Genomic DNA, 120,664 nt, shown 5'->3' on the forward strand with positions numbered 1-120,664 from the left:
CTACCTGTAGCAGTAAGCACTAGATTTTGAGCTCCTTAGCTGGATAAAATGCATTGTTGGCATATGTGACAGTATTCCTTGGGGACACTCAAGAGACACAAAAATCATGTTGTGACTTAATGTGCTTAGTTGCACCACTATCAAAGAACCACCCATGATTCCTAGAATTTTCAATACATGTACCATGAATAGATGATAGGCTCAAGGGGCTACTAAGTAGCAATTAGAGTGGTGTACTTATTGGAGAGAGATATAACACATACAAGAGAGAGAGAGAGAGCATACACGAGGTATACATGGTTCACCCAAGTGTGGGCTACGTCCATGAGAAAGAAACCACTCAATGTCTTTATACTTCCAGTTTGAAGTGATTTACAAAGAGCTTAGAAGCCCTCAATGGACGTCTCACCTAATTCTCTCTCTAGCTTGAACTTTCAGCTTTTGTATCATGTGTAGAAGATGCCTCCTTTTATAGATGCCAGGGAGCCTCTATGCATTTCCCTCTCACATGAGAGGCAATCACCCATGTGTAGATGTGTCCATGGGCCACCGGCCACTTTTCAGCCAAGATATTTTGCTGAAAAGGGAATATTTTGGCCAGTCGGGCTTGATTTTTTATTTTCTGGTGAGTGATTTTTCTCATGCTTGATGGCTTCTCCTCATAACAAGGACCTTAAACATGTGCTTTTCTAGAATAAGAATTACAATGTTAAATCATGCTTCAAAACAATAGATAGGTCATGCTAACACTCCACACAGAAAGCCAATTCTACATCCTTCGCAACATTTAAAATCTACAAGAAGCATTTTCAACTTGAGATTAATTTTCATTAGAAAACACACATCTTACCAAACTTTTCATGACTCTTTAATTCAAGGGAGCCATATTAGTACCTCAAGATTTTGAATGATATTACAAAAGATTCCATTAAATTGAAGATGAAAATACCAAAGTATGGCTGAAATTTAGGATATATCTTTGTAGAGCAGGATGTGAAGTTCACTACTTTAGCCTTATCAAGACCAACAATCACAAGGTGATCCCTCAATACATTGGCATGGCCTATTTGTGAAAGAAATTATTAGAAAAATCCAGATTCAAGGAAGGTTTTAGTTCAAACAAAGTAACTCCAAGCTAAACCACAACAAGTAGCCCATAGGAAACCCATCACAAAGATCTAGACTACCATTTACGAGATCAAGACCTCCAACATCACTAAATATCAATATGTAGTTCATGTGAGGTTTGCAAGGGATAACCAAAGTCCATCCTAACAACCCAAGCCACACCCATATAAGAATAAGAGCCAAATCAAAAGAACATGGTCAACAGTATTAAATTAGTTCAAGGTTCAAATCAAGACTTGGGCTCCACATTTATGATCAACATCCACATTTAAGACTCGAGCATCATGTAGCCCAAACCAAGAAGGTTTGGAAGGGACTATATTAAGGGTCCTCATCAAAAATCTAGAATTGAGTGCCCTTTTAGTGTTTTCATACGTAGATGATATATTGCATCTAGGATGACTTCCATCATCCAAGATAGCTTAGCATTAATCCACAACACCATTTTATTTTTTTAAAGAATCAATCCCAAACCACTAAGGGTTTTGCTGGTGTGTCACACACAGTCAGATAATTTCCATCAATAGGTATGCCCCGTTATAATTAATTATATATAAACAAAACCATGTTGAGATCTACTCATAAGATGCAAAAACTACTTAGTAAAGGAAACCCCGGACAAAAACAATGATCCAAAGAATAGCACCAACAATATCGAGAAATTCCTACTTTAAATATGCACCCGCATATCCTTAAAGAAATATTCAACTACCCTAGATTGTGGTATAATCCTAATAAAACAATAAAACCATAGATTGAAATCTCTGTCAAGGCACAAAGTAAGCACAAGTAAATTGTACACATCGCAAGAATCATATAAACCATGCATTGGGAGAAGATAACACATCCATTGCAAACCAAAAATCTGCATATACTACAAACCAAAGCATGTCCTTTGACCAATCAAATGTTTCCATAGATCTATACACACCAACAATTGATGGTCTAGGATTATTCGTACAAAACTCACCTTAAGAGATTAACATCAATTACAAACTCAAGAACACCCTTTGAAGCTAAGCCACACGTCTAGAGAGGATGAAAATAGATGTACAAGGAGAGAAGATGGATCACTATCTATGGTGCTAAGCTTTGCTAGTAGGTCGTGAGATAAGTGGGAAAGTGACACATCACTTCCAAGGGGAGCCAACCATTCAATGTGAGGGACAATTGGCAAAAGAGAAAAGGAGCATTGCATGTTTGTCTTACTAAAAGGAGCAAAGTAGCTTGAGCATTAGTAGGATTCATTTAGGTGCATTCAAGAGTCGAGAGTTAATCACTTGAAACATAAATATTTTGATCCCACGAGAGGTAGCGGTTGAACTGCTTGGGCGGTCCCAAATGCTGTGAGTAATGCACAAGGGAATGAAAGAAGGTGGGCAATCCCAACCAAAAAATCACAAGAGCAAGCATGTGTGTGTGTGTGTGTGTGTGTGTGTGTGTGTGTGTGTGTGTGTGTGTGTGTGTGTGTGTGTGTGTCCCACTCTTGTCTCAGCGAGGGCTAGCCACACAAGTGGAGCAATAGGCTACCATTTGGGTGGATACCCTACTATGCACTCAAAAGGAATTCAAATACGTGATAAATTTTGAGCTTGATACCAGGAAAATGAACTAGTAAGGAATTATCTTGAATGACCGAAGTTTGTTAAACCCATTGGTTTAAATAGATCAATTGATTTGTGTATGTTTAAAGAGGCTAGAGAAGTATTAGAGGCAATGTAAATTGATGGAATCACCTTAGAAATGGCCACACTCTAACTTTGATTCCTCGGGCAGCGGTTGCTATTCAAGAAAAAATAGAACACATTACCACAAGTATAGATGAAAATAGAAGTCTAGATGCTGTAATAGAGCAATAAACATATTTGAAATGCAAACTAACATCGTCCATCATCATAGATGTAAGTTTATTATGAATGATATGGAGCAATTAAATCCAATAGAGGTTGGAAGGAGTACATGGTTGAGATGGATCTATGAATTGCATGATATAAGGGTTATTGATAAAGGCCAAGTCCAAAATTTTAAAAGCTAAGAAATATCAAAATCTCGTAATGGAAAAAAGTCTTTTTATAAAATTACTTTTAAAATATGCAAGATAAATATTACACTAGAGAGATGAACATAAATATTGCGTTGGAATTCCTTTGATTTGAATGATATGGAGTAAGTAAATCCAATAGAGGTTGAAGGGAGTACATGGTTGAGATGGATATATGAATTGCATGATATAAGGGTTGTTGAGAAGGCCAAGTCCAAAAGTTTGAAAGCCGGGAGATATCAAAATCCCTTGATTTAATAAAAAGTATTTTCATAAAATTAATGCAAGGTAAATATTGCATCAAAATTCCTTTTTGTTTTTAACAATAGGACCAAGTTGAATGAAGTAATGATTCAAAATTGAGTTCTAGAAAATACCCAAAGTTGAAGAAATTTTTATTAGAGGTACTTTTAGTAGGTGGAGCCTTACAATCCTTGCTAAATAAGAATCCATGGTATCTAAGAGACTCACCAAACTTAAAAGGATTAGCTAAAGCATCAATGAGGCTAAAATCACCTTCATGAGGTATCTAGCCTCATAAAAAGTAGCGGTATGAAACATGTGGTTGGAGATATTATCAACCCAAAGGTTCAATAGAAAATCATATTGTGAATTAATGTGCCCTAATGCATTAGAGCCACTTTTATTAAATCTTTAAGTGATGTAGTCAAGACATGCAAGTATTCTTTGATCAGGACTAGAGTAGCATTTAGTACCTAAGTTATGACTTTCATTAGAAGCAAAGGCTTATTCATGGGTAATGGTCAACCATCTAAAGAAGTCCTTGTGGAATTTATAGATAGCCATAACACATGGTGAAGTCAGAGCTGAAGGGTCCAAAATCCAAGGAACAATAGAAGGAACACTAATTCATGAAAGAGTTTGTGATCTCCTCTATGCTCAAGCTAGAGAAAACAAATTTATGAAAGAGTTTATAATCTCCTCTATGCGCAGGCTAGTGCAAACACATTCATGAAAGAGTTTGTAAGCTCCACTATGCTCAGGCTAGAGCAAACAGATTCGTCTAAAGAGTTCAAAAGCTAAAGATCAAACAACTCTTTCACATGTAACTATCACAATCTGTTTTGGTTTGTCTAGACTTGATGGATAAAATTTAGTAATCCATTGTGATTGAGAAACAAAGCAGAGAGATTGACATGAAAAGTATAACCATTTAGTAATCCATTGTAATTGAGAAACAAAGGAGGAATATGTGAAGGTTCTTGGGGATTTTCCATCAAAAAATTATGGTTAAATTTAAAAATAAAGAGAACATACATATGAAATTTATAGTCCAAAGAAGTCGTGATATCCATGATGGAACAAAATAGGGCCAACCTTCCCAACGAGATTGAAAGGCTTCAAAGGGGTTACTTAACCTATGAGGGATATGGTTAAACCCTTTATTGAGAATTTCTTGAATACCAAGATGAAAGTAGAGACTAAGGCTTGTAGTTAAAGCGTGAGAGCCTAGAGAAGGAAACTCATGGGGCAAAAATTTGAGATTTCAAGAAGAGAACCACAACAATCATCATTCTGAGAATTAAATTGAGAGAAGTATCATGCAGATTACGAAAGAGCTTGTTAAGAATAGGAATATAAGGCCATCCAAAATTTACAGACTGACACAAAGTGAATATTTCAAGTGCATAATGTGACACTTGTCTTTAAAATTTATTTAGGATAATTCAAGTCAACTATTAGAGAGATAAAACGAGATGTACAATTGTCAGCTTGAGGATCCGTCAAGACCTGCACATGACATTAACCATTGAGTACTCTTCTTCACATCAATGAACAAGGAAGGGGGGGTCAGATATTTAGCTTTATCCAACATAAGGGAGTGAAAATTCTAATACAATAAGACGTCATCAATAACTACATAACGGAGAAAAATCAATATGAGCAATAATGCTAGCTTGAGAAGAAGATAATGGAAAGAAATGGTTAATGTGATGCATCATATACTAGATCAAATGATCCACCCATATAATGCCTACTTTGCATTTTTTAATACTAAAAAACTAGCGGCAACATTCGACATAAGGTATGAAAGCATTCCAAGAGTTTGGAAGTATCCATTTTCCCCCTTATCCTGAGGATTGAGAGTGAATGGAACTAAAACTAAGAGTTATTACATTTAGAATCCATGTCTGACTCCAATTTCCACCAATGTATGATCCACCTAGGTAGACAGAGAGGCACCATATTTGAATTTTCTTTAAATATGATTGAAGAGGAGGAGGCCATTCTAGCATTATCATCATCAGATAAGAGGGATGTGCATATAAGAGGATTGATAGAATCAACCCTAACAGGGGCAATTCAACTAGTACCAAAGCTAGAGATAACTTGTGCAAGCTTCTAGAAAATCAAAGGAAGATTTTTTTTACGATCAAGATTCTCCAAGGCATGGGCAACACTTAAAAGAGCATGAAGCTTGTCTAAAGAATTATTATAGTTAGTTTGAAAAGGCTAATTAGCATGAAGTTTTTCCAAAGAATTATGACTAGTTCAATAAGTCGAAGTAGAATAATCCACTCATTGCGAGAAGATGTCTACAAGATAATAAGTTGGTTTTGTCATGCCAAGAAAATCAGGATCAATAATGGTTTTACAAAAAGCGGGGAGCCCAATACTTGCAAGATAGCTTGAGAAAATATAAATAAAGGTCATTTGTAGCCCAAAATTTTTAATTTGGAAAGCCAATTATCAATCTAACAATCAAAGGGAAAGAATAAGTTAGGTTAGAGTCAATAGTCGTCAGTCCCAGGATGTTCCACCATCCTTGAGTAACCAATGGTGGGTGTGTACTACAAAGTCCAATTCATGGACATCCCTAACCACTGGTATGCGTGTGACACTATAGAATCTAGTTCAAGACTACTAAGCCAAAAAGAAATTATGGGTTCATGAAGCATTGTTGTAGATACGATTACAAGAATGCACAACAAGATGAAGAAGCTCAAGAGCACAAAACACACACATTAGTATTATCGTGTGCTAGCACAAAGATAAAGGTTTGCCTGAGAGTGACTAGTGTATATATAGACCAGAGGGAAAAATCTTCTAACAATGAGAAAAGTGTCCCAAGGGTCCTAAGTGTATCCACACACATAACTACCATAATACGATAACAAATCCGATACAATGAACACGAGCTTGCACTCACGTACAAGCAAGTTCCAAACCCTATGTGATCATTCCACAAAAGGGAGTAACCCTAAAGCTTTACAGAAAGCTTTGAGCTTCTAATGAGGCAAAGCCTTTGTGAAAATATTAGTAGAGTTGTCTTGCATAGGCACATAAGCGAAGCTAGCCTCTATCGAAGAGAGTCTCTCAATCAACATGTTGATAATGCACCTTGATGTGCTTTTTGCGAGCATGGAAAACTAGGCTCCTAGCAATTGCCAGAGAACTCTGATTGTTAGTGATTATCGTGTTGTAGACTACTGTCCAACACCCAAATCAAGTAAAAGAAATATAAGCCAAATACACTCAATAGTAGTTGCGAAACTGCAGTGTACTTAACCTCACAACTAGAAATGGCCAATGTAGGCCGCTTCTTGCTCAACCAAGATATGCATGGTGCATCGAGCACGGAAAAAAAAACCACTAGTGAATACTCATGCATCATAGCAACTAACCCTATCTAAGTGTTAAAAATCATGTAAATCTAGTGGCAATGATACCCCTTGGGATAAAACAACCCAAGATGTATAGTGCCGCTCAAGTACTTAACTACCCTCCAATGCATGGACCTTGGGCTATGCATAAACATGCTCAGTTGCAAGACTGCATATTGAACCTCTCGTCTTCTAATACATGTATAAATGCGGCAATCAATAGTCTGCTAATAAAGAGTGACATCAAAGTCCTCTCCAACGTCATGAAGACTAAGCTTCAAACCTCCCTCCATAGGAGTAGCAATAGGCTTGCAATCTTCATGGTTGAATCTACGCAAAAATGTCTCGATGTACTCTGTGTGACACAAAGCAATATCTCCATGAACTTGCTTAAATTCTCTACCCAAATAATGATGTAAAAGCCCAAATCCAACATACCGAACTAGAGATTAAAATCTACTTAAAATCAACAACATATTACTCATTTGGTTAGTGAGCAAAATGTCATCGACATAAAGCACAATGATCAAAAATATATCATATGTATGCTTGACATACAAAGTGATCTTGGACTATTGAGAAAACCCTGTGTAGCCAAGCAAGCATGAATCTTTTCATATCAAGTACATGCAGCTTACTTCAAACCATATGAAGCCTTCCTAACGCTACACACCTTAATTTTCTACACAAGGCTATGATACAAATACGTCCTCATGAAAATCACTATAAAAAACAAAGACTTTATATCCAACCAGTGTACATTCTAACCATTATAAGCTACCAATACAAAAATTCTAGCAATAGTAGTCATATGACAAGTGGGAGCAAAAGTCTCATCAAAATCAATACCCATCTCTTTACTTGCAAGGTTGTTAACATTTGACATGTGGGACATAAACGTTCTGTTGTTTTGCTATGTACCATGAACTAATTCGTATTGTTTTGGACTCGTTTGATGGTTTTCATGTTAATGTTGGAGCCTCTGTGACCTGACAAAAATGACCATTTTTTAAGCATTGTGGACTATATTTTTGACCATTTGCCATATGTTTGGGCTCTAACCTTTTTAACCCTTCATCCTAGTAAGCTCCTCCCCCTCATGTTTATTCATAAAAGACTAGACTCTAAGCTAAAATAACAAGTCTTCTATCACATTTGACATCCATAGTACGTTATAATTTTTATAGTTAGATTAGTAACGGACATGTTTGTATTTGTAGTGATGGTACGTGACCGTAAGTGTCAACCTTGCTCTTGAACATACCTCATCATCAGCATCAATATCCTTCTCTTGAGCATACCCTTCTTTTCTTGTTACTAAAACCACAAGGTCCATATTTTTGTAAGAGAGAGAGAAGAGCTTGCTTCCAAGCATCACTCTTAGTATTCGTTGGATATACTTACATGGACAATGGTTTGGTTGCTACTTAATCTCAAGACAAGGTCTCAAGGGTGTCAACCATAGGAACTAATCTATATCACATACGTGCAAAGCAAATTAGAAACACTTCCATATTATGAGGTAATAAAAGATTAATGGGTTTTTTTCCCCAAAATGGAATAAAAAACCCCTTTTCTCAATGTAATCTTGTTACACCTTAAAAATTTGAGAAATAAAACACCCTTATTTTGAACTCATGTCTTATACTTGCACACTTTTAGGGGTGCATTCCCCAAAGAATTGAAATTCTCTACAAGTAAGAGTTGCATGTTGGTGTGAGCCTGAAGCCTCTATACTAGCATATTTTGATTAACGAAGCTACCATCGACACCAAGCAAACACACTCAAACACACTGGCAAAGATTCCAATTGATCTCAGCCACCTTCTCTTTGCACTGAATTCTCCCATCACAAGGGATTTAAGAAATCCTCATTTTCATGTTTACTCCACGATAGGGATTAAAGTGTTCCTCATGTTCATGTTTACTCCACAACAGGGATTAAAGTCTACAACACAAGGTTGTATTCCAACACAGATTGACCATTTCCTTGGTTATGTCAGTAATGCTTTTTGAATTTTACACCTCCACTATACACTCACAGGTTTACATTTCACAACATCTTTACAAAGGATGAGAAACCGCAAGATAGAGAGAGTGGAGACAGAGATTAACAATACAAAGAATAAGATAGTGATTCTGGATGAGAGGGTGATGGATGATGTGGCAAAGAAGACAAACGATGTAGCCACACTCTGCCAGATCTTCCATTGGGCAAATGCTGCCTCCTGTTTGTAACCAAAAGGCCATCATTTTAGATAATTGAAAAATGCCACCAATTGTGATGTGCTTGGAATTTTTATTTTAAGTAAGCACTTAAGGTGTCATGGGGATGGAGGCGAGGGTTGAACCCAACATCTCACAGTTGAAACAACCTAACCACTTGGCCTTATCCCTTTTTTGCAAATTTTGCAAAATTTACCCCAAAACATAATGAAGAGATTTTAAAGGTCCCTCTGGCATAACTTCAAAAACTCACCGTCTCATTCGCAAACAGAATACCAAGTAAAGCACTAATCTGAGTATTGAGTGAAGCATCACCAAGCCCCCACATGATAGCTTGCCCAAAAATGTTCAAGTAGCCTCCTGCACCACTTCCATAGCTGCTAACAAAAAGGACAATGTGAAGCCATGGTGTCATTGTCCTAAGTTTAATACATCACCATCTCCAGCTTTAATTACACACATAAACAAAGCCAAGGTAAGAGAAAACCAAAGAGTCACATGACATTCCTATTAGGCCGTTTTCTTTCCTAACTTGTGTTTACAGGTTTCAAATATTCCGTAAATTTTTCTTCTTGTTGCTCTATGTGGCAGCTGTTTTTTGTTTCTGTCTAGGTGCATGCTTGCGCGTGTATAGGCCCTTTGCGTGATAATTTTCTTGGGCCAAAGAAATCATCACCTTTGTTTCAGGAAGAGCCAAACCAAGATCATAAGCTGTACCACTCCTCCAAGAAATACAAGGTTTGATGCTGAGGCAAGTCCAGAAGACAGCCTACCCATTAACAATGAGGCCTGTTTACAAAGTAAAGCAATTTCAAAAGCTTTAATCACCGAGATTCAACCGTGTATCATATTAGTTCAAAATACTACATGTGATCAACAAAATCAAGCAATCTGCAAAATTGATATGAACAGTTTTTATCTTTAAAAACCAAAGTTGCAGAGGAAAGTTCACCAACAAAATCAAGGTTGAAATTCCCCGATTGAAGAAAGCAATAACTTTCATTGGCATCAATAAGCAGCCACAATCATTGGTCCACGATGTTGCTCGAAACCAAGACAGCTGCCCATATATATATATATATATATGACACAATCTTGATGGATCTAATACAACGTCTAGGTACAAATAAAATGAAGTTAAATCAAAGCTAAAATGAACACTAGTGTCCGAGGATGTCCGGCATCAAGCGCTGTCCGAGGATGTACTGCATCGGTGGCTGAAGAATATCGTCAATGTCCGTGCTCGTAAATAGGCGTACTGGACGTCTCCCATGCTGTTCTAGAATAGTCCTAATTCTCTGATGGAGCCTCTGTCGATGTCATGGTGGCCCTCGTAGATGTGGGCATCAAGCTCTCCCAAGCTCAATGGCTGTGTCAGTCCTTTGGTATATGTGGACTTTGAAGTCTGTTGTGAAGCTTGCTCATCTGACTGCTGAGCCTTTGCTGATTTCCCTCTCTGAATTGTCTCCCACTGTCTAATCTCCTCAAGAGACTCTCCTTGTGTCTGCGCAGCTCTAGCAAAAACAACCCGAGGCAACTCTGATCCTGATATCTCATGACTCTAGCCAGTGGTCCAAAGCCCTCTTTAAAAAGACACTGAAAGCGGCCTCGTATCTCATAGTACAATCGACAATGACACATGTGATGTAACTTTATCTCTGGCTCTATATGACACAACTGGCAAAACCTGGCCTCTCCTGGTACTCTCCTAAATCTACCAATCTCAATCTCTAGCTGGTACGATGATGTGCACATCTGACCAATAGCACATTGTATCCCATGGGATAAATGAGTGTCAATATAGGTAAGTCTGATAATATATCCATCCTCTGTGAGCTAGAGAAGTTGCTCTGTAGAAAAGAACATTTGAAGTTGGGTCGAAATGAGCCCTGACCACTCGATGGCCAGCGGGCTCATCAAAAAGACCTTGGCAGCCATCTCGGGAGTCTCAAACTCGATACCCTCGCCCAAGAAGCTGTATGTCGATGATCTTTCCCACCGCTACTAGGAGACGGGCGTGTAGGAGGTCGCGCACCTCGCCTTTGCTAGGTCGACTGCCAATTATCTTAAAAATAACAAAGGTGGCCTGAAGGCGCTCCACCTTTGCTGCAAGGCTCGCTTGCTTTGCTGGCGATAGAGCAAGTCAGATGGTGGGCTCGGCGGGGTTGGACGAGGGGACTTCATCTGAGTCCCTCTGATGCGGAATATGAGCTTCCATCTATGTCTGCTAATGCAAATGAGGGCGAAAAAACTCTGTTTTCCAGCCAAGCGATTCCGAGGAGCTACCAACGGCACCCAATGAGGAGACAATGCAGCAGGAGAAAAAAAAGGGGGGGGGGGGGGGGGGGGGGGGGGGGGGGGGGGGGGGGGTTGATGGCCAGGAGGGCAGGCGGGGGGAGCGCAGCAGCAGCAAACAAGGCGTTACATCTTTAAATCGATGTGCTATTGATCCACATCTTGTTAATATAATGTTAGCATGAACACTGGGAAGTTAGCAGCACTATTTGCTAATTACTCCACCCATTATAAGGACGGATTGCCATGAAGTATCGAGTTTGTTATCACGTAGACTAGGACACACAATGTTAGTGTTTTACTTTGAATGCACATAAGCTTTTCTTTTTCTGTTCATTAGGTAAATAATACAAGAAAATTTAAATGTCTTGATACGTTTTAAACAAGTCTGGAGAACTAGGAACAGACATGTTTTCGAAAACGACCTCTCAACTACTGACTTCAACGAGATAATCCAAGAAAGCAAGGAAGTGACAGTCTCTATCAAAAAAAGGAGGAGTTCTGCTGAGTGGATCCAAGTAGTACAAGCCACTCCACTCCATTCTAGCTGACAGCACAAAAAACGATTGTGGTTCTAGCCAGCTTGGGGGTGCCACCCTCCATTGTATTTCTCTCAAGTAACTCTCTTATGTCCATAACCAAAAAGCCCCTCTAGTCCTGTGCTCGATTGGATGCCAGGTGAGGGTTTCAGGTGGATTCCCCCACGGATTGGAGTTCGGTACTTGGGCTGTCAGGTTGGTTTGGACTTGTCTCCCGAGCAACAAATTGCTCCCCTCCTCCTGTTCAGGAGGAAATTGTTACATTGGAGCTCTGCATGACTTTATTTGGCTGGCAGTGTTGTCAGCATCACTATCTTTGAGACTGTCCTTTGGCACAGCAGGTGTCGCTTCGAAAGGACAGCAAGTGTGGCTTCGTGTTCTTCGCCTGATGCATGCTCTTTCCACGACTCGGCAGTACACTTGGGGGGCAGCTGCTTGGTCCAGTCTCACGGGCCCGGCACTTCAGTTTGAGCTATCTTCCACCAGCACGATGATAGTGATGCAAGGGGGGCAACCTACACTCCAGCCTGCCACAGAGCTTACTCCACAGGAGTGGTGCAGTGACAAAGAGGAGTGCTGGGAGCTCATCAGTGGCCTGACACTCTGGTTCATCTGGCGGGCCCGCAGCTTCCGCATCTTTGAGGCTCGCCCTATACCACAAGCACAGATTGTTCGCGACCTTTGGCTAGAGCTGATCCACACTCTCAGAGAACAGCTCGAGAGACTCCAGGGCAGCTCCGACCGCATGCGGGAGCACAGAGAGGCTTTCCTTCGACTTTGGCGTCCTGGGCCTTTTTTCATCATGGTCCAGGTTGTACTCAGATGGCACTACCATCCACCTGTGTGGCTTTTCCCTCCTCCCATTTCTTGAATTAGCCTCATTATATATATGGTGTTTTTTCATTGGGAGAGTCTCCCCATCATGGTTGTCGTAGCCCTCTCTCAAAGAGGTGGTTGTAGCCCTATGGGCAGTTTCATTAATTAATAGAAGGATCTTTTTCTCGGAAAAAAAAAGCCCCTCTAGAGTTATGTTAGCGCTCAAGGCACAAGTTGTGCTTGAGGACTTTTGTACATTCTTCCGCTGAGTTAATATAACGTCTCCACTCACAAATGTGAGTATGGCCAAAAAAAAAAAGTTTTGATATGCTCTTTGTGATAAGCCGCATTGAAAACTTATAAGAACATTTGAAATACAAGATTATCAACGTTTATGTAGCATTCATGAAAGAAGACTTGTTGATGGCCACATGGTGATAGCTCAACCAATAAGGTGGTTGAATGGTGTCCTCATGACTACGAGCTCAAACAAGAGAGTTTCTATCACATACCATCCAACTGTCAAGATGGGTCTTGGGATGATATTTGACCGTTAAACCGGGTCTAGGGTAACCATCGTAACAGCCAACCGCTTGGCCTGGTATAGTGTATGGTTGGACTCTGAGACCATTGTAATTGATTGGTACCATGCATCGATGATACAAACTTCAAAACAATTGGAACAGAGTTGAGAATCATTCACAATTGAATTCGGTAACATGAAAGAGGTGGAATTCCTCTATAGAGAGTATTTTCCCTCAAGTTGAGTGCCTCGGGTGTTATTTTTGTATGTGTTATTAATTGTCTTCTTGTAATTGTTGTGTATGTAAGACCTCTCACTCAATTTGAGTGCAGCTGAACCCTTAGTCTTTAATTCTTAGGCTCTCTTTAAAAAGCAACTTAAAAATCACCAGCTATTAAAATATAGCCTAAAAGCAACTCACTCTATCGGCTATTTCAGCAAAGTGCCAAACACTTGAAAATCATAAGTTATAAATAACTCGCGCTTCATAGGCAAGGATTAGTGAAAAAACTGCCTTGCAGCAAGATAGTCTACTACAGAGATTAGTTTCTTCTGCTCACACAAGATAGCTTCATTTAGCTTCCATCTTATATGAGTTGAAGGTAGGTAGTGATTGACAGCTCAAAGTCTCTTCTTACCCACTAGAAAATGAGGTGGGTAAAGCAGTCAACACTAGTCGAGCTCACCGCATCAATTGCACCTACGTTGCTGCAGCTCTTGAAAGATAGGCACCTAACACTCCTAAAAGTTATCATATTGTGCAATCGTAGTAGGGAAGGGTTATAGAGAGTGCCTAGAATACGAGGAATTTTAAAGACACAGTAATGGAAAGCTCTAATCAAATTCTTTTTTATTTGTCCCCGCACCTTTTATCAAAATTAACGTAGTTGTGTATAAGCCTGAAGCAATTATGTAGGCTATGCAGAGAGGCAGAGACTGAAGCATACTTTGTATGCTTTTGTGCTCATTATAGTGACATCGAAGCCCACTACCCCTCGTTGTTTTTCGTAAGACAGTTTTCTCTCCAGCCGGTGATGATGACCCTTGATCAAGGGTTGTTTCTTACTTGAGATGTATCAGCATAGGAGCACTTATTATAGACAAGGAGTGGGAGAGACCACATCAAACAAACAAGAGTCTTTTAGACCTGCTAAGGACTTCTTAGCACGGTGCCACACATTTGGGAGTCACCCATAGTGACGCATAGGATATTAGAGCACATCTACAATTGAGAGCTCCTGGTTCTAGACCATCACATGAACATCACAGGGTGATATCATCAAAGAATCTCTCTCTCTCTCTCTCTCTCTCTCTCTCTCTCTCTCTCTCTCTCTCTCTCTCCCCAGCAGTCTAGGATTCCATAGTATTTTATTTTGTCATTTTGTCATCTTGTTACTCTGACTTTGTATCGGATCCACCACATTGTAACTTTCTGGTCTCATAGGTCACTTTGGTCTTTTGAAGACGTTAATATAACATTTCATTTCATTTCTCTCTCTCTCTCTCTCTCTCTCTCTCTCTCTCTCTCTCTCTCTCTCTCTCTCTCTCTCTCTCTCTCTCTGTGTGTGTGTGTGTGTGTGTGTGTGTGTGTGTGTGGGGGGGGGGGGGGGGGGGGGGGGGCTGCTAAAAAGAGGAAAATGGTATAACCTTTCTATCACCCAAGTGTGGTAGATTGGTTAGTTATGTCATTTCCCTCTTGAATAACAGGTCTTGAGTTTAACTCTCCTCGTCGAATAGATCCTTAAGGTCTCTTGGGATAGTTTCCTACAACGTTAAAATTCTCTTCTTCTCGGGTGTGTGTGTGTGTGTGCGCGCGCGCTAATAAAAAGAGGAAAATGGTAAACCTTTCTATCACCCAAGTGTGGTAGATTGGTTATTCCATTTCCTTCTTGAATAACAGGTCTTGAGTTCAACTCTCCTCGTCAAATAGATCTTTAAGGTCTCTTGGGATAGTTTCCTACGACGTTAAAATTCTCTTCTTCTCAGGTGTTTGTGTGGGTGTGTGCTAATAAAAAGAGGAAAATGGTATAACCTTTCTATCACCTAAGTGTGATAGATTGGTTAGTTATGCCATTTCCCTCTTGAATAACAGGTCTTGAGTTCAACTCTCCTCGTCGAATAGTATCTTTAAGGTCTCTTGAGATAGTTTCCTACGACGTTAAAATTCTCTTCTTCTCGGGTGTGTGTGGGTGTGTGTGTGTGTGCGCGCACGCTAATAAAAAGAGGAAAATGGTATAACCTTTCTATCACCCAAGTGTGGTAGATTGGTTATGCCATTTCCCTCTAGAATAACAGGTCGTGAGTTCAACTCTCCTCGTCAAATAAATTTTTAAGGTCTCTTGGGATAGTTTCCTACAACATTAAAATTCTCTCTCTCTCTCTCTCTCTCTCTCTCTCTCTCTCTCTCTCTCTCTCTCTCTCTCTCTCTCTCTCTCTCTCTCTCTCTCTCATATAACGGTATAAACATGATAATCTCTATCCATATGTTTATGCAAATCTCAAAATCCGATAAATCAACTTAAGTACGGTGGGACTGTTAGTCTGACATTTGCTTCAAGTGAAATTTACTAACCATGGCTTTATTTGATTTTTTCCTATAGATTATTTCGGTCTTCTATGGAGACATTAAGCAGTAGCTTTAAGCTCTCTCTCTTGAATAAAAGGTCTTGAGTTCAGGTCCTCGTCGGCCAGATCTTTAAGGTCTCTTGGGATAGTTTCCTAAGACGTTAAAACTCTCTTCTTTCTTCTTCTTCTTCTTCTTCTTCTTCTTCTTCTCTCTCTCTCTCTCTCTCTCTCTCTCTCTCTCTCTCTCTCTCTCTCTCTCTCTCTCTCTCTCTCTCTCTCTCTCTCTCTCTCTCTCTCTCTCTCTCGCGTAACCTGCTGCCACCCGCCTCGCGTAGCCTGCACTCCACTCGCGTTGCGCATCCCCCCCCCCCCCGGCCTGCTGATGTGACAGCGCGCCCAACTCCCCCACCTCCCCTGCCTGCTGCTGTGACAGCGCGCCCGCAAGGACATACATCAAAACCAACCCCCCCCCCCCCCCCATTCAGCCCGCAGGTACATACACCCAGCAAAATCAAAAATCAAATTGCAGGAGGAATTTCCACAAGAATTTCCACAGTCTCGGCTTTCCAGATTTTCCGAACCTTCGAAATTTCAAAATCCTGCATTTTTCAGACCTGCAGGGATTTTTACAAGGAATTTGGAAACAGCAAAACTCGCAGAAATTGCACATTGACACGTACAGAAAGCAAATATATGCCATGTAGGCTGAATGTGGAAACACATGTATGCATAATGCAGTGCGTATAGGTCGCTCTCTCCTCTCTATTGGAAAGTGAATCAGATAAGTGAAACAAATAAGGCAAGAAGGATGGCGGCGCACTACATGGTCACAAGCAAGAGGATGACAGTCATTGAAAAGGAGTTGAAAGAATGCAAAGCCCACATGGATGAGTGGAAGAAAGAGAAGAATTTATTTCTTGAATGGAAAAAGAGGGAGGAACAGGCGAGGGAACTAGAACGCAAGGAGTTCCGGGATGAAATTCAAGCTTTAAAAGGTAGCATCTCAGCCCTTAGGAAGGAACTCGACGAAACCAAAGAGGGAGGACGCCTTGAAGATGGAGAAATTCAGCCATCAATGATCGATGAACTGAATAGTATTCGAGCACAAGTCAAAGAAATAAAGGAGGAAGGAGAAAAGAAGACCTCATGGGTGGAGGTTCTCTCCAAAATGCAAAAGAAGATGGACGAGGCTAAAAAATGGATTGAAGTTGTCAAGAAGGGAAAGGGCAAGGAAATCCCGACTACACCCGACATCATCAACGAGACACTTGAAGAGGAACAACGAAGAAGGGTACGCGCTCTACACGTGAGAGTGACCGGCCTAAAAGATTCAGATAAGGTGGACCAAGAGATGAAGAGCCTCATGTCCAGGATGGGGGTAGAGAAGCCCTCGCACACACAAGCTTGGAGAGTGGGCAAGAAGAGTGAAGGTAATGGGGAGAGTTCAAAAGAACGGGCTCTCATTTTGCGCTTTCCCTCCATGGAAGAAAAGAAAGACTTTTTAAAGAAGAGGCCAACCCTCAAGAAAACAGGCATCTTTTTAGGAGATGATCTTACGCTCTCACACCTTGCACATATGAGAGAGTTCATGCCAGAGATTATAGCAGCAAGGGAGAAGGGAAAGTTAGCTTTCTACAGAAATGGACGAGTAGTGATTACAGAACACCGCTCTACATGACGGTGCGAGACCTATGGGACCACTCTCAAGATGGCGGTTTGGAACTGTAATGGTTCGTATAGACTCGATGTGGGGGCCTTTGAGGACAGCTTCAGAGACAGAGACATTGTTTTCTACTCAGAGACTCATCAGGCTCCAGGACAGTTGATGCCGCACATATCAGGATACAGATGGGAGACAACTTGCCGGACATGCACCAGATCTGCGCATGGGACTAGAGGATCAGGAGGTGTAGCAGTTCTTTTCAGAGAGGAGCTCCAACCACTACTGCACATAGTTCGGAGAGATGATCAAGCTAGATACTTGTGGGTGAGGCTGAGGGGAGAGACTGGACGTTTCTTGTACATCGCCATATGCTATTTTCCTCCCAGCACTTCAGTATATGCTTCACCCAGAGGACGGTCTCCTTACTCTGTACTTGATGATAATATCTGGGAGTTCTCCAGAGATGGAGACATCATACTTCTAGGGGATTTCAATGCCCGTACAGGCAGCTCACACACGGTCTTCTATGACACCTCAGAGGAGATGCTTAGAGAGTTAGAGCCAGAGGAGATGGGACTTGAGAAATGCTCACACGACAGAGAACATACAGAGTATGGGAGATACCTGAGGGAGATGACGACTACTCACAGTTTAGCCATACTGAATGGCTTATCGACCTTCCCATTGTCTACAGGTTTTACTTGTTTTCCACATAGACATGGGTCCAGCACTGTAGACTATGTTCTGACACATCCGAGCTTTATCTCTCACATTCAGGATTTCACAGTGGGGCCCAGGCCTGTAGGGATAGCAGTAGATCATGCACTTTTGACATTATCAGTCTCCTTTGAGTACAGTACAACTCAGGCCTCACGGGGTGGTAGACATCCACGCTATACTTTTACACCAGAGACTGACTCAGTCTATGCAGAGGAGATACGTAGGCTTTTATGCACATCAGAGCCAGTATACACAGTGGAGGAGATCACGTCTATGCTGACAGTGACGTTACATGGGGCAGCGACAGAGGCCTACTCACACACTCAACCTGGTCAAAGACGTCGTTCTGGACACATACCTCAGAACAGCTGGTATGATGAGGAGTGTCGACAGAGTAGAGCTCAGATACAACAGGAGCTTACATTGGGAGTGATCACCTATAGACAGTCTCGTATTGCTATACGACGACTAGTGCGACGGAAGAAGCGAGCTTTCTTGGTCCAGATGGAGCAAGATTTATATCAGCTCTTCCTTAGTAGAGATTCAGGAGAGGCTTGGCGTCTATTCCATGAGCAGTCTACTCCACCAGTGATTACTTCTACAGAGATATGGGGGCAGTATGCAACATCTTTATACATTGTACCTGGACAACCACCACTACCAGATCCACCACAGCCATGTCCGGCTACGAGCACCTTCTTTACCACTGAGATGGTAAAGGAGGCCATTGACAGGATGAAGACCAGACGAGCACAGGATCATGAGGGTTTGGTAGCAGAGCACATTATACATGCTGGGGATTTGTTGGCAGAGATGCTTGCACGGTTATTCAACTGTCACGAGGACGTGGCAGTTATTAACCATGTCACAGAGATGTGGCAACTGCTAACCTTGGTTGTTGGTTTCTTTCCAATGGGGTTTATTTTATTTGTTTAAGACCCTCTTCTTGAAGTAGCAAACGGTCGGACATTGTATGGCCAATGTGAACGGTAGATTCACCCGCAGACGGGAAGTGGTCGGCACTGGAATTCGTATGGTAAGAGGATGTCTAGGCTCAGAGCAAGATCATATAGGTCCCCCCGTCGCACTTAGCAAGTTGGTGGATACTAGGAAGTGAACTCAATTAAGGCGTAAAGTCAAGGTGGGACTACCAACAAAAAGTATCCGACAGTTGGGCCACATTGCATTTTTGGATGCGGTCCCAATGAGGATAGATGGTCAGAAGACCAGTGGGAGCCCAACGAAAGCATCTCCTAAAATTTAGGGAACTGCTATTTCGGGCCACGAAATGTGTTCGCGTCATTACCTTCGGTATGACTAGGGGAACACTTTACAACTCTACCGCGAAGTCAACTGACGCACCAGTTGAGATATTTTTAGCAGGGAAAGCCCAAACTCGGAAACTGGGCGACGTGTCAGCTTGTGAGCGATTCTGCCACTCTGGGAGGCAAAAACGAGCTGCATATCATCAAAGGGGGCGCCATTTTCAGCCACAGGCGGATTGCAACAGGTACAGAAGCTATGGAATGCTTACCTTGCCCTCTATGCACAGTATGGTGACGGGAGTGATGCCCCGCACGCTACATACTGCTCTCTTTCTCCCCTACGTGCAGTTATGTGATGCCCCACAAGAGGGCTACTCATTTGACTGATGTACAGTTGTGTGGGTTCATACTTTTGTGCTGAGGCAAGAGCCTCCTTGAGCAGGAACAGGGGTAGCTAACTGCTGCTCCAAAGCAGGCACTGGTGAGGGTCATAACCTCACCGTACAGGTGCAAAATCAGCACTGTGTATGCGCTGTAATTTGACTGTTTTTCAGCCATACGGACGCCAGGATCATTGGGAATCGTGCCCCACTGGCAAAGGACAGTTAGGGGACTGTTTGGGGCTGAAAACAGGGCAAAAACCAGTAAATACAGCGTGCTGAATTTACTGTTTTTGGACAGGAATCAGAGGGTATACGACAGTGCAAGCGAGTTCCAGCAGGGGAATTGGTTTCGCGCAAGTTTTGGGGCTGTTATGCTGCCGAAATTTGGCCAAATCAAATGGTATCTAGGTGGATACACGTGAAGGATTCGCAGGACCTTACCTTGTAATTTACCCTCCTAAAGAATAAAGAAATACCGAAAGGGGCGCCAATTTTGGGGCCTACAGGTTGTCGGCGTCTGCTCGGAGCATTCTAGCTTCCGAGCCGTATGTGAGTTGAAGTGTTAACTCCCGTCGCAGGTTCTCTTTGCAAAGTGCTCTGTGTGTGTGTATAAAGTAAAGAATTTCGGGTGAAAGCCAACGCCTACCGCCCTACGGGCCGGTTTCATGGTTCCATTGCCGGGACATCAATCACTTTTTCCTCAAAGAGTGAGCCTGGATTGTTCAGGGTAAAGACACACATTGCAAGAACGCGGGGATTACACTATGACCGACAAGGGGAAGGGAATTATGGAAGAGGGTTCCTCTCCAAAGGACAGGCAGGAGATTCCTATGGTTTTTGAGATTGGCGAGAGCTCACGGCCACGTCAGTCTGTACCTCCTGTCAACGTGAATGTCCCTCCAGTAGTACAGGGCTTTATGACAGGGCAACTCGAGGATGATGCGTTTAAGACTCAGTTAGTTGCCGCGGTGAATGTCTTTTCGCAGCTGGTGCAGAATCCGAGGTTTATGGAATTCTTGCAAGCGCCACCAGTGCAACATCAAAATAGGCAACCTACGCCGCATACGGAGCTTGTTGAAGCTCAAGCCCAGGTACTTCATGAGGCGCAGGAGGAAAGGGAACACTCGCATGTTGCGGAGTCGGGGGCTCCAAAGCAGGTTCCTCCTGTGCTTGAACAGGTGGCTAGAACGCCTATTCCACAGGTTATGCCAGTTCAGGCCGCCACCTTTCAGAGCCAGCATGCTGTCTTGAATGGACAGGGAGCTGGATACCAGGCTATGCACTCAGTTTTTCCACCACCCACGGTACATCCTGGGTATTTCGGGGGTAGATCAGTGTTCCAAAGTATGGCTGGTTATGCGTCTGGAAGTCAGCCGTACATGCCAGGAACAGTGTTCGGGGGTATGCAAGGCATCATGCCAAACCCCATGTATGGTACTATCGGCATGCAGCAAGGTTTCCACGGCAACCAGGGCCAGTTTGGGGTGCCACAGGGTCATTTTGGCATGGCTGGTTTTTCTGGACAGCAGCCAGATATCGCACCTCTGACGCAAAATGTGAATGGCCAACACGTGCCGATCATGCCTAGTACAGTGCCCATGTTGCAGACCATCCCGTATGACAACTTGGGGGCACTAGAGAAGCCAAAGGCTTACAAAGAAGGTGGTGCAGCAGTAAAGTTCAGTACCTTCAGTGGTTTCGAGGACAAGACTAAGGCACTCACTTTCCTCCAGCAGTTTGATACAGCTTATGCGGGAGGGAATTTTACAGAGGCCTCGAAGGTCAGGAAAGCTGCCACTTTCTTAAAGGACAATGCGCTTACCTGGTGGACGACATTGTTAATGCAAGGACAGGCACCCGCCACTTGGGTTTACTTCAAGCAAATGTTTGCATCTGCTTGGCTATCAAATGAATTTGAAGCCGATGTCTTGACAGATTGGCACCAGCTTACGGCAGCTTCGTGCAAGAGCTTGCTGGAGTACAATAGGAGGTTTTGTAAAGCATTACTCTCAGTGACCTCCTACAGATTTGTGCCACTGACAGAGCAGATAGAGAAGTATTGTTGTGGGTTGCCTAAAGGGCTTCGCGATTACTGTACAAAGAATAGAGTGGCTACCCTTACTCAGCTTATGGAAGTTGCGAACACTGGTCTTGCCTTGTTGAAAGGAGAGGACAGTGGATTTCCGAGTAGTGATAAAGGAGGGCAGCAAAAGAAAAATTCAGCGAAGAAGCCCTTTGTGAAGACGGCTCCTGATGTGTCACAGGGGTCAGAAAAGCCCACCAAGGACAAGGATTCAGCTGGGACTTCTGGAGCGCAGGCAAAGAAACAGAAAAGGAAGCCTTTTGTGTGCAAGTCGCTCGAGGAAAAGAAGATCCTAATGGCTGAGAACAAATGCTTTATATGCGAGCAGCCTGGTCATATTTCTATCAATTGTCCACAAAGGAAAAGGCCAGCTGACTCAGAGGATAAAGAAGACCAGAAAGGCAAGAAGCCTAAACCCACGGCAGGTTTAGTGCCAGACATGGTGGGTGACAGGCCCAACACAGATGCCAGTGAGTTATGCAGGGCATGGGGTAAAGTTAGAGATCATACGGCACTCATCTTCTTTGATCCAGGTGCCAAAGCCAACTTTATCTCACCAGAGTTAGCTATGAAGCTCGGCATCAAAGCTGAAGAGATGGGGTACACAGCAGAGGCAGGGTTGGCATGTCCTGGCCACTCAGAGTGTGTTACTCCTATCATTGGAAAACTGCGTCTGCATATTCAGTCGTATGTGGACACTGAAGAGTTTTACATCATGCCGCTGGAAGGTTGTGACGCCTTGTTGGGGATCCCGTGGATGTTCCGAGTGCATGGAGTCTTGGATGCCTACAACAAAAAGATCACTGTACAGCATAGGGGCAAAACTCACATCTTGGATGTAAAGCTTAAAGGAGAGTCAATCCCTATTGTATCTGCTTCTGCTATCACTTCTGTAATAAAGAATCATCTTTCTGTGTACTTGATTTTTGCACGTGATGTCTCAGATAGGGATCAGTCAAATTTATCTGTGTTAGATAAAGAAAGGTCAGCATTTTTGCAAAAGTTTAGTGACTGTTTTTCTGATTCATTACCGTCGCAATTGCCGCCAGAGAGACCTGAGGACCATCGGATAGATTTGGTGCCAGGGTGTAGCCCACCAAATAGACCTCCCTACAGGGTTAGTGCGGCGCAGCAGAAAGAGATTATGGGCCAGGTTGAGGAGTTACTAGAGAAGGGGCTGATTCAGCCTAGTTCTTCACCCTTTTGCTCCCCAGTGCTCCTAGTGCAGAAGAAGGATGGCTCATGGCGCATGTGTATTGATTACCGTGCGTTGAATAAGAATACCATCAAGAATAGGTTTCCTATTCCTCGCATTGATGATATTCTCGATCGTTTAGAGGGTGCTGCAATTTTCAGCAGGATAGACCTGAAGAGTGGGTACCATCAGATTCGTATAAGCCCAGAGGATGTGCACAAGACTGCGTTTAGAACGACATTTGGTCTTTATGAGTTTCTAGTGATGCCGTTTGGGCTAACAAATGCTCCACCCACGTTCAACAGAATGATGGACCGGATTTTCCGCTCGCATCAACAGTTTGTTGGAACATTCTTCGATGACATGATTGTGTATTCGAAGAATGAAGAGGAGCATAGGCGTCACTTGACCATTGTGTTCGAAGAGCTGCGCAGTCACAGGTTGCTTGTCAATCCTAAGAAAAGTGAATTCTTCCTTGAAGAGATCCACTTTCTGGGCCACATAGTCTCAAAGGATGGTGTAAGAATGGATCCCGCAAAGGTCGAAGCTATCAAGACATGGCCAGACTTGAAGACTGTGCACGATGTCAGAAGCTTCTTGGGATTGTGTTCCTACTATAGAAGGTTTATCAAAAATTTTGCAGAGATAGCATCGCCTCTTCACGCATTGCAAAAGAAAGAGGTCACTTTCAGATGGACCCAAAAAGAGATTTCAGCTTTTAGTCTCTTAAAGGAAAAGTTGACTTCAGATCCAGTTATTGTTTTGCCAGATCTCAGGAAGTCATTTGTGGTCCAATGTGACGCGTGTGGCAGTAGCATCGGAGCAGTGCTAATGCAAGATGGACGGGTAGTAGCCTATGAAAGCCGAATTTTGCAAGGGCCAGAGAGGACTATGCAAGTCTATGAGAAAGAGCTCTTGGCCGTGATTCATGCGCTTTCTAGCTGGAAGCACTACCTCTTAGGTGCTGATTTTGTTGTCCAAACAGATCATCAGACCTTGCGATACTTCTTGACACAGTCAAAGTTATCCGAAAAGCATATGCGATGGGCAAACATTCTTTCCGTGTTCCACTTCCAGATTATGCATGTGGAAGGCAAGAAGAATGTTGTGGCTGATGCGTTATCAAGAAAGCCACAAATTTCAGCTGTGTCAATTCCTTATCATCATGAGTTAGATGACATGAAGGAACAGTATATTGCTGATGAAGATTTTGCAAGGATCTTTGAACAGTTACAAGAGGGGCAACATCACGAGCACTACCTCCTCAGAGATGGTTTTATGATGATGCATGGCAGACTTTGTGTCACTAGGCCACTGCGACATAAGGTCATGGAAGAGAGTCATGTCCCACCGTATGCAAGGCATCGTGGCATTGATGCAACAGTTAAAGCGGTAGAGACGTTCTTCTATTGGCCTACCTTGAGGAGAGATGTGGATGCCTTTGTGCGAGCATGCATAGTTTGCCAAAAGGTCAAGTTTGACAGGCAAAAGGCACCAGGGTTGTTACAACCACTGCCGATTCCGGATAAGCCATGGGAAAGCATTGCTATGGACTTTATCTTTGATCTTCCAAGGACACCAACAGGGAATGATGGTATATGGACCATTATCTGCAGGTTCAGCAAGCAGGCCCATTTTATCCCTGTCAGGAAGAAGATAAAATCTGATCAGATGGCACGCTTGTTCATGTACAATGTGTTTAAGTACCATGGTATGCCACAATCGATTATCAGTGATCGTGATCCTCGCATGACCAGTTTGTTCTGGAGAGGATTGTTTGAGAACATGGGTACTACGCTCAAGTTCTCGTCTTCGTTTCATCCACAAACTGATGGACGGTCAGAAGAGGCCAATTCTACTGTCTTAGATCTGCTGAAATGCTATGTGTCAGATAATAAGGGCAAGTGGGAACAGTATTTGCCTATGCTTGAGTATGCGTACAATAATACGGTGCATTCGTCTACTGGCAAAGCACCTTTTGAAATTGTTGAAGGCGGCAAAAAGGTTCCTCCCATTTTGCACACAAAGGACAAGATCTTTGAGGCAGATCGATATGTTGAGAACATGGATGAGATGTATAAGAAGATTAAAGTTGCCTTGGAGAAGACTCAGGCAAAACAGAAAAAGGCTGCTGATCGTCACCGTCGTGAATTGCTACTATCACCTGGTGATTGGGTTCTCTTAAGGTTCGAAAAGGCAAGATTAAAGAAGATGAAGGGCAAGGAACGGCTGTTTCCTAAGCTCAGCATGCGTTACTATGGGCCTTTTCAAGTGCTTGACAAGATCAGCGATGTGGCTTACAGGCTGAAATTGCCTGATGCGTGGAAGATTCATAATGCGTTTCACGTGAGTCTTCTAAGACCCTTCGTGGGTGATGTGCCAGAAGATATGCCAGTTGAGGATCAGCCAGAAGTTGAGGAACTTGATGAGATCCTGGTACCTGAGCAAGTTTTGGCACATAAGGACAGAAAAGTTAAAGGACAAGTTGCAAGACGTTATTTGGTGAAGTTCAAGAACTATCCGCCTATGGATGCAAAGTGGATGGAAGAGCATGAACTGTCAGAGTCACCAAATGTATTGCAGCTTTACCTTGAAGCCTTTGGGTTACAGCCTACTTATGCCCCAACCCAACGTGTGCAAAGGAGGGGTAATGATAGAGCTAGTACATCGAATGTACATATGAATTCAGTGCCATAGATAGAAATGGCAAAAGTATGAAGGCCTCATTAAGTCATTTGTATCTATGTATGTTACGACCTTTCTTGCGGATACATGCGATGATAAAAGAGTGTTGATAGCACAAGATCATCAGTGGCGTGTATTTATGGTATGCAATCGAGGACGTTTGCGATTTCAAGAGGGGGGTATGTCACGAGGACGTGGCAGTTATTAACCATGTCACAGAGATGTGGCAACTGCTAACCTTGGTTGTTGGTTTCTTTCCAATGGGGTTTATTTTATTTGTTTAAGACCCTCTTCTTGAAGTAGCAAACGGTCGGACATTGTATGGCCAATGTGAACGGTAGATTCACCCGCAGACGGGAAGTGATCGGCACTGAAATTCGTATGGTAAGAGGATATCCGTCTAGGCTCAGAGCAAGATCATATAGGTCCCCCCGTCGCACTTAGCAAGTTGGTGGATACTAGGAAGTGAACTCAATCAAGGCGTAAAGTCAAGGTGGGACTACCAACAAAAAGTATCCGACAGTTGGGCCACATTGCATTTTTGGATGCGGTCCCAATGAGGATAGATGGTCAGAAGACCAGTGGGAGCCCAACGGAAGCATCTCCTAAAATTTAGGGAACTGCTATTTTGGGCCACGAAATGTGTTCGCGTCATTACCTTCGGTATGACTAGGGGAACACTTTACAACTCTGCCGCGAAGTCAACTGACGCACCAGTTGAGATATTTTTAGCAGGGAAAGCCCAAACTCGGAAACTGGGCGACGTGTCAGCTTGTGAGCGATTCTGCCACTCTGGGAGGCAAAAACGAGCTGCATATCATCAAAGGGGGCGCCATTTTCAGCCACAGGCGGATTGCAACAGGTACAGAAGCTATGGAATGCTTACCTTGCCCTCTATGCACAGTATGGTGACGGGAGTGATGCCCCGCATGCTACATACTGCTCTCTTTCTCCCCTACGTGCAGTTATGTGATGCCCCACAAGTGGGCTACTCATTTGACTGATGTACAGTTGTGTGGGTTCATACTTTTGTGCTGAGGCAAGAGCCTCCTTGAGCAGGAACAGGGGTAGCTAACTGCTGCTCCAAAGCAGGCACTGGTGAGGGTCATAACCTCACCGTACAGGTGCAAAATCAGCGCTGTGTATGCGCTGTAATTTGACTGTTTTTCAGCCATACGGACGCCAGGATCATTGGGAATCGTGCCCCACTGGCAAAGGACAGTTAGGGGACTGTTTGGGGCTGAAAACAGGGCAAAAACCAGTAAATACAGCGTGCTGAATTTACTGTTTTTGGACAGGAATCAGAGGGTATACGACAGTGCAAGCGAGTTCCAGCAGGGGAATTGGTTTCGCGCAAGTTTTGGGGCTGTTATGCTGCCGAAATTTGGCCAAATCAAATGGTATCTAGGTGGATACACGTGAAGGATTCCCAGGACCTTACCTTGTAATTTACCCTCCTAAAGAATAAAGAAATACCGAAAGGGGCGCCAATTTTGGGGCCTACAGGTTGTCGGCGTCTGCTCGGAGCATTCTAGCTTCCGAGCCGTGTGTGAGTTGAAGTGTTAACTCCCGTCGCAGGTTCTCTTTGCAAAGTGCTCTGTGTGTGTGTATAAAGTAAAGAATTTCGGGTGAAAGCCAACGCCTACCGCCCTACGGGCCGGTTTCATCAACCGTGTCATGTGTGAGGGCTTCCCTGAGTCTTGGAGATTATCTACTACTGTACCTATCTTCAAGACAGGAGACCCCACAGTACTGGGGAATTACCGTACTATCATGGTAGGACACACATTGGCACGGTTATATGCATCCATGCTTGAGCATAGGCTGAGCAGTTGGGCCAAGATTATGGGCATACGGGCACCTGGGCAAGCTGGTTTCAGGAGGGGTTTCTCCACACTAGATCATGTCTTTACACTCAGAGCTATCATCGAGGAGGGTCGAGCACATGGTAGACGGATATACTACAGCTTTGTGGATTTCCGCAAAGCTTTTGACACAATACCGAGGGCCAGATTGATGCGTCGGCTTATAGAATTGGGGGTACCCACAGAGCTGATATGGGGGATTATGGCATTGTACAGTTCAGTGATGGGTCATGTACGCACGTCAAAGGGGATATCTGACATAGTTCACTCCACTATCGGAGTGAAACAGGGATGCCCACTGTCCTCTACTTTATTTGGTATGTATGTTGATGAGGTCTCTGATTATATTGACAGAGGTGGAGATAGAGGTGCTCAGCTTGCGGGGACATGGATCCCTCTTTTATTATATGCGGACGATATTGTGTTGATATCAGACTCACCAGATGGTATGCAGAGACATTTGGACGCATTGCATAGTTTTGCAGAGGATAGTGGATTGTCTGTCAACCTTGGTAAAACCAAGGTCATGGTATTTAATACCACGCCACAGTGGGTTAGGAGATCAGCACCTACTTTCACATATGGGCAGGACAATGTGGAGTATACTGATGCATACACATATCTTGGGGTGGTCTTTAGTGGACCGAGGTTCACATTGAAAGTGGCAGCAGACACTAGATTGACTCGTGCCTATGCAGCCCTAGGCGGTTTAGAGAGGATTTGTTCGCAGGTTCAGTTCCAGGAACCTCGAACAAAGCTCTGGCTTTTCGACACTTTGGTTGCTTCAGTTATGTACTACGGGGACCGTCTGTTGACAGTGCTGGATGGAGTAATATGGAGAGACCCTTGATATCTATGATTTCTAGGCTGATTAGAGCCAAGGCCTCAGTCCCACATGACATCATACGAGCGGAGCTGGCTGCCCCACCTATGGAGGTTGAGGCTCTCACCAGATCAGTATCATTTGTACACAGCTTATGGGACACCACCAGGGACAGGTATGCCAGGCTTGCTCTTGAGTCATCTAGACAGTTGGCATTACAGGGAGATACATCATGTTGGTATGCACAGATGAGCTCATGGTTTCAGAGGCATGGTTTCAGCATGGACAGGCTGCCCCCTTTCCAGTATTCTCTTGATGCACCATCTTTGGCTCTTACACGGATGGAGACTACTAGACTCATTCGGCAGGATCTTATCCAGCTTGATAGCAAGAGGACATGGATAGAGCCATCACGGGAGTTGGGTACGAAGAGGGTTTTCTATAGAGAGCATCTTCTCCAACTCACGACAGACGGATTTGTCACACGTCCCAGTTACATGGACACACATCTATCTCATGGGTTACGATGTGCTATAGGCCAGATTCGCACATCTTCACACCAGCTTGGGATTGAGACAGGTAGATTCAGAGGCATACCAGCAGACAGTAGGATATGTTAGTTATGCCATGCAGAGCCAGAGACAGAGTTTCACTACATATGTCGCTGCACAGTCTACTATGAGATACGGGAACGCTTTCATTGTTTATTCAGAGATGGTTTTGACTCGTTAGATAGAGTCATGAGATATCAAGATCAAAGATGTCTCGGATTATTCCTACTTGAGATACAGAGACATAGAGACGCTCTATTGAGTGGGCAAAGACAGAGACAGTCTCAGAGACGCATCTCAGATTTCTTCAGACTGAGTACCACAGAGGCATAGGGGACACCATCATCACAGAGCTCGGTTCCCACCCATACACACACCAACGGTACTCTCATTGATCGAGCTATAGAGTTAGGGAGATCGAGACGACCGCGACTGAGGAGGGGAGCCACGCAGCACCGGCGGAGATTGCAGCAGAGGATCCACAGAATTCTAGCACGACACCCAGAGTGTCGATCAGGATAGGCTTCATGCTACTGCTATATTGTATCATGGTGAAACTTATCCCCACTTTGTACCTTTATGGCATGATACCATTGATCAGCCTACCAGCCACCCATAGGAGTCGATAGCACTCCTATCAGTTTCTTTGTTTGTAGTTTTCTTTGTTTGTACCCAGACTTGGTACTAGACTCATCATTGTAATCAGTTGGTCTCATAGGTCATTTTGGCCTTTTGTAGACGTTAATATATCATATCATTTCATTTCATTTCTCTCTCTCTCTCTCTCTCTCTCTCTCTCTCTCTCTCTCTCTCTCTCTCTCTCTCTCTCTCTCTCTCTCTCTCTCTCTCTCTCTCTCTCTCTCTCTCTCTCTCTCTCTCTCTCTCACACAACTTGCTCATATGAAAGAAGTTATGCCCGAGATAATAACAGCTCGAGAAAAGGGGAAAGTGGCCTTCTATAGGGATGGACGAGTGGTTATTCTGGCGAAGCGTCCCGCATGACGGCACGAGACTTGTGGGACCACACTCAGAGTGGCTACATGGAATTGTAATGGATCTTTGCGCCTTGATGTAGTGGCCTTTGAGGATAGTTTCACAGGGAGGGATATCATTTTCTACTATGAGACGCATTAGGCCCCGGGGCAGTCCATGCCACATGTAAGCGGATACAGATGGGAGACAGCTTGCAGACAGGAGACTGGATCAAAGCACAGAGGACGAGGTTCACGAGGAGTGGCAGTCTTATTTAGGGAGAAGTTACAACCTCTGATACATATAGCTCGGAGGGACGACCATGCTAGGTATATGTGGGTGAGATTGAAGGCAGAGACAGGCAGATACCTCTACATCGCTATTTGCTATTTCCCTCCTAGTACGTTAGTATATGCATCACCTAGAGGACAGTCCCCCTTCTCTATTCTGGATGATGATAAATGGGAGTTTTCCAGGGATGCTGACATTATTATCTTGGGGGATTTCAATGCTAGGACTGCCCATCACCAGACAGTATTCTATGATACCTCCGAGGAGTTGATGCGGGAGCTTAATATTACAGAAATGGGCTTGTCTAGATTATCACGGGATGAGAAGCACACTGAGTATGGCAAATACTTGATTGATATGGGGACTGCACATGGATTGGCCATTTGGAATGGCCTACAAAGATTCCTTGCAGCAGGTGGTTTTACATGCTTTCCACATCGGCATGGCGCTAGTAAAGTGGATTATGTTATGGCTCTGCCAGGACTTGGTGTATGTCCACGATTGTGCCTATCATCAAGCCGGAAGATCCTATGCTTCCCGGGAATTACCGCACCATCATGGTTGGTCACACTCTGGCTAGGCTATATGCATCAATTCTTGAGCATGAGTTGAGTAGATGGGTAGAGAGAGGGCATACGGGCAACAGGACGGGTAGGGTTCACGAGAGGTTTCTCCACTCTTGATCAGATTTTGACCCTCATAGCCATTATTGAGGAGGGTGACACCATGAAAAGAGGATTTATTGTACCTTTGTGAATTTTCGCAAAGCCTTTGATACAGTGCCATGAGCCAGACTCATACACAGATTGCAGGACATGGGGGTTGTGACAGACTTGGACACTCCAAGTCAAGAATCAATCGCGACAACACCAAATAACCACTTCAAAACAGTTCACAATTCACAATAGATTTGCACTGGCCCTGCGGAGTTCCATGCCTAGAGATATTGGCCCGAAAGACTGGCGCCCCTTTCGCTATTTCTTTTTGTATTAATCAGTGTTCAAAGTACAAGAGTGGTTGGGGTCTCACTCTCAGACTCTGCGTCCAGATGCTCTGCAAAGTGGGAGCCCAATCTACTTATTTATTTTACAAGGGTTGCCAAAAGCAGAGCCCCAAAAGCTTAAAATAAAGCAAGGGTTCTTTTTCTCTCACCAGCTCTCTGGAGCTTATCAATTTTAAAACAAAGACTCTCTCTCTGGATTTGCGTAGATAAAAAGTAAACCTGCCGCAGAAAAGCAGCTCCGCAAATTCCACAAATCCTGTCGTATTTGGCGCCACAAAAAGCGGGATTGTGCCGTATGGTGCCACGTGTCATGCTTGCGCTTGTTTTGGGATTTCCCCTGCTGCCCTTAGGGTTAGGGTTAGGGTTTCTTCTGTTTTAGGGTTTTTGGCAGATTTTAGGGTTTGCAGGTTTTAGGGTTAGGGTTTCCAGAATGCTCTCGGGTAGCCACGTCATCACTTTGTGACATACCCTCCTCTTGATAGCATTGTAATCGCCCTCAATTACGCCTACAAAACAAACAGAGGCCATAAACCGTCTTAGCAGACACTGACTGTTAGTACCTGCGTACTAGGAACACACATCTAGCACATGTACCAATTGACAGTCACATCACAGGACATCACTAGACATCACAGGACATCACATGACACTCAACATTCATTCGGATCTTAGACCATGATTTATCGGCAATGTATCTAGCAATCGTATCTAGATCCAATCGGGACCTCATTGATGTCCGATTCACTAACCCCTATTGCAACCATGTCTATTCGAGATCAATCATACCAAAATGCTGCAGTCATTTCGTCTATCAGTTCCTGCACTTAAAAACAAGTCAAGAACAAATCAGTATCATATTCAGGAATTCCATTTCATAAAGTCATACAGCAGAATACTGTCAGCTTTCACTATCCCTGAAGCTTAAAGAGACATCGGTGACTCTAGTATAAAAATCGAGGCATCTGTTGACAAAGGAGCGTAACTCCCCTCTTGTGCATCCCACTGCACCATATCTCCGGCCAAGCTGAATTCTGGGTTCCATTTGGAGTAGACTTTGCTAAACCAAAAGCCTCGAGGTAAAAGTTTCACAATCTGAGGAGTATCTGCTGGGTCCTCCTCCTCCATCCACTTCGCATCCAATGCAGGATAGTTCTTGAACTTAACCACGAACTGCCTTCGGACTTTACCTTTATTCTTCGTATCCTTATGTGCCAAAATCTGTTCAGGAACAAGAATCTCCTTGTTTTCTTCCACTCCGGGTTGCTCATCAGGCTCCCCATCATCAGCACATAACCTTTGAATGGTTTCAAGAGACTCACATGAAATGCATTGTGAATCCTCCAAGTATCAGGCAGTTTCAGTCGGAAGGAGACATCATTTATCTTTTCAGAGATCTCGAAAGGTCCATAGTAACGTATACTGAGCTTTGGAAAAAGCCTCTCCTTTCCTTTTTTCTTTCTCAATCGTGCCTTCTCAAAACATAAGAGGACCCAATCAACCTCCTTCAATTTCAAGTCGCGATGATGGCGATCCGCTGCCTTTTTCTGTTGTTCTTGAGATTTTTGCAAAGCCTCGCGAACTTTGGCAAAAGCTTTATCTAGTCTCGCATATATTCATCCACTTCATAAATCTTATCTTTCATGCTTAGGAAGGGTGGAACCTTCGCAGCACCTTCAACAATCTCAAATGGCGCCTTCCCCGTCGAAGACTGTATCGTGTTATTGTAGGCAAATCCCACAAAGGTAGGTACTTTTCCCATTGAGTCTTCTGATCCGAGATATAAGACTTCAATAAATCTCAAAACCACTGAATTGGCAATCTCAGATTGCCCGTCAGTCTGCGGGTGGAATGATGACGAGAACTGCAACCGCGTGCCAATGTTCTCCCAAATTGCCTTCCAAAACAAACTCGTAAATCTAGGGTCCCTGTCGGAGACAATTGTCTCAGGCATGCCATATAATCTGAAGATCTAGGCCACAAACAGTCTCGCTAAGTGATCCGACTTGATTGTTTTCTTCACTGGAATGAAATGAGCCTGTTTGCTAAATCTGTCAATAACAGTCCAGATACCATCGTGAGCACTCTGTGTTCTCGGGAGATCAAAAATAAAATCCATTGCAATACTTTCCCAGGGGCGGGTGGGTATGGGTAAAGGCTGTAACAATCCCTGTGCTTTATGCCTATCAAACTTGACCTTCTGGCATACTAAGCGACTGCGCACAAAGTATTCCACATCATTTTTTAGTCTCGGCCAAAAGAAGTATTTCTCTACCCCTTTCATGGTGGTAGTAATGCCGCGGTGACCTGTAAAAGGTGGACAGTGGCATTCAATCATAACCTTTTCCCTCAACGGCTGTGTAACGCACAACATGGTTTTTCTCATCAAGTAGCCATCCTGAATGGAATATCCCGCTACTGTCTCTCCATCTCGTATCCGTGTGAAAATGTCTGCAAAATCTACATCTGTGGCATACTCGTCGACCATATCCTCGAAGCTCCTATGATGTATCGCGGAAATAGCCAAAACCAACGGCTTCCGAGACAAAGTATCTGCCACCACATTCTTCTGTCCCTGCACATGGACAATCTGGAAGTGAAATTGTGACAAGATGTTTGCCCACCGCATCTTCTTTTCCGAAAGCTGCTTCTGTGACAAGAAGTAGCGCAAACTCTGATGGTCTGTAAAGACAGTAAAATCCGCTCCAGTAGGTAATGCCGCCACTGAGTAAGAGCATGGATAACCGCCAAAAGCTCTTTCTCATAAATCTGTGCTGTCATTTCCGGCCTTGAGAATAATCGGCTCTCGTAGGCAATGACATGGCCTTCTTGCATTAAGACCGCACCCAACTACGACCACAAGCATCACAATATACTTCAAATGACTTCTGCAAGTCCGGCAAAGTCAAAACTGGTCCTGTAGTCAATTTCTCTTTCAATGTCTGAAAGGCAGTCACCTTTGTGGGTCCCCACGAGAAAGGGACTCCTTTCTGTGTCAAAATATGCAAAGGGGAAGCAACCTCTGCAAACTTTTGAATGAACCGTCTGTAGTACGAACACGGTCCCAAGAAGCTTCAAATCGGGCTAATCACGGATAGTCTCTATCTTGGCCGGATCCATTTGCACTCCTGCTGCTGAGACAATGTGTCCCAAAAAGTGTATCTCTGGTAGGAAAAATTCGTTTTTCTTTGCATTAATCACTAACTTGTGATCTCGTAATGCCTGAAAGACCTGAAGCAGATGATCTCTGTGTTCTGTCTCATTCTTGGAGAAAACAATGATATCATCAAAAAAAGTGCCAACAAATAGCCTGTACTCTCGAAAATCTTGTCCATCATCCGGTTAAATGTCGCAGGAGCATTGGTTAAGCCAAAAGGCATCACCAAAAACTCAAACAACCCAAAAGTCATCTGAGAAGCTGTCTTGTAGACGTCTCCCGGCGCGATTCTGATCTGATGATAGCCACTCTTCAAATCCATCCTGCTAAAGCACGAGGATCCCTATAATCTGTCAAGTATATCATCGATCCTAGGAATCGGAAATCTGTTCTTGATGGTGATTTTGTTGAGAGCTCTATAATCAATGCACATTCTCCAAGATCCGTCTTTCTTCAAAACCAACAACACTGGAGAGCAATACGGTGAAGTACTAGGCTGGACAAGACCCTTTTCCAAGAGGTCTTTCACTTGGTTCATAATCTCTTCATTCTGTGCTCGGCTCACATGGTAAGGTTGTCGGTTCGGTGGTGTGCTTCTAGGTATCAGATCAATGGTATGATCTTCAGGACGAGCAGCTGGTAACTCGCCTGGTAGGCCATCTGAGAAGCAATCGGCGCGAGAGTGGAGAAAATCTTGGCGTTCTTTATCAAGTTTAGACATATTTTTCCTATCCTTATCACTCAATTCTTTCATAAAGATCGTGTAAACAAACAGACTGGATTTCATTAATTTAGAAATGGCTGAAGCCGATACAATAGGGACAGACTCGCTCTTCAGTTTAATGTCAAGTACAATGGTTCTGCCCTTCTCTGTAGTCAATGTCACTTTCCTCGCCTGATAATCGACCACAGCGTTGTTCTTCTGGTACCAGGGAATCCCTAAGAGAACATCACAACCTTCCAAAGGCATTATGAAAAAGTCCTCATGCCCCAAATACCCCTGACAATGCAACCGAAGTTTGCCAATGACAGGTGTAATGGCTACATCCCTACCGGCTGCCGCTAGAACACCCTCCGCAAGTGGTCCCATCCGATCGGGAGTGATCTCGAGCCGCGCCGCCAATTCCGATGAAATGAAGTCGGCCTTGGCTCCTCTATCAAAAAAGATCAGGGCCTCTTGGTCTTTCACTTTGCCCCAAGCTCGGCAAAGTTCTGTACTCTCGTCCATGATGTTGGGATCGGTACCCACACAATCTAGAACCAGTCCTGTTTTCATCTTGCCTTTTCTTCCACGTTCCTTAGCTGCTCTCGAACTCTCAGACCTCTCGTCGTCCTTGTCATTATGTTCTTTCTGTGCCTTTTTAGGGCACTTCGCGGAGATATGTCAATGTTCCCCGCAACCAAAGCACTTCCCCTCCCTGATGAAGCGAGCTCTCTCCTGAGGAGTAAGCTTGGGTCGTGCATCCTTCTTTTCTGGGTTGCTCTTTCTCTTTCTACTTTCATTCGTTGAAGTCTGTTCGGCTCGTTGTGTCATGACCTCATCGATAGGGTAGGTCAGACTGCCAGAGTGAATGGCAAAACCCCGCTTCGCATGACTCATCAACTCCTGAATAGAAGCTGACTTCTGTTCCAAGCAGTGATCTCGGATCTCTGTAGGTAGACCCAAGGTAAACCGCTCAATCTGTTCTCTAAACGAGATCTTCTTGAATGAAGAGGCGGGTAGAAAAGAGCTCCAGAATCTCTCGCAATAAGCATCAACTGTATCTCTCTTTGTCATCCAAAGATGGTTCCAAGCAACTCGTATATCGTGTTCATACTCTTGAACCAGCCAAGAAGAAATAAATAGCTTCTTAAATTTGAGTCATTTAATTGGCGCAATCTTGTTTAAAAGAAGCGTAGACCACCAAGTTCGAGCATTCCCCTTAAAATAAGAGGCCGCTCTCCGAATCTCGGAGTGCTCTGAGTAGCGTCCTCCCGCGAAAGCAATGTCAAACTGCTGTATAAAAGACAAAGCCTTTGAAGCATCTTTGTATCCTGAAAAAGTGTCAAATTTGATCGACTGTCCACCTTCCTTAAACTCTTGGACTTTCTTGCTTTTATCTTCCAGAAAGTCATACTGTTTGGCTTGTATAAAAATTCTTTTTGTTCGCATAAAAGTTGCCGTCGTCAAAGTTTGAACTGTCTGTAGACGAGTCCTCTGTAGAATTGTCACTCACTAGGCGAGATTTAGACTTCTTTGCCTTTTTCTTGCCCTTTCCGAAGCGTTGTTTCTTGCTTCGCTTTTTGCCTTTTCTGTCTTCTTCGCTCGAGTCAGAAGAGCTAGAAGAACTGTCAGAAGAAGAAGAAGAAGAAGAAGAAGAAGAAGAAGAAGAATTGGGTACTCCTTCAAATCGAACACACTTCTTCTGTTTCTTTGCCTTATCAAATGTCGATTGACGACCCAAATAACCCAAGAAGTCAGTGCCTTTCTTCTGCTTTTTGCCGTGCTTTTTAGCTTTGTTCTGCGCGTGAGCAATCCGAGCATCAACCACCTCTTCTAATTACTTCTCTGAATGTCTTGTAAGCAGAAGGTTTCTTGAGAGCGGGTTTCGGGGGTGGTGGTGTTGTTTTCTTCCACTGCTCGTGCACTTCCTGAAAAGAAGTCTCGCTCATATATTTTGCCAATTTTGGGTCCTTCGCAAAACTGAGCATCATCTTTGTTGCATCGCCGATCAATTGACGACGCTTCATCTCTCGTTGCTCCGCCTGAGTAGGCCGAGGAGGGCCATACTCTCTGCCAGAATCTTCGTTGTGATCCCTTCCCGCATCTCCGGATGCAGAGAGAGTCGACTGATCCTTGCCTGAAACCATAGGTGCCGCGGAAAAAAAAAATTGGGATCGGATTTCCTGTAGAAGAGAAATCGGCCGTGCTCTGATACCACTGTAACAGACTTGGACACTCCAAGTCGCGACAGCACCAAATAACCACTTCAAAACAGTTCACAGTTCACAATATATTTGCACTGGCCCGGCGCAGTTCTGTGCCTAGAGATATTGGCCCCAAAGACTGGCACCCCTTTCGGTATTTCTTTTGTATTAATCTATGTTCAAAGTACAAGAGTGGTTGGGGTCTCACTCTCAGACTCTGCGTCCAGATGCTCTACAGAGTGGGAGCCCAATCCACTTAATTATTTTACAAGGGTTGCCAAAAGCAGAGCCCCAAAAGCTTAAAATAAAGCAAGGGTTCGTTTTCTCTCACCAACTCTCTGGAGCTTATCAATTTTAAAACAAAGACTCTCTCTCTCTCTCTCTGAATTTGCGTAGATAAAAAGCAAATCTGCCGCAGAAAAGCAGCTCCGCAAATTCCGGAAATCATGTCGTATTTGGCGCCGCAAAAAGCGGGCTTCTGCCGTACGGTGCCACATGTCATGCTTGCGCTTTTTCCGGGATTTCCCCTGCTGCCCTTAGGGTTAGGGTTAGGGTTTCTGCTCTTTTAGGGTTTCTAGCAGATTTTAGGGTTTGCAGGTTTTAAGGTTAGGGTTTCTAGCAGATTTTAGGGTTTGCAGGTTTTAAGGTTAGGGTTTCCAGAATTAGGGTTTTCAGCAGCAGCTAGGGTTAGGGTTTCCATAATGCTCTCGGGCAGCCACGTCATCACTTTGTGACAGGGATGCCCACAGAGCTGATTTGGGGGATTTTAGCTTTGTACATGACAGTGGTAGGGCAGGTACGCACTACTCAGGGCATGTCCAACGTGGTTCACTCCACCATTGGGTTGAAGCAGGGCTGTCCCCTATCTCCGACTCTCTTTGGGATATATGTAGATGAGTTTTCAGATTATGTACAGACAAAGGGTGATACAGGTGCTCAGTTGGTTTAGGGTGATAGACGTGGATCCCATTGCTATTATATGCTGGTGATATTGTGTTGATCTCAGATTCTCCAAAGGGGATGCAACGTCATTTGGATGCATTGCATGTATTTGCACAGGACAGTGGATTGTCTATGAACCTTGGTAAGACCGAGGTAATGGTGTTTTAACACTACAGCGCAGTGGGTAAGGAGGTCCGCCCCCACCTTTACATATGGTCGAGAGACTGTGGAGTATGCAGATGCATATACTTATCTTAGAGCGGTTTTCAGTGGTCCACTATTTTCCCTAAGGCATGTAGCAGATACGAGATTGACCAGAGCCTATGCAGCATTGGGGAGACTTGAGAGGATATGTTCGCAGGTCAAGTTCCAAGAACCTCGGAAAAAGCTTTTGCTCTTTGACACTTTGGTCACTTCGGCCATGTTCTACAGAGTGGAGATATGGGGTCCCTCAATTAATCATCACAGCAGAGATGGCAGGACTGATCGATGAGATGTATGGAGAGGCCCTTGGTGTCTATGATTTCTCGAATGATTAGGGCCAAGGAATCAGTATCACATGACATTGTCAGGGGGGAGCTCGCTGCTCCTTCGTTGGTAGTGGAGGCACTCACTCGATCAGTTTCATTTATGCATCGCACTTGGGCTCTCCCTAGAGACAGATATGCTCGACTAGCACTAGAGTCTTCGCGACAACTGGCATTGCAAGGAGATAGATCATGTTGGTATGCAAAGATGGCATCTTGGTTTCACTTACATGGCTTTAGTATGGATCGGCTACGCCCATTTCAGTCTCTCTGGATGCACCCTCCATCTCCCTCACTAGGGTAGAGATTACCAGGCTCATTAGACAAGACTTGATTCGGTTGGATATGAAGAGGGCATGGATACAAACAGCCTACACATGAGTTGGGTATGAAGATGGATTTCTATAGAGAGCATCTTCTCCAGCTTACGGAGGACGGTTTTGTGATCACACCAAGATAGATGGATACTCATATATCCCACGGGATACGATGTGCTATTGGTCAGATACGCACATCCTCACATCAACTAGAGATCGAAACAGACAGATTTAGAGGAGTACCCGCTGAGTCCAGGATTTGTCAGGTGTGCCAGATAGAGCTCGAGACAGAGCTACATTACATATGTCACTACCCAGTATACTATGAGATACGAGGTCGCTTTCACTATCTATTCAGAGAGGGTTTTGGACCACTTTCTAGAGTCGTGAGATACCACGATCAAAAATGCCTCGGATTATACTTACTGGAGATTTGCAGACACAGAGAGAACATCTTGAAGAGGGGCACAATGAGAGAGAACCAGCGATAGCGGCAAATTATAGATTTCTTTTAGTTACAGACAGAGGAGTTCGAGCAACCTCCACAACATAGCAACACCAGAGGCATATTGCTTGATCGGGCAATAGAGTTGGGGCGGTCCCGTCATCCACAGATGAGGGGGGCCTCTCGACATTGACGCAGATTGCGACAAAGGGTCCATAACATACTAGCGCGACATAGGAGCCGTCCCGATAGAGTGCTTACCTTGGAGGACATTGAACCTTGAATATTGATGTCTCTACTATCAGAAAGCTCCATTGTATCAACCCACATCCCCCCCTCCCCTTTTTGTATCCCCCTTTGTATCAGCTTTCACCCCACCCCTACCCACTACTTTCTTTTCAATTCTTTGTACATTTTGTACCCAGACCTGGTATTAGATTCACCACATGTAATCTTTTGTTCTCATATGTCATTTGACCTTTTGAAGGTGTTAATATTACATTTCATTTCATTTCATTTCTCTCTCTCTAGGAGGACTTGGATGTCTCTGCCACATGAGTAGGGGGCGAAGATGGCTTTTTATCGTGACCATCGTCTCCACATGAAAGATGATCGGTTTATCTCATGCCCCAAGTATATGGACACCCACCTATCTCATGGCATTAGATGTGTTATTGGTCACTTACGCACCTCATCTCACCTATCTCATGGCATTAGATGTGTTATTGGTCAGTTACGCACCTCAGTTCGCCAATTGCAGAGACACTTGCCGATACAGAGGTATAACCCCCAGAGGAGAGATTATGTCAAGTTTACCACAGAGAGCCGAAGACAGAGGAACGCTAATTGCCAATGCACAACGTACTATGAGATCTGCGAGCGTTTTTATTGCTTATTCAGAGAGGACTTTAGCCCCTTATCCCACATCGTGGATTACTATGATCACAGGTGCCTAGGTCTCTTCTTGCCGGAGATCCGTAGACTTAAAAAGACATACTACCCTTAGGAGCACAGGACATACACATAGAGGATCCATACATGTAAGGTGCAGCGGAAGTGAATGTTGAACTTTGCTCAAGATGAGTGCTCCAAACTGTGCTCAAGAGTTCCTTTTACTTACGGAAGGGAGAGCCTTTCGTTCCTTTAGTGAGAGAGTGCAGTGGACACAAACAAAGTGGTGAGCACTATGAATGAAGGTGCATGAGACTAATAGATAGAGAGAAGAATACGACACCATAATGTTGTCAAAACCCTCCTCCAAAGGCCCCACTCTCTATGGCGAGAGCGGTCTACTCTTGATTGCACAAATCTCTACAATGCTTTGGACTTGCCGACGATGTCGACGATGATGAGGACGACGACGAGACAGGCTGAAATTTGAAAATGCTAATGGCTGAAATCTGCAAATCTTTATCTGCTGAAACCTAACTCTATGTTGAGGACGATGGCGATGACGACGATGCGACGACGACACGCTGAAAACACAGATGCTGAAATCTGCGTTTTCCGGCTGAATATGCAAACTACGCTGGATCTGACCGTGGGGCGAGGATCTGCTGCGGGAAGGTGAGATCTCCGAGGTTCGGGGGCTCTACTGCGGTGTGTCTATGCTGAAAACTGAAAACGCTGGTGCATATGTTGAAGCCGTCGCGGAGAATCCGCAAACGCTAGGGTTGCTGCATGATTCAAAAACGCTAGGACTGAATCTATCTTGCTGTCGCCAGATTGTCTTGCAAATGCAAAACACTAGGCTGATGGCTGGAACCTGCTACTGTCGGGCTGATCTGCTATCCAAAAACGCAAGGGCTTTGCTGTTGATGAAAACGCTGGCTGATCTTGGCAAAAACGCTAGGTTGGTCTTGGGGGGGGGGGGGGGGGGGGATCTTGCTGAGAAGGTGCCTCATGAACAAAGTGTTCCTGCTGCCTCTTCTACCAAAAAGTGCTAGCGCTAGGTTTTCTTATATACATCCTGACTCAATTTTCCCTACCCAGTTTCCCAACAAAAGTCACTTAAAAATAATAAGTGAAAATTGGCTAAAATAGGGAAAATAGGTCTATCCACTATAAAAATGCTCCTGATGGGTTCGGATGGGTTCTGATGGAAATCTGATGATCATGCTGTGTGCAACCAGAGGATATGCATCTACTCTAAGTGTCAGGACATGCACGGTCTACGAACAGACTCACAAAAGTGTCGGATCACTTCCTAATCTAGGCTGACTAAACGGAATTGAACCCATGTCATGAAGTAGCTTGTCCACATACACGTAGGGTTAGATGTGCACGTGACATCCCCTCCTTTTCAAAGTGAGGTACGAGTACCGAACTGTATAGCGTCGAGGGAGATCGCCAACAGCGTCTGAAATTCTGGAAAGGACTCTTCGCCGGCCCACTTTGATGCGTGGGTCAAGCGATACTTAACTTCATAAAGGTCTGCAACGCTTGCTTCTTTGTGCCGCGCTGAAAGCGACACAAAGTCATTTGTGGCTCCTTCAATGCTTCAACTTCGTCTATAGTCATGCGTCTACCTTCTTCAAGAATCTCCGAGGCTGAAAATTCCTAAAACCACTTCCAACACAAAAACATGAACATACCCATTCCATGTAAAGTGATTGGAAAAATTCTAGTCTTCTTTAAAGACTGTGCATGCAATGTAGATGAATATATAGACGGAGTGCCAGACCATTCATCAAACACACGCAAACAATGGAATAGAAACTTGTCTTTCTGATCTAAATCCATCAACTATGGTAAAACACAATGGAAATGCCGATGCTTGATGCTCAATCCTTCTTGTGCTCTTTCGGAAACTCTCATGCCAAGGAAGAGACATGGAATGTGAATTCCTTGAATGCAAACATTTCATCTTTTCATGAGTAATCCACATACATCCGTGCTCATTCATGAGTGAATTGGGCTCATCGTACAATATGTCATGCCTATGAAAAGGGATCACACAAGGACGGTGACTAAAATCCAGGAAAGCATCACGAATGAAACACTCGAACAATGCGTGCTGACTAATCACTCGAACAGATAATACTTCCTGTGGGGGTTATTGGAAACTCGACTCGAGAGCCAAGATCAGCTCTTCGTGATCTATCGAATCTGCAATGAGGTTAGCTCCACTAGACAAAGGATCAACTAAACCATCATCCTTGTGAACAATCACATCATTATCCTGCAAATCATCATGCTCGTGAATAATCACATCTTGATCATGCAAATCATCATGCTTATCCTTATCATGCAAATCATGTGTCGTGCTTTGAAAAAGAAGAAACTGAGAGAGTCTTCTTCTTGTGATTCTTGTCAATCTGCGCCTGCACACTAGAAAAGAGTCAGAACAACTCTTGCATGTATTGGGCTCTCTGTTCGGCCACCAAGCGCGCTTGCTCACGCTCACGCTCAAAGGCTAACCGGCTTTCTTCGCGCTCGCGAGCCAATTCTGCTTTTCTTTCTTGGTGCTCGCGATCCATTTCTGTTTTTCTTTCTTGGTGCTCATGCTTTATGAGCTTCCATTCTTTCGTTGTGTGCACGATCTAATTCTACCTTTCTTTCTGCTTTTCTTGCTTCGTGTTCTAACTTGCTGTCCATCATCATCTTGTGGAAAGCCTCCATAGGAGTTAGTGCAATCCTTGGCATAGATGGGAAAGAGGGAGGGTCGGAAAAACCTCCTGGGGGAAAAACTCTTCTTCGCCACTCCCATGCTCACCACTTCCATGCAAAGTATCCATTCCGCTTCGGGTGATGACCATACACTAAAGTCTTGGGTTCTGAAGTTCACAAGGAACTTGGGTTCTTGTGGGTCTTGGTTCTTGGGTCCTTGAGGGTCTTGATTCTTTGAGATTCTGGAGTCTTGAGGTTCTTGAGGTTCTTCTTTTGCTTGCAATCTAAGTTAGAGAAGGATCTTCTCTTCACCCAAGCTCTTCTCATTCCCGCGGGCGCACCCCTTGGCGGCCTTGCGCTCACACCAAGGTTGCATTGGCCAGCCGCTAAGTGCACGGTCCGCTCTAAATGAGTGAAAAGAGAGACAAGGGGAGGCTGGACAAGCCCTTCTTTCTTGGGTTTCCTGTCACTCTTCAAAAACACGATTAGGAATCGACACGCCCAAGAGTACTTCGGTTACGTGCGGCCGCAACAAGCAAAAAAAAAAAAAAAACTTGTGGTTCTTTCTTTGAGTGATACAGAACACTGCCAAACCTCTGATACCAATGTAAGGTGCAGCAATGGACACAAACAAAGTGGTGAACACTATGAATGAAGGTGCATGAGACTAAGAGGGAAGAATACGACACCAGAATGTTGTCAAAACCCTCCTCCGAATGCCCCACTCTCTATGGCGAGAGCGGTCTACTATTGATTGCACAAATCTCTACAATGCTTTGACTTGCCGACCATGAGGACGACGACGAGACGAGCTGAAATCTGAAAACGCTAATGGCTGAAATCTGTAAATCTTTATCTGTTGAATTCTGACTCTATGTCGAGGACGACGGCGATGACAACGATGCGCCGACGACGCGCTAAAAATGCAGATGCTGAAATCTGCGTTTTCCGGCTGAATATGCAAACTACGCTGGATCTGACCGTGCGGCGAGGATCTGCTACGGGAAGGTGAGATCTGCGAGGTTCAGGGGCTCTACTGCGGTGTGTCTATGCTGAAAACTGAAAACACTGGTGCATATGTTGAAGCCGTCGCGGAGAATCCACAAAACGCTAGGGTTGTTGCATGATTCAAAAACACTAGGGTTGAATCTGTCTTGTTGTCGCCAGATTCTCTTGCAAATGCAAAATGCTAGGCTGATGGCTGAAACCTGCTACTATCGGGCTGATCTGCTATTCAAAAACGCAAGGGCTTTGCTGTTGATGAAAACGCTGGCTGATCTGCTATCCAAAAACGCAAGGGCTTTGTTGTTGATGAAAACACTAATTGATCTTGCTGTCTACATCGGAGGCTACGAAGCATCATTGACCGACATCGAGCACGCCCCCACCCCCCATACTACAAAGACCCATCAGAGCGCTCATGGGATGATCACCATTCCCCACTATGCATCTCATTAGCCCTCGTGTGATTGTACCCCTCCTCATATGTTTTCTGTCACATGACACATCTAGCCCTATGTGTCTGTGGACAAGCTATAGCATGATCAAGGGATTTTTCCCGTGCATTTAGCCTATTTTCCCTATTTTTGACATTTTTCACTTATTATTTTTAAGTAACTTTCCAACAAAAGTAGGTAGGGCAATTTTGCTAAGTTTGTATATAAGCAAACCCAAGTTAGCACTCAATGGCAGAAGAGGCAACAAGAGCCAAGCTCAGCAGGTAACTTCTCAGCAGAACCTTGGCAGTTCCCCTCTCCAAGCAAGATCCCAAGCCTTGGCGTTTTCTCCAAGCAGCAGATTCCTTTCCCCTAGCGTTTTCTCCAAGCACCTTCCCTAGCGTTTCCAGCAATAAGGTCATCGCCCTAGCAACCAGCAGATCTTACGTTTTTAAAGCACCTTCCCTAGCGTTTCCAACAATAAGGTCATCGCCCTAGCAACCAACAGATCTGGCGTTTTTGGAGCATCACAACCTAGCGTTTTTGCAAGGCAGCAACTAGCGTTTTTGGAACACAACATCTAGCGTTTCTGACATCAGCAAGCTTGCGTTTTCAGCCTCAGCCACAGCGTTTCAGCAGTAGATCAAGACCAGCCAGATACCCCTCAAGTGTAGCAGATTCAGCCCAGTAGAGACCTCAGTTTTCAGCCATGAAGAACCTCAGTTTTCAGCCCTAAACCTGCAGATTTTCAGCGACAAAGAACCACAGAAAAGAGCCCCTGAATCAGCATTTTGACTCCGTCGCAGATTTCAGCCCATAGCGTTTTTGGACAGCAGATAAAAGATTGCAGATTTCAGCCCTTAGGTCGACTTCGTCATTCCCGTCGTCATCGTCGACATAGCCTAGACTTGCATCAATCACATGCATTCCCATTGTACCAAATTGTGCAATCATAAGTAGACTACTTTTGCCGACGAGAGTGGGGCCTTCGGAGGAGGGTTTTACGACGTCTCTGGTGTCGTATCTCTCTTCTCTCTATATCTCAGTCTCATTCACTTGCACGCACAGTGTCCATTCACTTTGTTTGTGATCATAGCATTTTCTCACTAAGAACGGAAGGCTCTACCTTCCATAAAAACAAAAGGAACCTTGATCACAGTTCAGAGCACTCATCTTGAGCAAAGCGCAAACATTCATTCCGCTGCACCTAACATTGGTATCAGAGCTTTGGCAATGTTCTGTATCACTCAAGGAAAGAACCACAAGAATTACAAGAATTTTTTTTTGCTTGTTGTGGTCGCACGAACCCAAGTTCGCTTGGGCGTGTCGATTCCTAATCGTGTTTTTGAAGAGTGACAGGAATCCCAAGAAAGAAGGGCTTGTCCAGCCTCCCCTTGTGTCTCTTTTCACTCATTGAGAGCGGACCGTGCACTTAGCGGCCGGCCAATCGACGTGAGGTGGGAAAAAGCAACCTTGGTGTGAGCGCAAGGCCGCCAAGGGGTGCGCCCGCAGAAAAGAGCAGAACTCGGGTGAAGAGAAGATCCTTCTCAAACACGGTTTACAAGCGAAAGAAAACCTCAAGAACCTCAAGAACGTCAAGAACCAAGACCCTCAAGAACCCAAGTTCCTCGAGAACTTAAGAACCCAAGACCCCCAAGAACCCAAGTTCCTCGTGAACTTAAAAACCCAAGACCACAAGAACCCAAGACTTCAGTGGATGGTCATCACTCCAAGCAGAATGGATACTTCGCTTGGAGGTGATGCGCATGAGAGAGGCGAAGAAGAATTTTCTCCACCAGGAGGTTTTTCCGACCCTCCCCCTTCCTCATCTACGACAAGGATTGCACTAACTCCAATGAAGGAGTTGCCGCAGCTGTTTATGGACACGAAGTTCGACTACGAAGAAAGAAGGGCAGCCATAGATCGTGACTACGAAGAAAGAAGGACAGCCATAGATCGTGAATTCGATGCAGGAAGGGAAGCCATAGAGCATCACTACGACTTGGAAGAAAAAGAAAGTCAAGCCAAACTTGATCGCGAGAACAAAGCAAGACAAGCAGAATTTGATCGTGAGAACAAAGCCCTCAAAGAACAGAGTGACCGACACAACAAAGAGTTCTCGCGACTCTTTTCTCAAGTTCAGACACAGATGCAAGAGATTTGGGGAAAGGAGACTCTCTCAGTCTCTTCTTCTCAAAAGCATGACACACGGGATCTGCATGATTGTGTGAAGCATGATGATGATTTGATTGACAATGATTTGCATGATGATTTGAATGACAATGATAAGCATGATGATTTGGATGCCAATGATTTGGATGACAATGTCAAGCATGATGATTTGCATGATCAAGATGTGATTTCTCACGAGCATGATGATTTGCATGATCCAGATGTGATTTCTCACAAGCATGAAGATGATGTGGTTGTTCACAAGGATGATGTGTTATTGGATGCTTTTTCTAGCGAAGCTAACCTCGTTGTAGATTCGATCAATCACGAAGAACCGATCTTGGCTTTCGAGTCGAGGTCCAAAGAACCTCCACAGGACGATTCGATCATTCAGGAAGAACCAATCTTGGCTCTCGAGCCTACGTCCAAAGAACCCTCACAGGAAGTATTATGTGTTCGCATGATTGATACGCACGTATTGTTCGAGTGTTTCATTCGTGATCGTTTCCTGTATTTTAGTCAACGTCTTTATGTGATCCCTTTTCCTAGCCATGACATATTGTACGTTGAGCACGTTTCACTCATGGATGAGCACGAATGTATGCAGATTTCTCATGAAAAGCTGAAAAGTATGCATTCACGGAAGTCATTCCATGTCTCTTCCTTGGCATGACACAGTTTCCGAACGAGCACATGAAAGTATGAGCACTAAGCATGGGCATTTCCGTTGTGAATTGCCACAGTTGATTGCTCTAGATCATAAGAGAAAGATTCGATCTTATTGTTTGCGTGTATGTGGTGAACGGTTTAGCACTCCGTCTCTTTGTTCATCTACATTGCATGCACAGTCTTTGAGGAAGACAAGATTTTTTCCACTCACTTTACATGGAATGGGTATGTTCATGTTTTTGTGTTGGAAATGGTTTCAGGAATTTTCAACCATGGAGATTCTTGAAGAAGAAAGAAGCATGACACTCGACGAAGTTGAAGCATTGAAGAAGCAACACAAGAATTTGTGTCGCTTTCGACGCGGTCCAAAAAAGCAAGCGTTGCAGACCTTTATGAAGTTCAAGTACCGCACGACCCACACATCAGAGTGGGCCGGCGAAGAGTCCTTTCCAGGATTCCGGATGCTATTGGCGATCTCCCTCAAAGCCATACAGTTCGGTACCAGTACCTCACTTTGAAAAGGAGGGGATGTCACGTGACACATCCAGCCCTATGTGTCCGTGGACAAGCTACAGCATGATCAGGGTTCAGTCAGTCCAGTCAGTCTAGATTAGAAGTGATCTGGCACTTTTGTGAGTCTATCTGTAGACCATGCATGCCCAGTCACTTAGTATAGATGCATATCCTCTGGTTGCACACAGCATGATCATCAGTATTCCCTTCAGAATCCATCAGATTCTATCAAGGGAGTTTTCCAATGCATTTAGCCTATTTTCCCTATTTTTGACATTTTTCACTTATTATTTTTAAGTGACTTCCCAACAAAAGTAGGTAGGGCAATTTTGCTAAGTTTGTATATAAGCAAACCCAAGTTAGCACTCAATGGCAGAAGAGGCAACAGGAGCCAAGCTCAGCAGGCAACTTCTCAGCAGAACCTTGGCCGTTTCCCCCTCCAAGCAAGATCCCAAGCCTTGGCGTTTTCTCCAAGCAGCAGATTCCTTTCGCTAGTGTTTTCTCCAAGCACCTTCCCTAGCGTTTCCAGCAATAAGGTCATCGCCCTAGCAACCAACAGATCTGGCATTTTTGGAGCATCACAACCTAGCGTTTTTGCAAGGCAGCAGCTGGCGTTTTTGGAACACAACATCTGGCGTTTCTGACATCAGCAAGCTTGCGTTTTCAGCCTCAACCACAGCGTTTCAGCAGTAGATCAAGACCAGCCAGATACCCCTCAAGTGTAGCAGATTCAGCCCAGTAGAGACCTCAGTTTTCAGCCATGAAGAACCTCAGTTTTCAGCCCTAAACCTGCAGATTTTCAGCGACAAAGAACCACAGAAAAGAGCCCCCGAATCAGCGTTTTGACTCCGTCGCAGATTTCAGCCCATAACGTTTTTGGACAGCAGATAAAAGATTGCAGATTTCAGCCATTAGGTCGACTTCGTCATTCCCGTCGTCATCGTCGACATAGCCTAGACTTGCATCAGTCACATGCATTCCCATTGTACCAGATTGTGCAATCATACGTAGACTACTTTCGCCAACGAGAGTGGGGCCTTCGGAGGAGGGTTTTACAACGTCTCTGGTGTCGTATCTCTCTTCTCTCTCTATATCTCAGTCTCATTCACTTGCACACTGTCCATTCACTTTGTTTGTGATCATAGCATTTTCTCACTAAGAACGGAAGGCTCTACCTTCCATAAGAACAAAAGGAACCTTGAGCACAGTTCGGAGCACTCATCTTGAGCAAAGCGCAAACATTCATTCCGCTGCACCTAACATTTTGAGCTGATGTATTATGTGATGAGGATATTGATGATGATGAGGATGTAGGTTGGTCTTACATACCTACCCACTCTAGGTACCCTCATTTATATTTTTCCAGATAGTTTGTCTTATTCAAAGGATGAGAGAGATGCCATCAGATAGACTCACACGCAGAGCCTACGAGGCCTCCGGAAAGATTTCAGAGTCAGGCGAGCAGGAGTCTTTGTACTCGCACGTGAGAGAGTCATTTGGACCCAATGGACTAAACATGGATAGATTACCACCCTTCCAGGATGGCCCAGACTCACCCTTCATCAAGCTCTCACACAGTGCGAGGAACACAATCCTCAGACAAGATCTATGGCAGCTCTACATCAGAGAGACATGGATTGCCCCTAGACAGCCTCTTTCCCCGAAGATGATGTATTACAGTGAGCACTTCTTGACCATGCTACATGGGACACATACATGCCACATAGCTCACGAGTGACGATTTGTCAGCTCCGAGTATCATCACACCAGCTAGAGCTACAGACAAGAAGAGCTGCTCATACCCCCTAAGTTGAGAGGTTCTGCCAGCTTTGCACAGAGAGTTGACTAAGGACGAGGAGCACTTTGTCTGTAGATCTAGAGCATATCAAAGTATCAGCAATAACTATGAGGCTCTTTTTACAGGACAGCCTACCCTACGAAAGATCATGGAGTCTAGAGATCAGCGCCAGTTTGGCCGTTTTCTAGTGGAGATACATAGACATAGAGAGGCACTGTTAGCACCTGTAGCAGCACCAAAGGGTGGGCGGCCGGTTACAATAAATTAGATCCTGGCCGTTATCACATCCTAAGCAGTCCATGTGCACTTCCCAAAGCTATGCAATGTTTCCCATAATCTTGTACATTATGCGTATCCTGGGATGCCCCTTGTGTAGCCATCTCGTCACTCAGCAGCCATTTCTTGATACATAGGCTCCTCCACATTATACATTACTGACAATTGCATGATGTCAGAACGTGCATTGAAATTACAGTATCTCCCATGTTGGAGAAGCACATGATGTCCTCATAAAATGAGATATACTGTAACTCACCCTGTGAGGCATATCTAGTGTAAGCCCGATATATCCTTCCCCATTGTCTCAATGCATGCTTCAGACCATACCTTGGACCCTATTGTCTCTATGCATGCTTCAGACCATATCTTGGACCTCATCTCTAGATAATACAGCCACCCCTCCCAATCCTCTAGTGCTTCCTTGTGTACGTGCTCCATATCTCGGAATGTATCCTCAAAATACCTCACATCAAGTCTTAGAGAGCCAAGAAAGTTCTGAACTCTCATTTTTAGGGTCCCATGTGCTGCGCACCGTCATGCTGACTGGCATTCCGTAATGATCACCCTTCCATCTTTATTTTTCTTGCTGTCATGCCTTCTACCCCTTTGGCATATTTTCCTTCCTGTGCGCTGGTTGTGCAGATATAAGATCCCCGTCCGAGAACTTTAAAATCAAGGCACATCTTTTTGTTGTATCCTTGCCCCACCCCCCATTCAACCCTAATTGTATTGCCAACTCCCTTCGCATCTTCTTTGGAAGTGTTTCTCTTCACCAACCTAGTAGCTCGTACAGGTAATATGCGGCCACGTTTCTTAGCTTCCTCTTCAAGGGCAGCATTCATCACCTCCACCTTATTATCTGGAACACCCATATGTCGCTTCAATTCATTTTGCATTGTTTTCACATTAACATAATAAATTCCTACTCAAACAGGGAAATTCCATCCCAAACCAAAGTCAGAAGAACCGTGTTCTTGAGCAATAGCTAGCAGTGTACCTCACTCAACCTATATGCTCGCTTTGATGCACAACTCACTGTTTTTTTGAAACTTTTGCTTTAATAATCCAGATTCTACCCTAGGATCTGACAACTTTGCAATGATGATGAGAAGGGTTCGAACAAGGTTTCTCTGATCCTGATGTCTACTGAACTACCAACCATCTTTATCGGTGCAAGCATCTCCCATAATCATACCATATACGCACAGTTCTGTCAGTCTGATAGGGAGTATACTGATAGGTACTTACAGGTTGTGTTTTGTACATCATTTGGCCATCTTACACTGGATGATTTAGAGCTCTGGATAGTTGGAGAAAAGCTTATGCATGAGCAAATTATACTTCTAAAGGGGGAACATCGTAACTTCTTAAGGGGTGCCTAAATCATGCCGCTGCTTGGAACATTCGACCCAAAGGAGAGAGTTGTCTCTGTGACAAAAAAATCCGGGCTTATTATTATAGTTGCTAGCAGAAGAAGGGTTCTGGATAAACACAGTACAGCCAAGGTTTAATTCCCATTTCCTCTCCGTCCCTCTCTCTTGTTTCAGGGGAGCGGGATGTTGATAACAACGGGCACGAAGTTCAAACAAAAATCCCTAGTGGGGAGGAGGGTAAGATGTTCATAACAAAGAGCACGAAGTTCAAACAGAATCATTCAAGGACCTCTAGCAGAGCTGGCAAATCTGTAACCAATCAACTTGGCAAAAACCTTACCCCTGCATCTGCAGCACCATATGCAGCCATAACTCCACCAATCCAAGATACCCCAAGCGCTGGCGTGACAATATTCTCAGTAAAGTCTCCCCTGGACACACAACAATTAACTCAGCGAGCCAGAAATCTCCACTAACCATCAAGGAGCAACTCGTGTGTACCATATGAAAGCCTGTTGCAAGCCACTGTAAACCAGTAGTGGTAAGAGCAAGAGTAATTTCTTGTCTAAAAGGATGCCAAAGGTTGAGCTCATGAACTTCACGGCAGAGTTTTCTGCTTGGCGCAAAGGATCTTTTTGTGGCCTCAAGAAGCAAGCCAAACTTGTGCCAGCGAACATGCAACCCAGAAAGGTAACAAGCAGAGGCCAAGTTGTGAAGGATGAGTCGGTGGAAGTGGCATCAGCACCCTGAGAAATAGCTTCAGAACTATTAAAAAGGAAAGAAAACCAGCAATTGCTTAGACGCCTGAGACAGAAGAAAAGAAACAAAAAACAGAATAAAGAACAGGCATATTGAGAGGGGAAGGTACGCGTAACATGCCTTTTCAGAATGTAGGATAATCAAAGAAAGCAGGTTCCCAATGACCTGAAAACACCAAATGTAAGTTGAGCTCAACACAAAGCAAAGAAACTTAATATGTCAGAAATGGAATCAATTCATTGGCATTTGAATTGGAGATAAAAATAACAGTGATTGGTTGGTACAAAAATATTATTGTTGAAGAGGAAGTACCTGAGTCCCTGCAAAGTAACTCCAAAACACTCCATTGAAACTGCCTATGGCACTCTCTTCATCAACTTTTTTTTCCAAAGCATGACCTTTGGCTGCACTTGTGATATAAGTACCCTGCAAGAAGACGAGCCCCAGAACTTGAAGTTAGTTCAGATTTTATGATTTCAGGGGGATTTGATCTTAAAGTATTGCCATAACCTCTGCCACCCATAGCAAAGAAGCTGTAAATCCAAGAAACAGGGAGGCTGGAATCATGGTGTACCTGTAAACATGAGGTCAGCAAAAATATTAAATACCCGTGCACAATGAATTGTCGGACAGTTACTGGTATACTGTACGCTCTTGGAAGTGTCACTATGAAGATCAGCCCTTACCAGCTTGGAAAGAGATTTGCCAGAATAAAAATCCAATAACCAGAAAGCCCCACAAGTATTCCCTTCTTTGGGCCCAGCCATTTGACTGGAAAAGGGGCCCCAACAGAAAATAGAGTAAGTGAAAGGTATAGAATGCCCAAAGATACAGAGCCCAAATTTCCATTCTGTATGCAAAATTGGAGAAAGTAAGCCCAAATGAGAAAAATTTATCTTTGTCTTATGTGACTTCAAATGCAAGCACGTCTCTCTCTCTCTCTCTCTCTCTCTCTCTCTCTCTCTCTCTCTCTCTCTCTCTCTCTCTCTGTCTGTTGTGCCCCACCCCCCCTCGCCCTGCTGTGCTGCTCGCGCCTGCACCTGCTCGCTGCCCGGCTTCCCCGCCCCTGCTCGCTGCCCTGCCCTCCCGCTCCCACTCTCTCTCTACCCCTGCGCTGCCCCGCCTCCCCTCGCGCTGCCTCTGCAACCCCGCCCCCCCCTCGCGCTCCGCCAGCAGCCCCGCCCCTGCTCACGCGCCACTCCCCGCTTCTACGCGTAGGATGTCCCCCCCCCTTCTTCTATGCATAGGAAGTCAATTTTATTTTATTTTTTCTTTTTCTGGACATGGTATCAGATTCACTATGTTGTATCAGCTTGGTCTCATAGGTCATTTTGGCCTTTTGAAGACGTTAATATATCATTTTATTTCTTTTTGATACTCCCCCCCCCCCTCTCCCCTTCCCCCCCCACCCCCTTCTCTCTCTCTCTCTCTCTCTCTCTCTCTCTCTCTCTCTCTCTCTCTCTCTCTCTCTCTCTCTCTCTCTCTCGCCATACCGCCTCACGCCCTCCCACTCGCCCAGCTACCGCGCCCGCTGCTAGTGTGGGTGCACATGTACGTTTAGTGACACCTTGGCAGACGGCGATCGAGCATGAGGAAGCTGAACGATAAAGCCGACCCCCTAGAGGATGCCATTCAAAAGTGCAAAGAGGAAATGACGGAGATCATTTCCAGAACCGCAATCTCTTGGGCACAATAAACATGCTCGTAGGACGTGTGCTAATCCAAGAGAGCAAGATAAGTACGTTGGAAGACCGAGTGACGACTCAAGAGGAAGAGATTGCGTCGCTCAAGAAAGATCTCACCGAAGCACGATCAAGAAACACACTGGAAGAGGGCGAACTGCAACCCTCAGTAATCGAAGAAATCAACACAATCAAGGAGCAAGTACGGGCCATCAAAGAGGGAGAAGAGCAACACAAAGAAATGACGACTTCTTGGGTGGATGTTCTTACCAAAACTCAACAGAAGGCAGATTTAAGCCGAGAAATGGATCAAGGTGGCCAAGAAAGGAAAAGGCAAGGAGATAACGCCCACGTCCACACCCACTATCATTAATCAGACACTAGAGGAGGAGCAAAGGAGACGGGTGCGTGCTTTACATGTGAGAATTTGCGGTCTTAAAGACAAAGGCAATGTGGACGAAGAAGTAAAAGAACTCACAGCCTTAATGGGGGTTCATGAGCCGACGCACACAAGGGCATGGAGAGTGGGCAACATAAAGAAAAATGGAAGCAGTGGAGAAACCTCAAAAGAAAGAGCACTCATCCTCCGTTTTCCAGACCGATCGGGGTAGCAATAGATAATGCTCTTGTGTCGATGACCATCTCTTTCCAGTTCAGTGTAGCACACAGGCCACGGGTAGGAGCCCCTACTCGCTACACATTCACACGGGAGACGGATTCTATATACATGGACGGGATCTACAGACGCCTATGCACTGAGGACCCAGGGCGACCTCTGGAGGAGTTAACTACTATATTGACACAGACATTACGTGAGGCAGCAGCAGAAGCATACCCAAACACCCAGCCTGAGCAGAGCCGCCGATCAAGGAGCATGCCTCAGAACAGCTGGTACGATGAGGAGTGCCGCCAGACTAGAGCCAGACTTCAGAGGGAGGTGCTTTTGGGGGACGTCACTCATAGACAGTCACAGATTGACTTCCGACGCCTGGTACAGCGGAAGAAGGGGGCTTTTTTGGCTCGACTCGAGCAGGATCTATATCAGCTATTCTTGAGTCAGGACTCGCGTGAGGCGTGGCGGCTCTTTCATGAGCAGTCCTGAGCAGTCCCCCCCCCCCCTGCTATTTCCTCCACAGAGACCTGGGGTCAGTACGCATCATCTTTGTACACAGTACCTGGACAGCCGCCCCTCCCCAACCCCCCCGACCTATGCCCACACACATGTGCTTTTTTCACCGTTGAGATGGTGAAGAAAGCTATTGACAGGATGAGGACTGGGAGAGCATATGATCATGATGGCTTAGTCGCTGAGCATTTCATGCATGCCAAAGATCTACTAGCAGAGCTTCTAGCAGTTATGTTTAACCGTGCCATGTGTGAGGGCCTATCGGACACTTGGAGCCTATCTACGATCGTACCTATCTTCAAGTCAGGAGACCCCATGGAGCCTGGGAATTATCGCACTATTATGATTGGGCACACACTGGCACGGTTGTATGCATCCATTCTTGAGAAACAGCTGAGTAGATGGGCAGAGAGGGAAGGAATGCGTGCAACTGGGCAGGCAGGGTTCAGGAGAGGCTTCTCTACTCTTGACCATATCTTGACACTCACGGCCATCATCGAGGAAGGCAGATCTCATGGGAGACGGATCTATTGTAGCTTTGTGGACTTCCGCAAAGCTTTTGACACAGTACCTACCCAAAGCTAGATTGATGCGCAGATTACAGGAAATGGGAGTACCCATAGAGCTCATTTGGGGGATCATGGCATTCTACAGATCAGTAGTAGGGCATGTACGCACCCCGGAGGGACTTTCTACACCGGTTCACTCCACTATTGGGGTGAAGCAGGGCTGCCCGCTCTCTCCTACTCTTTTCGGTATGTATGTGGATGAGGTTTCTGACTACATTGACAATGATGGGGATAAAGGTGCACAGTTGGCAAGGACATGGATTCCACTTTTGTTATATGCTGATGATATTGTGTTGATCTCCGAATCCCCAGAGGGAATGCAACGTCAATTGGATGCTTTGCATACGTTTGCCCACGAAAGTGGTTTGTCTGTCAACCTTGGTAAAACCAAGGTTATGGTGTTTAATACCACCCCACAGTGGATCAGGAGGTCAGCACCTACATTCACATACGGCCAGGAGACTGTGGAGTACACAGACACTTACACTTACCTTGGAGTGGTTTTTAGCGGACCTACATTCTCACTCAGAAGAGCAGCAGAGACCAGACTGACTAGAGCCCACGCAGCATTGGGTAGATTGGAGAGGATGTGTTTGCAGGTTCAGTTTCAGGAGCCCGGGACTAAGCCCCGGACGAAGCTCTGGCTCTTTGACACCTTGGTGGCTTCAGCATTGCTCTATGGGGCTGAGATATGGGGACCTTCATTGGATCACCACGGGAGGCTAGGTCGCACAGACGGATGGGGGAACATGGAGAAACCTCTCGTCTCTATGATCTCGCGGCTCATTAGAGCCAAGGCATCAGTACCACGGGCCATTATCCGAGCAGAGCTAGCGGCCCCCCCACTAGTGGTGGAGGCGCTCACCAGATCAGTCTCCTTCATAAACCGCACATGGGAACTTCCTAGAGACAGATATGCTCGCATCGCACTTGAGTCCTCCCGACAGTTAGCCATACAAGGAGATACAACATGCTGGTATGGGGAGATGACATCATGGTTTCAGGCGCATGGGTTCAGCATAAACAGGCTGCCACCATTCCAGTACTCATTGGATGCACCATCTCTCATTCTTACACAGTCGGAGATCACCAAGCTCATCCGCCAAGACCTGACCCAGCTAGACACCAGGAGGACATGGATACAACCAGCACAAGAATTGGGCACGAAGATGGCTTTCTACAAAGACCACCTTCTCCAGCTTACGGAAGATGGTTTTGTGACGAGACCCAGATACATGGATACCCACTTGTCTCATGGGATACGATGTGCTATTGGTCAGTTACGCACATCGTCTCACCAGATGCGGATTGAGACTGGGAGATACAACGGAGTACCAGCAGAGGCCAGGACATGCCCCTTGTGTGACATGGAACCTGAGACAGAGCTGCATTATACATGCCGCTGCCCCATCTACTACGAGATACGAGGCCGCTTCCATTGCTTGTTCAGAGAGGGTTTTGGACCACTCTAAAGAGTAATGGGATACGAAGATCAAAGATGCCTGGGTTTGTTCTTGCTCGAGCTGCGCAGACACAGAGAGAGCCTGATGAATGGCGAGGCTAGCCAGTCTCAAAGACGGATCACAGACTTCTTCAGAGCAGACACGGGACAGCCGCAAGAGCCACTCCCACAGCAGAGCTTCCCCTCGTCTCACACCAGAGGCACACTGATCGACCGAGCAATTGAACTGGGGAAATCCAGGCACCCACGAACGCGAAGGACTACACAGCATCGACAGAGGCTACGTCAGAAGATTCGGAGCACGTTGGCCAGGCATGCACGACGCCCGGTCAAACTACTAACCATGGAGGAAATTGATGAGATTCGCCAACGACCGATGCTAGATCTTTTGTGATTCAGCTATCCCAACAAGCCGCCCATTTTCGCTTAGTTTTTCGCTTAGTTTTTTACTTAGCTCACATCGACCAATCTAGGATCCCATAGTATATATCTTTGTTTTGTACTGTTGTTAGGTTATTTTGTTACTCTGACTTTGTATCAGATCCACCACCTTGTAACTTTCTGGTCTCATACATCACTATGGCCTTTTGAAGACGTTAATATAACATTTCATTTCATTTCTCTCTCTCTCTCTCTCTCTCTCTCTCTCTCTCTCTCTCTCTCTCTCTCTCTCTCAAGTGTGGTAGATTGCTTATGCCATTTCCCTCTTGAATAACAGGTCTTGAGTTCAACTCTCCTCATCGGATAGATCTTTAAGGTCTCATGGGATAGTTTCCTATGACATTAACATTCTCTTCTTCTCAAGTGTGTAGGTGCGTGTGTGTGTGTGTGTGCGCGTGCGCGTGCGCGTATGTGTCCGTGCTAATAAGAAGAGGAAAATGGTATAACCTTTCTATCACCCAAGTGTGGTAAATTGGTTATGCCATTTCCCTCTTGAACAACAAGTCTCGAGTTCAACTCTCCTCGTCGGATAGATCTTTAAGGTCTCTTAGAATAGTTTCCTACGACGTTAAAATTCTTCTCGGGTGTGTCACGTGTGTGTGGGGGTGTGTGTCACAAGACGGGCACCACGTGCCAATAGAAAAGAACAGACTGAACAGATTTTTAGCACTTCAATAACAACCGAACTGAAAAAGAGAGAGAGAGCAGGACACGAGACGAGGAGTGGCGAAGTTCCACCCCAAGAGAGCGCTGGCCCCAAACGATGGTGCCCCTTTCAGTATTTCTTTATTATTGCATCAACACAGTACAAACCGGTACTCCAGACTTTGCACCTTCTCCAGGAAGCATGCCAAAGAATGAGCCCATGGCCTCATATTTAAAGGCCCTAGGCCCAAAAGCAATTTACATGAAAAGCCTTCAAACTCATAAGCATCTGGTTCAAAAGCGATGCCCAAAAGCTGCCAACGTAAATCACGGAACTTCGTACAGCTGCCACGTCAACAGCCAGCGCAAAACGCGAAAATCCGTACAGTCTGCCACGTCAACAGTCCAGCACGAAATCTAGATTTTCAGTACAACATGTCGTGAATTCCGCGAATCCGTACAGCTGCCAAGTCATCTCCTTCTACTGCTTCTGCTCCTTAGGGTTTAGGCCCCTCGACCGTGATTTGAAGGTTGGGTCTGTTCTTCAGTGACTTGACGCGTCAGCAATTTGTGACATCCCCCCTTTTTGAAAGAAAGTAATCGTCCGCGTTTACAACATATCTGCAAAACAACTCAAGTTAACTCAAAAAATTCCGAGGAACAATCGGTTTGCTCTTTTTTTTTTTTAAGGAGTTGGCTTCTCCTTGGACTCTTTTGATCAAGAAGTTGGCTTCTCCTTTCGTCCAGATCGGAACTCTTGATATTCAGTCGTAGTAAAATTAGCCATCACACCTAGACCGCACTAATCTTCCACGGGTGTCCTGATGCACTAAAATTACATACCTAGGCAATCTCATCCAATTAGGAATATTCAATGGTTGACACATCACAATGCAACAAAAATGCTCACATATGCATGTTACAAGACATAGAACATAAAGTCGTCGATGAACACTCCTCCCGCATAACCTAACAAGGTCCGGGCCGGGCTGGCAGAAGAGGCAACAGGAGCACATGCTCAACAGGCAACTTCTCAACAGAACTCCTCCAAGAGGCCTAGCGTTTTTGGAGCAGATCCATCAACCTAGCGTTTTTGCATCAGATCAGCCTTGGCGATTTGTGCACAGCAGATCAGCCCCGGCGTCATCACGACACAGCAGATCAGCCTAGCATTTTTGCATTTGCAGAACCCCGGAGACAGAAGGACCAATTTCAGCCCCTGGCGTTTTTGGATTTCAGCAGCAAATTAAGACCGGCAATATTCACCTAAAGTGTAGCAGATTCAGCCCGTAAAGACCATCAGTTTTCAGCCCTAAGAAACCTCATTTTTCAGCCAAGAAAACGCAGCCAAAACAGTCATTTTCAGCCACCGAAACAGTCCCGAAATTCAGCAATTAGAAGATCTCAGATTTCAGCCGTCGTCGTCGTCGTCGTCGTCGTCGTCATCGGCATAGTCCCATTGCATCAGTCCATTGCATACGCATTGTACACCTTTGTGCAATCAAAGTAGACCACTCTCGCCGACGAGAGTGGGGCCTTCGGAGGAGGGTTTTACAACCTCTCGGGTGTCGTATCTCTTCTCTCTCCTTCTCTCAGTCTCATTCACTTGCACGCACAATATCCACTCACTTTGTTCGTGACCACAGCACTCTACAAGACGGAAAGCTCTCTCTTTCCCTAAAGAACTACAAGGAACCTTGAGCAATAAAGATCACTAATCTTGAGAAAATACAACATTCATTCCGCTGCACCTAACATTGGTATCAGAGCTTTGGAAGTGTTCTGCATTACTCAAGGAAAGAACCACAAGAACCACAAGAATTTTTTTGCTTGTTGTGATCGCACGAACCCAAGTTTACTTGGGCGTGGCGATTCCTAATCGTGTTTTGTTGAAGAGTGACAGGAATCCCAAGAAAGAAGGGCTTGTCCAACCTCCCCTTGTGTCTCTTTTCACTCTTTGAGAGCGAACCGTGCACTTAGTGGCCGGCCAATCGACGTGAGGTGGGAAAAAGCAACCTTGGTGTGAGCGCAAGGCCGCCAAGGGGTGCGCCCGCAGAAAGGAGTAGAACTCGGGTAAAGAGAAGATCCTTCTCCAACGCGATTTGCAAGCGAAAGAAAACCTCAAGAACCTCAAGGACCTCAAGACCCTCGAGAACTCAAGAACCTCAAGACCCCCAAGAACCCAAGTTCCTCGTGAACTTCAGAACCCAAGACCCTCAAGAACCCAAGTTCCTCATGAACGTAAGAACCCAAGAACCCACGACTTCAGAATGGTCATCACTCGAAGCGGAATGGATACTTCGCTTGGAGGTGATGAGCATGAGAGAGGCAAAGAAGAATTTTCCCCACCAGGAGGTTTTTCCGACCTTTCCCCATCTACGACAAAGATTGCACGAACTCCTATGGAGGAGTTAGACCAAGAAAGAGAAGCAGAAAGAAAGGCTTACGAAGAAAGAAGGGCAGCCATAGATCGTGAATACAAAGAAGAAATGGCAGCCATAGCGCGTGAAGGCGAGCAAGCACGCTTGGAAGCCAAAGCAAGAGAAGCAGAATTTGATCGAGAGAACAAAGAAATGCAAGCCAAGTTTGATCGCGAGAACAAAGCAATAAGGCAAGAGATGTTGCGACTCTTTTCTCGAATACAGGCACAGATGCAACAAGATCGGGAAAGGAGACTCTCTCAGTCTCTTCTTCTCCCAAGCATGACACAAGATTTGCATGATTGTGTGAAGCATGATGATGTTTTGATTAACAATGATAAGCATGATGATTTGAATGACAAGCATGATGATTTGAATGACAAGCATGATGATTTGGATGACAAAGATAAGCATCATGATTTGAATGACAATGATAAGCATGATGATTTGGATGCCAATGATTTGCATAATGATTTGGATGACAATGACAAGCATGATGATTTGCATTGTCAAGATGTGATTTCTCACAAACATGATGAATTGCATGAACAAGATGTGATTGTTCATAAGAATGATGTGTTAGTTGATGCTTTTTCTAGCGAAGCTAACCTCGTTGTAGAATCGATCAATCACCAAGAATCGATCTTGGCTTTCGAGTCGAGGTCCACAGATCCCCCACAAGAAGATTCGATAGATCACGAAGGATCGATCTTGGCTCCCGAGCCTAGGTCAACAGAACCCCCTCAGAAACAACCCACTCAAGAAGAACCCCTTCAGGAAGCACAGATCTTGGCTCTTGTGCCTAGGTCTCAAGAACCATCACAGGAAGTATTATGTGTTCGCATGATTGATACGCACACATTGTTCGAGTGTTTCATTCGTGAAGGTTTCCTGTATTTTAGTCTGCATCATTATGTGATCCCTTTTCCTAGGCATGACATATTGTATGTTGAGCACGTTTCTCTCATGGATGAGCACGAATGTATACGGATTGTTCATGAAAAGCTGAAAAGTATGTATGTAAGCAAGTCACATTCCATGTCTCTTCCTTGGCATGACACAGTTTCTGAACGAGCACATGATTGAATGAGTACCAAGCATGGCCATTTCCATTGTGATTTGCCACAGTTGGTTGATTTCGATCAAACAGATTCAAAAGACTTTGTGTCGCTTTCGGCGCGGCCCAAAGAAGCAAGCGTTGCACACCTTTATGAAGTTCAAGTACCGCACGACCCACACATCCGAGTGGGCCGGCGAAGAGTCCCTTCCAGGATTCCGGATGTTGTTGGTGATCTCCCTCGACGCCATACAGTTCGGTACCAGTACCTCACTTTGAAAAGGAGGGGATGTCACGTGACACATCCCAACCCTATGTGTCCGTGGACAAGCTACACCACAGCAGGGTTCAGTCAGTTCAGTCAAGTCTAGATTAGCAGTGATCTGGCACTTTTGTGAGTCTATTCGTAGACCGTGCATGCCCAGTCACTTAGCATAGATGCATATCCTCCGGTTGCACACAGCATGATCATCGGAATTCCCATCAGAATCCATTAGCATCAGTTAGGGGAATTTTCCAGTGCATTTAGCCTATTTTCCTATTTATTGGAATTTTCACTTATTATTTCTAAGTGACTTTCCAACAAAAGTAGGTAGGGTAATTTTGCTAAGTTAATATATAAGCAAACCAAAGTTAGCACTTTCTGGCAGAAGAGCCAGCAGGAGCACATGCTCAACAGGCAACTTCTCAGCAGAACCCCCCCAAGAGGCCTAGCGTTTTTGGAGCAGATCCATCAACCTAGCGTTTTTGCATCAGATCAGCCTTGGCGATTTGTGCACAGCAGATCAGCCCCGGCGTCATCACGACACAGCGGATCAGCCTAGCATTTTTGCATTTGCAGAACCCCGGCGACAGAAGGACTAATTTCAGCCCCTGGCGTTTTTGGATTTCAGCATCAAATTAAGACCGGTAATATTCACCTAAAGTGTAGCAGATTCAGCCCGTAAAGACCATCAGTTTTCAGCCCTAAGAAACCTCATTTTTCAGCCAAGAAAACGCAGCCAAAACAATCATTTTCAGCCACCGAAACAGTCCCGAAATTCAGCAATTAGAAGATCTCAGATTTCAACCGTCGTCGTCGTCATCGTGTCATCACCGTCGTCGTCACCGGCATAGTCCCATTGCATCAGTCCATTGCATACGCATTGTACACCTTTGTGCAATCAAAGTAGACCACTCTCGCCGACGAGAGTGGGGCCTTCGGAGGAGGGTTTTACAACCTCTCGGGTGTCGTATCTCTTCTCTCTCCTTCTCTCAGTCTCATTCACTTGCACGCACAATATCCACTCACTTTGTTCGTGACCACAGCACTCTACAAGACGGAAAGCTCTCTCTTTCCCTAAAGAACTAAAAGGAACCTTGAGCAATAAAGATCACTAATCTTGAGAAAATACAACATTCATTCCGCTGCACCTAACAATTAGTGTAGATGCATATCCTCTGGTTGCACACAGCATGATTATAAGCATTCCCATCGGAATCCATCAGAATCCTTCAGGGAAATTTTCCACTGCATTTAGCCTATTTTCCCTATTTTTGACATTTTTCACTTATTAGTGACTTTCGTTGGAAAGTAGGTAGGGCAAATTGAGTAAGTTTGTATATAAGCAAACCAGAACTAGCACTTTCTGGCAGAAGAGGCAGCAAGAGCACCTTGCTCAACAGGCAACTTCTCAGCAAGACCAACCCCTGCGACAACTCTGGCGTTTTCTCTCCACAGAAGACCTAGCGTTTTTGCATCAGATCAACCTTGGTGATTTGTGCAGAGCAGATCAACCCCGGCGTCAACACAACACAGCAAATTAGCCTAGTGTTTTGCATTTGCAGGACATCCGGCGACAGCAGAAGACAATTTCAACCCTAGCGTTTTTGGTTTGCATCACAACCTCAGCGTTTTTGCAGATCATCGCAACGGAACATCAAGAACCATCAACGTTTTCAATTTGAGCAGTTAGACACCGCAGATCAAGTCCTGAACCTCACAGATCTCACCTTCCCGCAGCAGTTCCTCGCCGCACCGTCAGTTTCCCCAAGGTTTACAATTTCAGCCCGGAAAACGCAGATTTTCAGCATCTGCGTTTTCAGCGTGTCGTCATCGCATCGTCGCCATCGACATCGTCACCGACATAGAGTCAGAATTCAACAGATACAAGATTTGCAGATTTCAGCCCTTAGAGTTTTCAGATTTTAGCCCGTCTCATCGTCGTCGACATCGTCGGCAAGTCCAAGCATTGTAGAGATTTGCGCAATCATAAGTAGACCGCTCTCGCCATAGAGAGTGGGGCCTTCGGAGGAGGGTTTTACAACGTCTCTGGTGTCGTATTCTCTTCTCTATCTCTCAGTCTCATGCACTTCCATTCACAGTGTCCATTCACTTTGTTTGTGTCCATTGCACTCTCTCACTAAGGAACGGAAGGCTCTCCCTTCCATAAGTAAAAGGAACCCTTGAGCACAGTTCGAAGCACTCATCTTGAGCAAAGTTCAACATTCATTCTGTTGCACCTAACATTGGTATTAGAGCTTTGGCAGTGTTCTGTATCACTCAAGGAAAGAACCATAAGAACCACCAAAAAAAAAATTGCTTGTAGAGATCGCACGAGCCCAAGTTCGCTTGGACGTGTCGATTCCTAATCGTGTTTTTGAAGAGTGACAGGAATCCCAGGAAAGAAGGGCTTGTCCAGCCTCCCCTTGTGCCTCCTTTCACTCATTGAGAGCGGACCGTGCATTTTGCGGCCGGCCAATCGACGTGAGGTGGGAAAAAGCAACCTTGGTGTGAGCGCAAGACCGCCAAGGGGTGCGCCCGCAGAAAAGAGCAGAACTCGGGTGACGAGAAGATCCTTCTCAAACACAGATTGCAAGCGAAAGAAGACCCTCATGAACCTCAAGAACCTAAGACCCACAAGAACCTAAGTTCCTCGTGAACTTAAGAACCCAAGACCACAAGAACCCAAGACTTTAGTGGATGGTCATCACTCGAAGCGGAATGGATACTTTGCTTGGTGGTGGTGAGCATGAGAGAGGCGAAGAAGAATTTTCCCCACCAGGAGGTTTTTCCGACCCTCCCCCTTCCCCATCTACGTCAAGGATTGCACTAACTCCTATGGAGGCTTTTGACAAGATGGTGATGGACATGAAGTTGGACCGCAAAGCACGAAAAACTGAAAGAGAAGCAGATAGAAAGGCCTACAAAGAAGAAATGGCAGCCATAGAGCGTCAGTATGACTTGGAAGAAAAAGAAAGTCAAGCCAAATTTGATCGCAAGAACAAAGCAAGAAAAGAAAAGAGCCACCAACACATGAAAAAGTTCTTGCGACTCTTGTCTCAAGGGCAAGCACAGATGCAAGAGATTCAGGAGACGGAGACTCTCTGAGTCTCTTCTTCTCCCAAGCATGACACACAGGATTTGCATGATTATGAGAAGTATGATGATTTGAATGATAATGATGAGCATGATGATTTGAATGACAATGATAAGCATGATGATTTGAATGATAATGATGAGCATGATGATTTGCATGATCAAGATGTGATTTCTCACAAGCATGATGATTTGCATGAAGATGATGTGATTGTTCACAAGGATGATGTGTTAGTTGATACTTTCTCTAGAGAAACTAACCTCATTGCAGAGACAATCAATCACGAAGAACCGATTTTGGCTCTCGAGTCAAGGTTCAAAGAACCCCCTCAGGAAGAACTGATCTTGGCTCTCGAGCCTAGGTCCAAAGCACCCCTTCAGGAAGAACCGATCTTGGCTCTCGAGCCTCGGTCCAAAGAACCCTCACCAGGAAGTATTATGTGTTCGCATGATTCATACGCACACATTGTTCGCGTGTTTCATTCGTGATCGGTTCTTGTATTTTCGTCAAGGTCTTTTTGTGATCCCTTTTACTAGGCATGACATATTGTACGTTGAGCACGTTTCACTCATAAATGAGCACGAATGTATGCGGATTGTTCATGAAAAGTATGCATTCAAGGATGTCACATTCCATGTCTCTTCCTTGGCATGACACATTTGTAGAAAGAGCACATGAAAGTATGAGCACCAAGCATGGGCATTTCCGTTGTGAATTGCCACAGTTGATTGCTCTAGATCACAAGAGAAAGATTCAATCTCATTGTTTGCGTGTGTGTGGTGAACGGTTTGGCACTCCGTCTCTTTGTTCATCTACATTGCATGCACAGTCTTTGAGGAAGACAAGATTTTTTCCAATCACTTTACATGGAATAGGTATGTTCATGGTTTTGTGTTGGAAATGGTTTTAAGAATTTTCAGCCATAGAGATTCTTGAAGAAGAAAGAAGCATGACTCGCGACGAAGTTGAAGCATTTAAGGAGCCACAGAATATTTTGTGTCGCTTTCGGCGTGCCCAAAGAAGCAAACGTTGTAGACCTTTATGAAGTTCAAGTATTGCACGACCCACACATCAGAGTGGGCCGACGAAGAGTTCTTTCCAGGATTCCGGATGTTATTGGCGATCTCCCTCGACGCCATACAGTTTGGTACCAATACCTCACTTTGAAAAGGAGGGGATGTCACGTGACACATCCAACCCGATGTGTCCGTGGACAAGCTACAGCACAACAAGGGTTCAGTCAGTCCAGTCAGTTTAGATTTAGAAGTGATCTGGCACTTTTGTGAGTTTGTTCGAAGACCATGCATGTCCAAACACTTAGTGTAGATGCATATCCTCTGGTTGCACACAGCATGATCATAAGCATTCCCATCAGAATCCTTCAGGGAAATTTTCCACTGCATTTAGCCTATTTTCCCTATTTTTAATATTTTTCACTTATTATTTTTAAGTGACTTTTGTTGGAAAGTAGGTAGGGCAAATTGAGTAAGTTTGTATATAAGCAAACCAGAGCTAGCACTTTCTGGCAGAAGAGGCAGCAGGAGCACCTTGCTCAAAAGGCAACTTCTCAGCAAGACCAACCCCTGCGACAACTCTGGCGTTTTCTCTCCACAAAGACCTAGCGTTTTTGCATCAGATCAGCCTTGGCGATTTGTGCACAGCAGATCAGCCCTGGCGTCAACACGACACAGCAGATCAGCCTAGCGTTTTGCATTTGCAAGACATCCGGCGATAGCAAAAGACAATTTCAGCACTAGCGTTTTTGGTTTGCATCACAACCTCAGCATTTTTGCAGATCATCGCGACGGAACATCAAGAACCATCAACATTTTCAGTTTTCAGCAGTCAAACACCGCAGATCAAGTCCTGAACCTCACAGATCTCACCTTCCCATAGCAAGTCCTCGCCGCACGGTCAATTTCCGCAAGGTTTACGGTTTCCAACGCAGATTTTCAGCATCTGTGTTTTCAGCGCGTCGTCGTCGCATCGTCGCCATCGACATCGTCACCGACATAGAGTCGGAATTCAGCAGATACAAGATTTGCAGATTTCAGCCCTTAGAGTTTTCAGATTTCAGCGTGTCTCGTCGTTGTCCTCATTATCGTCGACATCGTCGGCAAGTCCAAGCATTGTAGAGATTTGTGCAATCATAAGTAGACCGCTCTCGCCATAGAGAGTGGGGCCTTCGGAGGAGGGTTTTACGTCTTTGGTGTCGTATTCTCTTCTCTATCTCTCAGTCTCATGCACTTCCATTCACAGTGTCCATTCACTTTGTTTGTGTCCATTGCACTCTCTCACTAAAGGAACGGAAGGCTCTCCCTTCCGTAAGTAAAAGGAACCCTTGAGCACAGTTCGGAGCACTCATCTTGAGCAAAGTTCAAAATTCATTCCGCTGCACCTAACAACACCATATCATCAGCATATAGCATGATGTGGACTGGAGTACCTGCCAAGTCGCTCCCCTCCCCTCCTGCTCGCAGTATGTAGTCGGAGATCTCGTCAATATAGAGTCCAAATAGTGTCGGGGAGAGTGGGTATCCTTGCTTAACACCAATGGTGCTAGCAATGGTCTCTGACAAACCTCCTGGGCATCGAACGCGACCAGTCACCCGCTCGTAGAGAGCGTATATGGCCCAAATCATCTCTGCTAAGGTATCCTGAGACTCTGGAGGCGTTGGAAGAGCCTCTCGCGTGGAACTGTATCAAAGGCCTTGCGGAAATCCACAAAGCAGCAGTAGAGTCTCTTCTTCCGCGCCTTTGCCCCATCAATGAGGCAGCGCAGGACGAAGATGTGATCGATGGTGGAGAAAGCTCGTCCAAAACCTGCCTTGCCTGGGGCTCGTAGACCCTCGGTCTCTGCATATGAGCTGAGCTCTACCTCAAGTACTACGCTATACAGCTTGGCCATCGTGTGGCCAATCATGATGGTCTTGTAGTTCTGTGGGTCCAGGGTGTGGATAGGCACTATGGTGTGTTGTGTCCACTCCTCTAGGAAGCCCTCCCCTATAGCCCGGTTGAAGACATGTGCAATCAACGGGGCGATAGTGGATGCCGCGTATATGATGTGCTCACTCTGTAATCCAGCATGGTCAGCTGATCGTGTGTGCTGCATGCGGTGAATGGATCTCTCTACCATGACTGCTATGAAGGAGGAGGAGGGTGTGGGTCGTGGCTCGAGTGGCTGTGGGATGGGAGGCTGTCTAGGCACCTCATATAGTCTCTCTGCATAATCATGCCATATCTGTGGATCCTCAATAGGTGTAGTCGGACGTGGCTCGCGGAGGGTGCGCATGCCGTCGCACTATCCATGCTCATGAATAGGCGATATAGCTCAAGCTCCTGTGCCTCCTCAAATGCTCGCCGCTTTCTGCGTTTGTCTTCATCTGCTGCTTGGCCTCTCTCTCTGTGATCTCTCCCAGGGCCCGTCGTGCGCGGAGGCGTCGGTATAGCTCTCTGCACTCATCACCATACCATCGGTTCTGAGGCATAGCCCAGGAGGGGGGGTGCATCCTGTGTGGGTGGTGTGTGGAAAAGAGCTAATGGCTGAAGTGTGGAGGATAGAGCCTCCCTGGGTCCCAGAATGTAGTCGATTGTACTCCCCCCTCCCTGTGCAACTCCACAACTCAAGCTCCCTGAAGTGGGCCACTGGGCCATCCCGTTATAAATAACAAGACGATGCTGGGAGCCATGTTGAAGTAGATGTCGCCCGTAGGCCGTGAATGGAGCCGTGTCTGTTGAATCTCTCACCGAAGCCTCCTCATGTAGAGTGTGTAGTATCTTTGGGTCCTCGTGGTCATATGCCTCACACTACTCACTGCGCGTACGAGCATTGAAGTCCCTCATAAGGAAAACTTAACCAAGTGCGGAGTACTCCATAATCTCCTCCGAAAGGCATGCCTCTATTGACTCCTGGTCAGTAGAGGCGAATCTGGAACCTGTGGGAGCAAAGTAGCACAGGGCAATGTAGACGGTCCTGTCTCATGAGAGCTCAAAGCGAATCCACATGTAGCAGGCCTATGGGTCCTGGGCAACAATCTGTAATCTGTTGTGAAGAGCCTATCTAAAGAGTATGGCCACTCCTCACCCACGGGATGTGCTGGCGTGTACATCCTCGATGTAAAGACTCCCACTGAAAACCATGTATTCGTGGTAATCCTCTCTCCCGGCGAGAGAGAGAGAGAGAGAGAGAGAGAGAGAGAGAGAGAGAGAGAGAGAGAAGAGACATGGTATGTCGGGTCCCAAACCCTCAAGGGCCCCCTTGCTCTGTTGCCAAAGCAAGTACTTTCTTTAATCTTGCACAAATGCTCATACAATGACTGAATGTTGAGATGCTGATGCTAATGGGTATTGATGCTACTGATGTTGTGTACTCGTACTGGTTATTGTGTCGACGACGGTGACGATGACAATGACGATGAGGCTATGGCTGAATGCCAAACTGCTAGCGAGGTCGATGGTAGGGGTTTGCAACCACGATGAGGCTAGGGGCTGAAATCTGCAACGCTCCAGAGCTGAAAACGCTGGCTGTCTTGGGCTACAAACGCTGGCTTCCTTGTGCTGGAAACGTTGGTCATGGGAGGCTGAAAATGCTTAGGAAAACCTGATGGAAAAGCTGACTTGCACCTCCCCTTGCTTCCTCCTACAAGCGCTGCCCCCTGGCTGCCTATGTACCCAACCAAAGGCTGGGTCGAGCAAACTAATAGGCAGTCCCACGACCATCCAATTATTGGGTTGAAAATGAGTTATTACTAAATGTCATGCTAAGGGGCAGTTCACACGTGGTAAATGCCCAAATGCTGGAATGTTATACTGTGCAAGAGAGGGACTATGACAGGCCGGGGCATGCGCGTCCTGCTAGAGGCTCACAAAGTGCAAGGCTCAGTCCTAAGCTACTGGATCATGCTGACTGTGGCTAAACATGTCCACGTAGCGCAAGAAAAACGCCGAAAAAACAGCAAACCGTCTCTTTTCGTCGTGGAAATTCAGCACCAAAAACTCGCACAAATCACCGATCCAATTCAAGAGCACAACATGGCTTTGATACCATGCAAAGGTGCAACGGAAAAGGGTGAATCAGGTGATGAACTTGTCTACAACCACGAGCAAACCTCCTCTCCGGACCGGGCAACCAATAGATCTCGGATCTATCACGATGGATCTCCTCAAACTCAAGCTCCTAGATCGAACCGCCCACCGTACGAGCACGGGAACTCACCGCAAGCAATGCCACACCGAGAGGGTGTGGACACAGCAAGGGAAGGGTAACGCTAGCAAGGGGGGGAGATCGCAGGTGGAAAACACCGCACAGAGAGAGAGAGAGAGAGAGAGAGAGAGAGAGAGAGAGAGTTGGTGAGCAAAAACGCTAGAAAGAGGATGAAGCCGCGCACACAAAAAATGCTAGCAGTAGAAAACGCTAGAGAGAGAGAGAGTGCCCAAACGCAGGAGCTCAGTGGGTTGCATATATACGCAATTCCTAGAATTGCCCTACCTACTTCAAAACACCACGATCTTGATAAATATGTAATGCTAATAAATATGTAAACTCACTAGAAGTGACCTGACACACATATTTAGTAGCAAAACTGCAGAGCACTCGAGACTCTTGTCACAAATTGCTGACGTGTCAAGCCACTGAAGAACGGAGCCAACCTACAGATCCTAACCGAGAAGCCAAAACCCTAAGAAGAAGCAGCGGAAGAAGAAGAAGAAGTTTTACAAACTTACAAAGTCTTGACGATTGGCCTATTTTCAAAGAAGAATTCCCACCAACTTACGGGACCCCGTCCGATGGGGCCCAAGTGACATAAAGGCATTAAAAATAAAGCAAAGCCCACTCAAAAGACTTTGCACATCAAAATATGATGACGTGGCACCTGTACGGACGTTCCGCAATTCGCGGCAGATTATTAGGGAAATCCCGAAATTTTAGGAAAGTGATTTTTTTGGGTCAGCTTTTCATATTTGATGCTTTTAGGCTTTGGGCCTTTAAATATGAACCTTGGGGGCCCTCTCTGGCACTCTTTAGCGCGCAGATTGCAGAGGAGGTGCTCCCCGGTTGTTGTACTTTACAAATCCGCACTAATATAAAGAAATACCGAAAGGGGCACCAAGGTTTGGGGCCAATACTCTCTGGCGTGGAATTCCCCACTCCGTGTCGCGTGTCGTTTCTCTCTCTCAGTTCAGTTGTTATTGAAGTGCTAAAAGTTTGTTCAGTCTGTTCTTTTCTATCGACACGTGGTGCCCGTCTTGTGGCAGTGGTATCAAAGCATTAGTCGTGTGCTTTTCTGAAAGCATACCGGTCCTACCAAAGAGCAGACAAAGAAAACCAGAGATTAATGGACTTTTATTTGAAGTATCTTCCAGGTCCCGACCCCAGACTTATTGGCAACTCCCACCCTTCATACATCACGCATCGGGCACGCTCCCGTCTTCATCACTCGTGTCTTACAGGGCATGAGCCATAAAGATCACTTGCAAGAGAAGGATCCAAGATTTGTTTCGAGCTGTTGTTTTTCTCAGAGGCAGTGCCATGCAGATGTTGATGTCTATAGCTACCAAGCCGCACACTTCCAAGGACTTGGCAAGCTTTCAAGAAAAACTTTGCCCCAAGTTATATGGTTGCTGACATCTTCCTTCGGAGTGCAACTTCTGGCAAAGTTGGGTATTCTGAAATGCTTTCCATGGAAACCCTAGCAGATTATATCTTGAAATTCCTCGACATCTCTCAATAGATGTCTCTTCTCGAGTTGATAACCTTGGAGGTTCGGTGCGATTGCTATCTTGGGACTACCATCGCCAAAGAAACATTGTTCCAGGATGGAAAGTCAATCGACTTTTCGAGCTCGGCTAATGTCGAGATTGCTTTTTAAGTTTGAAATCTGTTTGAGAACTTGTTTGGTGATCCTGTTTGAAATTTGTTTGAAATGGATGATATCTGTTTTGAACCTGTTTTGGTGCCGATTTAAAATGTTTGACTCTGGTTTTAATACTAGTTTCAATGATTGGTGATTTTACTCCCTCATACTCATGGCCCGGACCCTCGTGGTTATTTGCGGGGGGAGTATTGAATGATTGAAAAGTGTTGTCTTTACTCATGGCCCGGACCTGCATGGTTATTTACGGGGGGAGTATTAAGAAGTCTGAGCAGTGGTTACTCTCAGCACCTCCAAACGACGCAGGCTACAATCTGGGGGACGTTTGGTTATAAAAGGCCTCTATATCCCATGACCCGGACCTTTTTAGGTTATTTGCGGAGGAGTGATGAGGGAATCATTGAACAGCTCATGGCCTGGACCAAGATGGTTATTTGCGGGGGGAGTGTTCATCGGCGGCTTTATGTTTCTATGTCTTGTAACATGCATATGTGAGCATTTGTGTTGCATTGTGATGCAAGGTAGTTAGGTACGTAGTGTTCGGTACAAATTCGGTACGTAAGATACGTAGTACAGAATGGATAGAGTTTTTAGGTACTAAAAATTCATCCTTTTTTCCACAAAGCCTAAAACTGAGAGTACTTCATACATTAACTTATGTATTCACCAGGACTTCAAATAAAGACTAGAAAATCAACAGTACACCGTTACAAATACCAAAAATGGAGTCCACGACTCTAACTGAACAATGAAAAGGCAAAGCTAAGATTAGCTAACCATTGATCAAAGTCTACAAACAAATAGTATCAGATGTCTACTATCATGGTCACATAAAACTAAGAGCATCAAAATAAATACATTATGAATCATGAAAATGATAAATCCAAGACAGAAGTCTGGAGTCCGGACTCTAATAACTAGTAAGCACTAAAAACCGCACACTCAGCTGAAACAAGGCTGAAATAGGACTGAAAATGACGATGAAGGCTGAAATAGGATTGGGGGACCCACCAGGAGAGAGAGAAGAAGGGAGGGGGGGGGGGGGGGGGGGGGGGGGGGGGGGGGGGGAACCTATCCGTACATACTGAACCGTACGATACGGATAGAATCTGTACGTACGTACGGATGCAACCTTGTTGTGATGTGCCAACCACTAAATATTCCTAACTGGATGAGATTGTCTGGGTATGTAATTTTAGTGCATCAAGACACCCGTGGAAGATCAGTGTGGCCTGAGTGTGATGGCTAATTTTACTACGCCAGCATATCAAGAGTTCCGATCTGGACGAAAGGAGAAGCCAACTCCTTGATCAAAAGAGCCGAGAGGAGAAGCCAACTCCTTAACAAAAAAAATTGCAAATTGATTGTCCCTCCGAAATTTTTGAGCTAAATTGAGTTGTTTTGCAGATATGTTGTAATCGCAGACGATTACTTCCTTTCAAGAAGGGGGGATGTCACAAATTGCTGACGTGTCAAGCCACTGAAGAACGGAGCCAACCTACAGATCCTAACCGAGAAGCCAAAACCCTAAGAAGAAGCAACAGAAGAAGAAGAAGAAGTTTTACAGACTTACGAAGTCTTGATGATTGGCCTATTTTCAAAGAAGAGTTCCCACCAACTTACGGGACCCCGTCCGATGGGGCCCAAGTGACATAAAGGCATTAAAAATAAAGCAAAACATAGTCAAAAGACTTTGCACATCAAAATATGATGATGTGGCACCTGTACGGACGTTCCACAAATCAAAGCGGATTTTTAGGGAAATCCCAAAATTTTAAGAAAGTGATTTTTTTGGATCAGCTTTTCATATTTGATGCTTTTAGGCTTTGGGCCTTTAAATATGAGCCTTGGGGGCCCTCTCTGGCACTCTTTAGCGCGCAGATTGCAGAGGAGGTGCTCCCCGGTTGTTGTACTTTGCGAATCAACAGTAATATAAAGAAATACCGAAAGGGGCGCCAAGGTTTGGGGCCAATACTCTCTGGCGTGGAATTCCGCCACTCCTTGTCGCATGTCGTTTCTCTCTCAGTTCAGTTGTTATTGAAGTGCTAAAAGTTTGTTCAGTCTATTCTTTTCTATTGGCACGTGGTGCCCGTCTTGTGGCAACTGACCCCGAGAAACCTTGGAACGGGGGTCCCGCCTCATGCCAACCTATCGGGTGAGCAACACCGTGGAGTGCATCGCCGAGAACAAATACGTCTACCTCAAATACGGCCGGGCACAGCCACAAAACAGCCCTCACTCCTTAATCTACTCCTAGGAGATACTGGAGCCACCACCGGACAGGAATTTGAACTCTAACACCAATGGCACTACCACACTCAATGAGATAAGCCAAAGCCTCAAACCATAAATCCACCAATAGTCACAGCACTAGAAGCGGATCTATGGAGTATAGACCCACTACTCTCAAAATCCCATTCGTCGCAAAGTGCCAACCAGGTACTTACGAAACATTTTTAACATTTTGAAACTTCCCTCGAAACGTTTTGATGGTGAACGCTTCCTACTAGTCTTTGTCGCATGGTCTTACACACTTGTTGCATTCTTAACTCATAATGGCTTTTGGACTCTCTCTGATCTCCTAGTCTTTTATGAGTGATCTCGGCGTCAAGGCATTATATGAATGAGCTTTGCACATGGAATCTGGATATCTATGGCTTTTCACTCATAATTGTTGATGAAATGACGAGGTGGCGTTTTCTTAGTGTAGGAAAACCGTTTCAAAACTTTTAAAGCTCGTTTCAAACAAACGTCTTGAAACTTCATGGCTACTATGGTTGGATCTTCTCGAGTGCCACCTTTGAACAAGCATGTGTTGGTACACTGTTCAATTGGCACAAGATGATACTTGGGCTACTAGGTAGGATTTGACACATGAGAAGGAAATTGTGCCTCTCCTATGAGGAAGCTTCTTCATTGGAGCTCTACACATCTTTTCGTGGTAAGAAGGATAGTGGTGGCCAACCAGATGCTCTTGTCGATAGTATGATACATTACCTCTTGCTTTAATCTTCTGGAGTTCCTAGATGGGCCAGATTCACACGCTTATCGAGAACATTCTATGTTCTTGTAGGGATGGACAACTTGCAAGTGCTAAGGTGGCAATTATTACTTTACCCCCCTCACAAAAAGATGGTCTTGGGCCCATTGGCCCTACTCAACCGAGGGAAACTATAGCCCGAAGGTGAGCCCTTGAAAGAGCTGCTCCTTGCAAGGATGCACGCTAGAATTCCCTTAGCAATAGGCCCATGGGAGCCAGAGATTCGATGATTCCACAAAGATGTGCAATTGATTTAATTGAGGAATGAGAGTACACATTTTCTTTGAGCATCTTGAGGGCCTTGAGGCTCGGATCATCTTCTTCCTATCTTGTTTCGGAGCCAGCCCTCTTCCATGGAGGAGAGACTTCCCCTCCTTGTACACATTCCACCATAGTAGCAACTTCTCCCCTTCCTATTAGAGTTAAGATGTCTCTAGGGGACTCTTAAGAAGATACGAGCGTCTAGAGAGCCTAGTGGTTTTACATTAGGCAATTTTTTAAAAAATCAATGCTTGTTTTCAGTAGCCTGGAAGACGTCCCCAGGCTTGCGTAAATCAAGATAGACTCAGCAATCCCTTAACCTTGAATACACTGTTCTAGCACCTTATCAACTGAGCTATGGTCCAATTATAATTGTATTTATTTTTCCACACAAATTGTATCCCACCTCAGGTGAGTGTAACTTTTTGGACCATAAGTCATTTTGGCCTTTTGGGCTGTCAACAATACATCTCTCTCTCTCTCTCTCTCTCTCTCTCTCTCTCTCTCTCTCTCCAATAAGCAAGCCCCTATGAGCGGCCTGAAATAAAGGGACGTAATTCCTAGAATGCTAAAAATGTATTCTTACTCTAGCAGTAAAGCAAGACTGCCTACCGCATTGACGCTGCTCTCAAGGTTCTGAGTGGCGCTATATGCTAGGAAGACGAAGAGGAAGCTGGTGCTTAAGAGATGGAGATCTCTTAGACTGCTATTCGAACCGGAGGGAGGGGTGGCACCACGAAGTAGAGGCTCTTCATCGGCGCTCTGCAACGAGTGATTTTGATGCTCCATCGTGTTGCTGAGTTCAGTAGATCCTACCGCGCCATTCCGCGGGGGGAGAGAGAGAGAGATCAAAGTGCTGCTTTTTGTAATTTCAAGTTCCTACTCTCTCTTTTTTTTTTTTAAAGTGCTGCTTTTTGGCGTGCGAAGGCTTAGCCCCCAAAGGTGAACGTCGTTCAATTTTCTTTGTAAGACAAGTAATACGTCCCTACGAATTTTTATTTTTATTTTAAGAAACAAAGGGAGAATCATGTACAAGCTTGCCCCACAAAGGGAGAATCAACTACGATGCTTATGCCAACACTGAAAAGGAAAAAAAAATGAAGGGGAAGGGAGGCAAGAGGCAAAGGTTGCGATGAAGGAGTTGGCATCAAACAGAAGTAGCCTCGAAGCAAGAGGTGAAGGTGATGGAGATGAAGCAAGACAAGAGGTCCCATTGTTTTTTTCTTTTTAACGAACCCCTCTGACCGTAAGTGTAGTGTGTTAAGACATATGGTTACGTGAGCATGCAAAGGGTTCAACTCCTCAAGGGGTCGAGATCAAAACCCATTCATTCCCTTTGAAAGCAAGGTAAGGTCCTTCTTAAGAGGAAACGTCTAGATTCGAAGGAATCTACCAAGGAAATGAATATAAGATTCAACAATATGTGCATCTTATAATACGAAAAAGCCCATTTATTTTTTGGCATTCCAAAGGCCTTAGTGCACTATGGGTGAAGGTCGTTCAAATTTCATTGCTTGACAAGTTTCCCAATGGGCCTTGAAAGTCTTGTGAGTAGGCAACCAAAACGACTTTTTCACAAACCATTAATTAATTCGTTTGGGGGGGGGGGAAGAAAGGAAAAGGGAAGGGTGGGGGAAAAAAAGCGAAAGGAGAAAGGGGGGGTAGGGGTAGGGTGGGGGGGGGGGCGGAGGGGGGGGGGTTTATTTTGTTTTTTTTAGTGCTTAAGGGAGCCCTAAGGGCAGTCAAGGCGACCAGCCTAGTGGTTTAGATTGAGTTTCATAGTATGTACGTGATGAGTTCAAATGCTACTCATTAAGCTTGGTTTTAAATGGTGACGTGCATGGACATGCTAATTGGAGATGCTAAAGGATCTTGGGGAGATTCTATGTAATGAAAAACAAAAGTAGTAAAGCCAATAGGACCTTGAAAGTCTTGTGAATAGAAAGACATCATAGTCTTTTAAATGCTATTTTTGTCCTCTAAAGGCCTTAGTATCCATATGGATGAAGGTAGTTCAATTCTTGGTGATTGACAAATATCCCTCAAAGGAGCATTAAAAGTCTTGAAAGCTCTGAAGAGAAAGCCTTTCACATTATCTTTTCCAATGCTACATTTATACTATATATGAAGTAGCTTAAATTTTTCAACAAGGAGAGGGTCTCCATGTTTCACACTCTTGTTCATTTCAAGAAAGAACTTAAGAAACATCTATTTTGAAATGCAAAAGTGAAGGGTAGAAAATGAAAAGTCTGAGTTCTGGCAAAAGGTTAAAAAACTAAGTACTTTGTCTATATTTATTTTATTTATAAACTTTGACAAGGCCTTGTAGTTTAACTCCAACCCTCAAATTTGAAAGTGACTACTTTTGTTTTACAAAACCATTTGAAGGGTGGCAGTTCAATTTTGCATTTTGAAGGCCATAAAGAACTCTCCTTTCCTTTTTACACAAATGCACATTTAACCTTGAAATTTATACTCGAACTTCAAAAAATGTCAAGCTTTTGAAGCTTTCACACATCATATAACGTTGAACTAAAATCTTACACTTGGCAGATGTATGTATCATTATCTTTTTGGCACTGAGAATGTGCACATTGCACGTTGTAACTTTGCAGAAAGAGCCATAGTCGAATGGTCTTGGATTTGAATTGGCACTACCTACACCTAATGTGGGACAACATGAGCCCGCCGAGGCTACATGCGCGCGCATGTGTATGTGTGTGTGTGTGTGTGTGTGTGTGAGAGAGAGAGAGAGAGAGGTCTCGAATAAGGCTTACCAAAAATAAATTTTCCAATCAAAGAAATTTTAAAATAAATAGATGCAAAATAAAACTCTTTTGAAGTTTAGGTCAAAATTTAAAGCGTTGATGATATTTGCAGTAAAACTTGCAAAAATTTTGTCGACTTTCTTTAAGGAAAGCTTGGAATGTAGCTAGAAATTTGCAATTTTATTGGTAAAAATACACTTAATCTTGATTTGCAAACATTGGGAACCTTAAATGGTGCCAAAATAGAAGAACATGATGGACGTAGGAAAGCCAAATGCCCAATACATCCATCATCACTCTCTCACCACTCCGAGTACACGCTATGCCAAGAGAAGAGGGACACACTTATTGAAAATTTGTTACACCGATGTGTGTGTGTGTGTGTGTGTGTGTGTGTGTGTGTGTGTGTGAGAGAGAGAGAGAGAGAGAGATAAACCCTAGAGGCATCCATGTGTCATTTAAAGGATGACTCTACTTTTCCTTCTGAAGGCCATAAAGAAACTCTAGCCCTCACATTTGATGGGTGACTCTACTTTTATATTTTATCTTTAAGAGCTTCAAGAAATTCGAGCGCTCCACGTTTCCACGCATCATGTGCGCAGAGAGAGAGAGAGAGAGAGAGTGAGAGAGAGAGAGAGAGAGAGAGAAGGGGGGGGGGAGAGAGAGAATTACAACCCACCAAAAAAAAAGAATTCCAACAAACTTTTCACTTGGCCAAGACTTATATATATTTATTTATTTATTAAATTTATTTTTTAATGTCAAAGGAACACAATAAGAAACCTCAAATCTTTATCTAACAAGTTTTGAACTTAAGACTTGGTATTTAAGAGGGTAATGTGATAACCAATCTACCACACTCAAAGGTTATTATAGTTTCTTCTTCTTATTCATTGAGAGAGATCCCAAACATCTAGCCAACAAATCTAGAACTAAATTTTTGTGTGTGTGTATGAACATGCATGTGTGTGTGTGTGTGTGTGTGTGTGTGTGTGTGAGAGAGAGAGAGAGAGAGAGAGAAAAATAGAGAGAGGAAAGGAGAAAAAATAAGAGAATTTTTACCTTGATTATCTAAGAGCGTTTTTGGAAACGTTGCAAGGAGAGGCACTCCACTTGGCATCACTTCATTTGACAAAGAAAAGTAAGAGTGAGAGTGGCGAGTTGCATGGCTAAGAAAAGTAGAGGTTGCCAAATTGAGCAAGAGAGGATGGGCCAGCGGACGCGCTGTTCATCACTGGGAGAGACAAGAGAGAGATGCCGAGTGCAATACTGGACGCTGGATTGGAAAACTTCGAGAACTACTTTTAGTCAGCATGAAGGTAGAAATGTAACCTCATGGAGCGGGTTTTAGCAAACATGAAGTGAGATGCTACAACGGTGGAGGTTGCAGAGCTCAGGCTTGCCATGGACTGGGTGGCCGAAAAGCTTGTAGATGTAGAGCGCAATACTGAAAGCCTAAAGACTTAGCTCGTAATGTTCAATTGGGCTCCTTCTTGGTTTTTGAAGTTTCCCAACCAAAGAAGATGTCGGATGAGGTTAATGGAGTTGTAGTTGATGTCAGACCACGCTGCTCTTTAGACGCAAAGTGTGGTGGCTATTCAGAAAGATGCGAAGTGAGGGTTTCTTGCCAAATGAGATCCTTGAAGCACTCTCATGGGAGGATATGCCCATGCCCATCAAGACTAACCAGGGAATTTCTTTGCTATTTTAACTAGATGCGAAGTGAGGGTTTCTTGCCAGATGAGAGAGAGAGAGAGAAAGAGAGAGAGGCTACCATAATGGATGGCAGCTATTATCCATGATAACGTGCTGGAGATATCCTACCTTTGCAAGATGTTGGTATGGGTAAAAGAGTTGATGTCAATCTTGTTAGTCAGGGGATGTTGACAAAAAACGTTGTGGTTGGCACTTCTTTGCTCGACATGTATGCCAAATGCAGTGCACTTCATAAAAAGCACTACAAGAGGTACTTAATAGTAGCGACGCTCGTAGTGCGACGCTCAAACGTGAAAAACCATGGCATCGCTATAGGCGTCACTATGTTACAAGTAACATAGCGACGCTCATAGCGACACCGCCTGGGGTAAAACAAATAACCGAGAGCGTCCGAACACTCAGATCTGAGATCTGAGTTTTTGGCGCGCGCTCAAGCAAGCAAGGTAACGCGCTCTCCCTCTCTCTCTCTCTTTCTTCTCCACACACATACACACATGCACACACACGAGGAGAGGAAGGAGAGCCAGGTATGCTCCTTCCCTCTCCTCACTCTCATGTTCCCTTTCCCTCTTTCTCTCTCCCTCTCTCTCTCTCTCTCTCTCTCTCTCTCTCTCACACACACACATTGTGTTTTTGAGAGAGAGAGAGAGAGAGAGAGAGAGAGATAGAGAGACCACAAGCATAAACAAAAAACGCACACACACATGCATAACCAAAGAATGCACACACACATTGAGAGAGGAAAAGAGAGAGAGAGCATGCATAAACCAAAAACGCACACACACACATGCATAAACAAAGAATGCACACACACATTGAGAGAGGAAGAGAGAGAGAGAGAGAGAGAGAGAGAGAAGAAGAATAAGAAGAAGAAGAGAGTCTTAACATCGTAGGAAACTATCCCAAGAGACCTTAAAGATCTAGTCGACAAGAGTTGAACTCAAGACGTGTTATTCATGAGGGAAATGGCATAACCAATCTATCACACTTCGGTGATAGAAAAGTTATACCATTTTTCTCCTTTTTTTATTGGCGTGCACACACACCCACACACACACACCCGAGAAGAAGAGAGTTTAATTTAATGTCGTAGGAAACTAATTAAAGAGACCTAAAGATCTAGCCGACGAGGAGTTGAACTCCAGACCTGTTATTTAAGAGGAAAATTACATAACCAATCTACCACACTTGGGTGATAGAAAGGTTATACCATTTTTCTCTTTTTATTGGCACACACACACACACACACACACACACAAGAAGAAGAGAATTTTAACGTCGTAGGAAACTATCCCAAAAGACGTTAAAGATTAGGTTAGATGTAAACTTACGTCAAATTAGATTTAGGTTTATTTAAGTTAAATTAGATTAGATTTAGTTTTATTTTTAGTTAGATTTACGTTTGATTAGATTTAGGTTTATTTACGTTAGATTTAGATTTACGTTATATTATATTAGATTTAGGTTTATTAATTTAGGTTTAGATTTATGTTATATTAGATTAGATTTAGGTTTATTTACGTTATTTACCTGTTATTGAAGAGGGAATTGGCATAACCAATCTACCACACTTGGATGATATAAAGGTTATACCGTTTTCTTCTTTTTATCGTTTAAGATAAGGTTAGATTTAGATTTTCGTGTAGGCGCAACTAAGAGAGCCGCCGACGCTTGTCAGAAATGGCGAGAAAATTTCATGCGCTCATAGCCTCGACAGTCCATGCGGACCAGCAATTCCACCTGCATGTTTGACTGCTGCTACCATACAATAAGCCGTCATGGTCAGCTAATGGAAGAGCAAATTGAGCCTACACAGAAATTAGTGATGCAAGATGACAATTCCAAGGGTCACACACACACACACACACACACACACCACATCCCGTCAAATCTAGAATAAGAATTAAGTGCCTTGAGCAGACATCAGCTACATTGCAAGAATGGCGTACCTGCATGCTACAAACAAAGATCTAATGCGAAAAGATGTTAAGATGCTATGAAATGCTACAGCTAGAGAAGAGGCAAAGGGGTTTTGTCATGTAGACGTGGGTGTGTAGATTTCTTGTACCCACAAATATATGCATTGACCAATAAAGACGAGATTATAACCCGGTGGTTCTGATCTCCGTGCACCTCTAGACCGAGGTGTGCGGGGATTGGACATGACTAGAGAATGTGAGATAGTTTACAGTGTGAACAAAGAGAGAGAGAGAGAGAGAGAGAGAGAGAGAGAGAGAGAGATAAGACGAAGAATTCCAATAGAAGATTAAATTTGTTGTCCGGGTTATAAGATTTTTACCCTCATTATGAGTAGTGACGAGGATGTGGGGCCGTCCAACCGAAACACCTATCTCTCAACGAGGATCTTATGTCCTTGTAATCATTGCAAGCATGTTCTGCGACGGACAAGACGCGTTTCTTTGCAGCACATTTGCGAATTTGGCGAGTTCGATCCATCTATTATAGATCGAGTTGTTGCCAATTATAACTCGTCGGACTCTGACGTTGGCCAATAGGCAGCAATCTTGCAACCCAATAGACGTGTTCGCAGGCGCTTTGGTCAAGCAGCATATGTGAGGCCACAAGATGTAGCCTCTGACAACTCGAGGGATGATCATGCATACCACATTCCCAACGAGGAATGTTTGAGCCCGAGATTGATGAAATGATTGAGACGATCATGGATTCAGAAAGGCTTATCTATGATGATATGAAAAGTGAAGCCGATACGCCATTGTATAATGGAGCACATGTGTCTAGATTAAAAGCGGTTCTTCTCAACATGCAGGCAAAGTTTGGATGGAGTGACACTAGCGTCACAGCGCTTTTCAGGTTTACTTTAATAAAACTCTAAATGTATAATGATCTGATAGATTTTTACACAATTGTACCGTACTTTTATGTTGTGTAGATTGCTCAAAGAGCACATACTACCAGCTGATAATGTGATGCCAGATTCCCGAGAGGAAGCAAGAAAGATTTTGCGAAACTTGGGGATGGATTACAATGTGATCCACGCTTGTCCTAATGACTGCATTCTTTTCAGAGGAGAATACATAGACATGGAGAAGTGTCCAAAATGTGATTCCAAAAGATAATGAGTAGATCTCCACGGAACAAAAATTTCGCAAAAGGTTTTGCGACATTTTCCTCTACTTCCTCGCATCAAGCATTTCTTCGAATGTAAGTCCATGGCCGCCCTAGCATCATGGCGAGAATAAATCTTCGGATGGTGTGCTACAGATTCCTGCAGATTGTGCAGCCTAGAAACATATAGATGGAACATGGTCGGATTTTGCCAGGGAAGCTCGAAATTTGCACTTAGGCCTGGCTATGGATGGAGTAAATCCATTTGGTCAAAGATCAACATCTTACAGTGTATGGCCCGTTTTCATCGTCCACTACAACATTTTTCTACTACCATGCTAACCATTCAGGTGCATCTTCTTGTTCACATAGTTGATGAGGTGGAAATAGCTGGCACAATACATTCAAGATGGATGTTCTTTTTAGAACGTTTCATGAAAACGCTCAACGGATATGTGCGTCAGAAGGCACGTCCGGAGGGTAGAATGGCAGAAGGTTGGCTGGTATCAGAGTCCCTAGTGTACATTGGAGAGTGGCTAGACGGATTTGATAAATCCCGGGACACGCTGTGGCGAACCATAGATGATGAGCGCATATCTGGGATTGTCATGTGCAATCTCGGTGTTGAGAAGAAGATGATGGAAGATCTAGAGGCTAAAATCAACCAATTTTGCATGCTTCACAATCCAGTGATGCAGAAGTGGATTTCACAATATGAGGATGCAAAGCAAGAGCGACAAAGGGCAAAAATTGAGTGGAGATGGGGAAGACGACCACCGATGCACTATCCGACGGGTCTGGAGAGCCTACCAACATTCATGAGCTTAAGATGGTTGCACAACCTATTGAAAAGCGCACAACAATGCGGTGAAGAAGTGACTGAGGAAGAGTGGGAGTACTCTCGGGGTTGCGCGACCAAGGTAAGTTTGCAATGTACGACTAGTAACTTTCTAGATGTTTGAACGGACACTCATAATCTTTGTTGGTTGTAGTATAAGTCATACACAGCAACATGGTGTAAAGGTCGACATTTTAGGGTGGAACGGATCGACAAAAAGTGTTTTACTCAAGATTGTGGAATCATGGCAAAATTTGAACAGTCTAGTCAACGACGGTCCTCTGATGCAGATCCTGTGGTGGCGGAACTCACTTACTTCAGCACTCTACAAGAGATTTTGAGGATCGATTATAGAGGATTTTTTGTTGACTTGTTCGACGTGCAATGATTTAAGATAATCATGGAGGGTCGCAATGCTACTGTGCGTAGAGGAGAGTATGGTTTTCTTGAGGTGGATTCAACTAAGAAATGGACTGACCTAAGAGACACTTTCGTACTACGGAAGCATTGTGAACAAGTAAGTATGTAAATAGTTAACATCCCATTTTAGAATTTATGTGCTTGGAAGCTCTCATGTAAGTTATGTGGCTCTGGCAGGTGATTTCTCATCCTACAAAGTCTGCATCAAGCTGGTGGTACGTCATAGAGGTAGCCCCTCGTAGTGCACAGACATATGAAGGCTACCATGGGCCAATCACAGCGGCATCAATGGAGGATATCGGAGAAGATGCTCAGTCAGAAGCTGTGGAGGTGGTGCCAGACGAACAGCAAGCTGCTACTCTCTATGGGGTGCATGCAGAGGATCTACAAAATGAAACAGAGGACGTTTGTTTAAACGGAGAGCTCTATATAGATATAGGAAGTTATACTGAGCTATGCGAGGATGAGAGAGAGATCTCTTAAAGCCATAAATATTGTATTTGAACAATTTTGCTCCATTTTGTAAATTCAGAGTTATGCACTTGCCTCTTCCATCACTCAAGTTGAATAGAAGAAGAACGCTTTTTGTTGCTGCTAGCCTTTGAACATTCCAAAGCTACAAGCACCTTCAAGTTCTTGTACGATTCTCCGTTTTGAACAATTTTGCTCCATTTTGTAAAAACTCTGGCTCTCTAAGTACCTTCCATGTTGTATAACGCTCTTTTGATTTTGCGCTCACATCTTGGGCAATCCATGGCCACATGCAGCTCCACCACCTGGTTTTTCGACTGCAAGATTTGATTGTGTGCACTCTCTCCCTCTCTGAAAATTCAGAGTTATGCACTTGCCTCTTCCATAACTCAAGTTGAATAGAAGAAGAACGCTTTCTGTTGCTGCTAGCCTTTGAACATTCCAAAGCTACAAGCACATTCAAGTTCTTGTACGATTCTCCGTTTTGAACAATTTTGCTCCGTTTTGTAAAAACTCTAGCTCTCTAAGTATTTGCGTCATTGCATCATTGTATTTATATGCGTCATTGTATTTAATGGTCTTTGTGTCCACTCCAGGTACATATGCTCTAGATATGTTCTCACAAGCAGAGACGACGAGCACCTTCTCTCTCTATCTCTCTCTCTCTCTATCTCTCTCTAAGTTTAAATGTTCGTGTGTTTAATGCAGGTATGGATGATGAGGAGTTTCTTTCTTCTTTGTCACCCCAGCAGAGACAGTGGTACGTGGAGCATCATCACTCTGGTGCACCATCGTGCGTCCGCATCTCCCTCTGTTTCGGAGTCCTCAACCGCTCCGAAGCTTCGGTGTCGATGAGACGATCTTCACACTCATCTAGGCGCCGACGCTCTAGTGGTGGCGGTTATTGTGGGGGTGCCACCACCGATGCTTCGACACCGCCTCGTGTTCGACGAGGCTCTTTACCCTCCCCTTCTTTGCCCGTCCCGACACCGGCCACGACATCGCCATCGACACCAGGTTTTGCGCGGCTGACTGCCGTTCCCCGCAGCTACACACCACTAGATACTCCTCCAGGAGTCACTCCAGCGGACACTCCTCGCTTCGGGGCTCAGACTCCAGTGGAGACATCTGGCGTTCGTACCCCCATTGACAAGCCGCGAGAGACCCCTGCCGGGACACCCAGGTTCACGCGTCAGCGGCGAGAGGGCTTGCTTTACTCCGTAGACTTCAGCGGCGCATCATCTTGGATGATGAAGGCAAGAAGGTGATTTTGTACATGCTCAGTCTTTGCTCTCATGTGTTTAGACACTACATACTAAACACCTAGAGTGAAGTACCGAATGACTTAAAACACAGAGTCATCAGAATGCTTCATGACGAGTTTCCCGTTCCAACACGGGATGACCGCTTCAATGAAGATGTGATGAAGGTTCGAATGTGCGAATATTGTAAGCATAAGCGTTCCGAAGTGCAAAAAGCAATCAAGCATGGGTGGAGCAGACCAGATTGGTTGGCCAAAGAAGATTGGAAGCATGCGAAGAAAGAAGCGCGCGAGAATCCCGACAAGTGGAAGCAACAAAAGGAGGCAGCCAAAGCGCGAGTAGAGGCAGGGAGCTCGCTCCACTTGTGGAGCGGCGGGTGGGCGTCATTCGAGGCGGATTTTGTAAGTGTTTTCTCATCTATGTTTGATAGTTTAGGGTTTATGGGATTTTAAATTCTAACATAATGGATTCTTTGTATGTTTTGACAGTGGTCGTTTACAAGACGTGATCCCACACCGTACGAGCGTGAGTACGCAGGCAGGAAGGGCTTAAATGTCCTTATAGACATCCTGAGTTCTCGCGGCGGCATGGTTGGTATTAGGGTTATTCTTTTCTATTTATTGTATTGTTTTATAAACGTCGCTATATGTTTATACTTACAAAAAGCTATCTTATTGGTTTTTTTTTACATAATTCGACAGATACGTCGCTTGGACGCGATGAGACGTCTGATTAGACGACGTCAATTTAGCCATAGCTAGATAGCATTAGTTTCTTTTTGTCATAGCTTATGTATTGACGGGAGCAAAGCGAACCCCGAACCCCGACGGCCTCTAAAACACCGGGGACCGCATGGCGCGCCTCGAGCCTGTCATGGTAAAGCAAACAGGGGGCACCACCTAGCTTCAGCGGCTAGGACGCAAACAACACACCACCATAACAAAGTTTTCATCCAAGAGAGATGGATGCTTGGGAGTAATGATGAAGAGGAAAGGGAATGAGATCAAGTGTGAGGGAGAGAGAGAGAGAGAGAGAGAGAGAGAGAGTGAGGGAGGGGGTATAGCGGCTTAGTACTTAGGCACCACAAAAGGATGGCGAATCCGCACACCCTTCACACATACACAAGCTCACTCCAAAACACAAGACTAGGTGGCGATTCCATACACCTCACATGGGCAAAACATTGCAAGAAAACATACTCACAAAACCTCAAGCTTTATTTAGAGAATTAGGCGATGAAATGGGGAGCATAGGGTAGGGGAATGAGAAGGGAGAGAGTGGTAGAGCACATGGCGGATAGGTGGGAGTTGATAGCGAAGACTCGCACGAGGATTATGGCCATCATCCTTCATTTAGTTGCCCTTCATCTTCCATAGCCAAGGGTGTAGAGGTCATGCTCAAGACAAGCATGGTGATTGCGGTGATGGTGATGGTGTGGGTGTGGGGGCACTAAGCACACACAGTGCATAGTGTGTTCTTTGGTGATGTTTTGTGTCCTTAGTGTGATGGTGAACCCTCTTTATATACGGGAGGAGAGGGGAGGAATTCTAGAATTTAGAAATGAAGAAATCATTATCTACATAGGCCATGTGACTGTGGGCCCCACTTGTCTGGCTGTGTGTATATGTGCCAGAACAGCAGTCTCATGAGAGAGAGAGACTAAGAGAGAGAGATGGGTTGATGAAAAAAAGTGAGAGGTGACATGGAGAATAAAGTAATTACAAGAGGGGAGAGAGGGGAGTGTGTTCAGAGGTGAATCTGTGTGCAGATGTGTGTGAACACAAGAAAAATCAGGTAACCACCGGGTGGGGATGGGTCTGTGGGCACCTTTTTTGAGTGAAACTGAGTGTGTGTGAGTGTGGGGGAGGTTATTTAGCTACAAGACAAGAGACATGGCGCCCTTTAGAGAGAGGGGGGGGTATTTGGGTCATGGGATATGATAGGAGAGAGAAAGAGGAGGTGGGGTATACTATTTTGGAAGATAGGGTAAGTTGCATGTGAGTTGGTGCATTATTGGTGAGTTATAATGCATTATTGGTGAGAGGTGGGGTAGCTTGAGGGGAGAGAGAAAGGAGAAAGGACAAGGGGAAGAGAGAGGGGGTTGACCTTTTGAGTGGAGGAGAGGAAAAGGGACACACGGCGGGGCAACAGTGAAGAAAAAGGAGGCAAGGTGGGGATGGGCTACCCTGCAGGCATGAGGTGGCCTATTTTACCTTTTTTATATATTTACATAATCATACTTTATTTTTTTCTTACTTTTTCCAATGCCTTTTATCACTCCCTCCCTAAGAGGGGGTTTTCATGGGGTGGGGACGAGAGAAGAGGGGTATGGGAGCTTGGCTTGTGAAAAGCCCCCATCAGTATCATGAGACGACTTTTATACGTCTTTTTGAAAACCATGTATATTTTTTAAATAATGACAATGGTTTGTAACTATTACATTTGCAATGATTAACAATCAAGTGATTTTGCCTATGTGTACAATTGTCATTGATTTACTTTCATCAATTCACGCTTGTCAAATTTGTATCTTTATTTTGCAAACAATACGTACTATGGATGATGGAGTTAATGATTATATTGTCTTGTGGGTGACTATTTTGGGTCTATATTTACCTTCGCACTTTTTTTCAAAGGTAAATACACATATGAAACATTCAATATGGTTGATGGGTGGCAGGGCATTGAACCAAAAAATTTTCCTCTCGGACCTCGCTATGACCGTCGCTATATAAGGCTCTGCTGCGTCGCTATAAGCGTCGCTATTGATGGCTCTACGGCGTCGCTACAGTCGTCGCTATAGGCATTGCTATATAGCAATGCTTATAGCGACTGTCATAGCGACATTCTCGTATCGACGCTCATAGCGACGCTCTTAGCGACGCCGGGGGTTTTAAAAACCCAGTGTATTTCCGTCGCTAAAGCATCATAAGAGCACACAACGTCTTGTAGTGAAGCACAAAAAGTGCTCAACAAGCCTGTCTCTTGGAATGCTCTGATCGCGGGATATGCCCAACAGAGGCAGGCCTAGGAAGAGTGATGGGCTGTTTTCAGCAGATGCAGAGAGAGGGTAGCTCCCCAATGAGTTACTTGACAGTGCCTTGGCATGTATGCGAAATGTGGTGCACTTGAGAAAGCACAAAAAAGTGCTTGAGGAGCTTACTGTTCAGATTCGCGTCTCTTGGAATGCACTAATTTGCAGAATATGCACAAGAGGAGTAGGGTAAGAAAGCTCTAGGCCGTTTTCAGCAGATGCAAAGTGAGGGCCTCTGTCCAAATGCAATCACCTACGCATGCACCTTAAAGGCATGTAGCTCTACCCAACATGCTGATATGGGCTTAAATATTCGATCTTATATTGTCAACGAAGGGCTCTTGCAAAAAGTATCGTGCTTGGTAATGCCTTGGTCCACACACATCCGTTTTCTCTCGCAACACTACCAAGCAATGAACAATAAAGGTTACAGAAGCAAAAATGGAGAGCAAGAGAATGAGTCTTTCTTTTGTGAGCTCACGTAAAGACTGTGTTAATTAGAGGTTTTGTACCAAAGTAGTAGGATCCATGTTGGTATTGTTAGCCAAGTGTTGTTGACAAAAAACACAGTGCTTGGCACTACCTTGCTTGACATGTATGCCTAATGTGGTGTACTTCATAAAGCACAAAAAGTACTCAATGAGCTCCCTGTCTGGAATGTCGTCTCTTGGAATGCTCTGATTGCGGGATGTGCCCACCAACAAAGGTAGGGCCAGGAAGCGCTGGGCTATTTTCAGTAGATCCAAAGAGAGGGCAGCTCCCCAAATGCAATCACCTACGCTTGTATCTTGAAGGCATGTGGCATTATGCAAGATGCTGGTATGGTCAAAAGAGTTCACGATGATATTGTTAGCCAGAGGATGTTGGAAAAAGCCAAGCTACTTGGCACTCCCTTGGCATGTATACCAAATGTGGTGCACTTGAGAAAGCACAAAAAGTCCTTCAAGAGCTTATTGTTTAGAGCGCCATCTCTTGGAATGCACTGATTGTAGGATATGCACAAGGGGAGCAAGGCGAGAATGCTCTAGGCTGCTTTTAGCGGATGCAAAGTGAGGGCCTCTGTCCACATGCAATCACCTATGCATGCATCTTGAAGGCATGTGGCTCTAACCAACATGCTCATATGGGCTTAAATATTCGATCTTTTATTGTCATCCAAGGGCTATTGCAAAAAATGTTGTGCTTGGTAATGCCTTGGTCCACACACATCCATTTTCTCTTGCAACACCGCCAAGCAATTAGCAGTAAAGGCTACATAAGCAAAAAAAGGAGAGCAAGAGAAAGAGTCTTTGTGAGCTCACTTAAAGACTGTGTTAAGTAGAACGTTTTGTACCGAGGTAGTAGGATTCATTCTGATATTTGTGATAGTGGGTTACTTGAAAAGAACGCATACTTGGGAAAATGCTAGTCAGTATGTATGTCAAGTGCGTTACACCTGTCAATGTGCAACAAGTCTTTGAAAATCTTACTGTGAGGAATATCGTCTTGTGGAATGCATTGGTTGCAAGATATGCCTAACAAGGACAGAGCTAGGAAACTGTGCGATGTTTTCAACAGATGCGTCGAGAGGGCTCTCTCCAGACGCAATCACCTATGCTTATATCTTAAAGGCATGTGGCTCTATGCAAGATGCTAATATGGACACAAAAATTCATGATGATCTTGTTACTCGGATGCCATTGAAAAGAGATGTTGTGCCAGGCACTGCCTTGGTCGATGTGTATGCCAAATGTGGTGCACTTGAGAAAGCACAAATAGTCTCTTGGAATGTATTGATTGCGGGATACACACAATAGGAGTAGGGCCAGAAATCTCTAGGTTGTTTTCAACAGATGCGAATCGACTATGGTCTAGGATTCTTTGCAGCTTCACCCGAAGAGAGGCGAGAATTGCAAAAGCAGCAACAAAAGACATGCTTGATTTCAACCCAAGGAATCTAAATCTTCCTTGGGAATATCCCATGCAAGAATACATGAGGAACATCTCATTTGTTAAGGAACACGGTATATCATCAACACAAATACTAGCGACTTGGTGGTGGAACAACGAAAGGAACATTTGACAGTCGATCCACATCAGATTTATTGAAAAGATTGTAGATGAACGTGATAAGGATTGAAGAAATTCTTAAATGTCAAACGAAGGGACACTTCAAGATTGGACCACAGTGTGATAATTAGAATATCAGAAGCCAATGTATATCAACAGTAATGAGTTCTCTCTCGTGCATTTTCAAAATTATTGAAATAAGAAAGTCCTTCCAACATTAGAAGAGAAGCACAAGTCCACCTTCAACACTAGAGGGGATAAAAGTGGCGGGGGAAGGGCACATTCCCTACGGTATTATTATACATGTGGAGAATGGTGTCAACTCCACACCATACGTATGTATGGTTTTTTTTAATTTTGAAATTGGGCACAAGCATCCCAATGCACGAAATGCATCTTCTTCCATCTGTTAAATTGACTGTTTACAAATTTTCTTCTCCACATATTCGTTAATGTCAAATTTCATTTGTCTTGCGAGGTTGTGGAGCTTTTGGTAAAAGAAGAGATGCTACGCCGCCTGCAGAATAAGAGATGATATGAGGTGAAAGGTACAACATTGTTCCTCTTCTTTAATTCACACCATATCTAGAGTGAATCAAATAAAGCTCTAGGATGTTTTTAGCAAGTGCATCTCTCCAACTTCAGTCAACTATTCTTTTGTCTCAAAGGTGATGCTTACATTTTGCAGCAAGTGGCATCAGGCAAGACAATGGCGTTCGTGATCTGATTCTCAATCTAGCTTTTCTTTCTTTAGGTTCTAAGCAGGACACAATAGGTGACAAGCATGCACCAAGGAATTAAATCACCAATGATTAGCGTTAGGCTATGGAGGGTGAAGCCTTATCTTAGAGAGATGGTGATTATGGTTATGTTATGCCAAAAGCAAGATCATCCTTTCCATGAGGGATGTGGACCAAACAACAAGGCAAGATTGTCTTCTGACGAAAAGATCTTTGGATGAGGAGGGTGAACATGGCCCTTTAGGTAACCTTTAAAGATAACAAGTTCACATGAGAGATAGATGTGAGGTCAGGTTATGGGACAAAACAGGTGTACCGGGGTGTGTTTCATCTATGTATCATCTAGTTGTGTCTCTCCTAAGAGCCCTTGTAGTACCGGAACTGTGTGCGGTGTAGTCTTGGGACTCTCGATCCTTGAGTTGTAATTGTCTCCCACTCTCAAACTATTCTTGTAGGCTCCATGAGTGCCTCATGTGTATTTGGAGCAAGAAGCACTCACTCTAGACTCCATAACGTGTAGTAGAGTAGGAAAGCCTACAAACCATCAATGTCTAAACCATGTGCTCACTTGAGTGTATCTTGCTAAACATCGGAATGGCAAAGAAGCTTTGAACGGTTTTCAAAGAGAAAAGAGCCTCTCTCGAGATGCAATAACCTATTACGCACCTTGAGGGAAATCACTATCACTTTTTTACTTCTTACCATATACATAGTGAAGCAATCAAGGCATGCTTCTTATTGTCATAAGAACAACCCGAATAGATACAAAAGATCTACTTGACGAGTCTTGATCTCAAAGTTTAGAGAGAGAGAGAGAGAGAGAGAGAGAGAGAGAGATGTCATCTTTGTGGAGTGATTATAGGACTAAATTCCACCCTCCTCGCTTATGCGTTCATGCGCGCTCACACACACAAATAATTATAGCTCCCTACGAGCCTACATTTGCCCATAGCAAAATAAAGATTGATGGATGGAGATAGAAAGGGTAATCGGGGGTTTAAACACCTGTGTATGTGTTTGTGTTTGTGTTTGTGTGTGTGTGTGTGTGTAAGAGAGAGAGAGAGAGAGAGAGAGAGAGAGAGAGAGAAGATAATTCCGACCCACCAAAAAAAAAGAACTCCCAAAAATTCAAAGATCCATTTGGCCAAGACTTGAAATTGGATATATATATATATATATATATATATATATATATATATATATATATATATATATATATATATATATATATATATATATATATATGTTTCTATGCCATGCAAGCTTCTCTCTCTCTCTCTCTCTCTCTCTCTCTATATATATATATATATATATCCAATTTCAAGTCTCTCTCTCTCTCTCTCTATATATATATTGGATATATATAGAGAGAGAGAGAGAGAGACTTGAAATTGGATATATATATATATATATATATATATATATATATATATATATATATATATATATATATATATAGAGAGAGAGAGAGAGAGAGAGAGAGAGAGAGAGAGAGAGAGAAGCTTGCATGGCATAGAAACACATCAAGAGACTTGAAAGCTCTATCTGACAAGTCTTGAACTTACGACCTGGTATTTAAGAGGGAACTATGATAACCAAACCACCACACTCAAAAGTTTCCTTTTCTTATTCATTGAGAGGGATCCGAAAGATCTACCCGACAAGTATTGAACTCAAACCTTGTTGTGTGTATGTGTGTGTGTGTGTGTATGAGAGAGAGAGAGAGAAAGAGAGAGGAGGGGGGGGGGGGAGGAAGAATAAGAGAATTTTTATTAACATAAGAATAATCCAAACAGATATCAAAGATCTGCTCAACAAAGGCTTGATCTCAAGACCTAATAAGAAAGAGAGAAGGAATTGCTATCTTCTTGGAGTGATTATAGGGACCTAAAGTACACCTTGCTCGATTGTGCACACACACGCACACACACCTAGAGATATGTGTATGTGTGTGACCCAATGGCCGTGCTTTTTTGACCGCAGCAACATCCTGGTCACACACTAGTTTACTTTAATTTGGAAAGGGTGCAACAAATGATTTGAACATAATAAATTTTTTAAAACTTTTGGTTCTTTTATAGCATAAATCATTTTAATCTTAAGAACAGGGCTTGCCATAAGCATTTTTCCAAACCAATTGAGGGCACACTTAAAAGTTTGCCGGCTTTTGGCTCAAAATATTAAAGATTTGTCAGCTTTTACATTAAAACTTATAAATATTTACAGGTGTTTGTCAAGGTCATATCATAATCTAGCCAGGAGTTTGCAAATCTAGCCGGTTAAAAATACACTAAGCCCCGGTTTTTTTCGAACACTACTTAAGAAGTAAACTAAATTCCACAACTTTACGTTAAGAACTAAATAAAAGGTTTCTTTTTAAGAGTACCCTCTCTCTCTCTCTCTCTCTCTCTCTCTCTCTCTCTCTCTCTCTCTCTCTCTGTGGTGGAGATCACTATGAGCTTTCACCTTTTTAAAATGGATTTTTAACCCTCATGACCCGTCAATAGTCACCTTTTTGCCTTTTGAAGGTCTCTGCGAATACTTCACCTTGTTTAAAGTTGCATTCACTTTTTGGCTTGCCCAAAGGGCAAAGGCTATAGAGATGCCTTCTCTTTTTGCTGACTAAAATAGAAAAAAGACCGAGTTGTATTTTCAAGCATTTTTTGATAGGTCAAAAATCATGATTGGTTGAAATAAGATAGTGGGCACTCATTTAAATGTACAGTGTGTAAATCTAATGATGGATAGGTCTTGAGTTCTAAAATATGAAGTGTAAGCTCATTGGACTTTGGGCTGCCTTTGAAAGCTTGAAACGTTGAAAGCCTTAGAGGTTAAATGATATAGAATTTTTTTTCCAAAAAACACAATTTTTTTATTGGTGCATAAGGGCACTCATTGTAACAAGAGGGCTGAAAGGATGAACGTTTCCTTTGAAAAATGAAAAATGCGTATGTATTTTTTTGTAAATTGTGAAAATTCAAGAAAACTAATTTTGTCTCTGAGTGGTGGTAAAGTGAGAGACAGTCCATTATTGGGTGTGGGTGGATTTGGAAATTTCGTGAGTAGGTCTCTTTGCACAGCTTTCGGCCCTCCATGGCTTTCCCTTCTACTTGACTGCACATTCATCATCATCATCAATATCCCCCCCCCCCCCCCCCCTCTCCTCTCTCGTGCCTTGTGGGCAGCTGGATTTTCCTCAATATTCGCTTCTCCCCTGCTCCACAAGCTTGCCGTGGCTCCGCCATTTGCCCTCTTCTGTGCTTCTCCAATGTAGCTCACCCACCAGCTTGCGGGGAGAGACGCCCTCTCTAATTTGTCCCATGGCTTTTCCCAACGCTCCTTTCCCATGGCTTTTCCCGCAGCTACACTTGTAAACTCCCACGTGTTGGGGTTGGCAGCTCACCATCACGTTTCTTTTAATGGGTTTTTGTTCTTTTATTTTCAACTTGCAATGCTCATAGGTTTTGGTGTTCTGCAGCTATAGCGGTACGGCTTGCAGTGCTGGTGGATTTGTTGAGGGGTATCGACCTGCTATAGAAGGATCGGCCTACGAGAGACACCGTTGGCCATGGATTTCCGCATGCAGCAGGGGCTCGTTTTTTATAAGAATGATGCTTCATATCTTTCAGGTATAGAACCGTTTGTTACCTTGTATGAGCAAGATTTTCCACAAATATTACAGGATAGTTATGGAGGGCTCCTTAGTCCTCTCTTCGTGTGATTGGTTGTTTTTTGTGTTGTTTCACTCTAACATATGATGGGCAATAGGTGGTTAAGTTCTTATGCGACAATATTAGGTACTCATTGGTGTTGTTTTCTAAGCGATCTTGATGTGTTGTAAGTCACAGCCCTGGCGGATCTTGAAGTGTTGTAGAACGGCGTGCTATGGACGACAGATCGCCGCTCATTGGTGCTGTTATAAGGTGAGGTATCTCAACTTGCTGCAAGCCACAGCCTTGACGAATCTTGATGTGCTGCAGAATTGCAGCCTGGCTGCGGACTGCAGATCCTGCCTTGAGGTTCACACATGCTGTTATAATTGAAAGCCCTCTTTGATTGCGTTGTGTCGCACCCCCTAACTACACGTGTCCAATGTTTTGCTGGCATGAGTTGTTGCTCTCTGCAACGATCTGCATTGAGTAGCACCTGTGTTGCAAATTTAATGAAGGTGAATGGAAGGAAACTAATTGCGGCAGGAAGCAATGGGCATGCTGGGTATTGGACTCGGAGCAGCGCAAGGGTGGCTAGGCGTGGCAACATCTCCCTCTTTCTCTCTTATCTCTCCCTCTTGCCCCTTCCTGGTTTAGGTGGCACAAATGCATAGGTGTCACTGCATGCCTTGTTTCTCTGTTGTTGGCATGTTCTTAATGGTGAAAGTATGCAACCCTCACATTTTTAATTCTCTTAATCGAGAATTTGATGTAAAAAATCATTGTTCATATATTGTTGCAACCCTCGGTTGAATGCTATGCTTATCTTGAGTTTTTGGTGTCGCTCTTGTGCGCAATTTATCTTTGTATTTAGTTACATACAAAAAATTAGTATGGTCTTATGATTTTGTTTTGAAAAATATATTCTTTGTGGCTCTTTAAGCGCAGTAAAGAGATTTTGCAGTGATGGTCATAGTGAAGTCTTACTTGTTTCTAGGCATCATAAAAAATAGTGTTCGTGCACACTAGATCACACTAGACCGAGTAAGGAAATTTTGAATTATATTTTATTAATGATAAGATGTTCAGTGCATTCAGATTTTATGGGAACGGTTTTCAAGATAGAGTTTGGTTTTGGCTTTGAGGGTTATGTATGGCTTTGAGGGTGCTTCCGAGCTCTCTTGTGTTTGGAAAATAGAACACTTGCCTTTGCGCATCTGGTTGCCTTTATGGATAGTCCTAGAGCATCAATGAATCTAGGGGGGTACGATGTTATGTTGCATCTGCTAATTCAACAGCCAGCTCCATGACCTGGTTGCATCCCCCTTGCGAACGTACGACCACTCGCCAACTCTTAACTTTGGTATGCATTGATCTGTTTGAGAGTGTCTCTGCACACATTGGCTTGGCTTTGGCAAATGTAGCTGGACATGACACAGCTGATAGTCTTTAGGACTGCAATAGGGTACTGAGGAAGGCGGCCAAGTTGCAGGAGGTGTCAGTGCCAGCACTAATTACAGAGCATAACAGTTCATGCAAGGTCTCCAAAATATTGGAATTGGGGGGATTTGGGAATCTCCAAAAAAATTAATGAGTTTTTTAATAGAAGTAATTAAGGCAGCTAGTCTTTATGGCAGGGGTTCCGATAACTACCCCAAGTTGAACAAGCATGAACACATGCAAGTGAAGATAGAGGTTGAAGGCATTCCGCATTGAGATTCAAACTCTAAATGCGGCTCTTCTCGTGTCCTTTGTCAAAAACTCGGGGTGGCTAGCACATCACAGTTGGGAGTACATGAGAGTTTCTTAGGTGCAACGAGGAGCTTAATTTACCGAAATCTTTGTGACATGAAGCTTGTAAACATGATCGACCTCCTACATAGTGAAGTTGCAAAGCAACCTCGGCAAGCATGTAGCTGCCACTAATCAGTAATACACTCCGAATACAGGGCAGAGGCCTTCAATGCACATCTGGGAATAGATGTCTATTTTATGTCTCCTATAAGACTTCACTAGCTCTTTGATAAATAATTGGGAAAATTACCAAAATACCCCTCAAATTTTAAAAATTCCCAAAATTCCCAATATTGTCATAAATTTCCAAAATGCCCTTCAAATTTTTCAAAATTCCCAAAATACCCTTGGTTTTGAGATCACATTTCTACGAAGATAAAATAATTTGTAGCTTTTTGTAAGAAGATTAATTGTCTATTAGTACAAGATTCTAAAACTAGAATTTGAGTTAGTTACGTAGGCTTTCAAAACAATCAATCTTATTTTTAAACATAATTGCCCTTTTTTTTGAGATAATTTGTGACAAATTACATGCGAAGCACTCAAAAATGGACCTCAATTGCCAAAAAGGAATATAGATTAGAAAATCTTGAAGAATCTAACCAAAATAGAAACAAGGCTATTTTGGCAATTTGAGGGGTTGTTTGTAAATGTCCAAAAATTAGAGGGGTATTTTGATCATTTTCCATAAATAACTTTATGGAGCCAAATTTTGATCCTTTTCATCCCTTTATGAGATATTTGAGAAGGAAAGCTTTACAAAAACTTGAACTTTTCAGATAAAAATCCTCAAATTGAAGATCTCTAAAACTTCTTCCTAAAATTTGAGGCGGTCATATTTTGATTTGGATAAAGTGAACTTACTTTTTTTCGAGCCTTCACTGCCATTGGAGCAACTACTTGCTATGTGGCTATTTAATCGTGTGTGAGAGAAAGAGAATGTTGTCTGACTGGGCAAAGAGGGGTTTTGCGAAGTGATTTGCCTTATTTTTTCTAGGTGGGACTACCTTCTGTGTCTATTTTGATATCATTGCCCTTTGTCCTTTGGACAAGGTGGTTATACTCCTATAGAGGGAAGTGCAAGTACCATAATGGTAGTCCGTATCTTCTCTACAATGTATACCAAACTCTTAAGAGTATGCCTACCCTCAAGACCATCACTGACTTTGAATGGCATCACAACAAGGCCTACAAAAGGATAATGGGAGTGGCAAGCCTAATAATTCGGACCAAGCAGAGAGCTCACCTATATTGACTTTGCATGCATAAATGCACATAGCCCCCATGTGTAGAGTCATGACTGAAAGCATAATCTAGCCGGGGTCCACAAACCTAGTGTTAATGAAAACCACAAGAGGTTCTATCCCAAGTGGAAATATGGGAGATCATGCATCAATTAGGAGATTTCTCACTTGCAAGACAAGGTGAAAAATACCATAGTTGCACAAATTTAGTTCCTGCAAAATCACAAAGCAATGGCAATCTCTTGTTATATATCAAACCTGTACAAATTGTCTTTAGCTTGAGGACATTAACTTCAAAGTTTATTGCAATGAATTATCTAAGTGAAGGCTAGATTGGGCAATGGGCATTTCGAAACTTGATGGATATTGCCATGCAGATGTAGATTGGGCATTCAAGGACTTAATGAACGTTTATATGAACAATTATTTCCACAACACACACTAGATAAGCTAAGAGCTTGCCAAAATAATCTCTTAATTTTAGATTTAAATGCAAAGCCGACATAAATAATGATAGAAGCTTTCTTTCCCCTAATTTTGCATCTTATAATCGTTCCATTTTATGGCAAGCCTTGTGATTTTATCACCTCCTTTCTTAAACTAGTTCTACTTAAACTCAACCTAATGATTTTATCACGTTCTAATTATTTTAGAAAGCCACCGTGATTCTTTCACTTGTTATAATGTAAATGGATCTTTTCATCATTGTAATTTGGTCCCTTTATTTAATGCTCACTTAAGTTTATACCTTTTATAAAGGTTATATTTTCCTTTTATGATGTAAGTGTCTCTTTTCATCATTGTAATTTGGTCCCTTTATTTAATGCTCACTTGATTTTTTTAAAAAAAAATCTTTGTTTAGTTTATAAATGGGTCTCTTCATTTAAGGATCTGATGACTTTCTTGTCAACTTTAAGATTTAAAACATACTTTTTTTCTTGTAAATTTTCTTTTTATTTATTGACAATTTCTAACTAAAAAATTATGAATTGTCTTTAAATGAAAGAATTTTTTCATCACTAAGAAATTTTTTCCAACTTTTGATTTTGATATGTAAATGTCACCTTATTACGAAGAGTCCTTTCATTTAAGGATTTTTAAAAAAATCATTTCACTTAATTGTTTTATTATTATCTATGCTTATTAAATCTATCTTTTTTTATAATACAAAAGCATTAAAATCTTCTTTTGTTTCAATTTTTAATGTGTCTTTTTATTTCACTTCCTTTTTATATATTTTGTTTCAAAATACTGATGTGCAATGTACACCTTTTACCTTATTATCTAAGTGGGGCCCTTTGTAATATATAAACCATTTGTGAGTAGGGGGTACCAGCTTGAAGAAAATAAAAAAATGGCCCATTATTGGAGATGACAAGAAGATGCCTTTGGAGATTTGAAAATAGAGGAGTGAGAAGGGGGTGGGAGACCATGCCTCCCAATTAGGGATCGCTCTCTCTCTCTCTCTCTCTCTCTCTCTCTCTCTCTCTCTCTCTCTCTCTCTCTCTCTCTCTCTCTCTCGCCTCCTTCCTCGACACAGGCATAGTGGAGATGACGTGGGGGCACTGCTCTCTGTAGGTGCAAGCCCATGAATGGCGGTGGGAGCTTAGGTGCAAGCCCACAGGGAAGGCGTATTTGTACGCTCGCAAGGATGCCTCCAGAGGTAGGGAAGCACAACACGTAGATGTGAGAAGGTTTTGGCGACACGAGCACGAGGTGATGTCTAGGCGGTGAGGGCAAAGGAAATCTTGAAGGCATCTTTCAATTAATGTATTTTATTTTAGACGATGCACGAGGAACCACTTTATAAAAAATAGATAATATAATTATGTTTCAAAACACAAAAAAATTTCCATATGATTGTAGGCACTTATTTAAACCTGTTCTTTCTCATCCCCTTTTAACTTAGCAGGCGTTCCCAATCTCTAAAAGATGGAGTGTGCATAGCAACAGCCTTGTCAAATGCCTTCTGCACATTTCATTTGACTATTTTGATAGAAAATAGAGAGTGGTGTAAGTATGGCCAACCAACTTTAAGCATACATTCCTCTTTATGCATCTCAAACTCACCACGAGCATGATCATAAAATCAGCATGATGTTATTATTACTGCAACTTACCTATCAGAATTCTTGAAGAATACATGTATCTGTCAATCTATCTATCCCCAAGTTGTCTGTTAGTCCATGTGTAGTGCTTTCTGAAACGTACAACAGCTTGTGGGCATCTAGTAATTGTTTCTATTAGCTTTCTCTGCACCACTGATAACTTTGGCCTAGGTTATTCCATCTATCACCTAGGATCTAAAAATTTTGAAATATCCTACAAACATTCATGGGTTAGGGAGATTGGAGATTTCTTCCCAAGAAGCAGCTATATCCATTACAAAATTAGAAACATAGATAGAAACCAAAGTTTAAATCAAAGGAATGCTTAAAGAGACTCCAGCTAGCTTCCATTACCAACTTTATGGATGTAAGATATCAAATACTATATTTTCATATATATGGCTATTGAAACACCTCTCCCTTTCCATGAAAATGATTAGTAAGAAACCACTTAAAACCTCAACCAACTCTTTGTACATTTGAAATGAGAGCATATCTAGTGGCCTTAAGTTCTTGCAAAGAAATTTTTCCAGGCTTGAAGTTAGAGCCAATAAGTCAATTTTTTATGACATGAGCTCTAGAAGGATCTAAAAGTCCTTTATAGTTTAGTGTAGAGCCATTTACAAAGGGGTGTTTTGGGGGGGGGGGGGGGGGGGGGGGGCACTTCATTTTTTACTGCTTTTAGAGGGCTTGGCCATTGAAACTAATAGCCTTGTAGGATGTAGGATCCTTGGAAGGATCATTTTTCCTTTTTGAAGACATTGCATGGGGTAGAGGGAGCCTTTCCTCCTCTGCTTATGTCATAAAATATCAATGATTGATCTGATGCTGATGGGATTTAGATTTTGAGTAATTCATTCTATTTTCCCAATTGTACAACAAAAGATAAGCAAGGGCTTGAGAGTTAGGGATGGATTTTACTTCATATTTAAAAAATGAAGTAGAGGACATGCCTCAAGCTTTTCCCATTTGGCTAGCAAGAGGGTCTTCCACCACTCTTTCTTCATTAGTACTAGGGTCTTGAGCTGCTTATTGTGTAGGTTCCACTTGAGCTTTGGGATTGTGGTCACGTTCACCTTCTTTCTGAATGTTTTCATGATCCTCTAGAACTTCTAGATCATAGTTGTAAGGATCAAATACACCCTCCAAATTTGTTGCTGAAGCTATTTTTGTTCCTTGAAATTTCACGTAGTATTCCTTCTTGAGACTGGTTGGAATTATTTTGTTTTGGCTTGGGAGACTTCCTCCTTGACAGTCTGACGCTTAAGGTCAGGGCAGTCTTGAATATAGTGTCCCTCCTTCATACAATGGAAGCAAGCATTTGGAAGGTTTTTACAGGCTACTCTTAGCAAATGCATGGATTTACCAAAAGAATCGTTTATAGGAGCATGCACTTTTCATGTTGCATTGGGGTCCACTTCAATTAGCAATTGAGGGTCCTATTTAGGGTTAATTCCTCACGTAGATCTCTAACCCAAAACTCTTTCAACATTGTATCCTATTGATTCTAACCAAGGATATAACTCAATGGGTAGGTCAAGAAAATCCACCCATAGTGGAGCATTAGTGGGCTTGGAACCTCTAGGGTTGAAACCAAAAAACCAATTGAAAATAGAAAGAGGGGTATTTCCAATAAGCTACTCGCCTTGAATTACATTCTAAAGAGCAGCATTAGGGTCATCACAATACAATAGGTAGTAATGGTTGAGCAGATATTGAGAACATGAGTAACTTATATGTTTTTGTTTTCCCAAGTTTGAGAGATCTAGGGTGTTAAGGCTTCTACTGAGGGTCTCACTCCATGACACACGCCACCAATAACTACCCTCTCTTGAAGTTGATGATACCAAAGCTCAAGTTTACTTAAAGGAATGGTAAGTCCCTCTTGTTCTAAGATCTCCTCAAAATCATCAGATTTATCTTCGAGTTCATCTCACCCTGATTACCTTCGATAAACTCGGTCAAGGCCGGGGGGGGGGGGGGGTCACTATGTATAAATTGTGAGTATTAGATGTCCTACGTACATAAGTAACACACATGATGGCCTCAAGCCAAAACAAATGTGGCAAAGCTTGACTCTGGACCATACACCGAGCCATTCCCGTAAGTGACCTATTTTTCCTTTCAGCAACACCATTTTGTTGAGGTGGATATGGAATTGTAACTGATGTTTTATCCCATGAATAGCTAGAGATGCATTAAATTCATGAGACATATACTCCCCCCCTTGATCTCAACGAAGGGTGCCTATAGTACACTTACGAGATATTTTCAGCCATAGCCAAAAATTGCTTGAAGCACACAAACACTTTGGACTTCGCTTTAAGCGGATACACCCATGCATGCATGGAGTCATCATCAATGAAAGTCACGAAGTAAAGGTAATTGCCCAAAGACGGAGTTTGCATGGGCCCACAAACATCACTATGCACAACATGCAACTTGCATGTAGCCCTAACTAAACCATCCTTTGGAAACTTTGAGTGCTGCATCTTACCCAAAATACAACCTTCACAAACATGCTTCATAGGTGCTTCAAGAGGTGGCAAAAAAGCACCCATATTTGCAAACGCAGCAAACTAGCAAAATTTAGATGCTCAAAACGTGCATGCCAAATTTTTGCATCTGAAAAAGCCTTTGAATCCAAAATTGTATTTTAAATTTTTTTCCCACACTTGTCATACAAAGTGAGCTTATCCAGCCCACGGCATAAAATGCCAGATGCTACAATTTCATCACCAAAACTGAGATCATGAATAGTACATCTGTCATTCAAAAATATGACAACAAGAAGCAAAATCTAGAAAGTGTAGATCCCAGGTACATAAAATGCATCAACAAGTGTGAAAGAACTGCCATTTGTAGGAGTCAACACAATCTTTCCAACTCCCTTGAGCGGATAAGAGGCATTGTTGGCACAAGTGACTGAATTCCCATGAGGGACATCCTCGAGAGAGGTAAACAAGTCAATGAGAGGTAATGTGCTTTATAGCACCACTATCAATGTACCACACATGAGCATTTGTAGCAACTGACATACATGCATCATGGAAAGAAGGATCATAAGTGCACTCTACAATAAAAGCCCATTCTGCATCTACATCAACAACACAGTCTCCTTTCACAAAAGACTCTACAATAGCTACACTTGTAGGGGAACGAGCCCCTTTCTTCTTAGCCTCTTTTGTCTTCAACTTAGGACACTACTTAAGCAAGTGATCCATTAGCTTTATGATCATGGAAATACATCTTCTTTTTGCCCTTTTCACTAGAATTCCCAAACGAAGTGCTACCATTAGAAGCACTAGGAACATGTGATTTACCAATCATAGAAGAACCATGAGAAGTGGCTACATTGCTGTTACCACTTTCTCTTGAGCAAAATAAAGGCTTGTTCAATTGCACGTTGTTTAGCCCTATTTTTTCTTGAAAGTGACTCTTGCAACAACAATGTGCATAATGTATCAAATTTGACAACATCAGGATTTCCTTGGGTCATAAGTCTACAAGTACTAGCAAAAGTCTGGTAAGAATCTAGCAAAGCATCAAGAACAATCTACACAAGGGAACTATCAAAAACTTCTTCACTTGTAGAAATAAGCTGCTCCTTAATATCCTTGATACTAGCAAGGAAAGTGCCGATTTCATCTTCCTCATGCATAATCTTTGATTCCAGCTCTTTACACAACAATGCAATTTTAGGCTCATTGAGACTTGCATAAAGACCAGCCAGAATATCCCAAGCCTGTTTTGCATAGTTAGCTGAACAAATGTGAGGAGTTAGTATGCTTCACATATAACGCAATCATGCATGAGTGTGCACATCTCTAACATCCCAACAAGCTTGCGCAAGCCTAGGCAAAAAAGATCTAGTAGTAGCAACCTTCCCACCAAAACATGCAACATCCTCAACATCACATGTATCCTCAAAACCACAGGATGCATCAATGTCGTGTACAACATTCCAAACACCATATGACACAAGAACATGATGCATAATGTAAGCTCACATTGGGTAATTGTCCCCATCAAATTTATCCTTAAGTAGAAAACATATTGAATGCATGCACCTGATGTGAAAATTGCCCGAAAAGAGGAGAAATGAAGCAAGACTATCGCGTTCTATATAGCACAACCTGAAGAAGACTATAAGGGACCTGTTATGCAAAAAATGCCACTAAATGTTTTTTTGCAAAAAATGACAAAATTGCTTGTGGTGGAAACAAAGGCCGAAATGAACCCGAATGGAAAATCTGAGCATGCATTCTCTCTCTAAATTTTTATCATCCTCCTGAGGCTCACCAAGCTCACGAAAATCTGAGAAAGTGAGCTTGCGTGTGTTGGTGATGCTATCAAGTAAGCTTGAGAGGATGCAACCTGCTCACATTGGGTAATTGTCCCCATCAAATTTATCCTCATTAACAAACATATTGAATGCATGAACGTGATGTGAAAACCGCCCGGAAAGAGGAGAAATGAAGCTAGACTAACCCGTTCTATATGGCACAACCTGAAGAGTACTATAAGGGACATGTTATGCAAAAAATGGCACTGATAAAAAATTTGCACAAAATGACAAAATTGCCTACACAAGATTGCTTATGGTGGAAACGGAGGCCTAAATGAGTCGGAATGGAAAATATGAGCATGCATTCTCTCTCTGAATTTTTTATCATCCTATTGACGCTCACCAAAGCTCACAAAAATTTGAGAAAGTGAGCAAGCATGTGTTGGCGATGCTGTCGACAAAGCTTGAACCTGCTCTGATACCAGTTTTGTTGGAAATAGGGTTGCAGGAAAACACACACAACTTGGAGAAGACAAAGAAGCTCAAGGCATGCAACAGAGAGTATGTATTGATGCTCACCAAATCTCACAAAAATATGAGAAAGTGAGTAGGCGTGTGCTGGCGATGCTGCTAGTGACTAAGCCCAAGAGGACGCAACCTGCTCTTATACCAATTGTTGGAAATAGGGTTGCAGGAAACCACACATAGAGACAAACAAGCTCAAGGAATGCAACAGAGAGTATGTCTTGCTTAGTGCACAATGAAAGATAAGATAACCCTAGAGTGATGGGCATATATACAATGTGCAAGAAAAAAAACCTCTTAGTGAGGGAGAAAATGCCTCGATGGTTCTAAGTGTGTTCACACACATCACTACCACATAAGTATGGTAGCACTTTGGTCATGCAATTTATTGAGGGGAGTACTTAAGGGTCCCACGCTAGTATATAAGAACCACCTTGCCCCCATTGTATAACCAGTTGGTTGTCTCAACTCTCTCTCTCTCTCTCTCTCTCTCTCTCTCTCTCTCTCTCTCTCTCTCTCTCTCTCTCTCATGTATTCTCCCCATTTTTCTACGCTTCCTCATCGTCCACTTTGACATGGTATCAGAGTTGTGTGCTCCTTGATTGCAAGGGGAGATTGGAAATTTAAAATGAGTTGTTGATTACCTCAAAGCAGAAGCTCTGATACCATTGATGGGAAATTCCGAGAGAACAAAATCTAAAATCCTTCAATCTTTCCTTGCACACATGACCATTAACCTTTCACTATCTCTATCAAAACCCAACTACATATAATCTAGACAAAGACACCATGCACACACACACATACACACACACACACACACACACACACACACACACACACACACACACACACACAGAGTAGACTAGATAGTGAAAGCATGAAAGAGAGGCAATGTAGACATTATCTCTGCACATACACTTAGCACAAGAGAAAGAAAGAGGAGAATCTTGCACACAATTGGCCTAAAATCCGAGCCCCTAAACTCCATGGCACCTCTCGGTGGAGTTGAGTATTTAATTTTATTATAAAATCTATTTTAGGTGCCAACTATTTGGGGCCCCTCTTTACACTTTAGTCCATGAGTGGTGTCTATCACTTCTTGCACGACCCTTTACAGGGTGAATTCTCACTAGATGTTTACAATGAAACTTTATTGGCAAAATAACTAAAACACCGTGCAAATAAAAATGGCCAAAATAATTATTTGGCGCCTTCTCCTTAACTCTAAGAATTCCAATCTACACAACATCAATCTCATTGTTAGTAAAGATAAAATGACAGTAACGTAATTAACCATTACATGCCAGCTATCCCAATTGTAATGCTAACCACATACAACAGGAAGGTGGCCAAACTCGTAACACATTTGGACAAGTTACATGCCATCAATGACTACTAGGCCAAGCACTGTGCATAGTGTACTCATTTGACCATGAGCAAGAAGATTTCATAAAAATCAACTCCCTTCTAATGCTTGAATCCCTTAGCAATCAATCTAGCTTTTAATTAGGCTTGGGATCATTAGATGTAAACTTCTTCTTGTAAACCCATTTGCAAAATAAGGCCTACTTGCCTTCTAGCAATTCAACCAAGTCCCATATCTCATTATTGACAATTGAGTTGTGCTCAGACTGCATTACATTCTCCACTTGACCTTATCCATTTGCATGGCTTCTTTATAACAAGATGGCTCATTGCAATCTGTCAAAATAATGTAATCCAACCCTGGCTGAAACCGCTCAAGCGGATGTGAGGATTAGATAGATTGTCTCAAGGCTTGATTCAAGGTGCTTCTAGTGGAAGGTACATCAATAGAATTTTGAGTTTTCACAAACTCTGAGACAACATCCTCGAATGTCTTTTCTATACTCAACCTCTTGGATAGGTTTCTTATACATCTTCGAATCATTGAAGATAACATATGAATTACATATTACTTTGCAAATTTTCAAGTGCTAGAGAGGATATTTCATCTCTTCAGCTACACCATAACCAAGGAAAATACATGTGTGACTTTGGGTCTAGCTTTTATTGAAGCTCTTTGGACACATGTGCATATGCCTCGCATCCAAAGATACACAAATGGTCTTAATATGGTTTCTTTCCGAACCACGGCTCCTCTAGAATCTGGTAATTCAATGGCATACTAGGTGACTGATTAATGATATGCACTGCTATCAGTACTACCTATGCCCAAAAAAACCTTGAGTCAGATTTTCCATAGAATGCATGGCTATGACTCGCTCTTGAATCATATGCTTCATCCTTTCTGACACTCCATTCTGATTAGATGTGTAAGGTGCAATAATCTGCCTCTTAATACCTCTCTTGCTACATAAATTCTCTTAACCCCTTGGAGACGTATTCTTCATCGTTATCAATCCTTAAGTTTTTTATCTTCTTGTTTGCGAGACTAGTTTTCTACCAGTGCTAAGAATTTTTGGAAAGTAGAGAAGACCCGATCCTTATGTCACAAAGGATAAACCCATACCTTCCTAGTGGGATCGTCTATAAAGATCACAAAATAGCTAGCTCCCCCTAGAGACTTGTTAGCATAGGAAAATCTCTAGTGGCTACAAATACTTCCTATTCAATGGCGATGAAGTGGTCCTGGTTTGTTTACCATAGATGCGGTGCTCACACATAGAAAAATCAGAATAACTTAACACATGCAAGTAAAAAAAATGGGCTATTGTTTGCATTCCCTTATGGCTCGTATGACCTAGCCGGGTATGCACAGCTCCGTAGATGGTAGCTCGGCTATGGATATGCAATCTGCTTTTATACACAAAACAAACATAGAGTAAAATGTTCCATGTTTTTGACCCTTGAGAATCACAAAATATTCCTTCCTGATTGACCATGAGACATGCCCAAAGGTGGTCGTGTAACCCAAGTCATCAATTTGACTAGCAGATATCAAACTCTTTGCTAACTTGGAAACGTGTCAACATTCTTGACTATGAATTATGTGCCAGTATGCATGACTAGGTTGATGTCTCCAACACCATGTATCTCAATCTCATAGGCATCACCAAGCTTAACTTTTCCACGAGTATGTGCATATGTAGAAAACCATTCTTTAAAGAATCTATGACCCAATTTTGATCAAAACTAGAATCCTGTGCAATAAGAGCGTCTGGACTAAGATTTTCTATAAAGACTAGAACATCTAAGGAACTATGGACCTCAAGCACATCTGCGATCACATTGAGCTCCTCAATCTTCGCTTTGCCCTTGCCGCCATCATTATCAAACTTTTTGTTATCTTTAGACTTTTTCTTGTCTTTCTACCATGTACGCAAATCTTTCTTTACATGTCCTTTCTTATGGAAATGGTAGCACTTCACATTGCGCAAAGAACCTCTAGATTTGCTTCAAGAATTCCCACGATCCTTACTTTTGTCACGGCTATGAGTGCGATCTCTCTAACCTTGCCACTTGCAATATATACATCACCTTGCTTTGCGGACTTCATTGACTTTCTCTGTATCTCTTCATTGAGTAGACTACAAACTACAACATCGTAGGCCAACTTGCCCTTAGGCATAGAGTTGTTATTAATAAAATGTGTCCCATGAAGAGGATAAAGAGCACAAGAAGAAGATGGACCACACTTCATCATCAAATTGCACTCCTTGTAATGTCAATTGACTGAAAAGTACATCGAATGCATTCAAGTACTCAAAAATTGCACCTTCTTTCATGAGAAGCTCAAAAATCTTCTTCACGAAGTACACTTTGTTACTTGAACTTTTGCTCTCTTATGTATTTCATAGTTGTCCATAAGGATTTAGCAATAGCTTCACCCACTATGGTGAAATATACAAATTTGGCTAGGTGTAAACGAATAGTGGGAATGGATTTTGCATCTAGCATCTTCCATTGCGCTTCTATATAGGCATCTCGCTTTGTAAGCTCAAAGATTTGCTCTAATTCACCTTTTTGGATCGGCACATCCTGGATTTGGTTTTCCACATAGAGAAATTTGTGGCACCAAACTTTCTAATATTGTAAATGTTATTTCTTAGCAAAAGGTGCCATTTTTGCAAAACTTGAACACTACGATGAGAATGCCAAAGGTTATGGCGAGAAAATCTGACCACATTATGACAGAACCTTCTTTGTAACGAGGGAAAAATATCAACCAAAGCAATGATCAAAGCCTTATAAAATGCATAGATAGGGTCATGAAAAATTTGGCAGAGTCTCCTTTGTTCAAGGAGTGAAAAATTGACCTAAATGATGCATAAAACGCATAAAATTAACCCAAAAGAGTAAATACGGGCATAAACTATCAATTGACACTGACAAATGTTTGCCATATGCAATGTCAAGCAAAATATCCCATTAAATAACCTCTGGCAAGGATATCATAATGGGGAACTCCAACAACTTGTATCATCGAAGGTATCTCAATATTGAGAATATCCTAGCTCAATAAAACTTCATGCAAGACCCTTCAAAAGTCTAAGAAAACAACAAAAACTATCTAAGTTTTAGAAAAGGCTCTTTCGGTCCAAGTCTCGAAAATAGTCGGGAAACTGTCAAACATGCTAAAAATAGAAACTCTCGAGAAATATCAAACAATAAAAATTGCTCCACACGATGTACAATGGACGATATCCAAAACTCAATGCACATGAATAAGAAACCGCACCAAAAACTGATGCAAACAGTAGACAAAATCCCTGCATGGATACCTACTCTCAAAAGAGCTCAATACCATTGTGTGTGCTTGAAAAAAAAAGAGTGCTTGTCAATGCATAACAATCCATAGAGAAATTGGTACTAAAACAAGTGCCCAGAATGCTTGTGAAGGCATTGTGCCTATGCGTGTCTAAAACCTACTTGAAGTGGTGCATGTGCACTAAAACGTGTCAATGTAAGTCAGCCCACAAGGAGAGTAGGTGTATGTGGGCTCAATAGACCCCTGTAATAATGATGTGAGAAAATGTGTATGTCGATGTCGACTAGAATCCGATGATGATTTTTGTCGTCGGATGAAAGTGCCAAGAATGCCAATGGTCAAAGCCAAAAACTAAGCCAAAAAACGGGACTAGATGTCAAAAATCCACCACCTAATGTGTGGGATGTTGGAAATTGTTGAGTTGTGTCGTTGGGCAAGCTATGCACGTCTAGAAGTCTATGCTCGCTCTCTATGTGTGCCAAATGACCAAAAATTTGGCCATCACCGGTGATATCCGATGTCGAGGTAGTAGGGATATCCAAACGTAGAAGAAGTCGGGGATGATGGTAAATCAGAGAGAAAAATCTCTCTCTCTCTCTCTCTCTCTCTCTCTCTCTCTCTCTCTCTCTCTCTCTCTCTCTCAAGCAATCTCAAAGCTCAAAATTGGTCACGTGTGTGTGGTACACGCACTATGAGCTCACCTTTCTTCACTCCTTTGTTGCTGCAAAATCGCTCTCCAAGCTTTTGAAGGAGTACGAGCGGAAGTGCGACGCGAGAGAGAGTGCGAGAAGAAGAGCACGACGATATGGTGAACTCGCTCTACTGTAATGTGTAGAGCATAGTGAGTTCTTATTAGGTTTTTACAAAAGAATATGTGTACATACCTGGCGGCCCGCCCACTTACCTGGGCGACCACATTGGGCTTTATACCCCAACAACCTCCCACTTAAAGTCCAATGTGGTACTTTAAGTGTGAGAGAAGCTACTATACAAGAGATGTAAAGAAGTGATGTACTACCCTACACCTAACTGCTTGCGAAAATGCGCAAAGCTCTCTGAGGGAAGTCCTTTTGTAAGTAGATCAACAGGATTTTCTGTGGTGTGAACTTTGACAAGTTGAAGTTGCTTATCCTCGAGCATTTCCCTGATGAAATGATACTTCACATCCACATGCTTTGTCTTTGAGTGATAAACTGGATTGCGAGCCAATTGTATAGCACTTTGACTATCACAATATAACACAGGCATCTCTTCTTTGATTCCCAAATCTGTTACTAGTTGATTAAGTCAAATTGATTCTTTGCATGCCTCTGATGTTGCAACATATTCAGCCTTTGTAGTAGACTGAGTAACACAATCTTGTAATCTAGAACGCCATGATACTGCTCCACCAGCCAATGTAAAGACATACCCTGACATAGACCTTCAGTTGTCTAAGTCACCTGCATAATCTGAGTCTGTAAAACCCTTTACACTTAGCTCCTGACTCCCATAGCATATACGCATACTCTTTGTAGCTTTCAGGTATCTCAATACTCCTTTCACTGCCTCCCAATGTTTCTTGCCTGGGTTTGACATGTATCGACTTACTACTCCCACTGCAAATGCAATGTCTGGGCGAGTAGCAATCATTGCATACATCAAACTACCCACTGCAGACGCATATGGAATCTTATCCATTTCAGCCTGTTCTTCCTCAGACACAGGACAATCTTGTTTGCTAAGTTTCACATATGGTGGCAATGGAACACTCAGTGCCTTTCCCTTCTCCATATTGAAACGTTGCAAAACCTTGTCAATATACTCTGTTTGAGATAACTAAATCAACTTCTTTGATCTGTCTCTCTCAATGCGCATACCAAGTATATGACTTGCCTCACCCATGTCTTTCATGTCAAACGATTTTGCCATCTTTGACTTCAAAGCTCAAATTTCTTCCAAGTGCTTGCCAGCAATCAACATGTCATCCACATACAAAATAAGGATCAACCAACTACCATCCTTAGCCTTCTTTGTATATAGACAGTGATCGAACTCACTACGTTTGTAGCCTTGAGAAAGCATAAACTTGTGGAATTTCTGGTACCATGCCCTCGGTGATTGTTCTAAGCCATAAAGACTGTTTAACAACTGGCATACCCAATCTTCCTTGCCTTTCTCAACGAACCCTTCTGGCTGCTGCATGTAAATTTCCACATCTAAATCACCATGCAAGAACGCTGTCTTGACATCCATTTGGTGCAACACCAAATCTAATATGGCAACCAATGCAAGAAAGCATCTCAATGTAGTCATCTTGACCACCGGAGAGAAGACTTCATCAAAGTCAATGCCTTGTTCTTGCTTAAAGCCCTTGGCAACAAGCCTTGCTTTATACGTTGGCTGACTATCATGAGCGGTGATCTTATACCTGTAAACCCATTTACAAGGTAGAGCCTTTTTGCCCTGTGGTAATTTAACTAGCTTCCATGTCTTGTTTTTATGCAGAGCTGTCATCTCTGACTGCATGGCCAATTGCCAATTCCCGGAGTCCTTCATTTGCACTGCTTCCTTGTAACATGAAGGCTCATTGCAATCAATCAACATGACATAGTTCATAGATGGAACAAACCTATCAGGAGGTCGCGTGATACGTCCAGATCTACGCACAATAGGTGGCTCAGGCTCAGCCACAACCTGTGGTTCCACTCTATCCTGTCCTTGCTCCTCTTGAGCCCTGACATTTTGTCTTGCACGTGCAGGTCCATCTTCTTGGAAGACAACTCTTCTAATCTCCTCAACCCTCTCTGGTTTAGAATGATATTTGGATTCATTAAAGTGACCATCATTGCTGCGGACAACCTTTCTGGATTCGGGATCCCAAAGTCTGTACCCCATCTCACCAGAATTACCATAGCCTAGAAAGATGCACTTTCTACTCTTTGGCTCAAGTTTGTTCCTAAATTCCTTTGGAACGTGAGTATATGCCTCACAGCCAAAGACTCTGAGATGCTTGTATGAGGGCATTTTGCCTGACCATACCATCTCTGGCACTGAATCCTTCTGCAAAACCTTGCTAGGAGATCTATTTACAAGATGAACAGCTGTTGATACAGCTTCAGCCCAAAACCCATTTGGCAGCTGTGCATTAGACAACATACTTCTGACCTTCTCTTGTATGGTCCTATTCATCCTCTCAGCAACACCATTTTGAGGAGGATTGTAAGGAGCAGTAAGTTCACGTTTTATACCTTTTGACTCACAAAAGTCCTGAAAGGCCTTTGAAACATACTCTCCACCATTGTCAGTGCGTAAGCATTTAAGCTTCTTGCCACTCTGATTCTCCACAAGTGTCACAAACGTTTTGAAAACACTAAACGCTTCATCCTTGTGCTTGAGAAAATAAACCCATACTTTCCTCGAGTAATCATCTATAAATGTCATAAAGTAAGAAGCTCCCCCTAGAGATAGGTTAGGCATAGGTCCACACAAATCACTATGAACAAGTGCCAACTGTGTATCTCTTCTACTGCTTCTATGCTTATGTGGCTGCTGTGTTTGCTTACCATACATACAATGTTCACAGAATTCAAAATCATTAAATGAAAAGCCAGGCAAATAACCAGAACGAGACAAGATTTCCATTCCCTTCTTGGACATATGTCCTAACCGGCAATGCCACAAAGAAACGTTCGGCTGCTCGGTTACATTGATTACACTTTTACAGACATTTGATACATAAATCATGTAAAGTCCTCCAGACTTTACTCCATGTGCTACTGTCATAGAACCCTTGGATATCTTCCACATGTTCTGTCCAAAAGTGGTGACGTAGCCAGCATCATCAAGTAAACCTGTGCTGATCAAGCTCTTTGTAATTGCGGGAACATGTCTCACATTCTTCAGCGTGAAAGAAGAGCCATTCTGAAACTTCAATTGAACATCTCCAACACCTAAGATCTCACATGTCTGCCCATTGCCTAGCCGAACATGTTCTTTGGTGGTCACATAAGATGTAAACCACTCCTTGTTTGGAGACACATGAAGTGATGCCCCTGAGTCTATAATCCAGTCACTCAGTGCATTTCCATCAAATGCTGTAAGAAGAGCTGAGTCCATTGTATTCTTCAAGAAGTAGATGTCTCCTGACACTAGACTGTCATCCTCTGCAACAGTGTTTGTCACATTTATTTCTTGAATCTTCATTGAGGACTTGTTCTTCTCACCATGGTCTTCAGCTTTCTCTTTGCCTTTTTCTGCTTTCCATTCTCTGCAGTCTCTTTTCATGTGACCCTTCTTGCCACAATGGTAGCATTCTATGTCACTCTTGCCTTTAGCACTGCGGGACTTGCTACGAGACTGATTCCTCTTTCCACCTTTGTACTTTTCTTTGGTCCTTCCCCTGACAACTAAGGCTGTTCCTTTGCCTTTTTCCATTGTCTTTCTATTGGTTTCTTCAGTAAGCAGACTTCCTTCTACACCTGCTATGTTCAAACCATCTGGAGGTGCAGAGTTACTCAAAGTTGTGCGAAAAGTGTCCCAACTTTCCGGCAATGTGATCAACAGGAACATAGCTCTAACAGGTTCATCAAACTTGACACCTTGAGCTGACAGCTGACTATATATGGTGTTGAATTCATTCAGATGATTGGACATAGGGGTCCCTTCTTTCATCTTCAAGTCAACAAGCTTCTTAAGCCAGTATACCTGTGAAGCTGCACTCTGCTTCTCATAAAGATCACTCAGCTTTATCCATGCTTGATAAGCCGACATCTCGTCTGCTACGTTGAAGTAAACGCTTTCTGCCAAAGTCAGCATAATGGTAGAAAGTGCCAATTCATCCATTTCGTTCCATTCATCTTCGTCCATATCTTCTGGTTTTATCCCCTTGAGCTTTATAGGTTTTATCTGCTTCTTTTGTACCAACACGTGCCAAATCTGCTTCTTCCACAATGGGAAATTGGTTCCATCCAGCTTCTTGATATTGTAAAGAGCAGTGTCCTGTGATCCAGCCATAGCTATGCTTCACAGTGGTTTACTTTCCTGGGAAAAATTCGGCAGAGTTTCCCCTGTAAACTGACCTTTGAACCAATATCAACCTCATGAACTAGTGGATGTCGCCTACAGTCTGTGTGTTGATGCGCCCGTGTCGTATGTGACACGCCTCCAAGAACTGTGAGCCGTCCTTCGATGTGTAGACAGCCACAAATCAGCACTCTGGGAGTGCCGATATCCTCAACACCTGCAGTCGTAAGCCGAAACCCCAAATTTGCAGAGTCGGATCTGCACCCGTCGAGACCACGTAGTCGAAAATGGCCTGCGCAGACCTTTGTCGAAGCCGAACGGTGGCCGAGATTACCTAAGAATGAAATTCTGACAACACCAAGCCCATCGGGCTGTCCCACGAGATTTGGGGCCGTGTCTTAGCCTGTCGAGTTTCACTCCAATCTGAGTTGGTGACTCTAGCCTCCTGCAATGCTGCCTCGAGCCTGGCTCTGAGCTCTGATACCAGTTGAAGGAGTACGAGCGGAAGTGCGACGCGCGAGAGAGTGCGAGAAGAAGAGCACGACGATATGGTGAACTCGCTCTACTGTAATGTGTAGAGCATAGTGAGTTCTTATTAGGTTTTTTACAAAAGAATATATGTACATACCTGGCGGCCCGCCCACTTACCTGGGCGACCACATTGGGCTTTATACCCCAACAGCTTTAGCATTTCAATCGTCAATTTCCTAAGGTTGAAGTCCAGGAATGCTTATCCTGCAAGCCGTAGCATTTCAAATGATCAAGATTCCCCCATTTCTTCCAAGATTCACCTTTTGACTTCTTCCAAGCATATTGCAACCTTTGCAAGCCCCAAGCCTCCAACACTGATCTCCCCAAAAGCTTCAAGAAAACGTTTGTAGAAAAATAGAAAATCTCATTTGCTTCCTTCTCCAAACCTTTAGCTTGCTACGAGGTTTTCATGCACGCCAAGGCCATCACAAGGATCCTCAAACTTGCTCTAATACCAATTGTGAGGGAGGCGGTGTGCCCATGCACGTTTGTGTATGAAGGGGAAGAAAAAGGGAAGAGTTATTGGGAAAAACAACACACTAGAAGGAGAGAGTGTGTGTTGACTTTATTGTATATATGAGGAGAAGGGTAAAATAGTGTTAGTGAGTTACTAGGGGGAGGGTGTTAGTCATGGGCAGGCAACCACATGCCTTTACCCCAATGGAGGACAAAGGCAAAGGCAAGCTTGACAAAGACAGTAGTGTGAGTGCTAAGCTAGCGGCCTTGGTACCCACGAGGTCCAAGAGCCATTGTTATAAATGCAAGAAGATGCTTTGTTTGGCTCGAGAATGCAAAGCCAAAGGCAAAAGTAGGAACTCACAAGAGGACAAAAGCAAAGGCAAGCTAGACAGAGATAGCGCTAATAAAGACTTGACGAAGGAGATCCGCATGGCACACGTGGTTACAACCACATCGGCCACGATGCCAGATTTCTAGTCACGTGGTCGTTGTTGCAACTAGCTTTAACCAGGGAGAGACCTGTGAGTGCTAGAGAGGGGCAAAAGAAGCTCCCTACAAATGATTTTGACCCAGGTGTCGGAGTTCAAGTTATTGGTGTTTTGAACCCATGGGTCGGAGTTCAAGGCACATGCATCTAGCAAGGAACCAACGTGATGTATACAAAACACTATGGATGTGTTGCAAACAATCCAATGCAGTTGTCTGGATAATGGACATGGTGTCTTTCTATTTTTTTTTCTAGGAAATTTTGGACATGATGGGTTCAAAGTTCATGAATGGGGATTCTTAGACATAGTGTGGTCAATAGTTCAAATGGTACGCGTGATCGCATACTTCTAAGGTTAAAAGTTGCTAGTAGCATAACCGAGGTGTATGCAATAGACTGATTAGTTGTTGGGATGTCCATGGTAGCTTCTTCATCGACTCGGTCTTCCCACATAACTATGAGCTGCAAAGAGGGTGTAAAAGTTGTAGCATCTCGAGTGAATAGCCCAATATGATCCCAATATTTATTTTGCCTTTAGTATTTGTTTTACTTCAAGTACTGTGTAGGGAAATTTATTGAGGGAAGTATCTAAGGGCCCCCAAGCTAGTATATAAGCACCATGGGTTGGTTCAATACTCTCTCTCTCTCTCTCTCTCTCTCTCTCTCTCTCTCTCTCTCTCTCTCTCTCTCTCGTATTCTCCCCATTGCTCTATGCTTCTGCATCGTCGACTTTGACAAGGGGGAGAGACAGGTGTGAGATCTAGTATGAATGCCATGGTAGAGGCTTGAGGGTGCTGTTGGTGAGTTTAGGGAAGGCTCTTACCCATACAAGTCATTCACTCCCCCACTTTACCTCACTTCATGAACACTATTCCTCTCTTCCACAAGAAGACTCAAATCCGGTTAGACGGCTCTCCTCGAGAATACGTGGCATGAAATGCCACTGAAGGGATCAACAATGCAGACAAGGCATGCACCTATCCCGAGGTGCACGCGGTCTAAAAAATTCCTTGCACCTGGGTGAGAGCTCCAGTCACATCCCGACTTGCACTTTGGTCCCTTGACCAGGCACTTTTGAGTCACATATCTGACCTAGTGTGTGTGGGTAAAAATTACTTATGCAATTTGGATTATCTCCTATCGTAGCTCTATCCATCGATGACATGGCCACTTATCAAAAGACAACATGCAAGGTGAAATATGACTCCCATGCAAGCTGTAGCCACCCCTACCATTGGTCCCATGTCACAGATAGACGAGGGAAGGCTCCCACATAGGCCCTCTAAATGCACCTTTGGAGGGTCCTTGAGAAGAAAAACAACAGCCTCATATCTCCTCTAGACCTAGTAGCCTTGAAAACGGATCCATTCGCTTTTCCATGTAATAGATTTACTAGGGGGGCTTCAACTACAAAAGATAAGCCCCTTTTGACAAGCTAGAACCAGTTAGCAATGGGTAAATATTCTCCTAAAGCAATGCTACTATTGCTAGCTTACATGGCCTATAGGCATTGACCTGTTGTTGAAAGGTTTATCGAGTTCTCCATCTTCTTCACCACCATCATTTGTCCTTAATCCTTTAAGTTTTCTGCCCTACTGAATCTCAACTAGTGCAAGGAGATTCTAGAAAGCAGAGAAACCTCATCCTTATTTTTCAAAGGATAAATCCATACCTTCCTTCTAGAGTCATCGATGAATATCACAAAGTAGTTAGCCCCTCATAGAGACTCCATATAGGATGGGAAAATGAGCGCTCTTAGTTTGCTTGCATAGATACAATAATCAAAACTTGAAAATTGGCTTAAATATAGGCAAGCAACCAAAATGCTCAAGAGTTTTCATGCCCTTTTGGCTCAATTGGCCTAGCCGGTAATGCTACAACTCAATAGAAGAAAGCTCTACTATAGCAATAACATTGTCTTTTACACACACAACACATGGATGGAATACATTGAACCATGATTCTAACCGTTTAGAATAACCAAAGTTCCCTTCTTGATATCCCAAGGCTAATTTCCAAATATGGTCATGTAACGAGGTCATCGAGCTGTCTCACAGAAACCAAGCTCTTCACTGACTCGGGAACATATTTGACATTATGTAGTACAAATTTTGTACCATTCAAGAAAAAACCTAATAGTCTTTTTTATAAGTAGAGAACCAATCTCTATGTGGCGCAACATGGAAACTTGCACTAGAAACTATCATCCAATCCTGTGCATAGCTAGTGTCACGTGTAACTAGAGCATTTGCTCTAAGATTTGAAGTAAAAATATGTATTTCCAAAACATGTGCATCAACACCATATAAAACCTCAGTCTTAGCTTTCCCTTATGTAAATTTTCAATAGGGGTTACCTGTGCGTATGCTTCAAAGGCCTCATCTCTTCCAAAATTTACAAGAGTTCATTGCTATTCCATTAACCACCATTCTCTCGCATGACAAATCCCATCATTATTTGTTTTGAAAAATTTAGTTGCAAGTGTCTTGGTTTAGCCTTTGGAACTTCAAAAATAACATTGGAAACAAAGTCGCGTTCTTTGAATTATAGATCTCAGTAGCCCCGGATGATTGTGTGTTCCCTAATAAATGAGGAAATGAGACTTCTTGTTGCCTATCAATACATAGTAAACAAAGCATGGGCAATTTTGTAACAATATTGGGGATTCACCACAATGGAAGCAAGTTAAAGATCCAGTTGTTGAGCTAGTGAATAGAATGTGTGGAGATGGATGTGGTGATCTTTGAAAGAGCTAGGTTTTCTTTGAGGTGTGGCACGTTGATAACCATCGTAGCACCTACACGATCCAACATTGTAGAGACATGATGTTGGTTATTATTTGCATAAACTATATTTTGTTTTTTGTGGGGTGACACTATTCAAGAAATGCAAATTATGAGATAAAGAGGAGGATACCAAAGGCCAAGTCATGTTTTGGGACATGATGAACGTTTTCATGTCAAACAATGGCCATTGTCCATAAATTTCCAAGGGTTCATGGTGGAGCAAACTAGAGAGCAATTCACACTGTTTTCAACGAAGGCTCCCTAAATTTTAGGGATGGAAGAGAGGTTTCGTTTTTGTTTCAATGGGAACAAAGCCTTCAGATTCATACTACTCAATATGTAAATAAAAACTTTCAAGATGAACGCGCAAATGGATCGTTGGTTGAATTGGTGGCATGTTCGATATCCACTCTTGAGAAAGTATCTTGTGGCAGTAGATAGACGTTTCATTTAAACTACGAATGGCCATTTTATGCAGCAAGAGAGAGAGAGAGGATATTTCATTCATCTCAAAGCAAAATTGGTTGAGACAAACCATGCTAGTTGCTACCTAGAGAAGAAAACAAACAAATGGTCAGCTTGTATCATGCAAATATGTCAGATTTGGCCAAGCGGTTGCTATAGAGTGTGAAGATGTTTGCATTTCTAAAGGGTAGACACCATGGGGCTGGACCTTCCACACAAAAATTGGCAAGATGCATATTACGCAGGCATGCTCCTACTACTGCAATTTTAGACCAAACAATTGAAAGAACCCTAATGTACCAGCGGCTTAATGTAGAAGGAGATAATGTCACAATTATATGTAATGCAAAAATAACAGAGCCAATGACACAAGAAGGGGAAAATGCTTCACATTGGCCAGAATATAGAACTCAAAATGTTCCAAGGAAGAAAAAAACACACCTCAAGCACCACCAACAATTTTGAAGGAAGATAACAATGATGAGATGGCTGTTGAAGAATTTGAAATTCACAAAATTCAAAGTCTCTAGAGGTAGTAGAGTACAATGTCAAAGATGGTTGGGTAGGAAAGTTAGAAAATACAAGAAGAATGTTAAAAATAAGGGTATTGGCTTGGTTAGATTTAATTTCATGACAAAAGACAGCTTTTGTCTCAATGAAGCAAAATAAAGAAAGAAATTTTGTATTCAGCTCACAATGATCCAATATCCTTATACCTTATGAAAAATCCCATGTTGTATTGAGCATAATTGAGTTCGATGTAAATATTCCCAACTAGTAGACGAAACCTGTTTTCTGCATGTTCATGTCTTCAACAACCAATGATGGCTTTTCATAGTAAACATTGGAAAATTTCGCAATCGAGTGACAACTTGCTGAATCTTTATGTCATGCACTTCTATGATGGAACACATGAACTATCATAAAACAAGTAACTAAGAATGTGTGTTTACACAAAATCTTGGATGTGCTGAAAGGTGACAATCATACATCTTGGACCTTTGATACTATGATAGTGCTTTGCTTCATTCCAACTTTTGGATTGGCGAATACATTCTGGAAGTGTCAGAAAACTCACCAATAAGAACACATGCTTCTTGCAAACCTTCAGCTTGCAAACTGTTTTTCAAGACTAGGTTACTACGACGATTGT

At 43.5% G+C, this 120,664-nt stretch overlaps 1 protein-coding gene across 1 annotated transcript; it reads right to left on the reverse strand.

The window, feature by feature from the left end:
- Positions 1 to 8,620: 8,620 nt before the first annotated feature.
- Positions 8,621 to 75,974, reverse strand: LOC147431720 (Major facilitator superfamily protein). The gene is made up of 10 exons (XM_086494227.1): positions 75,705 to 75,974; positions 52,845 to 53,008; positions 52,669 to 52,732; positions 52,471 to 52,584; positions 52,279 to 52,323; positions 51,901 to 52,145; positions 51,740 to 51,830; positions 9,698 to 9,810; positions 9,275 to 9,398; positions 8,621 to 9,023 (listed from the first exon to the last, which is right to left on the reverse strand). Exons 1-10 carry the CDS (start codon positions 75,879 to 75,881, stop codon positions 8,826 to 8,828), a joined length of 1,335 nt encoding a protein of 444 aa, XP_086350353.1. The 5' UTR covers positions 75,882 to 75,974; the 3' UTR covers positions 8,621 to 8,825.
- Between the last annotated feature and the right edge of the window lie 44,690 nt (positions 75,975 to 120,664).

This window comes from Adiantum capillus-veneris, chromosome 21, assembly GCF_014529385.1.
Source record: "Adiantum capillus-veneris isolate H3 chromosome 21, ASM1452938v2, whole genome shotgun sequence".
Lineage (NCBI taxonomy): Eukaryota > Viridiplantae > Streptophyta > Polypodiopsida > Polypodiales > Pteridaceae > Adiantum > Adiantum capillus-veneris.

Coding starts and splice junctions, on each gene's coding strand:
- LOC147431720 (XM_086494227.1), bottom strand. CDS start 75,881: ATGGAGCATCAAAATCACTCGTTGCAGAGCGCCGATGAAGAGCCTCTA. Junction 52,585..52,668: donor CTTTGCTATGGGTGGCAGAG/GTTATGGCAATA, acceptor GTCTTCTTGCAG/GGTACTTATATCACAAGTGC. Junction 9,399..9,697: donor TGGCTCTTCCTGAAACAAAG/GTGATGATTTCT, acceptor TTTTGTTAGCAG/CTATGGAAGTGGTGCAGGAG.